This window comes from Toxotes jaculatrix, chromosome 17 (assembly GCF_017976425.1).
Source record: "Toxotes jaculatrix isolate fToxJac2 chromosome 17, fToxJac2.pri, whole genome shotgun sequence".
Classification (NCBI taxonomy): domain Eukaryota; kingdom Metazoa; phylum Chordata; class Actinopteri; family Toxotidae; genus Toxotes; species Toxotes jaculatrix.
In genome coordinates this window covers 15,476,385-15,598,280 of record NC_054410.1, presented here as the reverse complement: position 1 = coordinate 15,598,280, position 121,896 = coordinate 15,476,385, and the positions used below count along the sequence as shown (strand labels likewise).

Here is a 121,896-nt window from a genome sequence, read left to right as displayed (position 1 = left end):
GGGAATTATCAAACATCACATGCTAAAAAGAATGATAAAAGTGTGTAGGAAAAGTAGAGGTTGTATGAACCCTGAAATGAGCAAATTCCCAAAAGATTTAATTAATCCACTGTTTCAACCTATAAGGTCTTTGTCAGGTGAAAAAAGTGTGATTTATCCCACTCAAGGAAGCTAACAGGAGAGTCAGGAACATGTCAACACTTGCACAGGTTGATTAAAATATACTACTTTATATTTTTTCCATCAGTTAAACACCAGATTGATTTTAGATGCTCTTGTAGTTAAAAGTTCATACTGTACTTTATACTGTAGAACTCTACTCAAACTCCCTCCCCTGTCTCATACAATCTCAAATGTATGAGGTGAGGCCGCCCCCTGTTGGACAAAAAAAAGAAATTCATGGGTTGTTCAATAATCAGATGTTGCACTTGGACTTCTCTGTACACATTTCTTCCTGCATTGCCCGATCAAGATTTAATTTGATGTAACTGTTTGGTTGTATGCATTGCTGTGATTATTATAATGTGACAGATCGACAGTACATCAAAGGGAACAGCTAATTGTCTTTTCCAAGACGTTTTCATCAATTCCGGCTTGTGGTGAGGTGAAAGACTGGGAAATATTATCAGCACATAACCATAATCACTGTTGTCGTGGGATGTGAAGTGCTATCATCACAAAAAACATAAGTACTGCCTGTACCTCTGATAACTGACTAAGTGGATTTATTGCCACACTCACCAGTGTGGCCAGAGAAGTTAGATTTGCTGGCTGATGTGTGTGTGTGTGTGTATGTGTGTGTGTGTGTGTGTGTGTGTGTGTGTGTGTGTGTGTGAATTGGTTGCCCTGCTAAGATCAAGTAAAATCAAGTATCATCAAGTAAAAAGTAAGCATCCTGTCAAGAGCATTCACCTGAACCCTGCTGCTCTGTGTGTAGTGCCTGCATGTTGTCCTCCAACAGTCCAGGGAAATGCATGAATGTGGTCAATCTGTCAGTGCGTGTTATCATTATGGCAACCTGCCCAGGGTGTGCCTCGTTGCTTTCTCAGTGCATTCAAAGGTAAACTGCAACATTTCCTGTGATATGGTAGCTTGAAATTTCATGTTGTTGGTTTTGTTTGTTTGTTTGTTTTAAAAAAAACAAAACAAAATAAAACATATACTGATTTCACATTATTTTTCAATGTAATCACATATAGTATCTTCATGTCTGGTCACATATTTGTAAACTGTATATGAATACGTGTAATTTATAACCATATCTGTCTTATACCAGTATGCAGTATATTTGTGCCTGACTTTGCGTCGGAGCTGTTTCATGTATTGTATGCGATGTGTTTGTCATGTGGCTTTACAGACAGGATGAAATCAAACCACGCTTTTTGCATTTGACTGGCAATTTAAGAGTAAACCAGTAGGATTCCGCCTCTCAGTGGTGTTGACCAATAGGGTGTCCGGAAGTTCAAGAGAGGCGTGACTTCCTGTTTGGGGATCATGTGACCAATATTGAGGTCGTGTGATGTGAATTGCACTGTGGTAGCTTGTTCAGTAGAAACGTTTCAGTACGTTATGTGCTACAAGGAGGATAGGTAGCTGCTGGTGAGTAATTATCGCTGCTTTTGACTCCTTGGCGTTATCTTACCTTTAGTCGGTCCCACTTTTGTGTGTTTTTTCCTACACATTTAAGTTTAGGTTGAAACTTGAGTCTGACTCCGCGTTTTTTTGAGGACTTGATGTTGAAAGTGTTGCTTAAATGGATAAAACGATCCTTTTTATTTGGTGTAGAACTGTTTTTTTTTTACTGAGTTACTACAAAAGCTTTTAAAAAGCAGTTTTTAAGTGAAACAGAACATTTACAGGGTTAAACGTGTAGCTTAATGGAGCCTGGGTACACTTGCCGGTTGCTTATAGCGATAGTGATGTATTTACGTTGTGTGTAGTGGTTGATGTGCGGTCTGTCTGTTCTTCAACAGCTTTCAGTTCTTTTGCAGGTGACCCACACACCATGCACGTACCAGCTCCTGCTCACAGTACCACCTTCAGCTGAGTCTCCCCTCAGCTTGAGCTCCAGTGTCCTCCCTCCATCACCATGGATCTTGACCAGCAAACCAGCCCTCTTACCCAGCCCAGTGCAGAATACTTCCAATGGGACTATCGCCTCAAACTCATTGGCCTGGGATTTGGCTTCTATTCAGCAATATTCTTCCTGTCTCATCTCCTGTCTGTGGTTCTGTGCCGCACCTACAACTCTCTGCCAGCTAAGGAGAAAGTCTTCTGGAACCTTGCAGCCACTCGGGCAGCGTTTGGCATCCAGAGTACTGTAGTCGGTCTTCGGGCCCTGACTGAGGACTCTCTGTTAACCAGAGACAGAGTGAGAGGCCAAGAAGACTGGTCGTGGTTTAATGTCCTCACAGCCACGGGTTTCTTCGTCTTTGAGAATGTAGCATTTCACGCCTCCAGTGTGGTATTTTGGTCATTTGACCTCCCACTGGCGACGCACCACTTCTTCGCCCTTTCAGGATATGCAGGGGCAGTGGTGTGGGATTCCCTGGGCCACTTCCTGCCAATGGTTACGCTGCTGCTGGAAATGAGCACACCGTTTACCTGTATATCCTGGATGTTACTGAAGGTAGGGGCCTTAATGTGCCTTTTTTGACGAGTGAAAATACCTGTCTCGGGGCTGTATTTGCATCTGATACTGCTGGCTAATTTTTTTTCTGCTAGAATATAAAATACTGGAAGTGTCACCAGGTTTCAGTTCCTCTTAGATATCGAACACCTTGTGACTGTCAACAAATAAAGTTTAGCATTCTTAGAAAGAGGAAGTTCTTTAAATAAAAGCACTAAGTCAGAGCCTAGACTTTCACTTTCAGACTTTCCCCAAATATTTGCATTGAGCACACATCGGTTACAGAGATGTAAGCTTCATAAAAAGATGTAATGGCATAAAAATTTGCCTGAAAATCCAATAAAATGCTACCAGGTCACATTAAGATCCTCCCAGTCATGAACCCTTTCTGTATTTCTTTTACCCCGACAGGCTGGCTGGGCACGCACCCTGATCTGGAAAGCCAACCAGTGGGTGATGATCCACATGTTCCACTGTCGCATGGTGCTCACCTACTACATGTGGTGGGTAACCTTGACCCACTGGGGAGAGATCAACACCCACGTGGCCCTACCCCAACGCCTGCTCTTCTTCACAGGCCTCGCTCTGCTGACGCTTATCATCAACCCCATCTGGACGCACAAAAAGACCATGCAGCTGCTCAACCCTGTGGACTGGAACTTTGGCAACAAGCCGGCTCCCCGAAACAGTAACGCTGAGGGCCAGTCTGGGGTTTCTGTCAAACCTCACACCAGCTGAGGGATACCAAAGAGGTCATTTCTTATCTTACTGATGTCATATTTTATTTTATTTTCTTGTTTTTCTTTTGTAATGGATATTTGAAGTGACTTTTAGCTTGATAAGATGGATATTTTTAAGATTTATTCTGTTAGATTAAGACTTTTTTTTACACATTCTAAATCCCCGGTCTGGTACCGCCTCGATAAATGTTACTGCATTGCCCGCCATAAGGCTTTTCTTTCAGGCAGTTTTCATGTAGGTTTATTTTTGTTTATTTTAAGGAAAGAATATTTATTTTCCATCTGGTTAGCTCTCAATAGGTAGGTGTGGCTGTTTAGGGCAGTGGAAAGAGGCTCCACTTGTTTGTGTTGTGTCATAAGATTGGTTAATTATTCACAGAAGGAAAAATAGCTGAGATAGCAGATCTTGCAAGAGCGAGATATCAAGATATCTCATAAATCATATATCATATAAAATCAGCCCACAGAGCTAATTACTTTCACTTACCATATTAAGTTGAAAGCAATAAATGTAAAACTAATGCAAGAGTCACGCAACCTTTTGAAGCTGCTTTACACCTAGAGCACTTAGAGATTTACATCCTGTCATGGTTGAGGAGGTATTGAACTGCACATCACTTTGTCAGCTGCTTCTGGATTGCTGCTGTGGATAGTGAAGTCCAGTTGTTCTGTCAGGTAAAAGAAGACTAGTAGCAACATGTTGTATGCTTGGGGATATGATATGAGGGAGACAGACGAGGTTATGCTCTTTCTCAGTAATCTTCAAACAACAAAGTCACGTCAAGAATGTGGCATTTTGTCATCTGTAGCACAAAAGGTTCTTTTACAAAGGAAATAGTTATTTGGCACGCATTGGTTAGCATTCGCAAGAAAACTTAGTTATGTTTAAAGAATGAGGTTCTAAGAGTTAGTCATTGGAGCTATTCGATACTAAGTGGATAATTAAATCAGCCAAATCATGAGTCACATTAGAGTTTTTTGATGGTGCATCCCGAATCTTCTTTACTGGGGGAAGAAAGCTCAGGACTGGTTCACTTCACAAAGGCTCTATTGTCCAAAACAGAGATGTAATGTGGCAAAAGTGATGCAGTATTGAGACAGAATTACACTGCTACAGTTTGATCATGCCTGTTCCAAGGGTCATCTGTGAAAATAATTTAAATGAAGTGTTTTTTTAATAAACGGTATGCTTATTTCTGCTTATGGTAAGCCACATCAGTATTTCAGTAAGATTTTTGTTTTGTGTTTTCTCCCCACAATGGCTTCATTGTATGTGAAGCCTTGGCCTTGAGTGTTGCGTTTGTCTGTTGTCGTATATCTGGCACAGGAACTATTCATTCGGTTGTCCTTGCAAATGCTGCAAACTTTCAGATCTTCGTCTCTGACATTTCTCAGTGTGTGGGCTGTAACAGTATTTCTGCTGTAGATCATATCTAATTATGTAAATAACTCTAGACCTTTAGATATGTTTTTTTTTTTAATGTTCTGTGCTTTTCACAACTTTGAATCAACTGAATTGACACAAATAATGAAAACTATATTATTTGAGAGTATTTTCATCGGTTCAGTTATAAACAAGGCGTAAAAATAATTATTTATTCTCTTACTGTAAGTTTGATCTTATTCTAATGTTTACTACAAAAATTACTAACATCATACAGTGTCATATTGATATGATGCATTTCATGTGTTACATCAGCAAAGAAATACTGCACTGTCACATTATGGGGTTGGTTCCCTAAAAGCTCTGTGCCATTCAGCATCTTGGTCTGTGTTGTGTGTGTTTTAATTATTTGGAGTTTCATATTAAAGTGTTTGCTCACATACAGCATTATGTCTACTGGTTTTGAGCATGGTTTATAAAGGCTTTGTAAGGGAGCATCAGCCTGTAGGTGGCAGCATGGGAATAATTATCTCATCAGTGTGTTTCCTAGTTTTTGCTGTGAGTACTCATCCATAAGTTTGACACATTTTTTCCACTTCAAGATTTATTGTCAGCAAAGCTTCAACACAGCCTTTTGAAGAGGCTTATTTTACGCACAGATGCAGTGTTGATTTTCTTTATCGATAACAGTTAATAAAACCAAATAAAAAAATGAAAATGTCATATGTTTTTTGGGGGGGCGCAGATTTAGGTGCAAAGTAAAAATGGTTTCTAGAAAGACACACTCCACAAACACGCAGACAAAACTTTAATGCAACATCACCTCCGGACAGCTGTTTTCGAGGGGAGCCACCTCACACGTCACGTGGGGCGGTTAGGAACTCCTCCGTCCGATCCAGGGGCCGATCCCACCGGAGAAGACATTGGGCAAGTGTGATTGATGTTCTGTGCAGCCAATCAGAGCTTCCACAAGTCTACCCGTCGGCCAATCAGCTACTGGGAGGAGGTAAGGAGTTTCATGGATGGAGTCAGTTTGCCACCGAGGAGAGTGAAGTTAAAAGAAGGACGCTGGGCAAACGCTGGATGTGTTTTTTTTATTATTATTAATTTATTGTTTCTAAAGTCGTGTCGAAATGTACTGCATTTAACACTTGCACGCCGTTATAGTAAAGGGATAAGGTAATTCTTTTGGGAAAAAGTCGTAAAAATGGTGAGTTGAGGACATTTTTTGAACGTTTCTGACAAAGTTTTAAACATCCCTAACTTTACTAACAGTTTTGTTTTTTTGTTGTTTTTTTTTACCACGTGGACACCAGCGTTAGCATCTTTTATTTGATAAAATCATGTGAAACGTTTCTTTTGTGTATTATAGTAACTTAGGTGAATTTTGTTTTAAAACAACGTATTGGGAGATGGCTATAACGTGGCGCCTCAGCTCCACTGCCAAGTTACCAACCCTCTCAACTACCTGCTAAAGCCAAGACAGTCACTTGATTTTATCCACGCATTTATGTTCATGAATGCGTCCTAATCTTGAAATGAACTGTTAGAAGAACTTGAAATGTCTTATCTAAACTGTCCCTCCGTTTTTGTCTAACACGTTAACTGAACAGGACACTGACATATATTTCTTCAGAGTTTGACTTTGACATAAACATTTTGATAGATGGCTCAGGGTTGAGCACAACTTCAGACTTTTCTGAACCCCCTGGCCTTCCCTTCAAGGTCCTAATTGCAGGTGCAAGATAGCCTTTCACCTTTATAATAGTGGTTTAAAAGCATGTTAAGTTTTCCATCTTGATGATAACAATAATTTCATTCATACAAAGCATATACACAGAAAATCCCTGCTGACTTTAACACTTGCATAAAATCACATCATGAGTGAGGAAGTCTTCCTGAGCCGAAGCAGACAACCCAACTGCAAATTCAAGTAGTCATGCATAGCATTCCTTAGTGAAAAGGCTGCAGAGCTTCAGTCAACTGGAAGATCGGTCTAAAGAGGTAGTAAAACCATAATTTAATTAAAATATTTCCCTTAGTGGTCGCCTCTGTGCACAAAAAGAGCCAAGTGCTTCCAGGAATTTTTAAAGCTTCGCTAAGCCCCCAGAAGATGGTTGAAATACAGAGAGTGCTTTGATCTTCATTTGTTTTGTCTGGTGACATGCATGCTGAGTTTACTCAGCAAGTAAATGGGTGAGTTGGAATATGCAGGGGGTCACACACACACATGGACGTACACAAAAGTCTCCTCTGGTAATTTGTTTAGCAAATAACCAGGGTGGCCTGGCTGCAAATACAGATGCTTAATACCACGACCCACTGTAATAACACCTAGAGGAGGCTGCCCAAGGAGCACAGGTCATTTTTTCCTTGCTCAAATTCACTGCAGTTTCCTAATGTAAGCGCTCAGGTGAGACATGTAGACACAGGACTCTTTATGTGTGACACTTTCTCCTCATCAAACCACAGCTGTTTTGACTGTGTTTCCAGGGACCTCTGGGGAAAAAAAATGTTGGTGCTTTGAGGAAAGGAATGTTGGCAGAATCAGTGTTAACGCTATTTGCCATGTCAGTCAGCTAGGTCCTTTGAGAAACAGTATTTTATCATCCTATCAACCCTTTTGTCATCAGCATGAAAACATAGTATAGCCTGACCCTGCAGTATCTTCTTCTGTCGTTGTTATAGTGAACGCAGACATCGTTCAGTGGAGAAATGCCAGGAACTGCTAATTGCTAAAGTAATTGTGACAAGCCAGGAAGCCTACTTTGCCAGCAGCGGCTCATGGAAATGCCCTCTGTTTACCATGAGTAAGCTTGGGGTGCCAGAGCACACAGTGGTTGAGCAGAGGAGCATACCATTCATTTTTAGAAAAGCAGTTATGGATTCACTGTCCACCCACGACCCCTCCAGTGATCCACTGAGATTAGCAACAATAGTTCAGCAACAGCTGGGAGAGAAAGGCAGTGCTCTCCTGCAGGTGGATGTGAGAAATTGCTCACATACCACACACTTGTTTAGCAGCTGGAAACATGTTGGATAAATTGACCCGGGCACATCAGTTGTGTTGTATATGGTAGGAATTGTAGGTCCCGATTTCACCAAGATGTTTGATCCTTCTATTCAAATGCCTGTGTTAGTACCACGCTCGTTGAATTGAGCTATATTCTTGGCAGCCAAAGATAAGTAAAGTCATTGCTCCTGGACAGTCTTGGCTTCAGACAGTGTCTCCACACTTTAGAGTCAGTGCAATGACCGGTCCACTGACGATGAAGAGTATTGCAGTTTCCTGTGCTCACTTATTGTAATCTGAATGAGTTGCTCTATTCATATTAAAATGCCTTCAGAGCTTAAATCCAGCCAGTTAACAAAAGCTCCTTGGAGCAGCCGCTTATCCACTGCTCACCACACACTGTATAGTGTTCTTCTGGTGACATGTTGGGCTCTTGAAGCTTTGGTGTGGCTCACTGGGTGGGTGGAGACCAGTTAGGAGTGACAGCCAAGACTGTGGCTGCCTCTGTTTTCAAATGGACACCACATTTGAAATATTATGCAGCCCGAGTCTTTCATTTTGTCCAGTGGTTCCCAAGCTGGGAGGGCCATTTGAACATTTTGTCTCTTTTGCTGAGAACAGAATCTGCCTCCAAGTAAAGTAAAAAAAATCAAACATTATGATTGTAATGTAAAAATGTTTTAAATGTTTTTAAAGATCTTCTCAGGTGTATCATGGTGTAATTAGTGTTGTGTGATGCATCATAGTGGTTGCACTACACACTGTAATGTGATGGATCACAACATGCAGCAATGGGCCACAGCGGTAGCTTAGCACTGACCACAGTTGGTCTCATGCAGTCCCCTCACATGTCCAATAGATCACACCTCTCACATCAGATAACCTGCAGGCCTGCCTATTGAACTGTATTTCCCACAGTTCACACCCATTAGGCCTGTAATTATAACTGATAGCTGAGGGGGAATACCAGACCCATCTTCTGGTCTTCTGGATGGGTTGACTGTTCAATGTGTTGAGGGTCGGTTATGTTACACTGAGTGGAGGACTGGGTGGAGGGGTAAACACTCTGCCATGCATGAGGAGAATTTTACTGCTACAGGAACAAAAGGAGATGAAATTATGAGGAAGACTGCTTTCTTATTCTTATTCTTATTCTTATTATGATATCTGTGTCTGTGGATATGCTTCCAATTTCTCTTTTGCTGCCAGGAGTCAGGATTCTCACTTTTGAAAGTCAGCTATCTTGTGCCTGTTTGTAAACCTCCCCACCCCTTTTGCGGTCAGGGTGTGTGGTGAAGTGTGGCATGTTGTCAAGGCTGGTTGGCCCAGATACTGTGAAGGTTGCGAGGTTGATCCTGTATGAACTACAGAGTGTTTGAGTTGAGATTTAGTTCTCAGGCTGTGCTACCTGGCACAGTAGACAACCAGTGGATGTACAGCACATTGTCACAGGTGTTGTTCACAATACAAGGAACCAAGAGCACCGAGTTGTTATATATATAATGATGTATGAGTGGAACAATAGTGGAAGTTCTTTGTAGCAATACCATAATTTTTCAACCCTTTAATGCTGATTATTAAGAGAATGGAACGAGGCACCTCGTTCCTGTTTAGTATGCTGCAGGGCACTGTCCTGCCCTCCCCCGAAACCTCCCCCCAAATATATCACAGTACTTTGTTAAGCCTGTTCGTCAGCTCTTTGTAGGCCCGTGATCTGCTGTTTTCAGTCGAGGCCTGAATACTGCAAGCCTGGTAGAAGACTGGAGAAGACTGGGACACACCACTCAATAAAACAAATCAGCCAAAGAACTGCAAAGCCAAAGGCAGACACTCACAGTCTCTCTCTCTCTCAACACCCTCTTCTCCAGGCTTTTGTTTATGACTTTCAGCCCGCGTGTGGAATGCCACTTGTCATTAAGGGTGCTACAGAAAACTCTACAGAAGAATCAAAACCCCTTCCCAAAACCAGGACGTTTGACGTAGCATAGTTCTCAGCAACACGCGCAATTCATTTTTGATAGATCTCTGGTTGTCATAAGTGATGACAAAGAAGATGTGTGGTTATTTGTGCAGTATTATTTATGCTCTATCAGCTCATCAAGTTTAAATAGTACTTTATTATTTATAATAAATTTTATAATAAACCATCACCCCTTTTGAAATAGGAAAAATGCCTTGTGAAATCTAGTTAAATTCGAGTTAATGTACAGTAGTCTCAAGAACCTTGGTGTTGACATTTAATGTGCCATTCTATAGCCAGCTGTTGTATTTTCTTTGACTGAACATAGATGGCAGTTTATCCTCCAAACTATGGATTATGTTGACAGTGTGCATGTACCATACATATTGTCCACGTTTTTTTGATCCTTGTCATTGTCTTGTTCTTTCACATGGGTTGTTAGGACTAAACAGGTGAGCAAATTGTTTGCATTACACCAGCAGACCAGATGACTGTTTTCCTGTCTGCAGATCACAGCTCAGCCTTTCCCGACACGTAATGACATGCTTAGCTGAGTCTGTCATCAGCTATACGGCTGATTTTACCTCTCTGGTGTCTTCCGCTCTGTCCTCAATCATTGCTCTCAGATTAGGCTGTAATACAGTAGCTTTTTATGAAATACTGAGCAGATTAGCAGAGACATGTGTTAATAAATTATATGGAATGCTTTCTTGTCATCTCTGTGAGGGTTCATAAACTACTTGTACTCGCTTGCTTGTGTTGCCCAGTTTTTTTTTTTCCAAGAAGCAATTAAAAAGATGAAAATCAGACTAATTACAGGAGAGAGGAGGACTGGAGGAATTTGCAGACTGGTTTCAAAGCAGAAGTGAGAAAGGTTGTCTTTGCTCAGACACTGAGCCAGCTCCTCTACAAGACAATACATTTCAACATGTCAGCCTAATGCATGTTGAGATTTTTTATAGACAATGTGGCTTCTCTCTTGTGTTCAGGATTACACCTGAATATTTCACTTCTTTTCCCCTCCCTTCCTTCCTTTTCCTGCTGTCCTTGAACAGTGAAGGGAGAGATGAGTCACTTTTCGAATCTCCTGTCAGGGCTAGGCTGGTAGTTCTCTCTCCAAAGTGTGCCAGTCAGTATACAAGCACGTTTGTCATGTAACTACCTGTTTCGCACTCCTGCATAACTTGTCTCAGGCTGTGCAGTATATACCCTAAAGAAGGCCTCATCATCTGTCATACTATATAACGTTGTAGCTGCTCCTGTTCGTCTCCTCTCTATTGTGTTGGCTGTTTTTCCTCAGGCTATGCATACTCTACCTGCCTCTGTTAGCGCTAGCATTATCTGTCAGCCGCACTGTATTCAGCACACACTGGCCCTGTGTGTTCACATCCACTGTTCTGGCTTGGTGCCCTGTGAATAGGGTGGAGGACAAAGAAGCAGAGGATTTCACATTATTTGTAGACAAAACAAGCTTTGAGACTCAGAATGAGTGATCCTTTGGATCTTGTTTGCGGCAATACTGTGGTGAACGTTTGTCTTAGTCAGAAGTAGACTGTTGCGAACTTATCTTGTGGTTTGTATTGAACGATAGAGATTGTATGGGTGGAATATGGGGCATACACGCCACAACAATGGCCGCTTTATGCGACAGCATGATGTCATGACTCTGTCATCTGTTCTTGGGGATGCCAGCAAGCTGAAGACGTCTGGAAATAGCTCAACTTTTTTTTTTTTTTTTTTTCTAGAGGAGGCCTTTGACAGAAACTGTCACCTCTGGATACGAATTGTACATCAGCAAACAAAGGCTGCGCTGGTGAGGAATGCAATGTCTCTCATGCCCATGCAGGTCCAAAGGTCTCTCCTGCCTCAGCATGCTAACGACATTTCCCTGGGCCAAAATGTGTGACTGCTGTTAAGTCAAAATGTCACATTGACCTCTGTGCCCTAAATGCTCACACATGCTTTACCTGATTTTATTTCAAGTCATGTAATTAGCTAAGTGTTTTAGTAGAATACTGCCACCTGGGCTAACCCTACAGACATGATAATGTCCTTGGGTTTTAATTGACTAGTTTTTTTCACAGCCTGTGGCATAGCGTAACCTTTTTGATAATCAAGCATGACAATAGAGTTTCCTTGTACTTGAACAAACACTCAAAGTGGTGGAAGAAGTGTTTGCCTTTAGCTGTGTTTACTCTCTAATCTACATTTGGCTGTATTTGATCTTTTGAGGAAAGGGTGCAAATTTATAATGTGGGAAACCAGTTGGTTTAAGACCTCGAGTAAATTTGTTAATTTTGATAAAGGCCGAGCTGAGTAAACAAAGGGAGGGTTGTATGTTTACCTCTGACTTTGAATCAATTAGTACCCAAACCACCACAATCAACAAGAGCTGAAATCTGTACACAGACCTGCTTTGAATAAATTTGTTTTAGCTACAGAAACTCCCTACTGCACTTCTTTTCATAATGCTTGCTTCACAGGGGATGACCTATCCATTATAATGGTGGCCAAGCCCATTCATACCCATGACATGACTCACGCCCACAATTAGCAAAGGAGAATGTTGTGTACACTTAAACACGTGGTAGCGTCAACAGTCCCCAGGAGCACTATAAGAGCTTCTTTTGTTTCCATTCATTTGTCTGAATTAGCCATGGTTTAGATTCTGGTGTCGATACAAAAGATACTACGCCGTGACCACAACACAGCCATGCTCCTCTGTTGACAAATTGCTGCTGTGATTAAGTAACAAGTGTGGTTGGGCTGTCGGAGACTTGGGTGGCTTGCGTATGCCGACCCAGAAATGCCTAACTGATGATCTATGGAAACATTCTTCAGTGCTAAATTAATTTGGAAATCCTGTGCGTATCAACCCACCTATTTTGGCATTTTGTGACATTTGTCTTTTTCCTTTAGGAGCGTGTTTCGGCGTAGTTGATCCCCTGCATGCAGCTGTCTGAAGAGCCTGTGCAGGAGAGGACCAGCGAGCATGGATGTGGAAGACTTTCCTCCCCCACCTCCTGAAAGTAAAGTCAACAAAGCTTTGTCACTCACTCATGCTATGCACTTTACCTTTAACCTCACAGAGCAACTTGAGAGACATGGGTGTAGAGAGGAGGGTGGGCCAGGGTTTGCATGGGCCGGTTAGCTCAGTTGGTTAGAGCGTGGTGCTAATAACGCCAAGGTCGCGGGTTCGATCCCCGTACGGGCCATGTCTTTTGAGTTGAGATTTGGGAAACTGAACTGATAGAAAGCCGGTGGGAGATTTTCAGATGCTATTGGGCTAAACTCCACACCAGTTTGTGTTGATACTGTTACTCCAATCACATGTGTGTTTCATTGTCTGTTTTTAATGAGAGCTTACAGTTTTAGACCAAGAGTCTCACCTGCTAGCTTCTGTAGGTCATCTCGTGGTCAGAGCACTTCCTGGAGGGCTGCTGAAGCCGGACAGTATGAGTAAACAACAGATTCCTCTCCTCCGCTTCTCTGCCGCGGCGGAGTGTGTGGGCAGATGAGCGAGGGAGTGAGGAGGGTAAAATGTGCTGCGCTGCTGTGAATACCAGACAATGTTCCTCAGTATAAGGCTGAATACTGCCACAGCGGCACGCACACACATCAACACGCACAAACGCCCTAACCCAGCCTCCGGGGATAGACACAGGCTGGAGAAATGCTTCGTCTCTAGCTGGCCAGTGACTGTCTTTGTTGCCAGGGCGATGGTGGAGAGGTTCGCAACCTAGTGACTCATTTGAGCTGACCATTATGTAGCAGTGTGGAGATAAGCCCACCGAACAGAATCCATATTGTGGTTATGAATTGACAATGGGAACTGTGGTTGTGTGTCGTTGTGCATGTTCACACACTTGCATGTATATCCCTCCATGGTCTTGTAATTTGAGTCCTCTCAAGGATAGAAAGATAAGAGAAATCCACTTAAGTGAAAACGCCTTTATTCCCAGTTCAGGGCTGTGGTGTTATACATGTTTGTGCGTGTACACGTGTGTGGTTACACTGTAAGGACAGCACCCAGCACAGTCTCTGTAATTAGGCTGCTGACATGCATACCCACACAGCCAAGTATCAGTGGCCTCATATACACATAGTTGCAGATGTACTATTGAATGTCTAGTTGTCATTGACCATCTGGTCAAATCCAATCGAATCAAGTCCTACTCTGTTCTGGCACAGCCAAGCGTTTCACATTGACACCACAGAGAGGGGATCTGAGTGCAAGTATTGGCATATGATATACATCCCTCAGTCCTGGAGTACCACAGACTGTTAGTCAGCTAGCTGTGCCTTATCTGTGGGGCCCACACCGTTCATTATTGCACAGATGGAAAAAGACAGATAGCATCTTTGTTTCCACGTTTGCTCTTTACACCTCTCTTTTCTTGCACCTTTAGTCATGGGTGCAGATGGACATGGGGTCACGATGCTGACCTGCAACGTTAGTCACAGCCGTTTCCTCACACACTGACTACAGGGTGGAACGGCCCCCTGTCACAGCCCGGGGGATTTCTACTGGTGATTTAGAGCTGTGTACATTGTTGTGAGGAACTTCAAAGTTATTAGGTTTAGCTACAGGGAGTTTCTTTAAGTTAAGGATTACTTGGTCACCCCTCAGGCCTGGAGGCAGAACACAGCAACAGTGAACGTGGTTCATTTCATGGTAAAGAATAACCTCATCAGCTAAACTTGTAACAGCCACATAAGTGCTGAGTTAGGGAGGAAGTTGGAAGTTAAATGGATATTGTTTTGAGTCCACAGGAAAGGGGGTAGGCTTTAAATGGACATTTATCTGTGATTAAGAAGCAGCTAGGGGAAAAGGGCTAGGTCAAAATTGCCGAAACCCGGGATCGAACCAGGGACCTTTAGATCTTCAGTCTAACGCTCTCCCAACTGAGCTATTTCGGCACCTGAGGACTTTGTTATTGTTCATTTCATTGACTTATACTGGAAATGAACTCATCCAAACTTGGAATGCTCTGTTTTCATTGGGAACACAGTCAGGATATGAGAGTAAGGCTTTGGACTGTAAGCTAACACAATCAAGCTGTGACTACTGATGAAAGTGCTCACAAAGAATCTGTGGTATGCTTGCGAGCAAAACTGTAGCAGTGATAGATTATAATTCTCAGAAGTTAAAGGGACCTCCCTAAATGTTGGCTCCCTATAGGAAAATCAGCAACACCTCAGAAGAGCTCATGGGCTGGATGGCGGTAACAAGAGTTTCATGCAGTCAGGGTTTTGGCTCCACAGCACTGAATTCATGTTGAAGTCTTTTGAATATATGCTTCTTCTTTTTTTTGTTTCATTACACCACTGAATGAAAACTGAAATAATGAGTTTACTTTGTGCCAAAACATGAAACCAGTTGATGAAAGTTGAGCCTGTGCATTCCTGATCCTTGTACTCTCTCTTGCTCTTTACTGAGATTCACTTACTCAGGGCCGCGCTCTATTCATCAGATCAGAACTAATGCATAAACTCAGGCTGTACTATTCACTGGAGGGAGTAACAGCTCTCTTTCCTGCTGGCCTAATTGCAGTGTGGAAACTGGAAATTCATTTGTTGTTCCCTTCCTGTCTTCTGCCAAGTGAGCTCTCTGTTGTGAAGGTGACGCCTTTGAATGCTAGCTATATCGTGTAGCTCTGCCCTAGTTTGTTTTTGCTATAAAGTAGAGCAGCTCAATTGCTGTTTTGGTGCGAATCCTTGATGTAAAAAATTCTACAAGAAAACACAGTGCTGTAGTAGACCCCACCCTTAATTATAAGTCTGAATGTGGCTCAGTCCTTTTACTTTAACAGCCCAAGGACTAGAACTGCCACCCACAGTGTATCTGTAAACGTTCTCTGAAGTAGTCTTTGAGTGAAATAATATTATTAGAGAGTTAAATCTTAACTAAATTTAACTTAGGTGCAGCCAAATCCCCCAAAACACACAGTGTGGTATGATTATCCTGCTGTCATCCCAGAGTTATATATTTTATTAGTCTATTCTAATTTGTATGTTTTTCTTTTGTACATAGGCTACACACACTTGACTGTTGCAGTAGACAAACAGGTTATAACTTTCCAGAAGTTTATACATTAGTGCTTCAAATGTAATTGTTTCATAGTCACTACCCATTGTTATAAGAGACTCTTCAGGACTTATTTTCTCAGGGAAGCCTTAATTAGCATTTGGCATAAAACAAATGATGTCTCTGGATTATGCTTTAATCACACTCTTTCACTGATTTTTCATCTAGGAACTGAATCTTCAATTTTGGATGTTTTATCTTTGCCAGTGGGACTCGGTGGTAAAATCACAAATCACAGTACATTTTCTAGAAATTTGGTTGAGACTCAGGACTCAGGACGACGAGAATGAATAATAGTTGCAAAATTGCCTCCAATGTTCCAGTACAACCAGTGATGTTAAAGGCATAGCCACCTCAGTAGAGATGAAATGTTCACCAGCTGACAAATCATTATTACTCTCATGGTATATATCATTCTATTGCCCAAATCTTTTGTCTGATATTCTCTGAATCAGTAATATAATCGAGCGCTCAACATGTCTGAACCCAACCTCTGTTTCCAGTGTTGGCAGACAGCGTCCCGTTTGCAGACGAAGACGAGGGTGAAGCCTTTGACTTTGATGACAGCGGTGATGACGTCCCTGAGGCTGACCGCCTACCCCCTGCGCCTCCAGCTCCTCCAGCCCCTATAAGCAAGGATCAGAGCCAGGACAACTTGGTGGCCACTCACCCTGAGGGCCATCTCCCCATCCCAGACCCCCCAGCGCCTTCAACCACATCCAGCACAGCTCCATCATCAGGAGATACAACAGTTGCCACAGGCAGATCCTCCACAGCAGGCGGAGCAACAACAGAAGGAGGGGAGGGGACATGTGCTGCTGTGGGGACTGATGACACAGAGACAGATTTACCACCACCTCCACCCCCTCCTCTTAATGATGACGCTGAGACAGATCCTGGAAGAACAGGTTTGCATCCCAAAAGTGTTGACATAATTTGGCTGTAGGGAAGGGGACAGAGACTCCTCCACACTACAGTTGCATTTGGACACTGGTTAACTGATAATAATGCCTTGAACATATGTGATGTTTCCTGACAGTGGTCAAAAATTCTTCACATTCTTCTTTCGTGTTTTGGTGAATTATCTGCCTCTCATCCAGCCCCTTTAGCTCAGGCTAAAGTGAGGGTGTGAAGTGGCTGCCCCACGTCTATCTCTGTCATGACACTTTGTATCTCTGGCTGCCTGGTGCCGGAGGTTGTCTGGCTTTTATCACAGAAAGTTGTGACAACAGCAGCAGCAGCAGCAGCAGGGCTGGGTTCTGCATATTCTCACTCACTCTGTAATAGGCAGGTTTTTGGTGGTTCACACCAAAGTGTGAAATAGCCTAAAAGGTATGACGTTTAATTGATCAGCAAAATTTTATAAGATTGAGTAATTCGATTAAATTAATAGAACATTAAGGCCACGGATTGAAAACAGAGTGCATACCATCAGCTGAACATTAACTTAAGAAGATCAACAACTGTCACACATATCAAAGAACTGCTTCCAACTTTGTTGTCATAGGGTTTGCAACTGGGAGTCAGACACATTCCGCAGTAAAGTAAAAATAGCAGCAGTGTATATGTGTTCACTAGCATCCAGCTGCAATGATAAAATAAGGACACTGACAAATACAAGTAAGTTTTTTTTTTGCAAGCTTAAATGTTTTTTGGTAGAACTTTGTTGCTGCTTAGCTTAGTTTGTCAGAGAAGTATTGATGGTACTTAGGTTGCTGGTTGAAATCCTGTCCAACCATATTGAATTCATTTAGCTGTTGTGATAATTTTCTAAACTGCAGCTGTGTCTCTTCAGGGAAATTATTACGCTGGGGTGTCTATTCTGAAAGTCTCTGTGGGTCTATTAATAATCCAGTTAATTAATGTGCAATTACAAGTGAGCTGATCATGTTTTCTGTAATGTGTTTCAGCATTTTTACATTGATGTGATGCATCTTTGCTATAATTGTGACTATAAATGTAACTGTGTAAATTAGCTGTACCTGATTTCTCTCACCAGGCAGTGAAGACCTGGATCCATCCATCAGTGACCCTCACCCTCTGCAGGCCATCCCCAGGACCTCCTCCCAGGGCAAAGTCAACCCCTACTCTGTGATTGACATCACTCCTCTCCAGCTGGAGCAGCTTGAGCAGCAGCATGGGCCCTCCTCTTCCACTTCTTCACCAATGGAGCCCAAGGAACGAGAGGAAGAGGCCCAGGATATCCACACTAGCCCTGCTGGCATCACTTCAGGATACTCGGTGCCGGTGCCCTGTGGTTATGCAACCCCCTCTGGTGTACCACTTATCACACCAGCTTACACCACACCTGTCATCATTCGACACCTCTCCATGGATGAGGATGGTAAAGTAGAGCCTGCAGCAGGGGGGGGGAAATTCTGAAAATGCTTTTATATCTAAATTATGATTCATAAAATGGTAACGTTAATTATGCATTCATAGCTAGTTTTTTTAAACATCCAGGTTACCATAAAATTCTATGACTGTCTGTTAGCCTTGTTGCTGTCACCCCCCCACCTCTCACTCCCCTCATTTCCAGTCATGTGTCCAGTTTCAACTTTTTAATATAGGCATAAAAGGCTCTAAAATACCTTAAACTCTTCTGTGGGTATCAAAGCTTTTTTTTCTGTAGTTTCAGTAAAATTCTCTTCATTTCTCACCACACACAAAACCTAGAGATACAAGGCTGTGACATGTAAATGCTGTCTCAGCTACTGCTATGCTGTCTTCTTTCTTCTGTCTCTTGTTTTTCCTAAAGCCTTGCCACAAGGAAGCAGGGACTAAATTTAGCCCTCCCCAAAGATCTGTGTTGGCTGTAAGGATTTTCCGGTTTCCCTAAAATCTTGCTGTAGCTGTGTCCAAGCCTGTGGCCTGGCACACTGAGGAGTCTGATTACACTGTAATTATCTCACCAAGGTCACAGTGAAAGAGTTGTGAACCACGTAGGTTTGCACAATTATGTACAAAATTATTTACATTGGTGCAATTTGTGTTTTGGTTTTTATCTCACTGTCCTATAGGCCAAGATATACTTAGCAGGGACATTTTTCTACAGTTATTACTGTAGAAAAATGTCCCTGACAAAATTTCCTTGTTTAACTTGTCACTGAATTTCAAATTAGTTCCATGTGTCAAGTGAAGTTCATGAAAGCACATTTAAACATTTAGTGTCATCTTGACTAAACCATGTCAAGTAATCATGGACTAATCAGTGACATCTGGTGGTGGCATGTGAAAGAAAGCTAACACAAGAGTAACTATATGAAATTGGGAGGTCTTTTGGAGTTTCTTCACATCCAGTGGGCTCATTTCTGAAAAAGAAAATGTACTGATAATGGTATATATTGTGTGAAAAAATAAACAATTTACTTATTTAGAAACCTGGTTTCAGAAATTGTATAGTGTTAGGTGTTCTTTGTGTAATGTGCTCTCTTTTTTTTTCTCCTTTAGTCACTGTGGTTGGGACAGGAAACACCTCTGTTGACAGGTGTGTGCCAGTCAGAGCATGTCTATAGCAATCATTAGTACATTTAGTATGATATGTTGTATGAAAATGTATGAAAAGTATTAGTGTAGCAGTGTTAACATCACTTACATTACACTGACAATGAAGATATAAATCTGTTTGGTAAGTTTTTGTTTGTTTCCATGTTCAAGTGTTTTCAGTGAGGAATATCCACCTATTAGAGAAGAGGATGCTTTGGCTAAATGGGCATCAGACCCTGCCAACACTGCATGGATGGAAAGTAAGCAATGACATCCACGATAAATGTACATCTTGTTGAGATGCATGTATGATCTCCATGGAGAGAATACTAGTTTTATTTCAGTTCTTTGTACTTGCATGCTTCTGCACACACAGTGTGCTCCCTCTGTGTGCTTTTATCTTTTTTTTCTCTCTTGACATAGTTGAATTCCCAGGCACTTCCTTCCTTTTTCTTTTGAGGAAGCAGATCCTTGTGTGTGCCTGTCTTTTAGATCCCCCCCTCACATTGCATCCTGTTTGTTGTGTGAACCGCTTTGCTATGTGATATAAAAAAAAATCATGCATTAGCTCTTTTGAATGTTTATTTTGTGTTTCAGATCCGGATGAGGTGATTTATGATGACGTGCCCAGAGAAAACTCTGACTCCAACACAGGTTTGTGAAATTTTTTTTTCATTCTTTTATTTCACAAGCTCAGTAGTTTCTGCCTGTAGCCAAAAAGCCGAAGCCTGTCGGCACTGCTGACTTTCACTTCTAGTTTCCGGGCTGTTTCTTTTTTTCTTTCAAAAACTATTGTTCATTTGGCTGTTTAATAGAAAAATGTAATGAAACAGGATTTGTCTGTTGTAACATTATGGTGATACTGAGTGTTCTGGTTTATTTACAATAGCCATTCAATTGAAATCAGCTTTTGTAAAGCTTATGATTACAGTACAGTTTATTTTCATTGCAAAATAACAGAAACACCCTATGATATAAGGCTGTTTTGTACAAAATGACCATATAAACTCAGCATATTTCTGCTCTCCACAGAAATTGAGCATTATAAGCTTTATGAAGACAATATTTATTTAAAGGCTGTTCAGTTTCAGTGTGGTATATTTTAGCTGTTTATCTGCATACACAGGACATGATCAAAGTTAAAGTTTATGCTGCTGATGTTTGAAAGACTAACAGCACAAAGTGTTCTGTAGACTCCATAATTTACATTAAGGTAATAGCTTAACTACTGTATTTCCAAAAACATTTTCTGTGTCTGTCCTGTTTTTTCATAAAGATCCAGATGAGATGATCTATGATGATGTGGAGCTTGGGGAAGAGGGTGGCTGCAACAGCTCCCTCGACAACGGATGGAGCTCTAGCGAGTTTGAAAGCTATGACGAGGCCAGTGATGGGGAAACTCGCCCTGAAAATGGCCTGCCCCACGCCTTCATGAGAGGGAAGCCGCCCCAGAGGAAGACCCATGTGTGTAACAATCACCCTCCCATTTTTCTGTCTAGATTACAGCCAACAACCAATACACTATACATCTGTGGGATGACAGCAGTGGATAAAGCAGGGATTCATTTTATTTGTACCTGAGGAATTTAGTAAAAGGGATTATGTTTTTCTCTTCTCTCCTCCGCATTTTCAATTTAAATATAGGCTGTGAGACCAGAGGTCATATATTCGTACATATAAAGTTCTAGTTTGAATTTCTGAGTTAAACAAATCCTCATATAGTGCTCATTCTTAACCTGGGGACATTTATAGATAAAGTTATCAGTGATATACAGTTGATTTGTGTGTCTGATGTGGAATCAACAGTCGCTTCTGCAGATCTGAGAAAGATCATTCTGGCTTATAGTCAGCTGTCTGCACTCTGTAATGTTTTGGCTTGTGGTTTTGAGAATTCAACTTCATTTTGTTTTCAGTGTACCACACTCAGATATTAATGATTGTTTCAGGGAAGAAAACTCTTTTGAAACACTAAAGTCACTAAAGTTTTCACCAAATTAGATTTTAGTGATACAAATGTAGTATTTATTTTCAAGTATAATGTGGAAGTGCATTTTGCCATATTTCAGTGCCCCCCACCTCCCAAAAAAAGAGAAAAAAAGTGCCCCTAAACATCAGATCATGGGATGGCATGTCCTCTGGAGAAGTTAATTTAGTTAATTTCTTATGTGTTTAAATTGGTAACATTTTTAGGACATGTTTGGAGGAGGATAGAGTCGGATAGAGTGGCTCTAAGGTGCTAGCTCATTCCAAAACCATAACCAGTAACTGCTTGCTTTGCTTTTGTTTAGCTCTCTCAAGATCTGACTCGCTTGAAAGAACACTATGAGAAAAAGATGAAAGATCTAATGGCAAATACAGTGGGAACGGTAGAGCTGCAGCAGCTAAAACAGAAACACGAGCAGAAGGTAAACTACCTGAGGCTCACCTCACCTGCCTGTGCTAGGCAACGTAGTCCCAACCCTTTACTCTCAGTCTAGCTAACCACTCTGGGTATCTGACACTTACTCGGTACCTTCATACTGCTCTGATGTGAATGGCTTGTGGTGGTGGTGGTGGTACTGGTGATGGGTTTGCATACAAATCATTTGCCTCCCTGTCTGTTGCATTGATCTTTCTCGTTATATGTTTATGCACTGGAGTTTGCAAAGTTTAGGATTTATACTTGAGTAACAGTAAGTAGCTGAAGAACTGATTTTAACACATTTTAACAGAAAATATTAGTGGTATTTACAGCATCTCTCATAATGTAAATCAGGCTGTTTGTATGTAAGCACTATGTTAGTTTTAGCTGATGTCCCGGTTACTGTCAGTCTCCACTCAGCTCTGCTCTCCTGTATTAAACGATCTGCCGTTTGTCTTCATCCCTGCTCTAACACTGCTTCTGTCCTGCTTAGCTCAGTTCAGTAGCTTTTCAACTATAGGCTTAGACAAAGAAAACTAAACTTCACCTTCTTGACTGTGAAAAAATGTAGTGTTACTTTTACTATAATAATAATAATAATAATAATAATAATAATAATAATAATAATAATAATAACACTATATCTTATCTCATCCAAGATGCAAAAGCTGGTGAAGGCAGCTAAGGACGGGACCAAAGATGGGCTTGAGAAAACAAAAGCTGCAGTGAAAAAGGGACGCTCTTTCATCAAAACCAAGTCATTCTGTCATGGTATGTAATCCTTAAAAGACAGCTTGTCTTCATAAATTCCAATAAGTAGATAAATCCCTCTAACTATACATGCTTACCCTTAGCTCTCCTATTTGTGTTAAGCCTGTGTATGGTTTATTCAGGACAGTGTTTTTCTGTCCCTTCAGCGTGTTTGCTTTTACAGCTTTACTTGCTCTCTCCTCTTAATCTTTTAGAGAGGAAGTCAGCTGGTTTTGAGGATGAGGAGTCTGAACTCTTCATTGAGGTGGATTGTTTCAATGTTGAGCCAGTGCTGTGTCCAGCACCAGAGGGTCTTTCACAGCAACAGGTGATGAACATGCCCTTCAACTTTTATCCCAGTTTACGTAACTCTTTGCCGTGTGAATTTGCTGTTTAAGAAAACCATGTCAAATGTCCATAGACTAATGGTTTGATATTTTCTTCCTCTACAGCTGGTGAGAAGATGTATATTGGGATCTATATTGGAGAGTGAGAAGAACTATCTTGATGCACTGAAAAGGATCCTAGAGGTATGGAAGTACGGCTGCAGCAAATGCCATAGCAGCTTTTAAGTGTTGGTTATTACAGTTCATATTATTTGCCTTGTCAGCAATATGAGAAGCCCCTATCCCAGATTGAGCCGAGGCTGCTGAGTGACAGGAAACTGAAGATGACTTTCTATCGTGTGCGCGAGATCCTGCAGTGCCACTTCCTGTTCCAGATCGCCCTGGCGAGCCGCGTGGCTGAGTGGGAGAGCCTGGAGATGATTGGAGATGTCTTTGTGGCATCGGTAAGCTGGGGGCTGTAATTGGAAAGCCTTTTTACAAGAAGTCCACCAATATATTAAAAATAGCCCCACAGCTGATATTCACTATCTAGAGCTGCGCTCTGTTCTTTTATCTCATGTATTGTATGTACCTCCAACTCTTGTCTTTGGCTTCTTAGCTACTCATTGGCAAGGATCTTCAAAATACTTCATTTCCTTGTTTTTGTGTGAAACTTGACCCCTGGCACGACAAAAGAGGAGCAGTGAGACCCATATGAGGCCAATTTGAAGTCTGTTCACTGCCCTCTCTGACCTCACAGCTCTCCTCCCATCATAAAACAACAGGATTCACACACTAAGAGCTTATTTTGGGAATGGAATATTCCCTGTAACTTGGTTTATATGTACAATAAAATATAATAATATGAAAACATAATCACATTTAAACAGCTGAAAGTGTGCAGGCATGTTTTGGCTAAGTTTTCTGATGTGACACTAATGTCTGCAGCATGATACCATTTCTCTGTGCCTACCAAAACTGTCACAAATCATGTCTTGTAATAGTTTCTACAAGTGGTTAATGTATTAAAATGTGTGTTTCCTAACAGTTCTCAAAGTCTATGGTGCTGGACGCCTACAGCGAGTATGTGAACAACTTTAGCAATGCGATGGCAGTGGTAAGGAAGACGTGCGCATCCAAACCCGGCTTCCTGGACTTTCTCAAGGTTTGAGAGAACTGCACGAGTGCAAAGTGCTAAATACTGGGACAACTTTGAACAACCTTTGAAATCCTTTAAACTGGTTCCTGACTGCAGTACAGTAACACGTCCTCTCACCCGCAGCATCGTCAGGAGACCAGCAGCGACAGAATGACTTTGTATGGCCTCATGATGAAACCTATCCAGAGGTTCCCACAGTTCATTCTGCTCCTTCAGGTATGATGACCACTTATTTTCAGCTCCTTTGCAGTAAATATAATATACAGATGACATTGTGGTATATACATTCACCAGCAGAGGGAGAGCTATACACATAAGTCAAGGCACTTTGTTTTTCAAAGTACTTACCTCAGGGGTAGGCTAGAGAAACGCTCTGAGGGGAAATGGTTTCCTCAGATCTCTTTTAATCCTGCTCTCATTTGCCCTGGCATATTTACTTTGCAAACCTGGGGGACACTGGGTTGCTTTCTTTTTAAAGTACAAACAAGTATTATAGCAGCTTAGTGGCTATAAATACCAATCAAAATAGCTCAGGTATTCATGAAACTGGGAATTGCAATCTACATTAATTCTGTTATTAAGTCTTCATCTGTCTTGAGGATGTGTAGTGTATGAATATAGAAAAATGGATGAGCAACAGTCAACATGCTTCCATCTAATGCTGTCGGACTCGACTGTGCTGATTTATCTGTACAGGTGCAGGTGTTTTTTTATTTTTATTTTTTACATTTTTATTTATTTTTATTCCAATAACGATACTGTTAAAAAGGTCTTCAGTGTGGATAAACAACAAACGACTGGCTAATGTGTGACTTCTCTGTGCATCCTCCTCAGGACATGCTGAAGAACACACCAGTGGGTCACGCAGACCGTCTGCCCCTGCAGATGGCCCTGACCGAACTGGAGACACTGGCAGAGAAGCTCAATGAAAAGAAGAGGGAAGCTGACCAGCGCTGTGAGATCCGTCACATTGCAAAGGCCATGAACGAACGCTACCTCAACAAGGTCTGCCCATTTCACCTGTATGTCCAGGTGTACGTGTTGGTACTACCATTACTTAGCAGAGTCAGTGTTTTGATACATGAGATTTTGTTTTTTTTTTTTTGTTTACATGCTGGTTAAGAATGTGGTGAGAGCCGATCGTTCACTCATTGCTCAGTCAGTGTGCAAATCTTTGGCTGATGTTTGATTCTTTTAGCATATGCTCTGGCATTTCCCTCTGTCCCTGTGTGGGCGGCCATCAGCTTTACATTTTCTACCAACTATCCTCCTGACTGAATACCATATTTTTAGCGCATGGCTTAGCACAACATGTGCATGCAACACCAGCTTTCCCCAGGGTGTAATTATTTGTCTATCTGCAGCCACCCACTCTGGCATCTATGTAGAAACATGTGTTTACAGGATACCCCACATGGGGCAGAGGAGTTTTGGTCCCCTTAGCCTTTAATTGTTTAGAGCCACTGTTGATAGCCATGTATTATATGCTGTTATCCAAAATGTGTGGTTTCAAAGTAGAGAGTGACAGGAAACATGGGGGGACATAAGAGCAAGATGACATGTGACAAAGGTTCCCGACCAGACTGAATTTTTCTCTTTCATGAGTTTATAAAAACCCACAGCAGTGTTCACTTTAAGATGTAGCCTACTCAGAGGCTGTATAGGCTGAAATGCTCGACAAGATCGTTTTCTTGTCTAAGCCGATAAACAAAAGCTATAAAACTACAAAAACTCCTGCTATACGTTGAGATAGTATCACTCTGACTTATCAACCTTATCTCTTAGCTTCTGAGCAATGGCAGCCGCTACCTGATCCGCTCAGACGACATGGTAGAGACGGTCTACAATGAGCGTGGTGAAATCATCAAAACCAAGGAGCGGCGCCTCTTCCTGCTTAACGATGTGCTCATGTGTGCCACGCCCAACATCCGGTAAGAGTGACCTCAAACCAGACCTGTTCTTAATCTTTAAATTACACCTTCTCCTGTTCATGGGTGCAATATCCTGTAATCTCTTAACCATTTCACAATTTTAGATACTAATTTCTGTGTGTTTATTTTTGTTGTGGTCTTGAACTTGAATAGATCACTTTGTCTGCCGTACGGGAATATTTAATGCAGCTAGTATTACTGAAATGCAACTCTCAGGTGTAGAGAAAGATAGTAAGCACTGTGTGTAACTGGTGTCCTCGGGGTGACTTTTGACCACTCTGAGACTCTGGGTTTGGACCCATATGCACCCGCTGTGACTTGCTATTTAACCAGCAGTGATGGAGAGCCCTGTTCCTGGGCTTGTCAGCTTCTGTCCTGTAATTGTAACATGCTGGTCACCACATATGTGTCCACTCACTTGTACAAACGTTTGGTTTGATAGATACATACATGTGTCCTCATGAGTTAATACCATGAACCAGGGTCACATAACCGTCTCATTTCTTTCTGCCCTGTCCAGATGTCAGGATGGCAGTGGGAGCGGCAGTGGAAATGCTCCACTTGACCAGAAGTTCCTTCTAAAGTGGAGCGTGCCTCTGAGCTTCGTGGAGGTGGTAGAGTTCGGATCCAGTGAGGACATAGCCGACAACAGCCGCTACCCAGCACCCCATTCTGGGGAGAAGGTGGTCATCAGCGCCAAGCCAAGTATGAACCACAGTATCACATTATGTTATTTTGAATCAGCAGTCTGCCTGTTTATTTGTCTCTGTGTGCCTCTGAAGATAATAGAATTCAATTAGCTGACCTGATTAGAGAGTACCGAGCAGCTGAGGGTTGATCCCTGTGTAGACGATGTGGATTTCAGACTCTGGGACACGAGCCAGTAACTGCTGGTCAGGTAGCTGCTTGTGCTTAGTGTCAGGTTAATGAAGATCTCAGTGGTAATTAAAGGTAAATATCTCTCTCTGTCTGTAGGAGGATTTGGAGTGATTAGCTTGAACAAATCAAGTTACAGCCTTGCACCATTTTAGTAAACTCACAGGACTTTGAATCTTAAACACAGGGAATAAATTGATAGTTATTACTTGCTGGACATATACAGACCTTTCTAAAATGGTGTCAGTCCTGCACAGACTATCCGGCCACCGAGTGTGTATTTTTTCCTTCCTCAGTCCTCTGGTCTGCTGGCTGCCGACTCCAGTGATTTCAGTCTTTCCACTGGGTTCCCCCCCTGTCACAGCCAGCTGCTCAGCCACTTTAAAAGGCCCAGATCAGACAAACAAGAGGCATAACGAGAGCGTATGATTTTGTGGTCACAGCGCTGCAGTTTTTATTCTAGGCTCTAGATTTTTTCTGTGTGTATGTGTTTGTGCCAAGTTAATGGTAGCGCACATTGCTGGCCTGCTGAGCGCTTAGATACTGTATTATCCGTGGTCTGTCAAAGGTTATGTGTATTCAAGTCTCGGGTCCACTCTTTCAGTTGCCAATGGTAGTGGGCTGGAATCACTACCACTGAGCTCATCCACTGCTCTCTCTCACTCTCATTCTCCATCTCCCTCTAATCTATCATCTGTAATTCAGTTACATAAAGCTCAGTCTCTTGCTGCTGTGTCACAGTGTCACATTTATCTCGTAAGAAATCATGTGATGTTTTTAATGTATGGTAGCATACAGTCCACCAACTATATCTGATTACTAAAAGATTGCTGTTCAGTAATATCCGGGGTATATTTCAGTCCAAGTGCACACGGTGTAACAGTAAACAGAAGGGACTATGCCCATGTTATTGTATTGGTTCCCCTGCTGTGTGAAGTTGTTATAGAGATGACAGCATGTGAAGTAGATGGTCCATATGGACCCTCCTGCCACCCAACCTCATCCTCTTATGTTGAAAATATAAGACGGTGACTTTCCACACTTTTCCCTTCGTCCACCCACTTCACCCACAGTACTTTTTTTTTTTTTTTTTTTATAAATCTGTCTTATATAGCCTTTTTCCTTTACCTCCAATTAAGCAACATTTGGTGCCTCTCTTTTACACTAATCTCCTGCCAGGCCACCTGTCCCCCTCTGATACCTCACTGAGCTATGTGAGCAGTCCAGCTATTGCACGAGTGTATGTAACAGATGGCACAGACAGGCCTGTGTAACATCTGGTCTGGCCGTGACGTTTTCCTCGGGCTGCAACTGACAGACAGGTTCACGACCTCATCTAACAGCGATGTGATGATAAAAGCGTACATGCACTCTCTCCTTAAAGGCCCGAGGATGACCACAGGGGGTCTCAGTGTATGGTTTTGTGCTTTCAGATAACTAATAGATGTTGTGGAAATTGATTTTGAGATGATATGAATCGACCACAGCGCTTCAAAAAGAACTATTAATTGCCTCGACAACTGAATTTCTGTGTTAGTCAACAATAACATACTGACCTCCGCATGGTTCCCTCACTCTGACTTAGTTATTTCCAAACCAAGTTCAGTTCTGCGTGTGTGTTTGGGAAAGTGTGTGCGTGCTTGTGTGCATACAAATGCCTGCATTGTCCAGGAACTTTTAACAAGTGGAAACAATTGTTTCTCAGTCCACTGTGTTCAGCCAAAAGCAGCTCGGCGAACAGGCTGCTAGAAGGCACTGAAAAGACTCCGCAGCATACAGTATGATGTCACCTCTTTACGTGTCCCTCTGTTTAGTTCATCTCTTCCATCAGACCACCATGCACACTGGTCATTTAAAGTTACATTTTCCTGCTGCTCTCACAGCCAGTATGTAATTTGTAGGTATATTGTTTTTTTTGTTGTTGTTTTTTTTTCGGGGGGGGGGGGGGGGGGGGGGGTTGTAATTGCTGGGATGACTGGCCTGCTTCTGAAGAAGCTCCCAGGCCTGTTTTGTTAGAAAACTCTTGGCATTTGGCACTGTCACAAAGAGCCATTCAGGAAGTTGGATCTGACTTGAAATGGGTGACACAGTGCCAGTCTAGTCTGTGGGAATGGTCAATTCAGTCATGGCACAATTCTATTCTTACTTTGGTCTTATTATTATTATTAAAAACATAATGCACAGCAATAGATAGAATGAAACCCAGGGTTTATTGAGTTATATGATGACATTTCAGCTTGCCTTTAATGTACATTTATTCAAGTAGGATGAAGGAGATATACTGCAAGGCTAATGCAGACCCTCTTCATACACAGATCAAAGGGACTGTTACATTCAGTGGAATAAAGAATTCAAACTCACGCTTGTTTGATTTAAACTCAAATCATGTAAAGGAATATTGCAAAACATGGTTGTTCAGTGAATCCTCTGACGTTCAACACCGCCAATATTAAGTAGAGAACTGTATATTGTATGATACTGGCTGTAAGCGCAGTGTTGTAGCCGCATTTGCTCATAAAATAACACAACCAAACATGGAGGGTTTATTCAGCACTTCTGCCTGCCCTGACCTGAATTCAACCCCCTGTGTGTCAGCCTTTGCTAAGGCCGATGAGCCATGAAAATGGCATTTAGCTCATTTAGACAAGGAAATTAGTTCAAATGAACAGAAACATGGTAACGAAAGTGCGTAACACACTCCAGCAATTAATTTCTCATTTGATCTTATTAGCGGTTAAAGTCAATAAACATAACCTATTGCAGGGTGGCAATGACTTGATCCAGTGGCATGAATGAAACAAAATCACTGATCACTGACCATGAAAACATGAGTGAAACCCAAATCCATGCACACTGCTGTGGGCCTGCTGTGTAGTGTGTGTGCTGTGGTGTGTCGGGGTGCTCACGCATGTGTGTACAAACTCAAACAGGGAGACATTTTAGAGTCATTCTCTCAGAGACCACCTACAAATGCGTTACTGGGGTAAAGTTCCCCCTGAAAGCCCAGTCAGCAAGACCTTCAGGAGAGGACTGGACTGGGTTGCCATGGAGTTGGAGCACCAGACAGACATAGTGACTATTGTAGAAGAAGAGGAGGAGGAGGTGGAGGAGGAGGAGATGGAAGGAAAGGGAGAACAGAAAGTAGAAGGGCTGAAGCAAACAGAGCTGAAGATGCCTGAAACTCTAATGCAGTTTAACTCTCTGTGCCCTGATATACACTCTCAACGGTTAAGAGGAAACACACACACTCAAAGATTTTCAGTTAGGTTTTAATTTGAAAGAGTTCTGTACTTGTTAGTCGAGTCTTTTGATCAAATGGCCTCAATAATTTGTCCGTTGGCAATTTTGGCCAACTGACAGGTGTCGCCTCCCCCCGTGCTCTCTGTGTGCTTTTCTTCATAACTTTATACATATGTGTGTGTGTGTGTGTGTGTGTGAGTGTGAGACAGAGAGAGAGAAATTCTTTGCCACTCTTTGTCAGACCTTTGATGAGTCTGGCTCTGTATTCTGTGCAGCCGGTCTTTGTATACACACAAATCATGCCCTTGTTTTCCTTTTGATACAGGACAACACAGTAACCGCTCAAGATCACTGAACTGTCCATGTAGCTCACTGATCATTAGGTTTAATGTTTTGAGCACAAATGCCTACCAACATACCCACTGAAGCATGCAGTACATACAGTGGGTCCACAAGGGAAGAACAGGAAGGAAGATGCACACTGATAACCGAAAACAAACTCAATATTTGGTGTGTGGTCTCTGAAAGCTAACGTTAGATCATCGCGTTCTTGTGAAGAAGTGAGCACACTAGTGAGAGCCACTGCCAAGTTTGCAGAGCTGTCACTGCTCCTGTGGGAAACTGAATGATTGCCCGTTATTGATTTTTGTCTTTGTTGCTACAGTTTTAACCGCTTCTCTCATCAGACTGGCCCCACTCATTACTGTTTCCAGCTTTTCATAAGAAGACTGCTTTTTTTTTTTTTTTTTATTCTTTCCGGCTCACATGAGAACTCTTTATAGGGGATTGTAGTCACTACAGATTGTAGTCACTACAGTTTATAAAGAAGACTATAACTCACCACTTTAACATGAGTCAGTGAGAGCTTTGTAACACTAAGGGCTGTAACATTAAATCTCATCTCTAACCTCACATTTTATTGTAATTTATTGGAGTTCCGTTTTTGTTTTTTTTGGGGAGTGAGATGGAGAGAGAGAGTGAGAAAAAAAAAAATCTTTTTCTGTCTAAATATTTTGCCCTCGTGTGTTTCTGTGTAGACAAGCTGTACATGGGCCCGGGTCAGTTATACCAAGATCTGCAGAACCTAATCCATGACCTCAGCCTGGTCAACCAGATCTCCAGCATGATCAGCAGCCTCAAGGGAAACTACCAGGTACTGTACGGCTGCACTAAACACAAGCACTGAGTTAAAGTCACATCAGTTGAGCTCAATACATTTCTAGTCTTTATTTCCCTTTGTCTGTTGTTTTTTAATGGCATTTTTACTAAATCGAAGGTCTTGTAGCGTCTATTAATATTCTTGGAAGCTTGACAAAAATTGACACAGACAAATGTCTCCTCAGTGTACCTCAGGACCTCAGATGTCCATAAAGGCTGGGCTGTTATGTGGGTGTGTAATGTTTAAGCTGTGGAACGTGCAAGCGTGGACAATTTGTCTTGGGGAGATTTGGAGTCTCTTAAGTCTTGATTTGCACCGTTCAAGCCTGTCATATAATGTGGCCACACACACACACACACACACACACACACACAGACACACACACACGTTTGCCTGTGCTGCTGGGCTGGAGGTTTAGTTTGCACAGTGTGAGTGTGTGAGGCTGTGTTTGTGCTGTGCTGGTAGGTCTGTCAGAAGCAGAGTGGGAGGCAGAGAAACAGAGAAGCTCTCAGAGAGACATGTGTCCCAGAGATGGAGGAAGGGAGAGAGGGAAAGGGGGAAGGGAAGAAGAAAAACAACACTGAAATATGTGAGCTGTTCCCTTCCAAGCATTTTCTCAACTTTTAAATTTCATTTTCTAAATGATCCTATCAGTGTTTGTATTATACTGAAAGCTTTGGAATCATGTATTGAAAGATAAAGATATCATTGTCTAATTAGTAACAACGCTTAAGGGCAAATTTCCTATTGTTTCTACTTGGAAACAGAATCTTGGTTCTTGCACTGTGTTGATGAGGGAGAAAATGAAAGGAGTTTGTAATAACTTTGCCACCTCATTAATTTATAGGGAGGAACAAAGATACTAGAAGCCGCTAAGAGTCATATATAATACAGTCCATTACAACAATAACACAAACTTCAGCCTCAGAAATCAAAAGTGGTTATGATTTATTGACTTTGAAGCGCTCTGATGTACAATTTATGGCTCTATTCCTTCTTCTCTTTCTCTCTGTTTTTTTTTTTCTATCACTCCAATATTCGTGTGGACAGAATGTAAACCCCACAGTGGCCCAGGACTGGGTATCAGGTCTCCAAAGGCTCATACTGAAAAAGGAGGAGGAGATCAGGGCAGCCGATCGGTGTAGGATTCAACTCCAGCTGCCTGGCAAACAAGACAAGTCTGTATTTACACACACATACACATAAACACACCTCTTTAGCTTTAATTGATCTTTCATACAGACGGCACATTCTACATCGTGACAGTCTCCTGTCTCAGTCCTTGCCCCCCCACCCCCACACACCCTTGTATTGTTTATCCTAGATTTATCTTTATCCCCTTTTACCCTGCTTTCTCCTTCCATCCTCCCAGCCTCCCTGTATGCCTCTAGCTTTAGGAGTATTAGGCCACATTTTGGATATTTTGGATAAACAAGTTTCTGCACCAGCTCTAATCTGAGGAATGAATCTCAGGGGAGGAAATGTGCATCAGTGTTTGCAACCAAAGTCTGCCCACTCCTGTTGAACACAAACGCTCATGTCACACATTTACACACACACACTATTACGGTCTGCACATGGTCCCCCAAGGGTGAACCTTGTTTTGGCCTTGTCACATTCTGTCTCTCTCTCTCTGTCTTCCTCACTCCATCCTCCATCCGTGCTGCATTTAGCTGGTGAGATTATCCATGGGTATGTTTGGAAACACAGCTGTGCCTTCCTTATTCCTCCCCTGATCCCTCAATCACAAAATACACAACGCACACTTCCCCACAATCAGTCAGTGATGCATTTCAGACAGGACCCCACCACAAAAACACAAACACAAACACACACACACACACACACACACACACACACACACATACACATAATGCCTACAAGAGCTGCTGATAGAAGCGATAATGGACATTGATTTCTGTGGCATTTCTGTTAGAGTCTGTCTCTTTAGTCAGCATTGAATAGTCAGACTCATTTTCCCCCTCAGCTTGGATTCAGTCCAAACAGAGCTGTTTTCATTTGATCATACCGGGTATTTTACTGTAAAAGATGCTAATCAGTGGATTGGTGTGTCTGTACGAATATTCAGACATTAGCATGACTTCTTAGAGAAATGTAAATGCTAATTCAGGCCCTGTGGTTGCCAAAGTGTTGACGTGTCTCGCAGAACATTAATCATTCAGCACAATCTTGTTAAAGCATCTCTGATTTTTGGCTCACAGACACTTCCAGTGATGTCTGGTTTATTAACTCGTTCTGCAACGTGAGACTTTTTTAAAGCTTCACGTCGTGATTGTGTTTTTGTTTTGTCCTCTCTATTGGCAGGTCGGGTAAACCCACATACTTCAGCGCAGTGTTCAATACTCTCAGCCCAGCCATCAAACAGTCATGGATCAGTAACTTGCAGATGGCTAAACTGGCTCTAGGTACTGTACACTGCTTGGCAGTACACACTCACTGTCTCAGTTGCACAGTTGTTTTCTTCGTTTTGATTGTGTGTGCATTTATACAGTGTATATCTGTTACAGTGTTCCGGAGTCTTAACCCCTGAAAACAGATAACTTGTCATTTAAATTGAATCCAAACTCTTACTGCACACTGTACATTATTGAAGCAATGTGTGTGTGTGTGTGTGTGTGTGTGTGTGTGTGTTGTACATCAGAAGAGGACAATCTGCAGGGCTGGTTCTTTGCAGAGGATGATGGGAATCAGATCAAAAAGCAGAAACACCCTCTCTTGCTGCGGCAAATGCCTGTGGTCATGTCAAAACTACAGGAGTTCAAGGTGAGACTTTTTGATTTGATAGGTCCATATTATATCCATATGATGTGAGTGTCCATATTTCAGTCTGTCTTACTGGATTTTGGCGATGAATTAAAATGCTTAACTTCTCTGTTGCCGTGGCCGGTTAGCTCAGTTGGTTAGAGCGTGGTGCTAATAACGCCAAGGTCGCGGGTTCGATCCCCGTACGGGCCAGCGTGCCTTTTAATTTGAAGTTGTGACACCTGCGCAGCTTAGCTCGGGTTATTGTAATAACTGAGTATGAAATGACATATGAAACGGTACTACTGTAAACAATCAGAAATCCACTGTCAGTGAAATTATAACATCGTGTCAGCCTGTCGCTAACACAATCTCTGTGTTCGTATGGCCAGAATCTCTTCCTGAACTTTGCTATAGTCTGTTCTGCCTCAAGTTTGCTCTTCCAACATTAGACAGGCTAATACTCTATACCATAATAATACAGTTTGTAAGTGTCAGACTGTAACTCAGAGTGAAATCACAGCAAGCGCACAAAACTGTGCAGTGAAAATTGAGCTAACATACATTCTAATTTTTTTTTTTTTTAGAAATGCATGTGTAAGTCCTGTGTCCTTCCTGTGTGAATGTGCATCTCCCAAATGTCACACTATGTCATATAATGTCACATGTACACCATGGCAGACTGAACACGTGCTGCAATAAATAGCTGTAATAGAAGCACGTGAGGCCGGTTAGCTCAGTTGGTTAGAGCGTGGTGCTAATAACGCCAAGGTCGCGGGTTCGATCCCCGTACGGGCCAGTGTCCTTTTTCAATAAATCATTCTGACATATCACTACTTAGAGAAGTATTACATATTTGAGTTCATGTATTAGTCAAATGGCAAGTAACATGTAAAATGAAATTAGATGATTTCCTGTTGAGGTCATATATCCCAGCTGTTGAGGAGAAATCTTTTCTCCACTGACAAACAAGAAAACAAGCCAGTTGGAGTAAACACTTTCTGATGTCTCTGCATATTTAGATGTTTAGTAATTTATTTTGGCCGGACAACATTATGCTATAGTGATTTGTGTAATGGGGTCAGATTACAACATGTAAATGACTGTAACCAGCACTGACTCACCAAGTGGGGTAAAAAATAGCTGACCCTTGTGCATATGGGCCGGTTAGCTCAGTTGGTTAGAGCGTGGTGCTAATAACGCCAAGGTCGCGGGTTCGATCCCCGTACGGGCCATGTGGATTTTAGGTTATAGACCTAAATTTCATCCCAGATCATAAGTTGTTGTTTTAGTAAAACTGTTATGTATTTGAACCGTGTTCCCCCGTGTGGCCACTTTAGCTCATATGGGCTTGTTACTTCAAAATGCCTGGAGAAATCTTTGATGTTTTTACCTTCACACTAATAAAAACTAACTGGACAATAGTGACATATGTTTTATTTATTCTGTGAATTCCTACACAGTGACTTGACTCTTTCTTTTATCACCCTCTCCTGTTTGCTCCTGTTGTGTGGCAGGTGGAGTGTGCTGTTCATAACCCAGAGCCCCACATTAACACAGAGAGCACCGCAGACACTCCCGTCGTGGGCCATGGATGTGTCTGGGTGAGACATTTTTTCCTTCATACCTTGGAAAAGCAGCACTGTGTTGGCTCACATTTAAACACGTACACCAAATAAGAGCTTATCCCAAGGTTTATAGTCACTGCCTACAATAATGTGGGTCTTTTCCATCCAGAGGGAGAACTAAATTTGTAGTTTGTAGGAACACATTCATGGTCCTCGACTTTGAAATCTGAGTCTTGGATGAGAGTATTTTGTCAACTGTGTTGAGTGACTTTAGCAGGTGTTTGTTGGCAAATGGTTTTACAGTCCACTTATTTTCAGCAGCTAGCATTATTTAAGCTTAAACACTTTTCTATCAGTAAGTCCAACTCTTAGTTTTGGCTTTTTTTTTCCCCTTTTATGCATCAACAGAGCAGATGTTTATTTATTAAGATTTCTAATGTCCACTTATATGATATGAAAGTTTATTGCTTCAGTACTTAGGTTTTTGCAAAATATGCAATGGCTGTCATAACAGTGGTAATCACTGCTAATGCAGTGTTTTATCAGTAAGGACAAACCTTGGATCTGTTAAAGATACAAACATCTCTAGCTGGTTATTTTGACAGTGAAGTAATAAATAAAATGTAGCTGAAAGATGTTAAACTGAAAGAGGAGATTTTTAATTTGTTAGATATCAGTTGTTTTAAACACACACACACACACACACACAATTGTATGTGTTAGGAGTTAAATGATTTTGCTTTTAAATTGGTATATAATGACTTTGTTTTGATGAGCCCTTTGCTCTCTGGGGGGACTTTTGTGCTTTCTCATGAATTACACTGGGAGTACTTTAGTTGTATTTGTTTAGTATTTGCTTCCTTTTCATATACTTTGCTTTCCTGGCTGGGAATCTTTTGGAGAGCTGTGCCGTCAGAACTGTGCTATACAAATAGATTAAATTGTCCTTAAAACACAGAGGTTTTCTTTATATTTGTCCAGGTTGCCAGCTGCACTAACCAGATGGGCCAGATAGCTATTGTGGCCATGCAGAACTCCAGCCCTAAGGTGACTGAGTGTTTCAATGTGGAGTCCCGTATCCTCTGCATGGCCTACGTCCCAGCTGAGCAGCTCCAGGAAAATGGCGAGAAGGTCCCCGAAAACAACCATGTCCCCCCAGCAAAGGCCAGTGATACTCCCAGTGTCTGTCTGGGCATGGAGGAGGGCAGGTACAGATGGCTATACACAGTGTACTCAAAAAAAAATGTCTGCAGTAAGTTTTTGTGAAACACACTGTGCTGTACCCACACAATGTGAGAAGTTACATTCTTTGAATTGTACATGTATAAAAGGTTTTTGTCAGTGTCTTAGGATCAAAGAACAGGGGTGTCTCTCTAGACCCCTCATTTAGTTACGGCTTCAGGGGAAAGTGAGGACACTACAAATAAATGTTTAATCAATTTAGCACAAAAAGCTTCCATAATGGATCTTGAAAATGTTTTTGTTTCCTAGTGAGAAGTTAAGCTCATCACTCATTCAATCACTCATTCCACTTGTTTCAGCTACAAAATAATTGAGTTCAATTTAACTGGAGGATATCATTCAAAGTGTCAAATTCTACACACTATTACAACATGTCCCAGAAACACCAAAGTGATAACTGTCAGTACTCTTTTTAACTGAATCTATAGCCAAAATCTTATTTGTAGTATGCAGACAGGAGTATATGTCACAGTATCATTTTGTTTTAAGTTACTAATTTTAAGTTAGTAAGTAATATAAAGTACTAATTTTATCTCTAATTTTATCGCCCTGTTCAGCATCATTGTGTATAAGAGCAGCCAGCGGTCCAAGAAAGTACGTCTGCAGCATTTCTTCACGCCAGACAAATCCACTATCACCAGCCTGGTCTATAAGAAACAATGTCTGTACGCCGGCCTGGTCAGCGGCTCTGTTGCTGTCTACTCAAGATCACCAGGTATGTGTGTGTCTGTGTGTGTGAGGAGGAGGTGGACTTGTGAATTTGTGTATCTCTTCTGTTATACTCAGAATTCTGCCTTTGTAATGTTTGTTGATACTCTTAAATAGCTATAATTACAGCAGTTAGGAGGTTAAATCACTGTTATTGTGCAAAACAGAAATGCATTCATTGAGTTAATTAGATTTTTTTTTTTTTTGAGTGTGTCGGCTGACATTGTTTACTTAAATATTTAGTCTGCACTAGCCCTGAATTTTGTAACTTTAACCATAATTGTCCATGTGCATGAATAAGATCATTGTTGCTGACTTTATGACTTTGTGTTTCGATTTTTGCAACTTTTGACGCACTTTTGCTGACTTTACTTACCAAAAGCAGCGTATCTGTTGGCTTTTTTCAACTATAGGCAGAAATTTTAATGTCTTAAAATGCTGAAGAGATCGTTGCTGATTTGACATGGCTATGCATTTGGCAACGCTGAATGAAAATGGTTATTCTAGGCAGAACATACGCAGAGCTGTTGTTGTTTTGTGGTCCATTGCTTCAACTGCTGTTTTTTATCTCTGAGTCACTGGGTTGCCGTTAGTGTGTAAGTCAGAGGCTCATTGTGAAACTCGAGGTCAGGGGTCTCCTCTGCTGTGTGTTGAGGTTCTGTTTCCTTTTCTTCCGTTGTCTGGGAGAAGCCAATCTGTTAGCGGTGACCTATTTAATGTCTTCCCTGCCAGACGAGCACAGACACAGCAGAGGAAAGGATCTGGGCTGCTCTTTCACATTCTCTGTTTTATTCCATCTCTTACTGGCTTTCATAGCTGCGCAAACGGAGCGTCTCTGAGCCACTTCCTCTTTCTGTCTCTTTGTTTTTCTGTCTGTGTCTGATTTTTCACGGTGTCACATTGTATGGGTAAAGATAAGTTCATATTTTGGAACATGTGGAAACCAAATCCTTGTTATTCTTGGCTGTCAAATACAAGTATGGGTGCCACTATCCTGTGATGCTGCCATTGCTAGAGGCATCTTTTATGATCACAGTGAAACATATTCATTCGTTTCCATGCCCTCATATGACTTAAATTAGATTTCCAACTTCTTTCAGAAAGAACTTTTAAGTTTCCTCCATCAATTTCTAGCTTTGTTGTTTTAGTTACGTTGGTCTTTTAGGCTTTTGTGTGCAAGAGAGAGAGAGAGACAGATACAGATACAGAAAGAATATGAATGATGGCCTGAGGACAGAGAGACAGGAGGAAAACTATTCTCGCTCCTCCCACAGTAAGGCTACAGTTTGCCTGGGAGAAACATGCAACATATATGCAACCATTCAGGAATGTTTTCTGGGCCGCTCATTACACCTTGTTTTGATGCACGTCTTTTTCTCCACACACTAGCTATTAGACAGCGGCGCAGCGTATGCCAGTGACGGTCTTTGGTGTAACTGAATGTTCCAACAGTAGCTGCTGATATTCATCACTCACCACCACCACCACCAAGTGTGTCAAATTAATTCCCAGAAGGAGATCCTGGCCCTAAAGTCTCATTTGTATGATCTCCAGCCATCAGCAGCTTTGTCGCTGGGACATGATGCTTGATGCTAAAATGATGACTCATCCTGCATAGTCTGGTAGGGAAACTGTACCCCTGCATGCCTGTTGTAATGCTGCTCAAGTACTTTGTCACAGTGACTGGCTCTGCCTGTACCCCATTAGCATATAAAGTAGACTCACGGTTTACATTATAGAGAAGAAAGCCAGCAGAACTAGGAGGAATGATCAGCTTATATCCTTTGATGTTACACTGTCAGCTGATCAAAGGGGGACCCTGGCAGTAAATAGTGACGAAGACTTCAAAAACACCCTGAACAGACAGCAATGTGGCTCTGTCTTTAAAGCCTTCGGTGCTGAGTTATTATCCGGCATAGAAATCGTACTCTGTTGTTGATGCAGTGTGTCTGACTCTGGCCCGTCAGCCTCATTCTGTCTTGCTTGCTATTTCCTCTGTGACTGACTGTGTGCGAGATGGAGAAAGAGGGAGGCAATGATTCGGCAAAGGTCGCACGTCATAGGCAGACAGTCAGAGCGTAAACTCCATCCAGCCGTTCTGTATCATGCCTCTGCCTTTTCCTGTTGAGAATATTGTACGTGATTTGTTGTTTGTTGCAGACTTGTCAAAATAAGAAATATGACAGTTGCTTGCTTAATCAGCTTTCACTGGCTGGTTTATGTGCTACTGTTTGTGCACACACACATACACACATACACAGTGATGAGGAGTTTGTTGCAGCTGACACTGACACGGAGGAATGCTACGGTTTAAAAAGTGAGAGATGTGGGCTGACTCGCTTCAGTAGAGACGACTTACATAAGCCTCCAAGTTGGCACTCCTGTCATTTCTTTTTCTCCTTTTCCTCCGCTGCTCTTTTCCTTTTTTATTTCCTCCTGCACATTCACCTACACTGTATGATTATTACAATAATATACACAGGGCACTGCTGGAATGCTAATCCCACCTAGCTCCTTTATCGGGAGATTACCCTTACTTCCCCAGTCATTACTGTACCTCTGAAAGAACATCTCTCTCTGCGTGGCACCTCTCCCTTCAATAGCCGCCTTTGTGCCTTCTCTTAAACAAACACTATTGGTGAGGCCTTATTCACTTCCTGGCCTAGATTAGCTCAGGGAATGTGGTATCTGGAGGAAATGAACTTTGTATTCAACACAGGGCCCTTCTAGCTTAAAAACTCTAACCTAACCCTAAAAAAAACAGCATTTTCACTGAAGCATGTTGCCATTTTTTAAATATATAACTTTTTTCTATCCGACTCATTTACATTTCTACTCATTTCACGACAGCACTGATTGAAATCTAAATCATCAAACGTAATGGTTTGCAGAAAATGTAACGTGTTGAATTTCTAAAGACGCTGCATGCGGCGTTTCATTGCAGTGGAGCTGGCACTGTAGGTGCCCAGGCACATGTAGAACAGAGTGTGTAGGAGGTGCGTGTGGGATCGAGCTCAGCTCTGACTAAAGCCTCGCAGCCCATCTATATTCATAGTGAAGGCTGTGAAAACCATCAATGGCCACTCCACCAGCATTAGCAGAGTTATAAATGCAGATGACCTTTACAGACGACATTTATAAAGACATAGTGACTCCTACATTGTCTTAAATGAACCATTCTTCTATTAACTGTTACATGAAAAAATGCCAGGGGTTTACACTGTGAAAGAGGATGCAGTAATACTAATAGAGATGTACAGTACTGTGTGGTTTGTTGTCACTTATGTTTCAACATACGCATTTTTATGGCCATTTCTTAGACCTCAGATATTTACTGAATAGATATGTATTCTGTGTTTGCATATACTGTTTTTTTTCATAGGGTATTTTGTGATACAGATTTATTCTATTCTATTTATTTGAGCACTGAACTGCCAACACTGTGTTTGTTCTTACAGATGGTTTGTGGAACTGTGACAAGCCCAAGGTCCTGAAGCTGGGAGTCCTCCCAGTCAAGGCCATGCTGGCTGTGGAGGAGCACCTCTGGGTTTCATCGGGTGGACAGGTCTTCATCATCGGCACCCACACACATTCTGTGGAGGTACAAAACCTAGCTCTGATACTGTTACCGCGTACCATGGTCAGATCATCCCAAATTTCCCCAAGGGACCTCCCAAAGGGATTAATAAAGTATATTCTATTCTATTCATAAACAGAGCAGTTTAGCACATCATTGTGTGTGTGTGTGTGTGCAAGTCCTGTAAATAATTCTTGGTACATGTCTTCTTATCTGTGTATGTGTCCCAGTCTGCCTGTGTAAATCATGCAGGAAACAAGATCTAGTGAAAAAGATGATTAACAAGTTAATTATCCTCCAATCGGTTTGGTCGAGTCTGTGGGAAAATCTGAGTCTCTTTAAAGAACAGGTTAAACCAGGAAAAGAAAAAACAAAGACAGTTTGGAGAGGCTGTTTTGTCTACTTGAAGGCAAGACTGTTTTAGTGAGTAATGGAGAGACTGCATCCAGAGTATATACGATTCAGGAGAGAAAGGGAGATGTGATTTACTTTATAAAAAGATGACAAAAGAAGGGAAGTGAAACATGATGAGGAAGGTGAAGGGGAAACAATCGAGGCTGAATTGAACTGTTGCGAAGAGAAGTATCATTTGAGTGTTGATTCATGTGTCATTGTTTATTTAAATATTTTCCTAGAAATCTATTAGAGGGGGGCTGCCTCATTTCTCTTCCCGGTTTTCCTTTCTCCACATCCTTGAATTATGGATGGTATTCCCCGTGAGTGTGTTCTGGCCTGGTTTAGGGAATGGAAGCACCTGCCATGGGTCCAGGAATAGTAACGTTCCTCTGACATGTACTCACTCATAATCTGTTTAGCCTCATTAAGCTCATTATGTTGGACCACCTGCCTGTCTCGCTCTCTTTTCCTCACTGAAGACTTACAGTTAGTCCACAGTGGTGACTGAAAGTCACACAGATGAGACAACCTGAGACAGAGGGGAAAGCATGGTGAGATGGGCACGAAGAAACAGGCTACTAGATCAAGTGTAAATAACAAAGGTTTAAAGTGCAAGACATTACTTATATGCTTCTTGCTCTGTGGTCGCCACTTTTTTATCAGAACCCTTTGCTGAGACTCTCGTGAATGGACTCTCCTTAGCCAAATATAACTCCACCTACACATGAAGCAATGTGTGGTGAGATTATGTAACTCACGGTGATGGAAAAAGCCTAGTTTATTGGTTTCCATGCACAGAACACAAAATTACACTCTGAACATATTTGAACCAATTCTAATTTAAACTAATGAATAAATGGAAAACCTTACAATTAAGAAGAGTTTATAAAGTGAATTCAGTTTGATATTTATAAACCAAATCTCACTAAACAGTGGTAAATCCCACCTTCCTTGTGCTTCCTGTTTTGACTACACCTGACAGTCGCATTATGTTAAGAAACAGTGACGTCACCCTTGAATAAACATCTTTTGTGCATTTAGTGAAAGAAAAAAAAAGGTTGTATCATATTCTCTGTTGTCTATAGAGGAAATGTGATTCTTCGTTTTCATGGTAAAGTATAATCACAGGGTCCCAGACATAACAACCACTGACAATACATGGACTGCTGCAGTCTAAACAGACTGAGACAGACTTTCTGTGGGTTGACTGGTGTCTTACACTTTTCACATTTTTGTCTAGTTTGTAGTCACACACAGCCAACATGGGACAGCCAAAACAATCTCCCTGTAGCCTCTGGAACATTTAGCCTGAGCTGAAAATGTTACTAATGCAATAGTATAGTGTGCTGTTGGTCAGAAAACCTGTTGTATTTCCTTTCAGAGTGCCATTTTCTTTTAGACAGTGTTTGGAGTTTGAACATTATTGCACCAAGCTAACTTGAAAATGCGTTTATTGTAATTCGGATTCTAATGAGAATCACGTAGCCCATAACAGAGATCCCACAGGCCCTGTATGTATGTAAATAGTAAAAGTCTTAAAAATTCCAGATTGAGTTTTTTGGTAAGAGATCTTTATTCTGAAGTCAAAGGTCTCCTTTTCATTTGTCCTGACAAATTAGATTTTTATCTTCTATTTTCTGAAAAGTCTTTAGATCTTAAATTTCACTTGGTGGTATTTTGAAATTTTTGTAACTTTTGTGACAGGCTGAATTTATTGTGAACACACAGTAGGTAATGTTGAAGTCCTGTCACCCTGCCCTGTCTTCCCCATCCAGAGGCAGCTGGAGGCCCACCAGGAAGAGGGAATGGTGGTGTCCCACATGGTGGTGGCTGGAGTGGGCATCTGGATCGCCTTCAGCTCGGGTTCCACACTCCGCCTTTTCCACACAGAGACTCTGGAGCACCTGCAGGACATTAACATTGCTACACCTGTCCACAGTATACTACCTGGTAAGTCATCATTTTCATTTTGAGACAGACAGAATATCTGCCTTATTTTATACCCTATGGGTATTAAATGCTGTGAAATTGTGTAATTTCATTTACATTTCTAGATCTTTGAACCAAGCAAACCAGAATTCCTCAGGCACTTATTCATCTGACAATAAGCTTAAGTATAAGTTATTTGAAGAAAAAGTAATCTGGCCAAGGTTAATTATTCTGCCAATAAACAGACTTGTAAATAATTTTACAAGTTCATAGCCCAAATATTCAGCATCAAAGTGAAGGTTTCAAATGTAGATATAACACCCTTTGCCTGCAGGTGTTGCTAATGTCAAAATTCCAGTAGCTTTTGCCTTTTTTTTGCCTGTAGGAGGCATCGCGACATCCGCCTGTTTAAACTGCTGATGCTATGACTTTTCCTTCTTACTGGTCGTTCAGTCTTTTACGTTTCATTCTCCACAGTAACTGATCAGAAAATATACTGTACTGTAGTGTACCGATGTTTTTCCACCTTGTAGAAGTCCTTGGTCTGCGCACAGCCTTGTGGTTTAACATTCAGTCATACTGATTCTCCGGTCTCACCATCTTTACCACTCTACCCACAGCCACCTCTCTCAGTTCTCTTTGCTTTCCCCTGAGTGTCACTCAGTAACATGATCTGTATGTCTTACAGAGACTGAAACCTTTTAGTTAGTGTCAAACTGTCTGACAAAGAGCAGCAAAGCATGACTATTTTCTCTTTTGATACCTGATCTTGCGATCATCCAGTCAACTATACTTATTCAAATATGCCCCTGCATTCGTGGTTGGTGGTGCCCTGGTCCCATGACCTCATGTTTTCCAAATGCTGTCTTACTTAGTGCCTGTCAGTAATTAGCTGTCATCGGTGTAGGTGCTCATCCAGTCAGCTTTTGTTATGGCAGGTCTGTCACGCAGTTTCAAAGGCTTCTTTATTCTAAACAGCTGATGTCTGGACCCTCTCATTTTGCCTCTCGTCACAGTCTTGCTTTAAAAAAAAAAAAAATTTACTTGAGCTCCTCAAGTAATTTTAAGGCAACATTATGACCATTGAAAGGAAACTCCTGCCCAAAGTTGAACACAAACAAATAATGGGATGTCCTTTAGATTACTGACCAACACATCACATCACTTAAACAACATAAACAGTGTAGGAGTAACCGGTATGTTATTTTTCCCCCTCAAAACATCTAATAGAGCATTACTCATGAGTGCGGTAATTCTGATAAGCTCTGGTTTTCCCTGCTTTGAAAGGCTATTTACTTACATCATTCCACCACAGTGGCTCGCGCTTGATCTCTTATGGTGTAATGCACTGCGGATGTAAACCTGTCATTAACAGGTTGTAATATCTGCAGAACCGCGTCTGAGGCCGCAGCTAACAGGCAGTTTGAATCCAGATGAGTTCTTTTATTGTGGTGAGCAAATATTTGTTTTAGAGGCTCTGAAGAAGGATTCAGAAGTTAACGCCTATGATGTATGTACATGCTCAAAACCAAGGATTGCATCACACCATAACACTGCTTTCAATTCCTGCATGTGTCCTTTAGCTTTGAGACCGGTTTTGTGACTGTGGCAGTGGATCATATTGTACTGAGTGGGATGTGAAAGAAGGGCAGTTTCCGGCCATGTGTGTTCAATCCAAACACTGAGGATGTTCAGATTAAATCAAATAACTGATAGTGTGACAGTTGTCCTGGGGTGAAGTCATCAGAGTAGCCTGTAGCTTTGGACCTTGTAATCTGTTGTGTTACATCAGCTTGACCCAAAAACACACAGGCTAAATGGATGACTGTTTTTGTTTTCTTTTTTGTTTTTTGTTTTTTTGTCTGTTTATTTTTTTAGAAGATTGGATTTGTGCAGTCCAATCACTGCCGCTTTCAATCTCTTTTCCTTCCATGCTGAGTAATGCAGACAGCTGTGGTTTGGCTCGTCTCGTGAAGCATTCTTTGCAACTTGTCTTGAAGTTTTATATAAATGTTTTCCGACGGTTGACTCTGCCCTCCTCTTCAGACTTCTGTTTTGATACCTAAATGAGGTTTTTATCTGAGCTTTGTTTTTGTTGATGGTTGTGGTTCAGACTGTATGTGTGTTGTGGTTTTCAGTTAATGATTAGCCTGTAGCTGTTCTGTGCTATCTCATCTTAGGCATCATTAGCAGTACTGTTATTAACCTAGCTTGGCACAGAATGTGCGTACATTTTTAGCCGCTTCAAGGGGATTTCTCTATTATTGCCATAAGGTTGTGATAACATTCAAGAAGGCATCAGGAGCATTTGTCTCAAAACATCAAAAGGAGATGTGTGGAAGTAGTGTAAAAGCATGGTAGCTCTTTTCATCAAGCTCTTCTCCCACTTAAAGCAACATTTATTAATCAGCAGAATGTCAGATCTCATGTAATTGAGTTGGTTTTAAATGTCACTTAGCAGTTGGAGCAGCTGCGAAGACAAAATCCAGGACTGTGAAGGGTTAAAAACAAACGGCAACAAAGAACCATTCACTCACAGCTTTTTGTATCCATGGCTACAAAATCCATGGCTTTTTCACTGTGGCACAATGATTAACAGCATTTCTGCACCGGCCGTGCTTCTGACTGTAGAGAAAACAGATTTTTGGACAGTACTGGCAGCTCTGGATTCACAATCCCAAGTTTCCTTGAGGAAATCCCTAATTGCAAGCAAAAATGTCAGAGATAACCAGTTGCTTGGAGTTTGTGGATTCTCTTGATATTGTAGGAGAATTTTTCTCTGATGCCCAGTGTTTAGAGTTTAAGTGGAAGGCCTTTTCTTTTTCGTCAGACAGATGTGAATGATAAAAGCAGCCTGCTTTGGGACCTCTCATGCCCATATTGCCTAATAGGATCCATGCAACCACAGAGGAAGCTGGTTCTGGGACAGACCACCACACATAAAAGCTTTCATCCTCTGGGCCTCGCCATTAAAGGCTCACTTCCTCTGATAACTGTACGGGGTCCCTGGACTGTCAGTCAGCATGGACATCAAAACTTTTTTAATCCAGTTTGAACCACCAACAAGGCTGTGTAGTTGTGATTTGCATATTGTGATGAAGCAGCTGCATTAAATCCACCTGTCTGCCTCTCTGCTTCTCATTCGTTTTGATCTGTACTTTTCCAGAGCGTTCCACTGTGGCGTTTATCACTGCTGGCTGCTGCTGTGGAACAGAATGAGACCAGAAAAATGTGCTGTTTCTGCACAAACTCTGATGTAATTGGAATTGCCAGCCAAACTGTGTGGACAGGAGGGGACTGCCTGCAATCGATGACCTAGAGGCAAAGAGTGATGGGTCTTTCATTTTTTAATTCTTTGCTCTGTAAATGCTTGTTTACTGAGACACGAGCTAGAAATAATATCAGCTCATTGGAAAATAGCCAGAAATGGCATTATTCTGACATTTGATTCTCCAGGAAGTCCACATTATTATGAAGGAATATTAGATTACAGATCCTAATGCAATTTGGGCTTGTCTACAGAACACAAACGGGCTCGGGGCTGATCCAGTGAACAATATCACCATGAGAGAAAAGAACACGGGGCGTTGTCTTCAGTGCGAGTGCCTCTATGAATGGTGCAGTGTTAAATGCACGAGGTGGGGTTATCCTTCTCATGTTCAAGCATGTTGGAGCAATTCTGCTAACTCCCTTCTTCAGAGACAGGAGCTGCCTATCCAAGCACTAAGGACACAGCAGGTTAATGTGCTGTAATAGTGGTCATTATCACTGTAACTCATAGCTAGTGTTTATTAAAGAATCCTATGCATTTCATGTTTTAGAGTAATTTAGTGGTTTCAGTAGCTGATTGGAGGATATTTCCTGTAGCCAAAACAGACTTACTCTCACTATATTCCCAAATCTTAATCTGAATATCTGTCTGTGAGTTAGTCATCTTAAGAAACAGAGATTCACTGTGAATTGTCTTACTGTACTATGGATTTATTTTACTGAACCGCTGTGGAACGAGGGTAGTCCCACTGAATCTCTGAACTAAAGTAGGGCAAAGAATCTACATCAAGACCAGAAGCTGTAAAATGTTCATAAATTACTCATTAAAAGAAAAAAAAGCGAGAGGCAAATAATTGTGCAAATAAAAGTGTAAATGAAGTTAGAGTTTAATAAAAGAGGGACTATCTTAAAAAGTTCTTAACAAGCACTTCAAAAGGCAGCGGGCCTCCATGAAAGCACACGGTACTGTGATGATGTCTCAGAGGATGGTTGCTGACTGGCTGGCTGCTGTGTTGAGGGTCTAGTCTGCCTTTGTGTACTGCTCTGTGACCTAAATAGGCAGCCATGCATGGTTTAATGGGAGACAAACATCGGGGAGGGGGGGCGGTCAGTAAATAACACCTCCAGCTTTTCTTTGTTTGTACGCCACCATTGTTGCACACCTCCCAACATGGATAACACACTTAGCCGTGATTGAGCATCCACTCCCTTGGAGATCCAAGCACTGACTCAACAGGATGGGACGGGAAAACATACTGTAGCTGCACTGTGAAGTAGCTCCAGTTAAAACTTGTCTGGATCTAAAATCTCTTCTTGGAAAAAGTCTAATGGTATTTAGTATTTGTTGTTTTTTTTTTTAACAGCGTAGTAGTGGATGGCAGTGTTGGTCCAGAGTGAAATAGCTAGATAACTGGATAGATTCCTAAGAAATTGTATAGAGTCACAGTCGCCGGAGGATGAATCGTGAATTCGGCGATTCCCTGATGCCTACATGAGGTTGACGTTTTGGTTTTCAGTTACGTCTTGAAAACTACTTGAAGGAATCCCAACTAAATTTGGTTCAGGTGTTGATTTTCCTCTCTGAATTTACTGTATTCACTTTGATGATCCTCTGACCCTCTCACGAACCAATGGGGATTAGGATGCTGACATGCTAAACTAACATGGTGAGCATAGTAAACATCATCCCTGTTAAACATCAGCGCGTTAACATCGTCGGTGTGAGCTTGTTGACATGCTGGTGTCAGCAGTTAGCTCAAAGCGCTACTGTACCTAAACATAGTCTCAAAGAGCATCTACTGAGGGTGAATTAGAAACACAGCTCCCTAAACTCTGGGTTTGTATCACTGAATGACTCAAATTTACATAAAATTGTGAATTTAAGACCTAGAACACTTCCATTAACATACACACAACAGGAGTGATATAGAATGAAGGTGTAACTTCCAGCTATAGAGGCTGAACCCACCGTTACGCGCATTGTGCTGATCTGAGTTATTTCGAGGCTAATTGAATGGCTGATGTAGTGTATTATTGTAATGTTTGGGATTTGCTCCTCCCTCCTGCTGGTGGTTGTCAGGACTAAGTGCAGATCAAAGTGGTGCTCTGGTGTAGGATCAGGGCCAGAGCCAGGCCGTGTTGACGCTCACTCTGGGTTTATTTTAGTTCACCCTCTGGGTGGGGAACTCCAAATATTATGAAAGGAGGAAGTTGAGCAAGGCCCCCCAACCTGCAGTCGCCTGTGTGTTTCATGCTAATGCTGGGCCCTCATTAGAAGCACATGTGGGCAAGACGCAGAGCCTTGTCTTCCACTGTACCTGCCTGCCTATCTGGCAGGATTCCTGGAAGTGTGGCGGTATGGTGTGTGTGTGTGTGTGTGTGTGTGTGTGCCCCATGCAAGGGGTCAGCTCTGGTGAGGAGGCGGGGGGGGGGGGGGTCAGGCAGAAAGACTGGCAGTAATTTTTCCTAAAGCCCAAGAGGATTACTTTGAGGGAGGAAATTCAAGTCAAGCTGTTACAGCAATAATGACTCATGACAGTCTCGCCTCCCACATAGCAGGACTGAAAGGGCTGTTTTTGCCAAACCCCAGATTCTTATTACAATCATAAAAAAATGATGATAAAAATGTCTGACTAGATATCTTCTTGAAGAGCTTATTCCTGACAGAGCTCCCGTGTGGGGATGGTCTGCGATGAGTGCCAAATTCCACATAATAAGTCACCTAACGCATACTGTCAGCAAGCCAGACTTTATTGCCATCCTTGCTAAAAGGTGCCCTTAACTTAACAATAGCTACTTTTATAGTCCCAAGTGGCATCACAGTGATTTTTCTGAGCAGAAAGGAAGCTGAAAGGTCAGCTCAGATTGTCCCTCTGTAGCTGCTACAAGTTTTCTCAATAGAGGCAGAGCTCTTTGCTTAATTACAGCATTACAGCATTCTGTTACATAACACTTTTGTTTTTGTTTGTTTGGTTCAATCCGACCATAATGGTGCGTTTTTCTGTGTTCAGAAGCTTGAAAAGAGCTGCTTTTATCCGGGCTTCTCTTTACGTTGCCCTGGAGACAAATAACCATTGAGCATCATCGCTGCAGAAATGCCCCTACTCACTAAAAAAAAAAACGATACACCCACGCATCACACTGTATTTAAGCCTGGTGAAGTGGCCCATTAACTATGCACTTCTCTGATTTTTCCAGGAGATACAAGTGTGTGTGTGTGTGCAGGATGCATCTGTGTGAGGTCCAACAGTTTGCGCCTGACGCTGTAAATCAGGATACGTCTGCCAAGAATCATTTGTATTTCAACGTGTAAATTGATTTACTTCACATTGAGATTTGATAGATTTAAGATTAAACCCATGTTATGTTTTTGTCTTCATCTGTAGGGAACCAGAGAGTGTCAGTGAGCAGTCTGCTGGTCTGTCACGGTCTGCTTCTGGTAGGGACCAACCTGGGGGTGACTGTGGCTCTTTCTGTCCCCAGACTGCAGGGGATCCCCAAGGTCACAGGTAACCCTGAAAATGATTATTTAAATTAATGGATTCATTAATTGAGACTATCAAATATTGGGTTTAGAATTTTCAATAAAATAATTTAGAGACCAGGAAATATTTGGAGGGTTTTTTTGTTGACAAAAGACAATTTCTGGCAATCAGCTGTTACATTAACCATCATTGTTTCAGCTGTACTTACATCCAGTAGGACCATGTAATGACTGACCTTTAAGGGAGGAGACCTGTATCACACTTTGTAGTCAGTGGTCCTTTGCTGTTTTGATGTCTTAGTGAGAGTGAATTAAAAAAGTGGCAAATCAGACATTTGATAAAGTTGCAGGTTGTTAACTTCAGTTCTCAGACGTGTTTACTGGTGATACACATCCACAAACAAATATCGGAGTCTGTGAAACAAAGAGGATGAATACTTACTGTATGTGGCTGTACTTGTTGTCAGGTCGGGGCATGGTGTCCTTACACGCTCACAACGGGCCAGTCAAGTTCCTCACCATGGCTGCTGCAGTCTGCAACAGGCCCCCTGGCCTGCAGTCCTCCACCTCTCCCACCTCAGTCCAGCCAGCAGAGACAGAGGATGTGGAGAACACGCAGCCGCCCTCAGATTCAGCCCTGACTCCTCCTCAGGGACGAGGTGTGTGGTTGGGAGAGGCGGGCTGTACCACCATGGCTCTCCAAGATTCCGTGTCCTCCTCATCCTGTGGCTCTCTAGCTCCATCGCAGGGTTCCCTGGAGCACGGGCCCGAGGACGGGGCCCTTTATGACATGCTCCATGACCCGGCTCACCACCAGAGGGGCCGCCGCTCGAGCAAGGTGGACGTCAGCTCTCTGCTGGTGGTGTCTGGCGGTTTGGGCCACCGCAGGGTGAACAAAAAGACCAAACAGTCTCGCCATGAGGACACCACCTCCACAATCATGATCTGGCAGATTCCCTTACTGAACATGTGACACCAAAAAACACCTGGTTTGGTTAGTAAAGTAGTATTTTATCAGCTACAAGTAGAAATTGGATTTGCATACTTGTGGGATCTCACCTATGTTTTCCGTCTTTTTCCAGGTTAAAACAGAAGTGCTGCACACATCTCTCACAAGGAGATCTGATGTAATACTTCACTGATTATATGAGATGAAACAACTCTTCTCAGCTAAATGCGTTATTTAAACCGGGACTGCATCAGGCATTATGTTTCTAATGATGTCTCCTACCATAAAAACACTCAATCACGATGCTTGATGGTGCAAAACATCAGCCTACAGACCAGCCACAGGATGATATACTGTACTTTTTAAGGTTGTATTCCTTTGAAAACATTGAAAGGTCTTTAATTTCACCCTCCGATGTAACATGGCTAATACATTTCATTACTCTCCAGTGTTTGTGCCATACCAGTTGACTGTACAGGACTGCAGTATTTAAATCAGTGTTACAAAGAAACGAGACTTAAGAAACGACACTGTCCTGTTTGAAAGGCGTGTAAGGTAACGACGGGGCTTTGAAACTGTTACATAAAAGTGTCTTGTAAGATGAGGATTAGGTTTTGGCCAGAATTTCGATCCTCTGTCGAGGCCAGAGTTGTAAATATGAAGAATGACAGCTCAGGATTACACATGTAAGAGTTTTGGGGTCAGAGAAAGTGTTTATATGGAATCAGATCATTTTTACTATTGGATCAGTCTGTGAAGTGCACCAGCTATTACTATTCTGTCACCAGAGCAAAGGGATAAAAAAGGTGATGAATCAATGACTGAATTAGCTTGAGAAGGCTTGATGAGAATCTCTGGCTGGCCAGGTTTCTATTCATAAAGGGAAGAAAGAGTTGGTATCACCATGAGAGATTTTTTTGTTTTTTTTTGTCCCACTAATGCATCTTTGTTTCTCACATAAGGATATTTAAAAAAAAAAAAAAGAAAAGGAGAAAAAGCTTTATACTTTTGTCACAATTCCTCTGTACGTCTTTTATGTATATTAACAAATACATAAACATTGTTTTATTAAGCAAACTTGTGTATTTCATGCATGTTCTGTGAGCTTTAGTGAGCACTTTTATCCAGAACATCCACTTTTAAATAGTTTTCTACCAGCAGTCTCTTTCAAAGAAATACACCTCAACCTTGTGGCATCTTTTCTTTGGTTCTGAGAAGTTTAAAGCCAAAAAAAATCATCAAAATGAGCTGACATGTTGGTAAAGCTTTTTTAAAAAAAAATCATATTCAAGATGAGCAGCAGTATTAGGAGTTAAAATAAGAGGGAAATGGTGTCAGTGTGCCTATTTTTCTTGACTCATACTAACCTTGTACTTCTGCTTCGCTCCGACTGTGTGCTGCCGTCAGTACATGCAGGGACTAGCAATGTGCCTGAGGGGCCGCAGGAACTGAGCCTGATACAGCTCTTCCGGGATTTCACTGCTCATTTCTCCTACTGCCAAACAGAATGGGTCAAGACATTTTCTCTCTTGTGACGCCCACGTCCACTGTTGCACAACCATGTTTCACTACATTGTCAGTTCTAGCAAAAATAGAAGATATGACTTAAGGTTGGAGTTTTTCCCATGCTGCTACAATCCACGGCACCCTAGGATGGTCCTAAATATCATCTGATGTTTTGATAGTATCTAATATACTGACTTGAACCTAAGATAATGTTTAACTTCTGTAACTAAATACTGCCTTGTATTTATTAACTTGAAGTAGAACGTGGCAACGCCTCAGTCTTGGTGTAAGTTAGTAAGTAACCCAGTTATCAGTGCGTCTGGATGGGTGTTGCCATTGCTCGCATATCAAGACGGCCCTGTGACTGGAAGTCTTTTGTTTTTCCCTCTGACCCTGAGGTTTGTGTGGATACACTCATTTATATATGTGTGTATCAGCCGGTCTTTGTTCTCAGAATATCTGGCATTAAAACCTCCCGGCTGAACGCTGTCTAATCTCACAGGGCTGAAAGATGTGTGATGCCCTTGTGGTGGCTCCTTCTCTATTTTTGGACTTGAAGGCCAGTTGTTAAGACATACAGTCTCCACAGAGGAGAGTTTTTATACCCTGGATACATACTGCAGCTGCTGCCCTGTGAAAATGTGCCTCTTCACATGTTGAGTGTATGTGCCTCACACGGTTCTTGTATCATTGCCGTGACAGACATGCGCAGACATCTCCACTTCCAAAGTTAATTCTCCATAAAACTCACATTATTACTTTTACTATGCCAACAAACCTTATGCTGCCCCTTGACTGGTTCAGACTGTGTCTCTCATTGAGGAAAAGTGTTGGATCATGACCAAAAGAAATATATACTCTCACAATTTATTTTAAAGAGCAGTCATGTTAGTTCTACAGACACTGTGATAAACTCTCATGCACAAACAGGTGGATGTACTAATGGAACATTTATTGATTTTTTTTTTTTAAAACTGTTACTACAGTATAAAATCCCAATGGGAGGTTAAAGAGAGTCTCATTTAATTTTATGTGTTCTAGTATTAATGTAATATTCCAAAGGCAGTGAATTTTATAGGGTTATTTATGATAAAAATGAGTTTTAGGTTGAGGTTGTTGTATATATGTGGGTATAGTCGTGAGAGGAAGGAGGGATTCCCTATATATTCATATTCCTCTGACCCCCACTCACCCATGGTGGTGGTACCCAGGACACGGATGATGCGTAAAGGAATGTCGCATCTCTTGGACGCGTCCAGCGCGCGCCCACAACGGATGGAGCCTCGCGCTGTTGAGTGTCGGGTTAATGCTGACCGAAAGGGGCGTGGTTTAGATCAATAATAACCGCCTCACTGTAGTGAAGTGAGGAAAAAAAAGGACAACATATCAGTGTCCTAACAGCTCCGGGAGCTAGTTGTCTCCGCTGTCCACGCTGGACAGCTCCGGTTTCCCGGAGAAAAGGGCGCTGGATGTGCGCAGCAGCTCTCCTCCTCCCCACCAGCTTCCACCGGAGGAAATTACTTGGCCACGGCTGATCTGAAGGAGGTGCGACCTGAAATGTACTGTGCGCCTCCAGCGCGCAGATCCCGGGGAGATTTTCAGAGCAGGAGCGGGTGAAACAACAGTTCAGAGGCTCGCCGCATAAACCAGCTGGAATTGTTCGGTGAAGTAAACTCGTCCAGGGTAGCACAGCCTGGCTGGTTCATCAGCAGATTGCGACTGCCTTACGTAACTGAGCTTTGTGCAGAGGGGGGACCGGCAGAGAAACTGCTGGTGCCGAGCTGTTTAATCACAGCGAGGAAACGCGGGTAGGTCACATTATACTGCCAATGGACATAAATCCTTATCTGTAGATTCTAACGTTGTTTTAATTAAAGTAAAATTCCTCCTTTTCCTTTATGACTCGACTGAATTTACTGTTTACTCATCGTCTGATCGACACTGTCGGGGAATACGTTAGAGAAGAGTTTGTGATATAATTACAAACGCCCTTTGCCCGTCATATTAGAGATTAATTCCTCCATCAGCGCAACAGCATTTGCGCATGCGCTCTGAATATCCCCTGATTACCACAAATAACGGACAGGCAGGGTGATGTTTGCAGTAGGTCGAGCAGTTTACTGCCTCAAGAAGATGCATGTTGGGGATTGCTTTCGATTTTCATGGGTAAGCTGCAGACTCAAGACGGTGACTGAAATAATTCCACATTAGCACAGGAGTGTATTACAGAGCGCAGCTGGCAGTGGCAGCACTAAGTAATATTTTCCTTTAAACTGCACGGTTTCCAATCTGTTTGTATTAGAGAAAGGGCGCCCCTTAGAGAACATAGAAGTCTTTGCAGCCTCAAGACTCATTTTTTCTTCCCTCCTCTGTTTGTCTCCTTGCTTTCCCCAACTCCCCTCCACATAGGTGAAGAGACCGGAGTACAGTCAAAAGTTTTTCTATCTATTCAGCATGATCGGTTAAGGTGCCGTGTCCCGTCACCAGTGAGCACATCAACATGAATGAGGGTTGCAGGCCGGGCAGAGGGGCCATCACTGTGGAGGCTGATGTCATCCTCCATGCTGTGAACCCCGACCTCATCCCACCTGCCGATAAAGATGGGAATTTATGTCCAGGCTATGTCCAGGGATTCCTGCGGGACGACAAGGATTTCAGCCCCCCTCCAGTGTTTGAGAAGGAATACCTGTTGGATGGAAGACTGATGGAAAATAATCATATTGATCATCAGAAAGGTAACGGCTCGTACATCTCCAGAGCCAATCAGTCTCTCCTTTCTAATGATAAGGGAGCTCTGGATCTCCCTCCTCATACTGACTCCACTGTGTCCAATCACCTTGCTGGTATGCAACAAAATTGTGCAAGCAGTGAAATCCACAATGGCGCCAGAGCTAAAGTGTCTTACAGTTCAGATTCCTCTGTAAGCTCGTCTAGCCAAGTCAAACAGGAAACTGATCGGCCAGTCCTAAAATCGAACCTCAGCCAGGAGGCTGAAAAGACAGAGGCTAAAAAAGAGCCTGATTTAGTCATCGAAGTTGGCGGGCAGACGATCAGCGCTCACAAATCTGTCCTGGCAGAGAAGAGTGACTACTTCAAAGCACGGCTGTCACGAGACATCCTGAAAGTGAAGGGAGTGAGCTACAAGACTCTGTCCACCTTGATAGACTATGTTTACACTTCTCAGATGAATGTGAGCAAAGACAATGTTGTGGACGTCATCACGGGGGCCAAAGTCCTTCAAATCCCCTGTGCCGTCCAGGCGGCCATGGACACCATGTCCGAACAAATCTCTGCTGAGAACTGCTATGAGATTCTGACCATTGCCAAAAAGCAGCGACTGAGCGAACTGAAAGAGACCGCCTACGGTTTCATGAGTGACAACTTTCTCCAGATCCTCAAAGATCCCGCCGTCTACGGGCGTCTGACTGGATCTGAGCGGGATCTGATCTTGAGGAAGAGAATGGAGGGTAAGAAAACGCTGATGGTTGCAGAGATAAATGATGTGTTTGATAGAGTTGGGAGCCGGCCGCCAAGTCGCTGTGGCAGCCGACCGCAGAGCCCCTTGTCAGTAGGGTCTTTAGAGGAGAACCATATGATTTACTACTTTAACGAAACAGCAAATGACTGGAGACCTTTGACTGTGATGCCTGAGGACATAAACACTAAAGGGTGCGGGATCTGCACCATGTATAACTACCTGTTTGTGGCAGGGGGAATAAAGGGCTACGGGGACAAGGGCAAGGTTTCAGACAAAGTCTTCTGCTACAATCCCATAACCAACCGCTGGGCTGAGGTCAGACCTCTGAACCAGGCTCGTGCCCAGCTAAAGCTCGTGTCTATGGATGGCTGCTTGTACGCCATTGGAGGGGAGTGTTTGTTTACAGTGGAAAAATACGACCCTCGCATGGACCGCTGGACCACAGTGGCACCCTTGCCAAAGGGAGCCTTTGCAGTGGCCCATGAAGCGACCACTTGCAGCGGGGAACTTTATGTCTCAGGGGGCTCTCTCTTCTACCGCCTTCTCAAGTACGACCCCAAGAGGGACGAGTGGCAGGAGTGCCCCTACAACAACAGCAGGAAGAAGTCCACCGACATGGTGGCTTTCAAAAGCTTCATCTACCGCTTTGACGTCAACCGTGAGCAGGGCATTAACGTGTTCAAGTATAACACCATAGTGAAAATGTGGCACGATTGTGCATCTCAGAGGCTTGGAAGTCATTTACCCTTCAGGTGTGCTGTTATCGAGAACTGCATCTACTGTGTGAACAAAACCCAGACTCTCCAGTTTGTAGTGGAGGAGGAGAACGCCTACTTTGTCGAAGAGACACTGAGGGCACCTCTGGAGGCGAAAGGCATTCTCTTTCCTTTTGTTCTCACTTTGCCTGAAAAGCCTGAAAAAGTTACATAGTCTGATTGTGTGTGCTTGTGTGTGAGTGAGTGTGATCACACAATATATGTGTCACAGCAAAACTGGAAAAAGCAGAAGACCTTATATACACGCTCCAGTGTCAGCTCTCTATCTCAGTGTGTCATTAACTGCTTGCAGTGGAATGTGTGTATTTGCATGGCAATTTTACAGGGTTAAGCCTTAAAAGGAAAACTTTTTTTTTTAGTGCTGAATGAATGCAACCATATTTGTATCTAACTGTAGATAAAGACATGATGAAAGTGACTGTAGATTATTTTGTGTTCAGTTTCGTTTGGTGCAATTTTGTAGTTAGAATAGATATTCTTTAGAACGTATTAACTAGCTTCCTGGTGACTTCGGTAATAAACAAAGTGTTTTGTTGAAAATTGTATCTGGGAAACAAAACTATGGTGTGTTTTATGAATGATGCAACACAGGTTCTATGCAAATGAATATATACAGGTGGCTCTGCTGTAAGGCTGTGCTGTTTAATAGTTACTGTGAGTGGACTTTGGCTGGAAGGAGTACAATATTTCTCAATCCCTGATCTGCCTTTGATTAATCTTGTGAAATATTCTCACATTATGACCAGTCATCACAAAAAATACTGTATCTGTCTTCTAAACCACAGAAATATTCCTCTTGGCGAAACATCAGTAGAGCACACTGTACCTGTACCAATATCGCTAACAAATTAAATTAGAAAATCAGAAACTGAACTTATGATTACATTAACTACATTTAGTTTTAGATTAAAAATATGCTATTTTGCTTATAGTGCCTACTTACGGGTGTAACAGTTCCTACATTTAGCACATTTGCCAAAGATAAATAATAGTAATAATCAAGCCAGGCTATATTTAACCTATATTTTCACCTCTGTTGTGGATTCTGTTGTGGAAGTTCTTAATAAAAAGAATTCTTTAGAAGTCAGTAGAAAAAAAGCCATAACAGTAGTACGGGCATCAGGTTTGCTGCTAACAGGCACTTTCTGGAAGGTTTAGGAAACTCAGTCGCTCATATTACACGAAGAAGCTTCCTGTGGGAAGATGCACCTTCCCTGTATGTGTTTCAGAGAAACAGCCACAGAACCCTGATCACCTGTTACCAGGTTACGTCCCTGGAGAGGGCCCATCCTTTTAGGTCAAAGATCAAATCAAATCAGTATACCAACAGTCGTGCTCCATTTTTTAGCATGGCCGGGTCTTAGTCCTCGCTGCTTCCACAGAGAAGGTTCCCTGCTCTTATGACACTAATTAACCTTGTTCTTCTTGCATCAGTGCACATTAATACCAATTTAGCTCTGCACTTCCTTCTTTTAGACATTTCACAGTACTTGTTTGCAGCTGGAATTACATATAAATGGGAGTTTTGTATGGAAGCTAATGCTGATATATTCTTGGAATAAAATGCTTTTGATAATATTTGTAGAAGCATCTCCATGCAGTCAATGTGACTCAGACAAACTGGATGTGGTTTTGATATTTTTTGGCTGGCTGGCTGGCATCTGTATTTTTGTGAATTGTTTTGTAAGGGTTTGGTAGTTTTGGATCTGCTGCTGTGATGGACGGTAAAGTAATGCAACACTAAGGCTTCCTGTTCATGGCATATGGAGCGGGCTAACAAATAAGCTGTTGGATAATGTATATCAGTCAGAATTAAGTGCTTCAAATAAAATATTTTGTGTCTGAAAATGATCTGGCTTTCTGAATGTGTCTACAGCAAGATGGTGAAGTACTGCTTTGTGTTTTGGCCAGTCTGTCACACATGGAACAGACCTGCCATCTAGTGGACACTACCTGTAACAACACCCAGTAATACTGCTGCAATGCTGACATGAGCTCATTGTCAACAAAAGTTGACTGTGTTTTTCTGGCCAATAAATGAACAGTAATTGTTATAATATTTATGGCTGTGAACATCACTATGGCAAATCCAGCTTTTGATCAGCGTGTTATTTAATTTGATACATACATGTTACTGCTGCTTGTGAAATACTTTTTGGAAAAGAGATCATGCAAAATACCCTTGGGGACGGTCAAACCACAGAGGTGGCTGCTTGTTTAAATCTGTTTATTCCAATGCAACTTTAAAAATTTAAGAGGTCTGTTTATTTTTCTTGAAAATGAATGTATAGTAGTTGTAATATTCAAAGTATAACCTAAAGGGAAAATCTGTGTCAGTGGGCTCTATGAGTTTAGGCCACTGTGAGGCACAGAGGCAAATCCAACTGTTGTGTTGTGATTTTTTTTAGCTAGTCCACTTACAAATGTATTCATATTTTTTAATTACAAGTCAATCACATGGATCAGAAATGGGTCAAGTGCTTAATATGTGAGAAAATGAAATGTGGATTGAAGCCCCTTTTCACCACCAAAATGTGTTATTTATTACTTATTTCTAATTTACATTGTTATCTTACACATTTGTTTTTATGTCACAGTTATGAAATATGTCAATAATTATTACTTTATTTATAGTCTGGACTGTCTCATGACAGCGATAAGAATTCAGACTCACATCTGTGAGGAACTTTATCAAAACTTAGTTCCAGTCATAACTTACTATCTCATTTAGATAAAGTATTAGAGAACTGTTCAGGATGTTGAGAAATAACATAAATTTATGTAAAACCACTTATCACTGGAGGGTGGTGTTTCAGCTGCAGTAAAGCTTACATAATTCAGAAAGACTTCATATTGTGTTAAGGTGAAAATGAAGGTTTTAAGTGAAACAAGGTGAAAATTAGAAACCTTTACATTCAAGTTGTCAGGGTAACAAGTTGTGTGGATAGCAGGTGAACATAATACATCATCATAACAGATATGGCTGTAGTATGATTAGCTGTATAAGAGCTGCATTGAACGGCTGTGTTATCTGTATATCATGTTTGCATCCAAAAGGACAGAAACAAGCATATGTGTTGATAGCTGTGTTGAACAAAGTTGAGTGTCGTTATCCCAAAAACTGTAAATGGTTTTGTTGTTGAAACAACACATACAGGATCAAGTGAAAGAATTGTATGTTAAAGCAAGACTATGTAACTTTGGCTAAACAGTGCCCTCTGTGGCCACAGGTGGCAAATCCAGGATAATGGCACATTCAATTTCCCTTCATTTCCCAAGATTCTCTTGGTTTAATTACATCATCATTAGGTGACCTGACTGAGAGAAAGTGGAAAGGGATCACAAGCAGGAAACAGCAAACATGTCTCCATGGTGAGTTTGCTTCTTGTTTTACTTTGTGATTTTACTTTGTGAACATTAAATGTGTTTGAGTGACATGACAGAACATACTGGTACAGAAACACAACTCAGTGCAATAATGTCAGTTATAAAGCAGCAGTTTTTTTTAAAAAAAAAAAGTTTGCTTCTTTTTTTCTTTCAAAAGTTGCAGAGCTTCACTTTGAGTCAAGTTTTGGTAATTTGTCACACACAAAACTACAAAAGCTACTCAAAACATTTAACTTACATCAAGGCCCACCCACTGAAAGCACGCATAGCAACTATTTTTTGAAAATAAGTGAAGTTAAGCAATTTTTTTAAAATTTAACTCTCCAACATGTATCTTGTCAACTGCAAGGCCAGGCTTTGTGACAGAGCAAGGCACACAGCAGAGAGAAACCTTTAGTGTTCTAACTGTGGGAGGTTTTATGCAACAAGGGGTCACTGCACACATGTAGGCAGGTTCAGTGAAGGAGCTTTAATGGATGAATTGAAGTTAAAACAGGCTCACAGACTCATGCATGGACAAGCGGAGAGACAGGTTACTACATGCAGGGAAACACACTTGGACATCAGCAGACCATCTGACAAGGAGCTGGTGGAAATGGCTGGTTTACATACTGGCTGGGACAATGAGGAAACCGTGAGCAGGTTGGCAGGGAAGCTCAGGTGATTAAAAATAGGTGTCAGGTGGATCTGGCAATCAGGTGACTGGGATAAGGAGGGAAGTCTGAGGCCCTCTAGTGGACGGATGGAGAATTGAGAAAAATTGTGACAGGAAGAAAAAGAGGCCATCAACGGTTCTGTGCTTATCATAGACAGAAAAGCCTGATGGGAGATGTATTTCATCTCCTGCCAATGGCTTCAAGACAACTACATGTAACACTCGTAAACCTCACTTTTACTCCATACCAGCAGCTTTCTGCTTTGCTGTAGAGTATACCATCTTTTCTCCTGCCCTGTGCTGTGCTTTCATTTTATGTTTGTTGGTAGATTATGTTTTTTATTATTTTTTGCTCTTTGTTTACACTGTCCCTATGGTGGCACCTCATAACAACGAAATCCTTGGGAGCAGACATATTAGCAAGTGCACATTAGTTGAATTTGAACATAATTATAAATAGAGTTGTACATGTGGCATGTCAGCCCACATATTCACATGAATTTATGCCAATGCATGAATGAATTTGTATATATTTTTTAATCTAACAAGTGAATAGTGAGATGAGAATCTGTTTCCCCTACCACAGAGACAGTAGCAGGAGTAATGAGACAGAAAACAAAAAAGGTGACTCAAAATTTGTTTATTTGTTTATGTTTGTTTGACTGCTTACCTTACCTGACATTTAAGCTAAACCACAGATTCTCATCCACACCACACCTGCTGTAATATTCTACTTGGGTGAGAGGAAGCTTTATAAATCTGACCTTATTATTCCTCTGTAGTGATTCAGTGACAGCAGAAGCACATGATCTCAGAGGCCTGAACATGGGAAAAAATACACTTTCACTGAGAAATAATGGTGTACATTCAATGGCATTGTTAGGCCTTAGAAACTTTAAATTATCAGCATTTCCAGTCAAAGCTGAAATTGTTCCAGCAAATGAAGCTGGTCTCTTATTTCAATGAGAGTGCTGAGTCCTGATAAGAGAATCTTCAAGACAAAGAGAGGCAGTCCTGCTAACTCATTTTCTTTAGTTGGGGCGTGCAGGAAAAACTCTTTTCAGTCCATATTTATCTTTATCTTGTACTGTAAATTCTCATGTATTAAGTAAACTTTTCCTTTATTATTAAGTGCAATGAGATAAGTTTTCCTCTTTCAAGTTTAAATTGTTTAATTATCACTTACAAGACTAATAATCAGTGCAGTTTGACAGTTAACTTAGCTATTTAGAAACGTTGTTATTCTCATATACATCCCAGCATCCATTGCTTTAAGGTTAAAATTCCCCAGAAATGAAATCCTTTTTTTCCTAATATAAAGGGCCTTTTTTTATTTGACTGCTTTCACCCTTCCCTGAATTTTGACCAGTCTCCAGTTGACCAGTTGAGTTTTTGGTTACCTTCCAGACCAAAGCCCTTCATGCCCATGTACTCAGTTTGGCTGGATAGCCAACTCTAGTCCTAATGGTTCCAGACTTCTTTCATTTTGGAATTATTGAGGTCACTGTGCTCTTGGGAACAGTCAAAGCTTTAGAAATGCTTTCATACCCATGCTCAGATCCATGCCTCAACACAATGTTATCACAAAGGTCCACAGAGAGCTCCTTGGACTTCATGAGTTTGGTTTTTGTCATGACATGCAGAGGGAGTTGTGGTACCTGATATACACAGGTGTGTGTCTTTCTAAGTTATGTCCAATCACAAATCAAGGATGGTCAAAGCAATGATGGTGCACCTGACCATAATTTGGAGCACTACAGTAATCTGAATACTTTTGGACATTTTTTCTTTTATTGAGGTTCTGGCAAAAATGGCATATACTATGTACATTACCACTTTTTTTCATAGTTTTTGAACTAGCTTAAAAAACACAAAAACAGCAGGAGTCACAACTTTACAAGCATGATACAAAACAAAACAATATGAAAAAAAAAAAAAAACCGCACACACACCAGACTGACATAATTACATTCAAATTACTAGGGTATGCTGTAGTCAGTTCCAATATTGCTAATTAGGTAGAACGAAGTCTAGTCCAGAGGGGTCCACTGTATCCAAGACTGGTTGCCAAATTGTTGTAAACATTCAAGCAGACATGGGATGGCGGCATCTACGTCTACTAATTACAGCAAGACGTCGTCCACATAAAGAGAATTTTTATGTACTTTGCCTTTAACAGTAAAGCCCTTAATCACTGGAAGTAGTCCTTAGGAGCTCTGTTTAGAGCACAATGCAAACAGAAGGGGCTCAAGGGCCAACCTTGGCAAGTTTCACTCTCTAAAGGAAAAGGATCTGAGTAGTAGGAATTAGTAACAACATCTACTTTAGGAGACAAAGTAATTTCAACAAACTGATGAATTCTGCACATACTTTTTTTCCAAAGCATAGAAAAGCAAGGGCCATTCAACCCAGTCAAAAGCTTTTAATGAGTCCAGAGATGCTACCAAGCTCCGTACATAATTATCACTGGCTAGCTCTACTATGATGAGAAGTCTCCTGATATTATTCAAGGAACTTTTCAGTTTTTGACTGAAAAATTTCTAAAAACATGTTTTCACTTTGTCATTATGGATTATTTAGTGAAGACTGACGACCCAATTTTATCCATTTACAATGGGATGGGATGTTTTTCTACATTTGATTATTGTTTGGTTAAGTGAATTTAGACTTTAGTTCAAATTCAATACAACACCACACATTACAACAAATACATACCATAAACTGAATGTTTGCTTCACAAAGGAACTATTTATTCCATGGTTCTATTACATTAAATTAGCTTACATTGCACAGTTCTGTTGTGCCCACTTCCTGGATTTCTCACTTTATTCACTCTTTCAACACTGGAGGGCAGTATGAGCGTGATGTAAGGAATGGAAATGCCACAGTTGCACCCTCTTCCATCCATGTCTTTACTGGAGTATGTACACTTGAGTTCATACCAGAATGTATACTGCCACAAACCCAACAGACATGGTCCATAGCTTGCCCACATGCAGGCTGAGCTGTGGTCCAGTTGGGTTGTGCTTCTCATGGGTCAAATGATAGTGTAAGGCCCTGGTATTTCACAGAACATCTAAAATGACTGCACAGAACTGTAGAGTTTAGTTCTTTTAAGCTCGTTTACCAAACAACATACAACACAGCTACATTTAGGTGTTCTGGTGTCAGTTATTATAATAAGATGTACCTGATTAATTTTGACTTCACATGAGAATGTGTTTGTGGTAGAAAATTCTCTTTTGTAGTTGTAATAATTTGAAATATTCTTTTATTTTGTTTGCTGAACCAGTTTTGAGTGATTTATCATGATTGTCAAGTGGAGTCAGCATTTAACACTGTATCTGTTTTGTTTTTTTCTCAGAACTAAATTAGATTTAAATTGAAACGAAACAATTTAAATTTAGTACTGTACACTTAATATTTATCTGTAATTTTAGTGAAGGTCTAGGTTAAATAGAAAGGAAAATATCAAACTTACTAATTGCTTGTATGAGTAATTTATTTTTTTACCAAAACTCACCTTCTCTGCGCCTGTTGCCATGGAGCTCAGATGATTGACAGCCCCTGACGTCTGCCTGCACCACACAAAGGCCACCCTACTCTATTTAACCAACCTACTAAAATAGCTTTAAGTTTGTTTAAAAATGTTACTAGAAAACATTAGAAACCATGCCCTTCATGCCAGGTTCATGTAGTTTTTGTTTTCTGTTGTTTTTTTTTGTTTTGTTTTTTTTCCACATTTAATAAAAGCAAGCCTTGTAGCTGTCTGGTCTGCTTGGCATGCCCAGGAGCTAGTGTAGTTAGCATTAACTTGGCTAATGTTAAGTAGTGGGGAAGCCAGTGTTTATACCTGACACCTGAGCCAGCTCAATTGTGCGGGTGAAGACCTTGAAACACCTCCAAAGAAGCCAGTTTTCAGTTGGGGTTATTTTGTCAACAACAGGTAAGAGGGTTAGCACTCAAGTTAGCAACCCCATGCTAACAGTAGGGCTGTTACTTTGTTATTGAAAAAGCCTGATTTAAGGCTAACGTTAGTTTAGCGTTCAAAAAACATGAATGTTAAAATTGAGCAAAAACTTACTTGTTTAAATGTAGTTGGAAGAGTGATAAAATGCTGCTTGTTTTATTTTATATCCTATATTCCACACTTCATTTAAGGAAAATGTGCATTTAATTGGCTACTGTTTTCAAGGTTTTTGAGGTTAGCTTTAGCTAGCCAGACAGAAACTAGGGTGACTTTCCATTTCAGTGTTTCACATTTCTTTTTACACTCCTTTTTGTCTTGCCTTCCCATAGGAAAGAAATGTGAAGAAATTGGAACTATGATGATCTGGTGTCCCCAGTCTTTTGGAGATGATGAAGTTTGCAATGGGGCAATGTGGTCAGCCAGCATGGCCAATGAATCGAGGGCATCTGTTTCATCAGCCATGGCCCAGTTGTTCTACAGACAGAAACATCCACCAAGATCTTGTCTGATGGGGCCTTCTTTAGAGGTAAGCAGCTAGCCCCATGCCGCAGTTGTCTTTAGTTTTCTTACGGAATACTAATTATGTTTGCTTAATTGGTTTTAGTCATTAAAATGGGGAGCTTGTTAAATCTTTCCCCCCTGTTTTCACCTACAGCTAAATTTAGCTAACAAGGTCTGTCTGAATCTGAACTACTTTGTTCAAAAATTGAGGCATTAGTGGTTTAGACTTCAGAGTGCAGTGTCAATTGATCTTACATCTTGAAAGAATGAAGATAAAATTTGAAATGACTTACAATTACTTATGTGATAAGCTGCTGGAATGTTTTTGTTCTCCACTGCTGAATAGCTTTGAGCAGCCTCTTTTCACATAATGGCAAAGAGATATAAAAAATGTGACATTTTGTTTTAATTTCCAGTTGATTATCTGTGATTATGTACTAAAACAGCAAACTTGCACCCCTTTAGAGAGACAGAGTGAAAACGTAAAAGGCTGGAAATTAGAATCACCAGAGAAAAGTATGGCCTGGGGAGAAGCATCATGTAATGTGCTTTTCCGTATCCACCCCGCACTCTCTCATTTTTGCCATTTGAATATACACAGAATTATTTACACCTTCAAGGCAACTCGACTGAACTGCACATCAGTCAATTAGTAAATCAGAAATTTTCTGTGATTCCAGTTTAGCGTGGAGTCCTTGGCTCCCTCTGGTCCCCCCCTTTTAGTCTCCCATCCTGACAGTGACAAATTACTCCTCTGCTTGGCGAGATTGAAAATTAAAAGCATTTAAAGTTGCTCATGCATTTATGCTAATGAGAAATTCAGATATGATTTGCATGCCAAAGAGGCTAGTCTGAGAACTCATCATTGCCCCCACCACCTCCAGCCCTGCATTTCTTTAGGCTCTGTTCTTTTTTTCTTTAAATGTGAGCAAAGAAGAAAATGTAGTATGTAAACACTCTCCAAATGTGACATATTTTATGGCTGTGTGTCATTACATGAAAGAAATTGTACTATTGCCTCTAAGAAGGTCTTTGTACAGTATTTATGGTGCAACCTACCGTTGGCAACTCCCCCCATCCATAGCCACTCAGGCAAATTGGGTCATTGTGTCTGGCATTGTCACATCACACCACAGGAGGAAACACTACGAACATAATGACATTGTGCAGTTACTGCTCATGCAGTCTCCTGTCGACATTTGGAGAGGGACTATCAGAATCAGAATCAGGTTCACTGCCAAGTAGGTTTTCACATACAAGGAATTTGCCTTGGTGTTTTGGTGCATAACAATAAACAATAAACATAGTAAGTAGAAAAACATTTTTAAAAAGATAAAGCAAGTACTGCAAGCAAGTAAGTCAAGAAAGATAAATAGAAAGTTGACAAAATGTAAAAAACAAATTATGAAAATAAGAACAATATATTATTTAAATGAACAATTTGTACACTTTTGAGCAGGAATGTGGAGAAGTTCACTGTATACAGTATAATATATATATATATATATATATATATATATATATATATATATATATATATATATATATATATATATATATATATACAGTATGTAATGTGCTATATCAACAAAAGATGTCATCCAAAATAAGATGTGCATTAATGTAACACATTGAGTCAGATGGTATAAACCTTATGTTAATTTAACATGTAGTGCTCTGGTATAACATTGGGAGGGCAAAGTTTAAATTATGAGCATTATTGTCTGGGCATAAGCTTCTAAAGTCTAATATTAAAATGTTTGTTTAGATGAAAAAGGCTTTGTTTCATGATAAACATGTGCAGAATGCTTTGGAGCTGGAGGATTAAAACTCTGTGCTGATTTGTTTTCCCAGTAAGCTCCATCCACGTCTTCCTCTCAAAATATCAAAGCGCACACTTCTTCGAATTTGTTTGTTCCACAGTTACTAAATGATTGTAACCTTGGAAACAAGATGCATTAATGAAGGTGGGAAATGAAATGGGACTTTAATTTGTTTCACTGTTCATAGCTGAGGTGAAATGGATTAGCTTTGATTGAGGTGTGAGATGAAGAAGGAAAGCGCTGACATGACACTTGTATTTGTCATCATGTCATTTCAAGGAGGATGCTGCAGCAATTATGAATATGGGTACACAGCAATTAAAAGCGGTAGTATTCATTAATAATTTTTATATTAATTTTTAAGTGGCCTCTGAAATGATTACCATTGCACACAGGCTTTCCAATTATGCTGCTTAATTAGAAATGTCAATATTAAGAAATAATTAAACTTGGGAATATATTAAGGTTGTCAGAAATACTTAAAAAGTTATGACCATCACTCAAATGATGTTTTCTCTAATATGCTTTGCAATGATTTGTAAATTAAAGACGAGACTTTGATCAATTTGTGTGGCAAACTGAACTGCATAGTTAGTAAGTTACATGATCACCTATGGGCACTGCTCTCAGAAGCAGCATCCATGTAGTGAATTCGGACTTGTTAAGGTAAACTGTGAGAAGCTAATTCCTTACCTTTAACTCCTGTGCTGTAACACCTCACCCTTCTATAGAGCATTTCCCATACCTGCCAAAGGTCACCGAAGAGTTCAAGAGATGGTGGAAGGATCCACGGCTCGACTAACCCACAGGTACTCAACTTTGTTTTGTTTTTTTTTTTTTTATTTGGACTATAACTCACCACCAGTAGAAGGTGTCGTCCTACCTGCATGACAAAGAAGATAATGTTTGCAGGACACATGGCTCAGTTTAAATATATATGTTCAGTAGATGTGTGTGTACGTCAATTGAATATGTGGAATATTCCACCAATAATAATATTATTCAATTAGACTGCTTCGTATGTATTTTAAATGTGCGTGTTTGTGCTTGTCTTTGTGCCGTCCTCTCGGACTAAGTGAATTGAAATTATCTTCCTTTGTCTTAAAATAATAATATTAATATATGTGTATTATGGCCTTACGGCATAAATTTAACTCATTGGTTCATTAGCATTTTGTTCATACTGTGATCTCGGATGCTTTGAGCAGTATTTGTGAACATGGGCAGTATTCTCTTACAAAAGCTAAAAACCTTGCTCTATTTTGAAATGTCATCAGAAGATGAAAGTCAGACATGCTCCAACCAAATGATACTGTCTGATCATGAACTTCCTCTAATTATTCATTTCCAAAGAAGCTTTTTTCTTTCTTTCTTTCTTTCTTTCTTTTTTTTTTGTACATTGTAGCTCTAAGACATGTTGTACTGACTCTGTGTCCCATTCAGTTCCTGTGGAGTTGTTCTGTTTGTCTCTCGATATTAAAAGCATCAAGAGAGCCTTGACTTACTTGTTTTTATCTTGAGAGACAAACCAATTTTGAACTGCCTTTGATCATAGGAATACATTTTCATTCCAATATAGATCTCACAGGTAGCTGCATATTGATACTAGTAGATTTAAGACCGACTAATAATAAAGTAGAGCCATCACCTGTTGACTGCAGAAGAAGCTGACTGAAAGAAAGACTTGAAAGCATTTGTACCTCAAAGCGATGGCAGCCTCTAATGATAGGATCGGTTTTCGCACAGCACGTTGGCCATGTTTCCCTCAAAGCCTTGTGTGACAGCTCTTTAATTGGACTGCTCCGTTCCCCCAGCGCTGTAAAATGTTACTATCCAGCATTGCTTGGCTATGGTATAATTATTCCACAATATACTGTAATAAAATCAAGCAAGACAAAGTTGATCTCGAGGAATTCTGTACATCCATTCATGGATACAGGCAATTTTTGTGTTCATTTGGACCTTGATATCCCTCTCTGAGACTCACTGAATCATTTCTTCCTTTAATCAAATGCTAACTGAGCGCTCATGCATGTAAGAGGAGGAGGAACTGAGACTCCTTAGTGTTACAGTTAAAGCAATGTGTTTTACCTCCATCAGTGGATAATTACCAAAACCATGTACAATTACCTTGTGTGTTGTTTGTCGTTCTTCAAATCAGCAGAAATTTTTTTTTGTTGTAGTGTGAGAATATAATTTCATCTCCATCCAGCTAGTGTAAAAAAAAAAAAGCTCCACAAGAGGTTGTATCCTCGACCTTGATACTTTTGACATATCTCTCTCTCTCTCCGTCTCTTCCTTGTTGTTCTTGTTTTCCCTTACTGAATGGAAAGAGTAAAAAGACCCTTGTGAACCAAAGCTTATATCAGTCAGATGACAGAAAAGAGTGTATGCGTGTTTGTGTGTGTGTGCGTGTGTGCGTGTGTGCATGTGTGCATGTGTGCATATGTGCATGTATGTGTGCGAGTGTGTCTCCTCTAGCCTGCGGCTGCAGATTAGCCGTGAGAGCCAGAGGATCGCCCCCGCTCTCTGACAAATGAGAAAAGCCACAGTGGCCCTGGCCAAAGTGACAGGCCAAATGGAAGCAATTCCTCCCGAGGCGGGGGAGAGCAGCTGTGACCAGGGCCTGCTATGCCACTCTAGACAGGACCCTGTGTGTGTGTGTGTGTGTGTGTGTGTGTGTGATTGTGTGTTTTATTTTGTCTGTGTATTGGCTATAGAGTCTTAACCCACGAGACAATTGGCATTTCTCTCCTGGCGGTCCCCATGAAGCGGTGTGTGTCGCTGACCTATGGGAAACCCCAACAGTCACAGATGAGCGTACACGTTTACCTGTGGGGGATTTTGCCGTGTGTGTTTGTTTAAGCCCGCTCCATTCTGCCCCGTGCTCTACGGGATGTGGTTTTGAGCACAGCTGGTCGTGGATGGTGTTTTAGAATATCTGACTTTTTACATATTAATTTGAGCCGAGGGAAAGAGCCCTAGACAAAGACTGTACACATGGTTGTGGGATCATTCCAGTTTAAGAGCAGTGTCAGGGTACATCACCCAGCCTCACTTCAGAGCCCAGTGGATGTGTGAGTAATTAACGCTGAGCCCTGATGGATTAAATATTAGCCCGCTGAGATCAGCTCTGTCTGCTGCCATTGGCATGGTGACCTGCTAGCAACAAGACACCATCAGGGGCAAGGGTGGCAAGAGTGGCAAAGAGAGTGATGTGAGCAGCAGGGATGGAAAGAAATGGGGGGAGAGTTTATCAGTCCTAAACCATCTAAATAAACAAGACTGGTGGATGTAAAGTGTTGGAGTGAATAGACCTAAAAATGAGGATTAGAAGATGGATAGCTCAGGGTTGGAGGCTATTCCCACCACTGTGTTGTATTTTGCCTCCAGTTCAGTCTGTCAAGAGAAATATCCAAATCTGTGTGTCTCCGTGCTGTCTTTCCTCCTCGTCTCTAAATCTGTCTGTTCTCCACCACCACCCCCACCCCACGCTCTCTCTCCTATCACCCAGGGCCAAGTGGATCAGGCTTCACTTCGAAACAGCCATCATAATTACTCCACGCCGGAAGAATCAATTACAGCTAAGCACCATTGTTTCCAGAATGGAGCTAAACATTAAAGTTTAAAAATTCCGAATTATTAAAAAGTCATGCTCTCAGGGACACATACAGAATATTTACTGTTAACAAATAACTTAATAACTTCACTCCGAATTATTAATTCATGGCTCACGTTGGCTCGGCAAGACTTGTCTCATGGTTAATTTCTCTGCCTTTATACATTGTTAAATATGCATCACTTCTTGACTATTCTATATGAGCACTTGGCAAATCTGTCAGAGTTTTTGTGACTTTATTAGAAAATCTGCGCTGCAGTTTTGTCTGTTGACACACCGAAATGAAAAACGAAATGAATATTCTAGTCTTAACTAATGTTTTGTTTATGGCTTGGGAAACAGATGAACTGTCTTCTGTGCATTATACTGATGTGATCTAGCTAGCGTAGCTTAATACAAGCAGATCACTTTTACTTTGAGGAATGGCTAGCACTTTAGCAAAATGTCCTCAAGTCGACATCGCTTGACTCATGTTTGAGCTAATGAGGTGGCTCTGATTAGGGCACCTAACAATCCAGCAATCATGGATCATGTTGTGATGTTTTTTTGTTTTTTTTGTATAGGTTCCCTGCTGGGCGCTAACTGTTTGAAGGTGAAATTATCAACTGACTAATCAGTCATGCCACTTGAACTTGAAGTAGAAAATGATTGTTATAAAACAAAGAAAACCTTGCAAGAGTTTCTTTGGACATTAGACTCAGCACATAAAGGTGCTGGTAATGTAGATGGAAAGAATTTTTTTAATAGAATAGCTTTTTTTTTTTTTTAGTCTATTTTCTTTCTTGCTCGTAAAATCTGTATGGCCATTCCAGACAGTTCTGGATTTCTTGGTTTTGATGCAGATTTGCAGATTTGCAGATTTGAGTCCTTATAGGCTATATCCACTCCTTAAGCCAGTTGCTACTGATGGCACTTCTCATTCATTTCCTCAGGGTATCCATACAGAATATTACCAATGGGATTCATTTCCTTATTGGCGTTCTGTGCACAGTTGAAGTTGTTTGGCTTTCGTGAGATTAATGTTATTGCTGACATGTTCTAATAGCCACAGCAGCAACGAGCAAACATTTGCCATTATAGGTAACACATACGGTACAGTCCATGAAATGCAAATACCACGTTATACACCCGCGCCTGTTATAGGAGGGATGAATGGAATTAAATGGGCTGCAGGATGATTGAGAATAAGGAAAGTGAAGGTGCTGTTAGCTGCTTCCAGCTGAGTGAATCAAAAACAATGTGGCAGAACCTGAAATAGTTCGCAGCTTTAGAAAAAAGTCCCCGGGGGCTGTAAATTGGCTCTCAGAAGAGGGAAAAAGAAACAATTGCCCTTTACCTCAGAGGTTGCATGTCATCTCTCCAAAACTCACTACTGGGCAGATTAAGGTCAAGTAGACCATTCCCCCCCTTCTTTCCCCCCCCCTCTCCTCTGAAGGGAGCAGAGAGAGGGCGAATAAAATGATGACAGGGAGGGATTGAGAGAGAGAGAGAGCGAGGGTAGAAACTCAGATTTTGAAGGTCTTTGAAAGAGGTTTTACACCCATCCCTGGTGGTTTTCCTCTCTCACTCCAAGAACTGTGTTGATAATGGCTGCTTGTCAAGGTGGATGAGCCCACCTGCTCTTTGTAACTCAGTCCTGCTGGTTCAGCTCATAGCCTCGACATAAATATGAAAGAAACACAATTGGGGGTTAGTAGCGATCCTGCATCGTGGTTGTCGGCGGCCCCTTAATGTAGCTGTAAAGGGTACAATATTCTGTGAAAGGACACTCAAGGGATAGCTTTTACTGAGAGAAGATATGAACATTACCTGGCTGTTAACTAAACTGTAGGCCGACTAAAATACATTAGGTCAGCTTCCTGAACCATGGCAACCCCACATTTTGGAAATAACAAAGACTACTACCATGCTAACACCATGTTATGTCATTAGATTTTTTCCCCTCACAGATGATAAATAAGTGAAACTGAAGTGGCAAGCCTGCCAATTGTAATTACAGAATCAGTTGACACACAATTAAGTCTTTTGTTTCAATGGATTGTCCTGTCAATCAGGAAAGAGCTCCTGCACGCTCAGTAATGCGCGAGTGAATGGCATAACATTTTGTCTTTCCATGTCAAGGGCACAGTTACGAAGTCCACCAGCAATTAAGAACTATAATGTGCTGAGTTGAGCACGGCAACAAAATAGGCAGCAATTTCTTCTGCTCCTGTTGAAATTATGCTTATCAGGTACCTCGCCTCAGCAAAGGTGAAGGGTCGGCCCGAGCAGGCAGCCAGCATTTCTCCACATAATTGAGAGAAGTTTGGATTTAATTGTATAATTAATCTTGTCGAATTAAGTTACACAGAAGTCCGACCCCTAAATTAGGCAGTCTGGAATATTTTAAATTGCCTTAATGTGAAATCTGGCTCCAGAATGCACTTTGTTCTCTCCTGATGGTATGAGGTAAGTTTTTAGTCATGATGAACACGGCAAGCTGTAATAACCTGTTAGCAGTTCTTATCACGTTGTTCCTTTATATGATTAATTTCCTCAAAAAATAATTGCAATTTCAAAAAGAGGCTCATTTTATTGTATAGCTCATTGTGGGCCAGTGAAGTGAAAATATAAAGACAGGAATTTGTGGTAATGCTCATCAAACTGAATTTGAACATAAGAAAGTCTACGTTTGATCTTTCTGAAGAGGGTTTAGTTGTCTAATTTATTGTTGAGTTCATTTCTCCGTCTGTCTCTGTCTCACCGCTCAATCTTCTGCACCCTGATAACATTCATGAGGTCTGGCACATCTGTGGCGTTCTTGCAGTAGCAGCTTCCATATGAACTCCTGGCTAATGGATCATCAGTCGTGCTGCTGTGTTCCCCCCCCTTTTTTTTTTTTTGACTGATTAAGATGATCAGTTTGCTTTTAATATGACTCCCTCTGTGAGCCAAGTAGATGAACTTGACTTTGGGATTATTCTGAAGCTGTCATTGTTGGTGACTGTGGCTTGTGGTGAGTATCAGAGGCTCAAAGGTATCAAAGGTTAACATGTGTGGTGGTGATGGAATAAAGGGAGGCATAAAATGATTTTCCGTGTCACTGGGCCCTCAGCAGCCTCCTGTTTCCTGTCTAGTACTGGCTGTACAGTATGAACCATGCTGCTCACATGACCTGCTGAAAACTATAACTATACTATAGTTTTATAATAATTTTGATAACACATCATTTATTGACTAAATGGCTCTCTCAATATGCAGAAAACCTCTAAAGGTTTATGATATGAACTGATATGTTTTAACTGCCATTTGTTTTATATAAATATATGTACTCTGGATTCCATGGCAAGGAGTATTGACACTAAGAGTATTATCCCAGTGAAGTAAAGTAAATTTAATAGAATTGAAGCAAAACTGCAGAATGTTCACATTACTGACGTCAAATTGTGGGAAGTTTTCTGTTCCTCTCTGTTACATCATTGTAAGTTTAATGTCTTGGGGTCCATTCTCCAAACCTCAACAGCAAAATGAAAAACTATTAAAAAAAATATTACTCAGTAGATCAGGTAAATCATTGACAGATTGACATCACCCATTCGTTACATCTGTAAAGGAGACCCAGGCTTCTTTTCAGTAGTGTAAATGAGCACAATCCAGTAGTCTTCACTTGCATTCAGACTTTGTAGCCACCAGTGAACAGACATGTTTTAAAGAGCAAGTTAATCCTGTGTGTTTTCTCCGTTTGGGTTTGGCATTGCAAAGTTGTGTGGTGTCCGTGTTGATATGATAGTATAACCTTGTCCTGAATCCAAAAGTTCAAACTCCATCTCTAAACAAATGAGTGCACCTCTCAGTATCGCAGCCAGATAATCTTGTCTCAAGTCACAGTTAAGAGTGCATCTCGCAACAGTGTCTCTCAACAGACTTTGCAGAGATTAGAAACACTTGACTGGAGATTGGTTTGGGAGAGAAAAGCCAGTTGAGGGCATCACTCGGGAAGGGATAAAAAGTCGGGGATATCAATGAACTGACAATAATCTGAGATGTTGATAACGCAAATGTGAACAGAACCAGTTTCCATCATTCGTGTTTTATTCTGGAACAGTGCACATGGTATTCCCTAAATATGAATTTAAGATAGTACGTGTCAAAATAAAAACCCTCTGAGATTCTAGTGCACAGTGTCTGGTGTTTAGCTTGCTGCAGATATTATGTGTATATGTTCTAAATGTTATTTAGCATTTGTGCAGTTGACTCAACTCTAATGACAACATTTCTATGTACTGCAGTATGGAGATGAGAAAGTACGTCCGATCGTCTACTGCCTAGAAAGCGGGATGCCCCTGGGGTATTTGCCAGCATAATTCTCTTCTTAACACAACGACCTTACTCCGCTGCTGTTGTCAGATTTAGTAACAGCAGATGCATGAGAGGAGCTGGTAGGAAAAAGTCTCCTTCAGCTTGTTCAAATGCCATATGTGTGTATGAGCTTTCAAAGGGCCCTCTTTTATGTCCGTGACGTATGACTGTTTCTGTGTAGACGGCATCTCGTGGAGAGAGAAACGCTACCCCAGCACAACGCTGCTGTCACCCAGAATACAGATGGAGGATCTGCCCTTGTGCACTTTCCCTGACGTGCGTACTTACATAGATGGCTCTATTCTGCACTGGTGTGCGTGTGTGTTTCTGGGTAGTGTACTTTCTGCAAGTGGGGAGACGTTCGGCTGCTGCAGTGGAGTATTCTGGAGTGTGATTATTTTTAGTGTCTGAGTTTCTCTCTGTCCCTGTCTCTCTCTCTCTCTTACCAAATTGAGGCAGTCATCTCTGCAATAAAACCATTTCTGGTTCCTGGCAGAATGTAAGACTCTCAAGACTAAAGGGGTCGGAGATGTGGTTTTGTGCTGCTAGAAATTATTGTGGTGTGTTTTTCTTTCTTTTTTTTTTTTTTTTGGTCAAGAAGGGGCGTACTTTCCTGTCCCTACACAGAACATCAGGATAGCATTAATGCTGTATGGGAAAGTGATCTCAGACTACAGTCCTGGCCACTGAGACTCAACACATTTAACCTTTAACCTTGCTGCTCCCATGATATTTTGCAAAAAGGCATTCTTTCACTGCAACAAGCCATTGCAGCATACTGTTGTGAAATTAAATCTAGCTGCTTTTTTAGGACTCCCATGCTTTATTTGGCTTCTTCCTCTTTTCCCAATCTGTCTTTGATTGTTCAGGGAAATCTTGTGAAATGCAAATGGGGCCAAACAGAATGCAATTGCTGCTGTGTGATGATTATGAGGGAGAACTAATGATGTCCCAACACTGGGGTCAGGTAGGGTTTAATTAGAGGAGGCACAATCAGTGTCACTCTACTCCTGCGCCTTTGCTGTTCCCGATGCCTGTCTGGTTCTGTGCCAGCTTCATCTCCAAGAGAGTTTAAAGAAAATGGGCTGCTGATGTGAAAAGAGAGAGAGAGAGAGGGGGCAGAAATTAATGCAGCTAAGTTCTTTTGTTCAGAATCGGGCTGTTTTGGAAATGGAATCCACCCCCCCCCCCCCCACCCCCCCTTTAAGAAGCATTGGCCTGTCTGCAGATAAAGGTGGAGGTTAATGAACGGAACGAAATGGAAAAGGTCGCCATTCGTGCTCCTGAAAACATCGGTCCGCTGTGAGAAAAAAGTCTTGTGATGTGTTTAACTCAACCCGTGCACAGCGGAACATGGAGCACACAATGCTAACCTCAGCAGCAAAATGAAACATCTCCCATGCCGTTCACTGTGATCATAAATTATTGTTAAGCAGGAATATGTTGTGCAACTGAGCAGATTACTCAAACAAGGAGACCAGATTGGACAGATGAGTGAGACCAGCCAAGGAGAATAACTGTGGCCAACATTCCTGATTATCCAATCAGCGCTCCAAAAACATCAATTCCATCTCGTCAATAGATAATTAAGAGGGATAATTGGCTGGCTGTGCTCTGGGTAGACAAGCACTGCTGGTAAAGTTCCATCCCTTACCTCAGCATCACACATCACACACACATCACACACACACACACGCCCTGCAGAGACATCTGTCCACTGAAGGTCAACATTACATCTGATGTGATAACTTGGAATTTAAGAAGCTGGTAGTATTACAGTCTTTCGGTGATCCAAATCAATTTTTGAAATTTTGCATGTTTTGTAAATACATACGTGTGACAAATTAAAGAAAAAAATCTCACTAACGTGTTGGGGCGACCATGTGTCGTCAGAACAGCTTCAGTGGTTCTTGGCATCGATCCTCTCTGGACTCTGGGCACCATTCTTCCAACCGTTATTCCCTCATTTGGTGTTTTGATGATGGTGGTGGAGAGCGCTGTTTAACACAGTGGTCTAAAATCTCCCGCAGGTGTTCAGCTGGTTTGAGATCTGGCGAGTGCAAAGGCCACAGCATACGATTCACATCATTTTCATATTTCATCAAACCATTCAGTGCCCTGCGGATGGGGGCATTGTCATCCTGTTTCTCTGCTCATTTTTGAGGTTTTCCCTGTAATTTGTCAACCGTCTGTTTATTGTGTGTTTTACTGCACACTAAACATTTTCAGTGATTTAAAGTATCCTCCATTGAAGAGTACAGTAAGATTTAACAAGATTTATCTTGAGAGATCTTTCTTTTTTGGGGGGGGGTCTGAGTGGAGTGAACAGTCAGCTGCTCCACATTAGGATCTTTTCTGTGTGGCCTCTGTTGTTTTTAAACCACTTCAAAAGATTATCTTACGTGGCAACTAAAGACCCATTTTACAAGGCCATCACCTCACCCTTTCCAAGACCAGAGTTGTGTTTTTTTTTTTTTTCAACCATCTTGCTCAGAGCTATTCATCCCTTTTAGATCCATGAGTGTCTGTGAAGTACAGGCCAGCAGATTTAACCGGACAGGGCCAGAGATTTAAAACACTGACCTGCCCGGTCTCAACAGCTGTGTGCTAATCCATTCCATTGCTCTGACTGTCCTCCCCCTTTTTTCTGCTCTGGTAAATAGCAAGGTCCTTAATGTGTGAGATCAAGAGGAAAATAAGGCTCTCCAAATGGAATCAAATCACACGGAGGGGCTGCAGCAAAAGGCCTCGACAGCATTAGGGCCAGAATAAGACAGAGCAATTGGACTGTAATTCCTTTTCCAGCTATTAGCCCGTCACAGCTTGCCGTACACTCGTTTGCTCGGTTCGCTTCTCGTCCCTCTCCCCCGACCAACCAGTCTTTGATTAATTCATTAATTCACAAACAGAAGCTGAATCACATCTCAGCACTCGGTCGACTCAAATTGGATGCAGGGTAACAATCAGTCCCTCCCACCCCAGTCTGATCTGACAAATAAAAAATACAGCATTACTGAGTAAATAGATCTCTGTCCATTCGGCCTGATAATTTGTTGCATTTTCATGTTTTATTTATGCTCAGAGAAGCTGCCTGTTCTCGTATATCACAAACCCAACGAGGCAAGGCGGGTAGGGGTGTATTGATTTGGGTTGACTGTGCACCCCTCTGCACAGCCCTACTCCTACAGCCCCAGCTACGCCCTTTGCAGTTTGTATTCGTCTCAAGCTTTTAGCCCTCTAGCCCTTGTGCATTGGCTTTCATTCAATGGTCCCCCTTCTTGGCTCACGCAAGGCCCAATCCCATTCCCATGCATTCAATATTCCCATTATAAGCTCATTAGTCTAGTCATTGTTTTGGGCTCATTAATAGGATATCCATCGCCTTAGACACCTCTGAATTACCATGTCACAGTGTGGCCCCTTTCACAGCATCAACAGTGGGTGGATTTGCGGAGTTGTGTGAGCGTGTGTGTCTGTGTGCATCAAGTGCTTGTGTGTGCCATGTCGACCTTGAGTTTGCTGACATGCCAGCCCCTCTAGAAACCTGCTGACACACTTCATGTACATACACATGCACCCACACATACACACACCGAAGTCGTCCCTCCTCAGAGTCAGTTCCCCGCCCACTCGCTCCCAGAGGCTTGTCCGTCAGTGATGCAGGAGACAGCGGAGCGAGCGGCAAGGGGGGCTGGGGCTGGATCAGGGTTTTTAACATGCGAAGCAGGTCCTCCTGTGCGTACGTATTGATCCTCGGAGGGCTCCCAGGCCCCCTTTTTCCTTTCTTTCCCCGGCAGTGGAGGCCATTCATCACCGCAGCCATGACTGGAGAGCTCAAACAGCCGTCTCTGTCAGAAAATGGGCTGCGCCAGGCGGTGCCGTGCCACACCGAACTGGCCTCTCACATCAGGAGGGATGAAGCCTCGACACAGTGGCTCATGGCGTGATCCGTTTCCCTCATTCACAGGAGTCATCCATAGTGTGCTGGTCAATGCACAGTCATGCCTCTATAACGCTGAGCCTCCCTTAACTGCTCTATTGGATTGTGTTCCACTCTCACCTAACATGTTTTTATTGATTTTTCAGGAATGAAAAAAAAATCATAAATGCCAAGCAAGGTTTTATGCTCTTGGTAAAAGTTACTTGTCTCGTTGACAAGAAAACAATCAAGTTTTAAATGGTAGTTCCTCTGTAGGACCATTAAAAAAAAAACTGTGCTCAAAGTGGAAATATGAATCTTAATATCCAGGTCATGTTTATCTCTGACATCTTTCCCCTGGCTGGTGATTTATGCGAGTCTCATGGCGTCTCCCTGCCTTCCTGCCTCCTGCCACACCTAGGCCCTCCCCCGCGCCCTCATGTTTGATTGATAGTGACTTTCGATGCCATGGGGAGACGTGCATCCCAGCTGAGCTGCACGGACTGGATCTCCAGCCTCAGCCTAAGTTTGGGCCATGACAAGGACGAACAGGGAGAAATAAAGATGGTGGGAGGGAGCAGAACGGAGCGTGGCCTTGGCGTCAGATGTGTTTTAAATAACTTTGACAGAGGAGTTTGAACCATCTCTCTGGGCTGGAGCTAATCTGATGTGAGAGGATGCCACACTGAGGCTGATAGGACACAGAGATAGAGGAGGGGAGGACAGGCAGAGGGAGAGAGAAAGGGTAATAGAGGTGCTCACTCAGCTGGTGGGAAATCTGCCCTCTTCATCTTTTCATCTCTCCAGCCTCTCTCTTTCTCACTTTGCCCCTTCCTCTCTCACCCAGTTATATCCATTTACCACCAAGCCCCGGCTCTCCTCTATTCTCTCTTCTTTCTCTTTCACACTTTGCGTCACGCTCCCTCTTGCCTCCCTCCATCTCTCTCTGTCATCCCCTTCACTCACCATCTCCCCCACCTCGCCACTCCCTTCTTCTGTCTTTCACAGACGATTTAGGAAGTCACAGCCTCTCCCTTCCATTTATGAAATTGCTCATGTTATTTCCTGCCTCCCCCCCTCATCCCTCCTCCAGTGCCCAGCTCTCTCTCATAAGTCTCAGTGGTTGCATCCTCTCTCGGCAGATAGTCCCCGCATGGCTCAATCCTCCATCCAGAAAGCACAAAGCTCAGTGGCCAGTGCTAAAAAAAAAAAAAAAAAAATTATCCGGGGAGTAATATTCTCAGACAGCACGACTAGCCGCTGACACCACGACCCCGCCATAACACTGAGCATTCATTCTTAGTCCCCACCCATGGCCTCTTGTTTACCTCATCGGCCTGTGGCCACTGTGAAAAGGCACATGCTGCCCGTGGCTGTGTCTTTTTTATGGCACACTGCTCTGAGGCCATTGCTGTTATGAGTGTTGCTCGAGTGCTGGTGTAGTCAGAGAGATTTACAGGGCATCAAAAACATCGTTTTTTTTTTCCACATAATGGTGAAGCACTGCACCTGTTCAGGCAGAGGAGACTGGAAGCTGCAAAATGGAAATATGCATTTAAGAAGACATTTTTTTGAATAACAGAGTACTTGTCTAAGTTTTTGATCTTAGGAGGGAACTGTTTTATTTGAAGTTAAATAAAGTTAAATCTGCATTGATCGATTAAAATATATATATATATATTATCACATTATAAAATTTGTGAAAATGTGTTAGCACACAGTTGCCTGTTCAGCTACTGGTCCAGCTGACACTGAGCAACATTAGCATTCATTTGGAATTGAGCTTAAGGCGACCTGGCAAATTTAAGTCCAATATTCATTCACTCTTCTTTTCGCTCTGTCTTAGTCTGTCTAGAAAATGATTTGGCTCTTTACCCCACTACACTTTGTTCACCAGTTAGCTGCTAACTCTGTCTGCCTGCAGTTTGGTGCTGTGCAGGAAGCATCTGCTGGTTTATCAGAGCCTTTATTTTTACTATAAACAGCTGCTTGCTGCCAGAAATTAGGCTGGTGAGATACGTGAGATTGAACCAAAACATAAAGTTGTGGGCTTTAAAACCAAGACACTGAGCTGAAAGACACTAAAACACTGATTTTGGTGATAATACTATGTGGGTTTGTCAGAGTCCCATTTTGTCTTACACATCATCATCATTTGATCCGTTGGTAATATAACAGTATTGATCACACTAGCTTTACATTTTTTTTAACGCTTAGTGATTAGATAAAGCCAACAATAACACAACAAACACTACTGGGATCCTCCATTTTCCTTGTCTGATTTTGTAATTCTGTTTACTGAAAGGCCACTAGAAATCCTTCAGGACATTATCACAATTGATGTGTTAGCTCGCTGGCTATCAAGAAAAAACATGCAAGTTAAACAGTTCTGATAGTGCTGTACTTTTCATGAAGGCTAACTTCTAGTCTTTGTGCTAAATGAGACTAAACACATCCCAAGGCTAATACTGTATACTGACTGTACTGATGCTGATATCATCATTTCTGACTCTTGGTAAGACAGCAAATAAGAACATTTTCTAAAATGTCAGAAAATCCTTTGTTATTAGTGAGATCAGATTATTAAACAATGTAACCTTCACGAACAGCTACCTTATTCACAGTAATTGGGTGTAGTGAAGTGAGAGTAGTGTGCATGTAACCTTACACAATGGGAAGGCCCCCATATGAATAGTAATGCAGGGATGCGTGTGTGCCTAACCTGTGACTGTGTGCATGCAAGCACATACAAATGTATTTTTCAAGTTAGAGTGTGATGTAGAGCAGAACAGACAGAGAGCCAGACAGCAGGAAGTAGGGAATGAGTGTCAAATGGTGAAAAGAGAAGAAAAAAATCCAGGGGAACCTTGATGGTTCTTGGCTTAGTGTGGGTAAGTGAGGGATGGCAGGGTAAAGGAAGGAGAGAGATTGAGTGAAGGGTGTGTGTGTATGTGTGTGTGAGGTGGGGGGTAGAGTGTGGCCTGTCCTTGTGCCTCCTCCACTCCTCTTCTCCCAGCCGCCTTCTCTCTCTCTCTCCTCTCAGCCTGTTTCTGGCTCATTACCCCCTCCGCCAGCAGACTTCTCCCTGGGCGGCAGCGAAAAGAACTGTCCTCTCTCGCTCTCATCGACAGCCGCAGCCCGAGCACTGCCCTGCCCTCCTGATATTAATCAACACACACTCCTTCAAGCACGCGCACACACTCTCCCTTGTGAGCTCCTCTGACGGACAGGCTGGTGGGCAGCCGTCTCTTCTCCGGGCCCTCACTTGCAAATGAGACATGCAGCCTCTCAGAGAGGCAGGCGAGGGACAGGATATTAGAAAAGTTTCATTGGGAGGAAACTTTGTTTTCATTGTATGGTTTTGTGTGAGTGACTGTGGGAGGAGATGTTAAATGTGCTTGGTGCCTTTGGGTTGTTTTGTATTTTCCTCGCAGGTTGTGAGATTATAAAAATTATATCTGACAAATACTGTACATTATGCAGTCAGGGAACATCAATATATTGGTTAGTTCTGACAACAAATAATAATTAATGTTCACAGCAGGCTTGTATTTTTATCCTTTACTGATTGAGAAACACTCAAAATACAATTATGTGAATACAATTCACATTTATGTGGTCGAAAAACTTTGGCTTTTTAGCTTTAAAACAGGCTAGGGATAGGATGGATAACATGAATGCATTGCTCCTTGGCTGTTACTACTGAAATGTTGTGCATTTTAATTGATTATCCGAGTTTCAAAATGTGATTTTGTCATTTTTAATATAAATGAATTAAAACTTTATTAATTAAAACCAAGATATGTAGAGGCCAGAATGAAGTGGCGACACTGTAAATATACATACTGTATTTCTGTTCTGCAATTTCTTGTTCTTTATCAAACAATACCTGATGACAATGATATATCTGCTTAAGGCTAATATTAGCCAATAATACTCATACAGTATAACTAATGTTTCAGAGGCTGATAGAGAAAATGCTGAAATTGTGTCATGTTCTGGATAGATTTTTGGCATAAAAATATAAACTATTTGCAGCTCCTTCCAATGCCTATATTTGTCTTAAAACTAAAGCAGAAAGCTAGTGGAGTCAGCTGATTTGCTCAGCAAAGTGCTGTCGTGTATTTATTACACACTGTCGCCTCTTTCCCAAAGATATCCCCAGAGCTCCAGCCCCTCTCTGTCTTACCCTCTTTGCCCTCTCTTAAAACCTGTGCCCGCTGACAGTCTGCCAGGTGTGCCCATACCCAGGAGACATGCCCGGTGTCACTGAGCAAAGCGGGCTCGCGTTGGCCGTGAAGAGAGACGAGATGCCAGCTCGGCCACAGAATAACTTTAGGGGGCGATGGAGAGGATCCCTGATGGTCGTACGTGTGACATTAGCTGGCTGCCTTCCCTCTCCTCGGCAAAGTTGGCGGCCCCAACTTTGCCTCCGCATGCTGACTGGGTATGTGACCCAGTGTCCAAGTGACATATTCCCTGGCAGGGAGTCAGAATATGAAATGATCGTATTATTCATGTCCTACCTTTGACATTGCCTGTTAGCTGTTCAGCAGGCAGCACAGATAGAGCTACAATCTGGCAGTACTGTCCACCTGAGGTAGTGTGTCTCAACATCAAGTGAAGGAAAATCCAGGAAATCCGGCTTTGGCCTGCACATGCCTCTTTATGTGTGTTGTTACACATCATTGTTCAAAACAATGAGTATCTGGTGAGTCCCTCTCCTGGTTTGATGCTGTGCTATTAGCTTAGCTGCCACTATTGTGGTGCTGTCTCCTGGGTGTTCCTCAAGTCTTCCTGTTCTGATGAGAGCAGCTGGACACTGGGGAGTCTTCGTCTCTTTTTTCAGGCAGACTATGCAATTTAAACCTGCCTCGGGCATGTAGATATTACTCCCCGGCGAGATGGCTGAAAATTAATGGAAATTGTTTTAGAGGAATCATTATTAACATTCTCCTTTGGATGCCCTTTTGTCATCTCAGCCCTGTCGCCTTTCCTGTTTTATTCTCACGCTAATTTATGCAGCCGTTGACATTCCTGTCGGTGTGTGAATGTGCCGGGAAATGTGAATAATCAGACTAATAATTAGTAATTGCTCCGTCACTTCAGTGGGCATATATTTTGGCATTAGAAAAATATTAATCAGGCATTTATTATCTTATTTAGCTGTTGTTTTCCCTCTTATGTTCACTGTCATAATTTCTGTATTTTATCATCCATGATGTGATGCTTAGGATCGTCTGTTGAAAACTGTGGACAGCACTGATGCACAGGGACGAAGGTATTACAGTTTTTCTCCTCATGTCTTTCCCCCTGGTGAAGACTTGGTTGTAGTTTAGTACAGCATAGCAGACTCACTCATCTCTGGAACCAGGAAATCACATTCCCTCACACATACGACTCAATTTCACACCCCAAGCTGGATTAAGAGGAGTCTTCGCTCCGGGCCTGCGCAGGAAAAAGGGTAAATATCACCCTTGTTCCTGGTGCCGGAAAATCCGCTATTTAAATGGGGAGTAATATAAGTGACATTTTCCAGTTCATTATGCAGCCCCTGACCTTCACGATGTACGACTTGGATACTTCTCTGGCAAAAAGCGAGGCCTAGTTTTCCCTAATGGGAGATGTTTGACCTTGTCAGGAACTAAGGGGAGGTCAGGGATGAAGGAAGCCGTAATCGCCCCAAGAGAGATGGGACGCAGGGGAGGAACACCTACAACAATGACTAAGACACTGTAAAACTCTACACAGCAGTAAAGGTGGCACTGAGTCAGATCTGTAGTTGCTAAAAACTTGAAAATCTTACAGTTTCTTGACAGAAGTGAGTAAATAATCTCATTGTGTGTTTTGGAAAGCTATAACGCCTTTGATACATTATGTAAATTTCTGATCTGCAGGGATAATCTATAGCTGTCGAATGTGTATTACATCATCTGGTCTTCAGATTTTGTGTTTATCTCTGTTTGTGGCCAAACTGCTGAAGCTTATCACAGATGGATTCAACTAATCTTCAACTGGCTCTTTGCCTTTATGTCCAACTGTACTTTAAAGATTCAGGATTCCAGATAAATCCATCGCTCTCAGTCACCAAACGTAATAGAAAGTAATCATATCGGGAGTCTTTCACGGATTAGGCTGTTTTGAATGTGACTTATAATCTCTTCCATTTGTGTGAACTACAATGATGTGCACTGGGCGCCTGGCAGAGATAATCTTATTACCCAGTTGGCTTTTGTTTTCTACTGCCTTGCTTTTATTCTTTATTAAAACATTTTGCTGCATTAAACATGCTAATTTGTGGCTGGGCATAATTGGGGTCTTGCTTAAAAAACCTCTCCCCTGTTTGGTAGAAGATTAGAAATTTCATCTTCAGGATTATGTATAGAGTACAGTGAAAGCCCATGAAATAGTCTTGCTTTCCATTATGTTTAAAGCCACTCAAGCTTATTAATGTGAAAGGAAAATGTATTATTCGCCACATAACACCATTGTCACATGACAAAAAGATGTCAGATGGCAGCTATTTTGATTGATGGGATTGTTTGGCTGATTAGTCAGTCAGTATGCTTCAGGGATCAAATGAATCAAACCAATCAGCTTTTAAACAGAAAAATCCTGGTAATTCTAGTCCAGTGTATTTTCGGGATTGTTAGAAATAGCCCAATGTTCGCTGTCAGAGCTACAACAGCAAAGCTGTCAGATCTTTTATACGACTATAATCAGAAATGGAACAGCAGCAAACCTAGCTTTGGACACCAGAAGGGAGAATGTGAGGCAGATAAAACCCAGCAACTCACTCAGGAATCCTCATTGATCATTGGTGGCTTTTCGTGAGCCTCAGATGTGGAGAGATCAGAGCTTCAATCTTACTATGAAATGAAATCTCACAATGTGAAATGATTCCCAGATCTGCTAAGAAAAAAAAAATGTCAAAGAAAGTGCAAAGAGAATATTAAGGTGTCAGTATTTCTGCCTCGTTCACCTAGGGGTCTAATAAGTGATCACACAGAAAACGGGGAATCTCTCCCCCATAATGGTGAGCAACTTTTGATTTTGTGTCAAAACATATTTAAAATTTGAACAGTGCCGTCATTCCTGTGGTGTGCCGCTCTCTCCATGGGGCTTGTCACAGGAGGCGTCACGCCATGCAGCTCCAATACACGAGGCTCCTTTCATTTTTCTGTCTGACATGTTAAGTGTGATGGTACAAAGAGGTTCCATTTTAATTGTTTGGACAGATCACTCAAGGGAGAGCGGCTTTGATTTTGGGTGTTGACAGAATAGGCACAGGCTTGCTGAGTTGCTTTGGTGTCTGTCTTGCCAATTCTGACACTGCGCGCTGTATCGATCGTGATAGGCTGTTTACCTCAGTCCACCCTTAAGCTAAAGGCCAAGATTTGTCCAACCTTTCACAGTGGCTATTGCTGGTGGAATTAGGTTACTAGAAAATGCCCTGATGCAGAGAGGTCTTGTTATTGCTCCACCCTTTTGGTATTTGTACACAACAATCCATTCGATCACATGTTGACTGTCAATCAATTTTTATTGGATGATCTTTCAGGTAGACATGAGGAAAGCTACGCAGCAAGCTTAGTGACAAACAAGCCACTGATCTATAAGCATGGGTCTACTGTATGTGTAATATCTGTATTAAATAAGATGAATGGGCACTTGAGCTGTACCGTGTAGGCACTTTATGAAATACGGGTATACTTCGATGGAGCCTAGTGAGCGGTGAGAAATCACCTGTTGATGGCCCATAATGTAATAGAACATTCTTTTTGAATGGGCGGGAACCATAATGTCACACAGTCCATTAATATTCTCCTGCTGTGCCCACATCTTGGCTTTCTGCTCTGGGGGAATGATGAAGGTGACGGAGGATGGGGCTATGACACAAGAAAACAACTTCTCTACCTCCCATTTTCTCCTCGCCCCCCCCCCTCCCCTCCCCCTTTTTTTTATTCACCTCCCCTCAACCCTTCAACACAACAGCCACAAATTACCCACTTTGCTCGCAATATTATCAGGGCTGATCGTTGGTGTCCATAATTAGAGTCTTAGTGTCGTCTAGCCTCCATTAGGCTAACAATAGAGCCTTGGAACAAGGCCACTTTGGGCAAATAACACGTTGAGAACACTTGACTTTTGTGAAGAGATAGTGGAAAGCATTTGAGGCCATCACTGATCCAAACAGCCTTGAATAGTTGTGCGGTGGCTGGCGCTGTGAAAGCCACGGATAGGCCGACCGCGGAATCATCTCCGTCTCAGAAAGCACACATATACTGTACACGGCGAGAGATGCACGGGAAGCAATCACAAGCAGAAACACAGACACACACGTCTTCATGCTCAAATGGTGACAGTGTTTTCCCTCTCTGTGCCCATATTCCTTTGACAGAGACACAAATACAAATATCATCACACTTCACGCTGCAGCCTAGTGGAGCTTGTATTTCAATCACACAGCGTTAGATAGCTTGCTGCTGAGTTTCCTTCCAGGCTACGGAGAGAGAGAGCGCTCTCGGTATTCTGAGCCCAGGCCCCGTTTGATCTCCGTCATCGCCCCTCTAAGACATCATTGTGTAACACTGTAAAAGCGGACGGCTTCATGGAGCGAAGGAAATATCAAGGAAGTTATTCATAAATATTAGATAATATCAAAACAGCCGGTTTCTCTCAGACTCTGAGCTCCTGGGTCAAGCTTTCTACATTGCCTTTGATTTTTCTTCTTCCACTCAGGCTGAGCAGGGAGGATTGAGCATGCATTGAAATTGATCAACACTTTTCATTATTCATAATTCCCTTGTTTTGATTACCGTCCCTAACGCACAGCGTGCCGAACCTGAGGAGGTTAATAGGCAGCATTCTCCAAACTCTTCCTGCTCTCCTCCGGAACTGACACAAATTGGTGAAATATCACTTTGATCATGCCTCCTGAACAACAAACAAAACACAAACCTAATTAGCCTAATTCAAAATCGTTCCAAATGCCTCTGTTTGCTATGAAAGCTTCCCTTCTCAGTGCCGTTGTTAAAGATAAAACTAAGTTGGACAAGCGTCAGTGTTTTACCCTCTGTGTATTTGCTGTGTGTTTGTGTGTGTGTATGAGCGGTTGTGGGTTAGCTAAGAAAATGAGTCCCGAAATGTGCCATGCAACCTTTGACCTTACAACTGACAGAAGGCAGTGGCCACCAGTCGCTCCGATTCATCTGTCGTCTTGCCTCACGTTTGCCAGAGAGAAGAGCAAAGCAAACCTGGGATGAAACAGACTTGCAGACTGTTTTTCGATGTGGGAGAGCTCACTTAGCTGACTGCTTTGTTGATGTTACTCATTCCATCTGGGTAGAAATGTCAAGTGGCAGGGGAATCATAATGCTGTCTAATTTACTGCACCACAGTATTTTTTTCCCAACTCATGTAAAAAAAAAATGGATGAAGGATCTGCTAATTTACTTACCATAAACTGGTTAAATAATCAGATGACTGGGTTTATATTTTACACATCTTATTGATGTTTTATTATAGTCGTCATGGCCACATCAGCAGACTTTTATATGAATTCATGAAAAGGTAAAGTCCACCATGAACTAAGCAAAGTGCTTGTCTTTTGCTGCTGGTGCCTCTAATTTGCTGTAAAAGTTGATGCGCCGCATCAGCGTCTGTTTGCCAGTAGGGATTTTTCCAAGGGCAGCAATGCACCAAAGCTATACAGCATTTCAAGTGTTCACTTACCGCAAGCAGCATGAAGTCTACCTTGCAATGCTAGCGGATTAGCTCACGTTGCCTCGCTAACATATGCAATGACTGCCGGCGAGCTCTTCCCCATTAGGTTGGCACATCAAAGGCGGCGGGAGAAGTTCTTCACAGGCAGTTAAAAGTGGGCTCAGTGTGGATCTTGTAAATACCGTCTTTGAGTCTGTGCCTCTCGGGGGACACTTCACACACTCCTCCAGTCAGGAGAAGGGAGCGAGGGAAGGGAAGGGAAAGAGAGGAGCAGTGGGGGGAGAGGGGTATGTTGGAGGGGGGGGGGTGGTTGAGAGCCCAGTCCCCTGTCACCATCAGGATAGGATCTGTGTGGATGAAGAAAATCACTCTGCTCTCCTCTCCCTGTCTGTATCTGGCTCTCATCCTCTTCCTCCTCTTCACACTTCACATGATAGCTGACAGTGAAAGTAGAGCATGGCTGTTTTCCGTTTTCTTTTGAGTCATGTTTTTCATAACACATAAATAGAGCATGCGGCATCCTGGGAATTCTGTGATTCTGTGTTTCAGTTTACAGGCGGACACAATAGCATCCACTCTTCTCAAGTGTTGTTGAAAACATTTTATCCATCATAGCTGTTTGTAGGGCTCTGGTGAGGCCCTCGACTCCGCAAGGAGCAGCAAGGAATAAGAGATGTGTTTTGTTACCACACAAACACACACACAGACACACATATACTGTATGCTCCCATGCCCATCGTTGCCTGGTTTTGCAGACTGATCATTGCAAATGCTGTTATTTACCCAAGCCTGAAATGAAAAGACTATGGATCAATTTGATGCACTTCCATAGGGTGTTCTCACAATAGCTGGCTGGCTTTTTTGTCTCAGCAACCCCCCCCACCCCCCTAGCCATCCACCCCTTATCTTAAACGAGACCCCCCCACCCACCCCCAACATCACTAATGCAAAAATATGTACTGCTCTGTCTCTCACGTACACAAACCATCACCCGTGCATTCTCTGTCTGCACACTCTTTCTCTCTTTTTCCTTCAAACACACCCACAGTGTGACACCGGGGCTGCATCTGTCTGAGCTGTGTGTGCGTGTTTGTGTGTGTGTATCTGGGTGTGCATGTGTGTGTTTTGGGCTGACCCACTTTCTGTGCTTGGCCAGGCTTGTGCTGCTGCTGCTGTTGCTGCTGCTTCTGTGCTGTGCTGTGCTGTTCTTTGCTGTGCTGCTAGGGGGAGATCCCTGCAGACTCCCCCAGAACAGACTCCAGCTCTCCTCCTGACAGACACTCACCATGGCATGTTATCCCCCTGCGGATTGGAGACCTCTGCCTCTCTGTCAGTGCACGTATGTATGTGTGTGTGTGTGTGTGTGTGTGTCTGTGTGTGTGTGTGTTTCAGATACACCTTGATGCAGATGCACAAATGAATACTCGCAAAAAGGCATGCACAGGCTGTAACAGTATTGTTGCCAGCATGCACACACACTCACACACACACACACGCTCTTACACACATATTCAAAGCACATACCATCCCAGATCTGTATATTTTTAATCCCATCCACCCTCCTCCGGCTCCTCCTCCTCTCTTCCCTGTGTTTGTCTGGAGTTATTGTTTCAATCTTGCTGCATCAGGGGGCCCCTGAAGGTTATAAATTAAACATAAATGCAAATGCGCTGAGCCATTGCCCTCCTCCACCTCCCTCCTCCCTCACACACACACACACACACCCACCCATCCTCGCCATTCAAACAGATCAGTGTGTCTGCGAATTAATAGGAGAACAGTGGGCTTTTTTTAATGAGCGAGAGAGGGAAATTAGAGTTGCAAAGCCACAGCGCGGCACACCCAGAGCTGCAGCCGAGGCAACGGCTTGAAAAGCCGGGCGCCATCATAGAATATGCTAATGCTCGAGGTCCCCTCACTGTCAGCCTTAGTGTTGCTCTAGATGAGATCAGAGCTGAGGCTTTGATCTGGGACGCCGATGGGAGCCTGAATCGTCATGTGCACAAAGTACAGAGAGCGTGAAGGGTGTGGATGAGACTTGTTCTAATCAGAAAAAGTGCACATAACCAGTGATGATGACACTTAACACACAGAAAGCCTTGATCATTTAAGGAGATATAGTTTTGTCTATACTCATACACGCACCAACGGCAGTCACTTTCTATCACCTGCTCTCTGTCTCACACACTCACTGAGGATGTAAATGTGATGTCTACTCAGGTTGTCCTATAGATAAATAGCCATCTGCTCGTGTTGATGCTATAGGCTGGGCCTGGGCATACTGATGGTGAACACCATGGAGACTTTGCAGTTGGACCATAACAGCGTTATAGCTTTTATCCTCTGCCATATGGACTCATAAAGGCAAACGGCAGGGAAAGGTTTCTGGGGATGTCACTTGCTTTTATTTGTCTCCAATGAGTGAGCTTCCATTTGGGAAAAATTGGATTAAGCCTCTTGCTGTCATGTGATAATATGAATTTGTGATTTTTTTTTTTCATGTGGCATAGAGGCAAAATCACAAATTTATACTGTGAATTTCTGTGCTGTCCCAGTGAAACACGGTGTGTTTCTGATTTTTTTTAAAATTCAATTTCTTTTTTTAAGCTCTAACTTGTACTAACACTGTGTCTCCAGCAGGGGTCTTCCCATTGTCATGAACATGGCTTCATAGTGAATTATCTTCTGCTTTACACGAAGTGTAAGGCAGAGTGAATTTTGACTCCTTGTTTTGAACATGTGTGACCTACAGCAGCAGTTTGGTGTTTAAAAACACAACAAAAACAAATGGCCATCACTATCCCTGTAGTCATCACCATCACTACAGCCATCATTACGTTTGCCACTGACATCTTCAGCATCATCTTCCTCACGTGTGTTCCCACCACCAGTCGTCATCATCATTTTCATGGCCGTCCTCAGCACAACTCTCATCCCCAAATCTTCCTCTTCCCACCCCACCCACCCACATCCCCATCCCACCACCCCTCTTTCATCCGCAGCTCCTTCTGTTGATCAAATGCATCTGATCTCATCAAAGCGGACCCTCTGCTCATTCCCAACAGACAAACCCGGCTTCTTTACTAAGCACTATTTTACATTCACGTCTGAATACCACTGATGGGGGAGCATATCTTGTAGACTTTGGTTTTGTGTGGTCCTACACTGCAGCCTGGGGTTGATTTTTTTTTTTTTTTTTTTTTCAGTTCATTGTCATTATCACTTCAGACAAGTTTGTCTCTGACAAAGTAAATCGAAGGGAGGAAATTAAAGAATGTAGCCTTTTAAGACCCTAATGAAGAATGGCTTTAATATTCATATTACATTCCAATGGAGACTTACAGTGAGTTTATACTGACCTAATAGTACTGAAAGGCATTTTTTTAAATCTTCTATCACACCGAATAGTTCTGAGTAATATTATATAATTTAAAATTTGAGATATTTCCATGGTTTCCCTCTTATTACAGGATTACTATTCTTTTTTTTTCTTTTTTTTTTTTTTGAAGGGGAACATTATTCCCTTTCAGTTTGAATAGAAGTGATTGGTAGTGGATTGCGTACTGGAGGAACTCTGTGTTACAGATATTACAACATTATAGCCGCTATAAAGCGTGATTACATTCTTATTCCGATGGCAACATTATTGCGCACAGCTTGTGGTTGCGTGTCCAACTCCTGTCAGAGCTGCAGAGAACTGGCTTGAGCCGAGGGACAGAGATGGTGGGAAGAGGGAAAATCAGATCTGGATAACTGCGAAGACTCGCTCGGGTAAAGTTAACATCTCGTGATTTGAAGGATCTGTGCGGTGCAGAGGAGCAGCGTCCGTGCGTAATTTGACAATGCACGATTTCTCCGGTTATCGATTGTTTAAAAATGAAAGGCACCTTAAACTCATGAGGAAGGAGTCCTTCCTTGAGCGTCTGACATGCAATTATTGAACGAAATCTCGATATAATGAAAATAAAGACATTTATAACATGTCAAAATATTTCCACCTTAGTGTATCTTTTTATTGTAAAACCAACCTGCAAAGCATCGTTAAAAAAAAAAAAACAACAGAAACAAAATGTATCGTGCGTAATGGCTCGCTACTCCAGTCCGGATTTTCCATGTGAGGCGCGCCGGAGCCCTGGAGGTGGATAAGCTGGTAGAGCCCGCTCTCTCTCATGCCATGCTGGGCCACAAGGGCTCCGGGAGACGCTGCTACATATTACCGAGAACCGGGATGGAGGAGAGGCGGAGGGGGGAAGAAAAAAGTTTCGTTTAAACCTGGCAGAGAAACTCTCAACATGAAGCCTCACTGACGCACCATTTCACCACCACCACAGCAACACCAGCGCTAGAACAAAGCTTGCTTTTCCACTGAATATATTTTCACCTCCCAGCTTGTGTTTTTCTTCCCCTCTTGTATTATTTTCTGTGTGCAAGGCTGGTCGGGGCTTGCTGTCACTGCGCGCTGAGATGTTGGAGTGACCATGGCTGCGCAAGTGGCATCGGCTCCGACCAGAACTAATAACAAAAATAAGAAATTGTCCAGCGGTTTGGGTCCGGAGCTCAATTCGGGGAAATCCGGAGGAGGCGGAGGAGGAGGGACCGTACAGCGAACTGGACCGATGCTGGGTGCCGGAGATGGGACTCTGAATAATGTAGACCATCACCGCCGAAACGAGCTCAACATGGTTCATTCAACTTCCACGACTCACAACGCTCCGGACGGCCACGACAAGGATGGGAATAACCTTACGTCCGCCTCGGCGTCGACTAATTCAACCACTTCCTCGATGGAAACGGGTTTGATCGCGAACCACAAGCTGAAATGTATGGGGAGCGGAGATCCCCCTCAGTCCCAGCCGCTGCCGCAGCAGCAGCAGCCGCCGCAATTCGGCCAATTTGCGCCACATCAGCAGCGACAGATCCAAAGTAATAACACCGCCAATAACAACGGTCAGGGGCCCCGTGGGGACAGAGGTATGGATCACCAACACCACGGTGGCAAAGAGAACCTGTTGGGGGGCCAGGGGGAGCCACAGCAGCAGCATATGCCAGGGAAAGGTGAGGGGGACCTCACCTGTAAGCCCACGGAGAGGATGACGAGTACCAGGTATGAACACTCTAACTTGGGGCCAACTAGTAACAACTCTGAGTTTAATAACAACTATTACACTCCAAGGCCTTGTTATGAGCAACATGGCGGACAACAGCAACAAAGCAGTGGGATGGGGATAACGCACTCCTCGGCGCATAACAGCATGGAGAACTCCCACGAAGCAGGGTTCCACAACAGCCAGTACAACCAGTACCCGGCGTACCGGGCGGGCTACAGCGGTGGGGCCTACGGGATGATGGGCCCTTCTGGATGCCGGCAACCTGGGAACATGATGATGGGGAGCAACTCTTCAACAAGCCACGGCAAGTCCCCCCTGGGAGCCGGTTCGGGCGGCTTTCAGAGGTTTCCGGGACAAACTCAGCAACAGCATCCATCAGGAGCCACCCCGACCCTCAACCAGCTGCTGACGTCCCCCAGCCCGATGATGCGGGGTTATGGCGGTGCCTATCAAGACTACAGTGGCCCCACGGCGCAGCAGCAAGCCGGCATGGGCCTGGGGAAAGACGTGGGGCCCCCGTATGGAGCTGCCTCGGCTCACGGCTGGGGTGGACAGCAGAGAAATCACCCTCATTCAATGAGCCCGGGAAACGGAGGACAAGGCCTCGGCAGGACGCAGGTGAGTTTTGGCAACTTAAGTGCAGGCGCTCCGGTGCGCATCAGTGCACTTAAGTTTCCTAGCACTGGTATGTTACTCATAATTGCCAGGTGTTGTGTGTGTTTGTGTGTGTGTTTGTGTTGACCACAAATACAGTCTGTCCAGAAGGTTTAGTAGTTTGTAAGTGAATCATAGGAATATAACATGGGTTAATATTTTTTTTTATCAAGGGGATTTTATGCAAAAGAAAAGCTATTACAACATGTACCTAATTCTCACTTGTGTAGACGTGTCAAATATTAAACCTGCATGAGCTTTAGTAGGCAATGACAGAGAAAGTGAAGATAACCCACGTTTATTAAAAAAAAAAAAAAGCAACCTCATTGATAAGGCTTTTTAAAATTAGCCTAATACAATTAAAAAGCTGCATCAGAAGGAGTGTTTCTGTCACCACATTTAAATAGTTAATATTCCAGTTGAATATTTTTGGCGTTGTTTCATTTTTAGTTTAAGAAAAGAAAAAAAAAACCAACAACACAACATTCGCGTTGGGCAGATTCACTTCACTGCCGACGTGGTGTCAGACACGTTGCGAAACGCCCTGTTTAGAGGACGTGTTGTATTCGAGGCGCTCGTCGAGCAAAGTAAAATATTCCTATAGAAAATGTACATTAATGCTCATAAGAGAAGCTAACGTTCAGCGGTATTTCCAACCTTCTGACTTTTCACCGAATCGGGGGAAAATAAAAAAAAAAAACAAAATCAAACGGACAGTGCCGCCGAGCAAAGACCGCATGTCCCTGTCAGTGCGCTCCGTATCGAGCTGGAGCGCTTCTGCGCGCCTCGTTTATTCCCATGCAGCACGGTTCAGAATTTGAATAGCGGAGGTAAACTGGCTAAAAGCTCTCCGTACTCCTGGCTCACACAGTTGACACCCAGTCTGCCATCTGATTGGCTCCCTGTGGCCCCGCTGGGCAGACTGCACTTAAGAAAAAAAAAAAAAAGGATGATTCTTGCAGGGCTCTTTGGCCATGGCGCTGTTGTGATGCTGCATTCACGTCTTACGGGAATACTCCAGACTTGGAGGCCGTCCAACGCAATAATTGAAGTTTTATGAAGGTTTAGGTTGCTCCTGATAATTAGTCTCATATTTTTTCCATACTGAACAGACGTACAAAAACACTGCAATGTCAGTCCTCAGTGAAAAATAATGTTTTAATGTAGTTAATTTGAAATTATTTACTATATAATGAGGATTGTCCACTTTTGTTTGTGCTATTGGATGTATATTCAGAATGTACAGAAATGATCTTAACACCTTTATCTTTTGCATATGCTATTAATGCATTAATAAACGGTTTGTGCTTTAACATTTTGAAATATAAGGAAAGACTCACTTTTTTTCCTGGAATCACAGTTTTACATAACAACCCCTGAAGCTGACTTTTTCTGTTGGGTGCTGCTGCAGCTGGGGTTGGATGCCTTGCTCGAGGGCACTTGAGCTGTAACAGTGGAAGAAAGTGTTACTAATTATTCAACTGTTCCTTCTTCTGTTGTGGGGTGGGGATGGGGAGTGGGGGAGGGGGCTGCATTCAAGGGTCCCTGGGAGTCCCTGAACCCTGTGCTGAAATATTTCCGGTGTCAGTAGCATGCAGGTCTGCCAGTAGCTGCCAGTTCAGGACTCTGAACCAAAACAATCGCATTGTCTCTCCAGAAGATCCATTTATTCTGCAGTTGTTTTTGATGCACTAAATTATGCACACTGCTGGATGGCACATCTGGACGGCTGGAGGGCTAGGTGGTTGAGCATAGCTTATACTGTCTGCCTCTCGCGAAACAAAAGCAGTTCATTAGCCTACATTGTTTCAATCAAAGGCAATTTGCGTTGGATGCTGGGGAAATGAAGTGAATGTTTTAGCGTGGGAGGGTTAGCTGTGGTATTGATTGTAGTAAATTACGTGCTGATAAGATGGTCACCAGAAACCTACAGTAATCTCACTCCTTACTATAATAATTATTAGTGATTGTGTGTATTGGATATTAAATGTACATATCTATCAACGTCATTTTAAGGAATCTCGGATAGTCAAAGTCTACAGTTATATGAGACATATTCTGAACTAGTTATATTCAGTTTGTTAATGCCAATAATTCCAACAAATCAGCCCCTTAAACAAACCTTCCGTTTAACATTTTATGCTGCAAATGCTTGTGTAAAAATTTTTTTTTCTTTTCAGTTTTCAACTTTAGGAGTAAGTGTATATGCTACTGTGTTTTTTTTTTCTCGACTCTACCAACATTTCAGCAGCAGTATATTCACGCTACAAAAGCCCTATGTTTAATTCATATTTGGAGCAGCAGCACTGCTCTCCTGTGCACTGACAGGCTGTGTGAGAAAGGCGAGCGGTGTAGTGCATAATACTGCCTCCAAATTGGCCCCGTGATATGACTGCGCTTCACTTCAGAGTGCGTTTGGTCGGAGCACGCCTCTGTCACCTGTTGGCACAGTTTCCCCTCTTTCAAATTCAATTTCCCTCCCCACTGCCTCTCTTCAGGGGCAAGCTGTGAGCGAAACGAGTGCACCTCATTTACACCGCTGTCCCCCCCATCCCCCCACCACCACCACCACCACGCCACCCACCTCATGCTCACTTGTCTGGCCACTCACCAAAATGAAGACAGAACCCCAACATTGTGTGTATGTGTGCACACACATCAGAGATACAGGAGATCTATCATTTAGAGGTGTGTGTGTGTGTGTATGTGTGTGTGTGTGTGTGTGTGTGTTGAGTCTGCTCTCTTATCACAATGACATTGTCCTAGTTTTTAAAATTACATTGGCCTGTTTGATTGAGGGAAAACAGTTATTCAGTGTTCTGTTTTGTGACCTGAACGTTTGTTTGCTCTTCAGCTGCTTTAAATCCACACCGTTCCCACTCAGTGTGTGTTTTCTCCTTCCTCACATACGGCTTGTACCTATAGCAGCAAACTGACGGCACGCGTGTGATCCTAATGACTTATTTAAGTTTATATCACAAATGAAACAGCGTCTTCTGTCTCACCCTATATTTGTAACAAGGATCCGTCTGTTATCCACTAATCAGAACACACACAATACACACAGAGAACAATAAAAGTAATTAGTAGATAATAATGAGGGCCTAGCAAGTTGGAAATAGTGTTGTTGCTTAGATAATTACAGCAGCAACTCATTTAAAATCTGACCTAATAAAACAAAAATGAATGGATATCTACAGTTTCTGCTAATTTATCACTATTATGCTCAGTGTTTTGCCTTTGTTTTTTTTTTTGTTTTTTGTTAGAGTTGAAATCAAAGCTCAGTTCTACATATCAAAGACTAAACACAATCCCATCCTTGGTAATGTGCTTACCTTGAAATGATCCCTGCTCGCAGTGCTCTCCAGTGCATACTGTTTACATTTCTCTCTTATGAATTATTAGTGTGATACGAACAAAGACTTTATAATGGGAGCTATGCATCAATGTCACATTGTATTATGCGGCTATCTCAGGGAGCCTTGTGCATAGTGATGGGCCTGACTGTGGCTGCTGGAATTTAATTTATGGTACATGTTCTGCCTCGGACGGACGGCCCATGGGGTCTGGTCAGGAAATGGGCACGCAGGTGTGTTTGTGTGTGTGTTTGGGTGCTTCTTTTTATGGTAGGTGTGTGTTTATAATTTGTGCTCATGTGTGCCTTTGAGTGTGTGTCTCTTCTCTCTGTCTCTCTGTTTGTTTGTTTCTGTGTGTGTACAGGCAGGAGCAGGCTAAAGCCCCTTCGTCAGCACTAAGTAGTCCAACCTCAACCCCACCCCTCTCACGATGTGCCTCTCTCTCTCTCTCTCTCTCTCTCTCTCTCTCTCTCTCTCTCTCTCTCTCTCTCTCTCTCTCTCTCTATCTCTCTGTGTCTCCCGCTCTCTGCCCCCTCCCGTCACTCATTTGTTTATGTTGTTTTGTTTACATCTCTGTCTTGGCCAGCCAACGCAGTGCTGATTAGCAACACTAGAGTGAAATTTTAATTTGCTCTGTTGGGCCCGATAAGGACGCCGTGCAGCGTTTTTCATCTCCCTTGGATGAAACACAGAGCCTGCTTAGGTAATTGGCAGGCCAGGGTTATCCCTGGTCTGCATGTGGTTTCTGCAAAACGCCATTCAATTCTCATTTTGAAAAACAATAATAATAAAAAAACAACTGTCTAGATACATCACTGGACATCAGCTTGTGTATTATTAGCTGGCTAATAAAATAATTGTAGTTTTTCTGCCTGGCCCCCTGTGCACTCACAACATCCCCTGGAGTCAAAGGTTGATGTGTAAATGCCCCGAAGAAAGGATTTAATTACTGCGTGCAGGCGTTGATTTGGTGTCAGCTGTTTCTCAGCTCTGTCTTGTCTGAACTATCGGTGTCAGGAGGGAGCAGAAAAATCAAAAGCAAAGCAATTTTGGGGAAGAAAGTTAATTGTCCATATGGGAGAATTGGACTTTTCCGGTGTGGGTGAGGTTGTTTAAGGCCTTCTGGATTTCATCTTATTGTCATTTTATTTTCATTTCTCAGACTTATTTAGTTGATGTCAGCAGTGGTGGATCCTTCTCTGGACGATCATCTATGAAAACTAGAGCCAGCCATGCTCTGGCATTCTGGGATTTGTAGGCTTTATAAGATTTATCACTGGTCTGGTATGGGGTTAGATGCAGCTGTGGATGAACAAAGACGCCTTTAAAAATGTTACAGCAAACAAATTACAATTTACTGCTCTCCTCTGTATCAGCTGAGTGAAACTGAATAAAGAGGCTTCTTTAATTTTGATCATAGCTACACACACCAGAAAAGAAAAATGATGTCCTTCAATAATTTAACAGTGCTGGACACATTGTTATTGTTCTTTACTTCCAGTTTACACTGACTGTTCTGTGTAGCTTGAGCACTAAAACAAAGAAAAGCTATTATCAGTTTTCCAACAATCATGTTATCACAAATTCTACAGTAGCTGTATATGGCAGAAAATTTGTTGCTTTGCTTATATCATTATTTATTGAACAACTCCACTTCCACTGATATTTATTTATTACAAAAAAATGTAAAAAAAAAGAAAGAAAGAAAACACTGATCCAGAAAAAGTGTAATTTCATTAGCTTCATGCCTTTTTGATGATTTTGTTGAATGCTCATTTGTCTTTTCTATCTGAATAGTTCATGGTTTGCATAAACATACTTGCATGGAGACTTTGAGTCGCTTAGTTGTCTTCTCAGTTGCTGTGCACAGAGGCAGAGAGAGTATAGGAAGGCCAGAGATGTAGACATGTAGGCGATATTTGAAGTGAGTCACATGGAGGGCTGCTGACTTCTCAGGAATGGGCCTGGCCGAGTTCACAGAGAGAGAGAGAGAGAGAGAGAGAGGGAGAGAGAGAAAGAGAGAATCAGTATCTGAACTCTGGCAAATGTCAGCATAGTTAAAAATCCTCTCCCTCTGGATCTCACCCTGCTTCAGCCTTGTGAACGACGCAAAGCAGAAAAAAAAAGAAAAGACGTATTTACAAGTTGTCCCCATTGTATTGTATTGGGTTTCCTCACTTTAATAGTGTGTGTGTGTGTTTGTGTGTGTGTGTGTGTGGCTGGCAGGTCGCCAGAGCTCATGGTGGTGGGTGTCTGTGGTGGTGCCCCAAACCCACCCCACCCCTCCACAGCCAACACCCTGACCTTCACATATGCTAATTAGCCACGTGGAGCGGCTGAATGAAGGCCCCCCCCCTCCCCCTCCATCCCAGATGAGGGGCAATCCTTCTTTCTTTCTTTCTTTCTTTTTTTTTGGGGTGTGTATTTGCTAAGTAAATATATGGCAGTTAGCTATATACGTATTAAACAGATAGTTCTCTGTGCATATTGTTTTCACTTTTGAAGTCTTCTCTTTTTGTTTTCCGTGTTTTCTTTTTAGACACGGTCTCTCCTCTTTTATCTGCCTCGCTGTCCCTGACTCTCAGTAGCTAGCTAGGTCTCCCAAGGGATCAGCAGTCAGTTCAGAGGTATTTAAACACCCGGCATATCCTATTGAATATTTATACACCATACCGAACAGATCTGCGGGCCACTGCTGAAACATTGTCCTGTGCTCACAGGAACTGCTGCCTTCCCCTTCCCTTGTATCCTCTCTGGCCAGCAATAGAGGAAACGGGGAACGTACAGGTCAGACTCTCCAGAAATGAGCAATTTTGTGATTGCAGCAATTAATTCCAATTCAAAGACACAGCTTGACATTTTTAAGATCCAACCAGACTCTGCGTCGCTTTCCTCTTTGTAAATTACAACTAATGGTTCGACAGTTCAGCTATACAAAAGCGGAGAGAAGAGGATAATTGGCAGATTATCCGGGGAGTTATATTTATTTATAAGAATTTAGAATATTTTTGCTGCACAAAATATTATTAGAATTTACGCTTAACTTGAGCAAAAAAAAAATATAACAGAGTGAGCTTGTTTCAAACGAAGCTTAGAGGTAAGGCTGAAACAATTTTTGTTCACAAATCCAAACACCTTTTCTTTGTTTTGTAAATTCAAGCTCATGTTTTTTTATTTACTTTAAAAAGACATTTAGTAGAAAATCTTTTTAAGTAGTTTCTATTTCATTAGCTATGTGTGTTTATTATTACAGGAAGTAACGATGTGTAATATCAGATTGGATGTTATTAACACTTAGGTACTTTTTCTTCATTGATTGGTTCTTACAGAAAAGCATGTTCACATCGAAGCCTGTTTATAGTCCTCACAGTCGCTGTGTGTGTGACTACACGTATGAACTGCACACTGCCACCATCCTCCCATCCTCTCACCAGCCTGTGAGAAAATCATCATCATCAACATGATCATCATCATCACTATCATCCGTCACTTTACACATCAAAGCCTCTGCACTCCTCTCTGTATCCAGACTGTAGACTGTGCACTCCAGTCACATGTCTTGCTGTTTGGTTTGAGTTGATCCTAATCAGCGATGACACAGTGGGACAATTTGCTCAGCTACAAAAAAAAAAAAATATATATATATATATATAAAATACCACCAAACAGCACCAGCAAGGCGCTATCTGTCGTTTGTGAAGCACAGAGAGACAAAAATAGAAAAACGATGGGACACGGACGACGCTCCGAGTTTCTGTTAATGAGTTTTTTCTGTTTCTTCAGGTTGTTTCTTTTTCTTTACGAGTTCCACTTCTTTTTTCTTTGTCCTTTTCTCACACACATGCTCTTAAATATATACTTATGTGTGCACATCTCTCACTGTCTTTTGTGTTGACTGGTCAACCATGTATTTTCCCAGCCACAACATCCTTTCATCTTTCTCCTTTCCTACCGAACCTAGGATTGCCCATTACAGCTTACTGTGTGTGTGTGTGTGTGTATGTGTGTGTGTGTGGGTGGGTGTGTGAACAGAGCTGGTGTGTGGATATATTGTTGATTTATAGACACCGGTCACAGCAGGACACTAGTGGTCACTCCTGGCTGAACGCTACCTCATTTAGATCAATTTTATCACAACAATTTAAGAAAAAAAGCTTCACACCACATCCTCTTCCAAAGACATATGCTCACAGTGACACACACACACACACACACGCATATTTGTAATGTGTTGCAGTGGGTGTGGAGCAGAGATATTTTGTCCTGGTATTTCACTCATTTTCTTGCATTACACACGTCTGATATGGCCAGACCTGTCAGACTTGTGTTTCATTTCAGATTCCAGCCACTGCTCCGACACAAACCGGATGAACTGGATTAGATATCGACAACACAAGTGAACTTTATTTTGGAGTTTAAATGTCTTATTTCTTTAAGATGTTAATTCCTCCAAAGGATATCAATGCGGTTTGCAAGAGCAGATGTTTGCTGTGCACAGTTAATCTCCCTGTGCAACTGTGCCCGTGTGTCTCTGTGTGTTTCTGAGTGCGAGCACGCGTGTGCGTCTCCCTACTCAATGAACATCCATAGTTACTGTTGGCTAAACATTCAAAGGTTACTGTAATGTCAGCCACATGCCAGAGGGGAGTGTGGAATACCACATTAACATAATCCATAGACAACTGTCCCATTTCCAAACATTGGCGTGCCAGGCTGAACGCCATAGCGCTGCAGGAGCACATGACTGTTCGTGCTTCCGCTACGCTGCATGAGCCCGAACGGAGGGACTTCAACACAATGCAGCTTCTCCGATGGAAAGATGTTTCCAAGGAAAATGGCTGGGTGTCACATTTTGGCATTTCTGTCCAGGACAAATAATGATACTTGAACGTGAAATATTCTTTCTGCTCTACCTGAGGCAAAGACTGGCGGCTTAACATTGCTCACACAGTTAGAAAATACACACTGTTTTCTTGTCCAACCAACACTTTGTTGTGTACTGTGAAAACTAATATATCAGCGGGTAGTATTTGATTTGGCAACGATTTGGAATCAGACTAATATTGACCCTGCTGTGAAGTTTGATTCTTTTTCCTGATGTGAAGGTTTGGGTGAAATTTTGTTCTGAATTTTGTTGTGAGTAGATTCACTACAGTGTTACTATGGGAATTTGAGAATAGATTTTTTTCTAAGTTCTTTGCAATTGCAGGAAATGTAGTTTTATTTGTTGTCTTCTAAAGCAGTAAGGCCAATTTTTCCAGCAGTAACTTGTCTTCTTTCGGGAATCACCACAGAAATGAATACAAAGCAACCACTGGACTAATATTTAAAGCATTCAGTGTTAATTAGATGTTTTATGGTAGCTGAGGCGGCTAACATGTTGCCCTCTCACCCGCTGGGGCTGGAGTCTGTGCTGACACTGGGAGTGATTGTTTTGATAATTATGTGTGCATAAGCCGGAGAAGAGGCTCTTTCTGCATTTTGAGAAATACATTTTATATTTACAGCTCGGTTTGACTGCGCTTTCAGCATTGTTTTGAGGGATCCATTGTTTTCACTTGCATAACGGGTATTTTAATTAGTCTGTCTTTGGAAATTCCCTGTGTGTGTTGTGGTTTGCTTTGGACACAGCAGACTCACACAGCTCCCAGACATTTCTCAATGTTTTTACACATTGGCCACATTCCAAAAAGCAGAGTCACGTGTGGAAACTTCTGCAAATTCACATTTTCTCGTCTGCTTGTTTAAAGCATAAACAAGCTCTGCATCTCTCTCTACTGTTCTGTCTCGCCTCTTTTTTTTTTTTCCCCCACCCAATTGTTTCCAAATCTCTTTCTTTCTGTCTTTTGGATGCTAGTTGTGGATGACCTTGGCTGGTGACTACAGTGCCTACTCATTAAGTAGTAAAGATGAATGGTTCCATTATAGCAGGGGGATAAAACGAGCGGGGCCAATTAGTGGTAATTAACAACGGAGAGGGCGAGGCGCTCTGGAGGGCACCCTGACCCGGACTGCGATGGGGGCAGAGGGGAGCAGGGGGCATGTGTGTGGAGGAGGTTTAGGTATATATGCACGTAACACTGTATTAGGGAAGGCGTGTATGTGTACGTGTGTGTCAGTTAGGGGAGGTGATTATAGATGTGTGTGTTTGTGAGTGGGAGGGAAACAGTTATAGTTGTGTGATCAATGTACGTGAGAATGTGTAGGGGTTGAAAATAGATGTGTGTGTGTATGTATGTGATCAATGCAGGAATGTGTATTATATGTGTGTGTATATGAGTAATCAGTGTTGTGAATTTTTTTTTAAGGTTACAGGTGGGATTTGTGGGTGTTTATGGGATATGTGTGTATGTGCTATGTGTACGTTATAAGGCAAAGCTGGGGGCGTGTTTCCTTTCAGACATTCCTGTGTGCTGACCGATGGGAAAATCACAGGGGGATCCGACACCTTTGAACATTTAACGGTGATGGAGGTCAACAGCCGGCAACACCTCTCTTTGACTTTTGACCTCTGATGTGATGTCACTCCCCCCTTGCGCAGCCCTTTGGTGTGGCCAGGGAGCTTGTTAGGCAAAGGTCTGAGAATTAAAAGGCCCTGAAATGCCAAGCCAATATACCATCAGCGCTAATGAACGTTTTGTGATGATTTTTGTTCTTAATTGGGTTTTTTTTTTTTTTTGTGCTGATCTGCAATATTTTAGCATCTCAGCATCAAGGAGAAATTCAAGGTTGTTCACCAAGAGATTCTCTTACCCTCTCTCTGTCTCTTTCTCAGCAGCTGCGCTTGATTTATTCACCCCGCCTACCTCCTGCTTTTTATCAGTTCTTGGGTGAAATTGTCACAGCCGTGTAATCCTTTGGGTGCCACTAACTGGGAGACTTACACGTGTGAGAGTGTGTGTGCGTGTGTGTCTGTATGTGTGTAATGGTATTGGCGGCAGGGTGTCTAAACAGTAGGTAGCACCGGGTCTTGTGTCCAACATGGAAATCTTGGCAAGTCAATAAAGAAATATTCAATATACCTGGGACCAAGGCTGTGTTGTCACTTTAACAGACATGTAAGAATTGGCAGTTAGTGAGAGAGAGCATTCGAAAAGGCTGGAGATTTTTTAAGGTATTTTGCAAAGTGCTCGCAAAGTGCTGCTTTCAGGGCCCCTGAAATTGCAATGCCTGGTAAATGGATGGTTTGAGGAGTATACAATGTATTAGAAGTCAATTGTGCATGGGAGGGTCTATTTTCCATATCGCTAGCCGAACAAGTGTGTCACTGTGTGTGTGTGGCTGTTGCATCTCCCCCTTTCTGGTGCATAGAGACACACAACACACACACACACATTCAGATTGTACCTGCCCCCGCTCGATCTGCTCCCCTGTTGCTCTCGACGTCATGTGCAGGTTTGTCTGTATGGTGGGGGTGGGGGGGTTACACCGCGAGGGCCATGGCATACATCAGAAACCATTACCCATAATGGCCTCTCTCCCCACACCGGCATATCCATTCCCTTTCCCTCTTCTGACATTTATATTATGACAGCTTACATATCAAATATTTAAATAAACAGAATCGGGGGCTTCGGCTGAGGGTTGCCTTGGAGGTGAGGGGGGGGACTTGCAGCAGAGAGAGGAAGGGGATGGATGATGACATTCATTTCCGAAAGGAAAACAAAGGGGGGGGGGGGGGGGGGGGGGGGGGTGCTTTGCTTGGCTCCAATCAAAGCGGACGGAAGAGGGTGGCTTGTTTTTTTCACTTACGCCCGGCAGCGGCGGTGACAGACGGTTGTGTATGCACATGTATGTACCAGTACAAGTGTTAACGTGTGTGTGCACGTTGTCACGGGGCTCATCCGTCAGTGTTTCCTGGGGACGCTGGAGGACGTGGGAGAAGGCCCTTGTGGCTCGTAAAAAGCAGTCCGCCGTACTGAAGCAATATCATTTGCGCGGCAACCGCCAAGGAGATCAGAACACGACACAAAGTGACGGAGGGGGGGAAACAACAACAAGAAAAGAAAGAAAGTGTAATGTAGCAATGAGAGGAGGTGGAAAAAAGAAAGGACAGAGGGAGGGATATGAAGGTGAAGAGGAGGAAGATTTATCTCCTGTTTCCTCAGGAGAGGAAGATGGAGAGAAGGCAGGCTAAAAGTGTGAAGGGGAGAGGTAGAGAATGAAGGGGATAAAAAGAGAAAGGGAAAGGTGTGTGCATGTATATATATAATATATTTGTGTGTGTGTGTGTGTGCAGAGACAGAGTGGTCCTGGGGTGCAGGCGGCCAGTCTTGCGCTGGCTGGCGTCGGTGGGAGGCCCATTACTGTCAGGCTAATCTTAAAATAATTAATTGCGAAGTCGACGCTTTTTAAAGAGTATTGTAATTGAATCCTAAATTAGGCTTGGGAAAGGGGACGCGTCCTGCTTTGCTGCAAGTCTGTTCCCATTCTCTAGTCAAACACACACACACACACACACATGCACACATACATCAGTGGGTCATGCGCACAGGCGGGCAGAAGGAAAAAAAAAAAGACAACAGGCGAAGGAAATGCTAATGAAATGCATATTTGGGGAGAAAGGGGCCATCTATAATTTAGCTGTGCTCTTTGAATGTGAATGATGTGTGTGCAAGCGCTGTGATTTATTTTTGTTGTGCAGAGGGATAATTCTGTCAGAGTAGGCTTTTATTCTTGTAAACAAATGTGGGGAAAAGAGCAGAATAAAAGTGGAGTAATAAAGTAAACAGAATGGTTTGAATACATTTAGCTGCTGGCATGAATAATTTGTATAGGGGACGGAGGGGTTTGATGAAAGAGAGATGACAGATATGAGAGCTGTTATATTGCCTGATGAAATTTGGGGTTAGCCTTCGATTCACTATTTTCAGGCACTTGTTTTCATTCTTGTGTGTGATTTGTTTTTTTTTCCCCTCATGGATTAGTGCTAAGTATCTCTTCCTTTTCCCACACCCGCACAAATAGGCAGAGCATTGCCTTCGCAGAAACATGCACACACCCAACTCGCACCTTATAACCTCTCAAATCCTCCAAGGCCCTTTTGCACTAGCCTCCGCACCGAGGCTCTGCTTAAAAATGAGCAGCTCAATGTGCTTTCACTTACACACACTGCTCTCCCACATGGCTCCTCCTGGATGACCCCTGCAAAACTATAGGCTATAGAACTTTCTGGATCAAAGCTCCGGGAAAAAGGTCTGCCCTCCATAAATGTCGGCCCTGCTCCATAACTCTGGCAGGAGCCCGGGAAGAAAGATGGCACAGGCTGCGGGGTCAGGGAGACAAATCTGCAAGGCAATAATGGAAACTAAGTAGTCAACAGATGCCTGTTGTAAAGGCTAAAAAGTAAAGAAACTGGGTTAATATATAATAGATATAAAAGCTCTTACTGTCATAGTCATTGAGATTATTGTAGATTTGGCAAATTTAACTTTATTTTATAATACATTTGTATCTGTACTTGTCACAACAGCTTCTGATATCTAAAGTATTTGATTTATTTGATCTACTCAGTGTTTACTACACCTTGTAAACACAAAGAGATTACTGGATTAAGCAAACACGTTGATAGAGTCAGATGGTATTTTCTGTGAATGCAGCACAGTGCCTCGATCTCACTTCCACAAACACTCAGGAACCAGTCTAACCACTCCGCCAACATGTTGGCCCATGCCGCCGTTCACCCCCGATGCACTGGGCTCTGCATTTCAGGTTCAGCTTCATAGTCATCTGTATTAAAATCCTAGTTAAAATTGAAAGACAATGAAATTCTTTATCTCTGGCACAAGAATCTGGCTGCATCTGTATGACAAATTAAACGTTCCTCATGCTGTTTTCCAAATGTTTGAAACCTATTCAACTCCTATTTGGCCCAGATCTGACAGCTATAAACTTGGCTCAGAACATCCCATTTTCTCCTGGCTGACTGGGATGAATAACAGCGGCGAGGACAATATTGTGGTCTAGCTGAGCACGGCTGACTCCTCTGTCTCTGTGATCCCTCTATCAATAAGGAACACAGGCCTGTCAGAAGGCCTGCCAACTGTCTGGCTGTCCACGCAGCCTGCTCTCTACGCAACATCTGGACACAGATGGTACACACCGATCACACACTCAAACACACACTCGCACAAAACACACACAGAACACATGTTTTACTGATACTGGCAGACATTCACAGACATGCTGTGCATTTACAGTTGATTAATATACTGATGTGTGTATGTGTGTGCATCCATTCGCACGCATACACGCATTCATATCCACAAATATAGTTTACTCATATTGTTTTCAAAATCATTTTTACTATTGATTGTAGTGCATAAAAACACACATATACTCAAACACACACATACACACATACACACACCTTCTTTCACAGATTTGGACTCATGGTGAAATCTGTGTTTTGCAGCCAAAGGATCTGCTGCCTCTCCTGGGCCTTTAATAAAAACCTGAACATAAAAGGTCGGTCAAGGTTCAGTGTGTAAAACTCCGACTCATGTTCAGGGTATTTATTCTGGTCACATATTGGCTTTCTCTGATATAGATTCTGTAGGTGGGTTTGCTGTTACTAAATGCAGAATTTAATGACGGTAACATTTCGCCATTGTTTCATTTTATTTTCATATAGTGCGAAAACAAATGAGGCTAATGGAAATGAATAAAGAATTAAAAAGGGATGGATACCATTCAGGAGATGTACATAGACAGTCATTTTCAACGTGATCATGTCCAAATCTAATTAAGGCCCTTTAATTGCAAATCACTCAATTTTCCCAGTCATATGTTATTCATATGGTCTGGTGCAGCCAGTCCACCATAAACATAGCTGCCCTGGGGCTTAGCAATAATGGGAGTGAATGTTGGAGTTCAGTGTGAATCAGGGGTGTGTATGTGCAGTCAGGCCATGCATCAGGGCTCCCACAGGCCTGGAGCCTCTCATTGATCGACCCAGCTCCCCCACCTCATGTTCCCAGCCAGCTTCTGTGATTGATTCCCAGTCAGGGCCCAGGAGATGGGAGGCCTGGCCCGGGCTCATAGAGCCTGGGGCCTCCCAGAGGGTGACCTGGAGGGGCTGCGGGAGGAGGGAAGCCTATTTCCAGGGCCTGTAACCCAGGTCGAGGAGCCCATTTCTGGGGAACCCGTCACAGCAGGGTGGAAGAGTAGAGGCTCACATTCATTACAGGAGAAAATTAAGGCCACGTCTGCTGCTGCTGCTGCTGCTGCTGTGACTGCTGTATGAAGGTGTGTGTTTGGGTGGGTGTGTTTGTGGGGGTGGGGGTGGGGGGGGTACCACTGGAGTGTGTGTGTTTGAGTGTATGCAAGCAGGAGGTGAAGAGGTTAAGAGATACTGGTGCGAGGGGGTTTGGGGGCAAAGAACACTACCATAACATGCTATTACACAATCTATCATAGCCATACACACACACACACACACACATACACTGTTCTACTACCAATGAAAACTGGAATAAATTTTCAGGCTCCAGTTACAATATTCAGGCCTCTAACCTGCTGTGTTTGCATCCACATTGAATATTGCTGTCGCACATCAACAGGCCCCTCTCCATGTCACTTTATGATGGTTGAGCGGAGGGGGGAAAAAACATTATATGAAAATCAATTTTTTTCTAATTAACTTTGTAAATTTCCCGCTGAGCTATCAGAAGTGGGGGCCTCGTGTGTCGTGCCGAGTCCGATAATGAAATCAATTTGGTTCAAATTGTTTCAGGTGACTTTTAATGAGTATCTAATATCCGCCTAAGGAAGGAAGGTCAGGATATCTGTTTGTTATTTGTGTTTTTGTGTTGTTGTTTTTTTTTTTTTAAATGATGGATCACCCAGAGGAGAAATATGGATGGTTCCACCCTGGAGGACTGGGCAGTCCTCCAAAACAAAGAGCATGAATGTAAATCCTTGTTTTTAGTGGGGAACCTCTTTAACAGCACCACGGGTGTGACCTAGTTTGACAACTTGCTTTTTATAGACGCTGTACATTTGCTTTTTATTAATTCCTTGATAAAAGACTGTTTTTTTAATTGGAGTAGTAAGCCTGTGTTTCTGGAGCGCCAAACAAAATCAAGGAGGAAAGGTAGAAGGGAGCTTAATAACAGGAAGTGGGACTTATTGTGGACTTGCTTTAGATGGAGCTTTCACATTCATAATTTACTCTCCTCCCTCTCCTTCAATGGGCAGCCTCCCAGCCTGAGGAGCTTGTTAAGCTTTGCCTTACAGGGAAGACTAATGGATGGCAGAGAAAGCCCCCTCAGGACCCTTTAGCATCGTTTCTGTTGGTCTGCTCGCTTAGTATTCACTTATGTATTTTTACCCTACTCTGAGCACAATATCATGAATAACCATTGCTAATTCATAAACACACTTGGCGATACGGGACCTCGTTCATAATTATCCAAGCTGTAGAAACGCAGTTCCTCTCCAATACCATTCCATTAGCAAAGGTGGTGATTTGCTTGAATAAAGGGGGGAATCTAGCCTGCATATTTAATACCAGCATTTCGGCTCGGCTCCGGGAGACGTAGGAAGCAAAAGGGCAGCACATTTACTCAAATAGCCTGTTCCCTCTCTCTTTGGGGCAGATGGAGTTATTGTTATTTTCCTCCCTCCTGCCCCTTTTCTCTCTCTTTCATTTGGTTGTGTAACAGCATCTCTCCATGGGGTTCTGCGGGCTGGGGAAGCATTCCTCTCGTTCCACCATGGCCCTTAGATGAAATAGGCTTTTTCGCCAGCTCTCCTCTGTCCCAGGGTCACGGCAGGCAGGGAGCACATAGGACTGAGAGACAAGAAAAGACTGGGAATGTAGCGAGGCTTTCACTCCTCCACATCAGTAACAGATTCTATGGAAATAGGCAAGTGGGAGTCACATGGGACTGCTGTGAGAGCATGGCTGTCTGAACCAAAGTTCCCAAAGGCATAACCAGATTACCTCAAAATTCAATAGAATATGCTGCTAAAATTACAGCTAGGCTTTCTTTTTTTAGTTTAACATAATCTGAATTAAAAAACAGTGATATTTAATGTTGACAGAACGTACCTCCAAGACTAGAGCTGTGAAGCAAGCTCTGAGCTAGGCTAGCATGGCCAGTGAATCCCCAAGATACCAGACAAGCAGATCCCACAGCGACCCCAGTGACAGGGAGAGAGAGGGGTGAGACAAAAGTTTTGTCTGCCACGCAAGCGTGGAAGAAACTGGCCAGGTTAGAAAACTACTGGGGGCTGATATTGAACAAATCAAGGATGACAATGCAGGACTCCAAACAGACATGGACGGCATCCTGCAAAGGCTATAGGAAGCCAAAAGTCGAATCTTACTGCTAGAAAATAAAAATGTAGAGAGGCGCCAGAACCTGAGTTTGGATGAAGTAAAAGAAAGGCTTGGGGACGACAAACAGGCAAAATGGGTTGATTTGTTGCAAAGTTTGTCACATGGTTTGAAAACATATGCTCAGTACATGTTACAGCAGTCAGCGTGTTAGAAGAGAATAAAGAATTTTGATCTTTGACCAGACTTGAAAAACACTACAAAATGTCCCCTGGAAAAAGTGCTGTTTTTTTTTCTAACCAGAACCTGCACCAGTTTATCTTCTTTTATCCATTAGTCTACTCTACTCTACGTGTTATAGAGTGAAAGTCTAAATAAATTCAGTCCTCTTCAGAACTACATCCTAGCAGGAGATTTGACTGGCAAATTTGCAGTCTCTGTTCTTCCACACACGTTTCCTCTGCTGTTTGCAGACAACTGCATTTTATTTGTTTTCATTCTCTAATGGTGTGTCGCCTGCATGTCAGGCGCATCTCGTTTTGTCATTGAGGGTTTTTTCTTTTTCTTTTTTTTGTCGCTGCTTCTTTCACTCTCATTCTCGACGAAGGAAAAGGGCTCCGGTGACCCTGCGACCCCAATCTCACTTGAGACAGATGAAGCAGCCCCTCTCCTTCTCCTCCCTCCCTTCTCCCCTCTTCTCTCCCATCCCCCACCTCCCCTCTCTTAATGACGTCTTTGTGCTGGCCGTGACGAACCGAACGCTCTACAACTTTTCCTGATGCACGTGGGAGGGGATTGCAAGGGGCGGGTGTGTTTCTGAGCGCCCTGATGTATGTGTGTGTGCGCGTGTGTTTGTGAGCGGTGTAAATATTGGTGTCAAACGCAGAGGGCACACCGATCAACAGCTCCGAGGACAACGCAGGAGAGAGACCAATTATGTGCGTTGCGCCAAACACAAAAGCACGCCGGTCAGCCGCATAACAACAGCCTGTTATCTGGCTTCTCTCTGTCTGCCTTTCTTTCTCAGCTCATAGCATCATTGCCAAACATACATTGGGTATGTATACACCCCCCCCCCCCCCCCCCCCCCCATCTTCCTCTATGGCTGTCACTGCCTGCACCTCCTCATCTCCTCAGATGATTTCATGCCTCTCATTGCTAGCCAGCCTTCATGCCTAGCTGCCTGTGCCATCCAGGCATACTGGGCTGAGGAAAGGCAATTTGGCTCTACCCAGCTCCCCACGGACCCGTGCTACTCTTCACACTGTCATTCGTTACGAGACTTTTTACTAACAAGGCGTGCGTACTGAGATGCAGGATGAGATTGTGTTTCAAGGCATAATTCACTGAATTTGGTCCTCTTAGCGATGCAGCAGTCACAAGGGAGCACCACCACCATGCACACAGCTCAGTTACTTCACTGCACACTTACACAACAAGTTCTGTTTTTAGGTTGGGACAAATTGATAAAATTAAAAAAAGAAAAGAAAAGAAAAGATCTGTCAAGGCTAAGGGTTTTGTTTCACTCTTTTGTATTTAGTTAACTTTGTTGAATCCTGTGAAATGAAGTGCTGAACCAATACCATAGAGTGATCTTTTCCTCATGGAGGCCGGGCAGGGAGGAGTTAACAGCACGCTGCTCCTCTCCTCTCCGCTTGATGACATCAGTATTGTCTCTGCATCCATGAAATTAATTTTTCTAATCTTAGTCAGCAGGAGCGGGGGAATTTGCACACATTAATATGGAACTCGATCTGTACTCGCCCACAGCTGCAGTCTCTCTTCTCCTCTTTCTCCCTCTCCCATCTTTTCTGTTTTCACCCTTTCTATTTTTTCCTTTCTTTTCCTGCTTGAAACAGTAGGCCCAAATGCGCAGGGTTTCAAGCCTGAAACGCGGAGCTTTGTTCTGGAGGCCGAGGTATCGCCGGGCCCCGCAGTGTAATAGGAATTGGAGAGTGCTCTGCTGCATGTTTTAAATAAATAACATAAAAGACAATGCTGATTGTCCCAGCAGACCAGCCGGCTCTGGCTGCAGCATGTTGATTCTCCGGAGACAGACGCGGCACAGAGGATAAAGAGGATCCGTTGACATTAATTATCCTTATTTGTTTCTCCTCACAAATACACACAGGCTGAAATGGATTCATTACACAGGAATAAAAGCTGGGATTCTGTAGTAGTCTCTCCGAGAAAAAGAGAAGATAATCAATACCAAAAAGGCATCTTGGGGCTAATTTTCATACACAGCCAGGTTTGATGCATCTTTTTAAGGTGATACTCAGAACCATTTTCACATGGTACTAATTTGCGTGTGGAGTGCCAAATAGGTCGTTACACCTAATAGCAGAAAAATACGAGTCCTGTTCTTTTTGCACATCACACTGAAGACTCAGGAGTATCCACACAGCTCAGTATGGTGAGGTATAAAGAACCGGTACTACTGTGACCTGTCCAACAGGAAAAAGCTGTTGTCGCAGACAGCATTAAACCACCAGGTGATATAAGGGATCATAATAGTTCACTAAATTGCTCTTTTGAGGTTCAGACAATATCTGAAGTAGCCATCGCTCAATAAAGCAGCTTGTAGCCCATAAAGAACATATGAAGGAACATCTTTTATTACGGTGTTGCTTGTATGAAGGCCGCCACGCTGTTGAAGTCAGAAAAAAAAAACAAAGGAGTGGAAACACTAATGCCCTATAGGCTGATACCTGTAGCAGCAGCAACGCTGATCTCACTGTTTTGTTATTACACCTGCTAAGCGAGTGAGCCGGACTCTGTTTCCTGTGTGTATGTATTTGTGTGTATGTATTGTAAATAACTGAAATGAAGGGATCATGCGGACAGGTGATGATTTGGTCATCTAGTGTGAAGGACAAGGATAGCAATAGCCACAGGGACACAGTGTGTGAGTGTTTGTGTCTGTGTGCGCCTGTGCCATCCCTGCTCCAACATGTTCATTCACCACGGCTGATAAATCAGAGTATTTTTTTTTTTAAATAATTCCAGCATTCAAAATGAAATTGGAATAATAACCATTTACCAATATTGTTTTATGTTTGTTTGATCCCAGTGTGTGTCTCATAATCCACATATCTAAGCCTTTTGTGTCGAGCATTTTGTCTCTTTCTGATTAACAACTTAGCACATTAAAGCGAGAAGGAGTAAAATTATTTTCGCAACATAAAAATGCTGTCGATTGAGCTCAGAAAAGCAATTTAGCAGGTTTCACCCCACAGTAATTTCACCCATGTTCTGTTTTAATGGCTTTGTTTTGGGAAAAAAAAAGGAAAGAAAGAAAAAAAAAAGAGAGCCAGAACACTGGAGAGGAGTTCATAAATTGAATTTTAAATTTAGCAGTTGAATTACTATTGTCTCCCATGCCTCCCTCCTCCCCTCCTCCATTGAATGGCATGCCCAGATGAACAAAAGTGAAAAACACATTTGAAGAAAATAAAAAACTATTTCTGTATATTCCCTCTAGTTTTTTTTTTTTTTTTTTTTTTTTTTTTTTGCTGCTGTCCCTCCTGGCACAAACACGATTCACTTCGTGTCATATTCATAATTTTTTTCCTAAGTACAGCCATTTCTCTGAGGGGATAAAAAAAAAATAATGTTTCAATTTGTCAAGAATTGTTGCCTTTTTTTTTGTGCCTGGTGGTGTGAGGGAAATGGTGGGCATATCTCTAGGAAAAGGCTGCAGTGGGCTGAAATCTCATTTACTGGAACTTGTCATGAGAGCAGATATGAGGCTCCGTTTGGGGAGGCAGAGAATAGTCATATTTTTGCCTCCGTGGACAGGTGTGGATAATGCCATGCGTGGAAGACGGACCAATGTATCAGATAGCTCTGTATAATGTTATTGCGGCTGTTTTTTTTTTTTATTTATTTAAGAATTCCCCACAAGTGTGTGTGAAAGAGTGGGAGAGAGATGAGATCAACAGTGAGAGCCAGTGCAAGATTTTGCTAATACACATTTCTGTGCCTGTGTGTCTGCCTGCATGCATGCGTGTGTGTGTGTGTGTGTGTGTTTAATCGAGCGTCCACTTCTCCACTCCCAGAACTCTGAAGTTGTTTTCTGTGTCCAGTGAATTTCTAAGTGCAACGGTTAACGGTTTTTGCAAGTGTGTGTGTGTGTGTACAGTTGTTAGCCGTTTAAGGGGATTTACTTGTGTTGCGGCGCTCAGCATTTTTGGCCAATGGAGGACCTCTTGAGATGGATTGGTGAACTGGATGGAGTTGGAAGGGGGTGTGTGTCCCATATCACGGGTGGCACAGTGCCCTGGATTTTTGAGAAGCTAGAGAGTGTCGTCCTTTCACTGCAGATGTTGCTTACTGGACCTGTGTGTGTATGTGTGTGTGTGCCTGGCGTGTGATGTGTTGTGGGTGTAGCAACATTTCAGAAGGTCATGTGTTGCCCTCCACTCTAGCAAAAACACCATTATTGCAACATTGGAAACATATGACCAGTGTCACTTTTAGCACATCCAGAATACCCTGAAACAAATCTCTCCTTTGATGCTCACTTAGTTAAACTCTGGATATTGCTCGGTTCAGAAACACTGTACCTATAGACTAAATCTATTTCAGTTGCATTCTGAATGAAGTTATTAGATTACGCTCGTTCCTGTTCAGTCAGGCTCTCCCATCGTCTCACTGAGCAATAAGGAGCAGAGACAAATTATATGATTCAAGGTTTTTCTCTCCAGAAAGATCCAATCTGGAATAAATTTAGCTTCTTGAGCCTTAAGTTCATCCATCAATATTTCAAAAATACAAATGATTTTTCTATCAAAAACATTTTTTAAATGGGTTTAACTCCAAAATGGCTCATAACTTTAATTATTCCCTAAAGTGCTTTACTCTACTCCTGGCAATCATTTTGTCAGATGAGATGTCAGTTTCTTCCAGTGGTTAAATATTTCATTTTAGTTCAGTACTGCCGGTGACTTAAGCCTCTACAATGTAGGGAATGATTTACTTATTAGTGGGTTCATACATGAATGGGAAAGTAAAGAGTACAGTACATGAGCAGGACCAGGAGCATGCATTAACACACACAATTAAATGTCAAACAGGTATTTTTTTTTTCTCTCTTTCTCAGGATTAGACTCTCGAAATCCTGGTGATGCTGCCCTTTGCAGGATGACTTCCTCTCTTCACACATGCTGACACACACCTCCATGCTGTGAAATAACTTTTAGACACCCAAGAGCACTCATTCCTCTCTCTCTCTGGCTTTCTTTCTCCATCTCTCTCACTACCCAAACAGACTTTTACTCTCTGTCTCTCTCTTTCTCCTCCACACTCTGTGAAATAGTCCAAACTACTCCACGCACATGCCTCAGTAGACAAAACCACTTTAAAACTAGAGCACCGTAACCGTCCGCACGTAACCTGCTGAATAAAGTGCTCCCATCCCCTGACATGTCTTCTTGATATTAGCCTGGCAATATGAGGCAGCGGCAATTTCTCCTCTGCACTAGACGAGGTGATATTGAGTTGGGGAGAAGAGCGGGAACTGAGGAGGGAGCTGGTGGTGGTGATGGGGGACGAGGAGAGGGGAGGGCGGGGGGGAAAGGGGTGGGGGCTGGTTAGTTGGAGATGAGAGAGGAGAAGTGAGAGTGTGTGTGTGTGTGTGTAAGAAACAGTAGGAACAAAATGTCATAAATCACACATGATCCTACACGGCGGAGACAAAAGGGAGAAAGCATGAGAGGAGAAAGGGAAGATAGAAGAACTCCACATTATCTGCCCTGCAGACAGACAAACACGCCGCTACGGGTGACGGATTAGCATTAGCCCAACGCACTGTACTGGAATTTTGCAGTGGCTCACTGAGACCCCAAACAACCCCTAAAAAGTCTCTGAAATACTTACAAAGGAATAAATCACCCTTGACACCTTCTCTTTCTTCTCTTTGATTTTTTTTTTTTTTTTTTTTGTGTGTGTTCATATGAGAAGCTAGCTCCCAAGGTATGCCTTTGCAGAGCAGGTATTTTGACTGCTCGACTGCCCTGGACCCCCCTCAGGGATTCGAACTTGCAAACCTGTTGTAATGCAAACTTGGGATCCCTGCCAGAACTCTCAAGCATCACCTGTTCTCTTGATTTAATTCATAAGAGCATAAACTCAATGTAATAATCACTATTTCTTCCACTTGCTGTAAGCAACAACATAGAGAGTGAGAGGGGAGCGGTGTGCAGTGATTATTGGCACTGTTGGGCTGTGGTTGTGGGAACAAGGCCATAGAGTTTTTATTGCTATTGCTTCCCATCGCTTTAAACAACATTTACAACTCTTTTAAAAACCTTTCAGACATTAAAACAAAGATACAAGCTTCAGGTTTTAATTAAATCATTTTACTTTGGCCCTCCTCCAGCAAAGTTTGCTCCCGATCGCTGTGCAATAAACATCTTTGCTTATTTAATTCCATTTGTAGTTCATTTATGACCTGTAGACATTAATTTAAGGCTTCCACTCGCTGTGCAATTATGAAATAAATCAATGGTGGCTGTGGTTTGGAGTGTGTGCACTAAGTGGACTTTTGTCAGTGGTTCCAACTTGGCAGATGGTGGATGAATTCATTTGAACGCCTCTTCAGACGATCACAATGCACCGTATTGAATGAATGTGAAATATTAGCCAAGGAAGGAACGTTGTTAATCCCTCTTCTTCCTCTACAGGTGCCCTCCATGGACTTCATGGCTATGAAGCGCTCGCAGCTGTACGGCATGGCCAACAATCCCTACTCCACTCCACAGCAGCCAGGGGGTGGTCCTTACCCCCCTAGCCAGCCGTATACGTCTCCCCCTCCGCACCGATATCCGATGAGCATGCAGGGGAGGGGTCAAATGGGCATGGGTGGGATGCAGTACCCTCAGCAGCAGGTATGTCAGCAAACCCAAACACTGCGTCTGTGCATATGTGCGTGCCTCGCTGTGGCTCGTGAGTGAGTCAGGTCCCCTCTGCAGTGCCATTCCAGATATTGTAGCTGGTATTATAAGCGATATTGCGATGGGACATTTGCTTCTCGTCGTGAACATTCTCCAGCGATTTTCCCCTGAAGGCTTGGCATGTTCAATTTGAGATACAGCCTAAAATACCAGGCAGCGCATCTCACACCCTGGCATGTGGTGGTGTCACTCCTGTTCATCACTCGGTTCCCCTTAGACTCCCACTTGAACGAGATGGGTTTGATGCTGTGTGTGTGTGTGGTATGCCTGGTATGTGTGTAAGGATCTTCATTTCTCTATGCTTGTTTGATGGAGCATTTCTATGCTTGATTATGAATTTCTACTCTATATACTTATGTGTGTCTGTGTATGTGCATGTTTGTTTTTGTTTGGGGTTTTTTTTGTGTGTATGCACGTGTCTTTGATTGTGTGTGCGTGCGTGTGTAGTGGAATGCTCACTGTGTAGTAAACATAGATGCAGCACAGCCAACCCACGTCACAGAATCTGCGCAACACAATAGGCCTGTGTTGGAGACAATAGCGCCTCTGTCTGCTTTATTGACTCTTAAGTAAATCCCATTTGGACTGGAAGGGTGTGTGTGTGTTACAGGGAGAGATAGAGAGGAAGTATGCATGTGCATTAATCTGCGTGTACTGTATATATGCGATTGCGTGCTTGATTTGTGTGTGTGTGTCCCACATTTCTAGCAGAAAGAGAACTTCTTCTTTTTTGTGCATGTGTGGAAGACAATTTAGTTCCATCAGTGTAGTGAAACAGCAGTAAGGGGCACCACAGCAAGGGGTGGTGGTGGTGAGGGGTGGGGGTGCAGTGTCCCCTGCTGTCACTGCCTGCTATATTTAGTCAGCCTGTTCTGTTGGTCTGGACTTGGACACCTCTCATGGGGGCAAGCGAGCCTCCACACATAGCAAGACCACAGAGAAAGAGAAAGAAAGAGATGGAGAGAGAAGGAAGGAAACAGATGGACTGACTGACAGACTTCCTACCTTGTCTAAAAATATTGTAGAAATAGGCATACATGCAGTAGCAGAGAAAACTGATGTGTGACACTCATGTATTTCCAACACTCTTTCACACTATGCAGTTGTGACGTGGGTTATGATTTTATAAGGAAAACATCACGTGGAGATAGAAAAGACAATAACAAACTGGGTTACGGAGTGAAGAATTAAAGGGTTACCACACTACGTGAAGATCGGTTTACTCATCGTGGGGAGTACATCTCAGAATGTGAAAACAGTTGTATCATGTCTTATGTGGCTTTGGAGGAGCTGTTGTTTAAAGTCTGGGAAAATAACTATTAATAGGCTACGTTCACTTTACAAACGCTGGGTTGATGTAGGGAGATGTGGTCGTCCACCAGGCAGCAAGAGAAATTGCATTGTGGGAGGTGTTCAAGCGTGAGTTTACTAACACAAACTACGTACGAAGAGTCAGGAAGTCTCGAGCCTCAATTTGCTGCATCAGTTTTGATAATCCGTTTAAATCTGTGTCATGTAAGTTCCCCAGATTTATGGAAGTTGAACGAGTATGATCAAAATTATTTTTAATGTTGTGGCTGAATGGTGCGTATGTGTGTCAGCAGAGTCAGACAGCAGTAACGGTAGCAGCAGTGAAGTAGAGAAAAAAAAGGGTTGAAGATTGAAGGGTCTTAGTTGAATTTAACCAGTAAAACCCTAATTTTATTCCATTTTTTTTGCTGATTATTAATCACTGTCACAGACCTAACATGAAATAAAAAAATAAAATAAAACATTGCGGTACCGTTACGCTTTATGTTTGGGCAGTCTAAAGAGGAAATGTATCTACAAAATAAAATGGGTTTTGTTTCTTCCTCAGCCCTCGTGTACGTTTGAAGTTATAAGCTAGTTTAATAAATTCATGTTTAATTAAATACATTTAAATATGTAATGTGATTCAGCTTAACCACATCAAATCAGGTGAATCCCACTAGAGTCAGAGGCTACAGAGATGACTCCTACTGCTACTCTTATGAAAATTACATGCTGGTATAATCATTTCTCTGGTAAGGTCTTAACTCAACTTTGACCAAATATTTAGTTACTGCATTTTGCCTGTGGAGAGCAGATATGTGTATTAATGTATTTATTTTAGTGTCTGTGTGTTTTGGGTTTTTTTTGTTTCTATTGTGGTCATAGGTGTGGGGGCTATGTATTTATAGTAACAATAACAATTACATCAGCAAAACGGATCAATATTTCAATCTTCAAGTAAACAGCTTTGACAGCAACAGAATAATTGATGTTAAAAAATAATGTCTTCTTATTACAATACAAAAAATAAATAAAAACAAATAATAATGATGACATAAATTGCCAAAGAAGTTTAAAATACCATGCTAAACCACTAATATGCTTTATCAAATAATCTCATTTTGGTCTCAGTGGCTACACTGCTCTGCAGTCCTAACAGGGAGGCTCCATCTCAGACTTCATTACCCAAGCTGCAGGTCTAAACCTCCTCTGACGCATTATGATGATGTCGACACACTCTCAAAATAAGCATTATTGAGCCTGCTCAGGGGTTTTGCAGTAAGAAGAACACACAATTGGGAGCGAGCGGGGGTGTATATGTGAAGGCATGCTGTGCATAGAGAGTAATGTGAACACATAATGACGTACAGTCAGTCGCACGCACAAAAATACATCCCTGGTACTGTTTTGTGATGAAATCCTCGGGCGTATTACATAGGGGAGGCTGAGCGTCGGCGTAGCAGTCACAGCGTAGCGCTATGGAACGTAATTAGTTCAAATAGAATTAGTTGTTCACTCTGGCTATAGCCATGGGAACTGCGCTTCTAAAGTTTCTAATTATCTGGCTCTGGTTTTAAAAGCAGCACCACCGCATTGCCTATCTGCAGCCGGTGAAATCTAGCTCACAGTAATGACTTCGGAGGAGGAGGTTTAATTCCACACTCTCAGATGAGCATAATGAGCCTCACCTACAGAAAAGCGGTCAGGGGTCTGATCAGGGAGGAGCGGGGAGGGCTAAAAAAAAAAAAGAAGAAGAAAAAAAAACTATGCTCCAGATGTGTGCTGCAAAATATAATGCACATCAAGTCTTAAAGTGACTGTTAATTACATATCAAAAGATGCACCAGACGCAATTAAGATGGACATGATTTCGGCTGTGTCTGGGGGAGGAGTAATCAGCCACCCCACCCACTTTCTTAACATCAAACATTGCAAAACTGTCCCAGGATCAGCTGCAAAGAACAATTTCTCCATCTTGACTGGGGCTGCATCAGCAAGAGGGATTGTGGGTGATGTTGAGACACGGCGCGCACAATCCCCCATGATGCACCGCACTTCAGGGCTGAGACCTCAGCTTGTCACAGCCAAGCATGCTGGGATGTTGCCAGGCAACGTGACGTCAACAAAGATATGTGTGTACGTCTATCTCTGTGATTTCCCCAGGACTGAACGCCTGTGTGTATGTGTGTATGTGTGTGTGTGTGTGTGTGTGTATAGGGGGTTCTAGCAGAGGAACAAAAGGTCCTCTTTGACTGCCTTTCATTATTATGATTAAATCCCGCTAAAATTAAGCCCCTCTCCTATTAAATAAGGACTCCATAGCAATACATACATTTCATGCAGTGGAGGTGTTTGGTATGTGCAGGGGGATCACCTCCGTCCTTCACATAAGACTCGTTCTGCAGCATCAAAATTAATCTTTGTAACCTCTTTGAAGTGTGCTGCCGATGCATTTACAGCCACTGTGATTACACCTGACGAGAGCAACACCAGGTTTTTGTTTTTGAATTAAAGGGTCAGT

At 42.4% G+C, this 121,896-nt stretch overlaps 4 protein-coding genes and 5 non-coding genes across 23 annotated transcripts in view; 8 read left to right on the top strand and 1 right to left on the bottom strand.

Moving 5' to 3' along the window:
• The first annotated feature begins 1,516 nt into the window (after positions 1-1,516).
• On the top strand, positions 1,517-5,456 carry cln8 (CLN8 transmembrane ER and ERGIC protein). Of its 3 annotated transcripts, none has more exons than XM_041061462.1 (3): positions 1,517-1,599; positions 1,992-2,629; positions 3,041-5,456. In XM_041061462.1, the coding sequence occupies exons 2-3, from the start codon at positions 2,090-2,092 to the stop codon at positions 3,365-3,367; spliced, it is 867 nt and encodes a 288-aa protein (XP_040917396.1). In that variant the 5' UTR covers positions 1,517-1,599; positions 1,992-2,089; the 3' UTR covers positions 3,368-5,456. The 3 variants fall into 3 exon arrangements, with proteins under 3 accessions (XP_040917396.1, XP_040917395.1, XP_040917397.1); XM_041061461.1 differs by having other exon boundaries at positions 1,521-1,599; positions 1,974-2,629; XM_041061463.1 differs by having other exon boundaries at positions 1,565-1,599; positions 1,981-2,629.
• A 356-nt stretch (positions 5,457-5,812) lies between these two features.
• arhgef10 (Rho guanine nucleotide exchange factor (GEF) 10) lies at positions 5,813-52,100 on the top strand. Of its 4 annotated transcripts, none has more exons than XM_041061194.1 (30): positions 5,813-5,963; positions 12,646-12,755; positions 16,318-16,722; positions 17,814-18,158; positions 19,265-19,301; positions 19,472-19,560; positions 19,898-19,954; positions 20,577-20,764; positions 21,589-21,705; positions 22,361-22,472; positions 22,667-22,779; positions 22,904-22,981; positions 23,062-23,241; positions 23,826-23,942; positions 24,060-24,152; positions 24,771-24,941; positions 25,722-25,867; positions 26,388-26,572; positions 31,021-31,136; positions 32,193-32,320; positions 33,468-33,568; positions 33,808-33,926; positions 35,423-35,509; positions 36,455-36,681; positions 37,273-37,430; positions 40,882-41,024; positions 43,172-43,346; positions 49,982-50,104; positions 50,547-51,073; positions 51,162-52,100. In XM_041061194.1, exons 2-29 carry the CDS (start codon positions 12,719-12,721, stop codon positions 51,050-51,052), a joined length of 4,353 nt encoding a protein of 1,450 aa, XP_040917128.1. In that variant the 5' UTR covers positions 5,813-5,963; positions 12,646-12,718; the 3' UTR covers positions 51,053-51,073; positions 51,162-52,100. The 4 variants fall into 4 exon arrangements, with proteins under 4 accessions (XP_040917128.1, XP_040917125.1, XP_040917129.1 ...); XM_041061191.1 differs by having other exon boundaries at positions 33,805-33,926; XM_041061193.1 differs by lacking the exon at positions 5,813-5,963 and adding an exon at positions 11,485-11,539 and having other exon boundaries at positions 33,805-33,926.
• On the top strand, positions 12,868-12,941 carry trnai-aau. The gene has a single exon. It is a non-coding gene; the product is annotated as a tRNA-Ile (tRNA).
• trnaf-gaa lies at positions 14,574-14,646 on the bottom strand. Its single transcript has one exon. It is a non-coding gene; the product is annotated as a tRNA-Phe (tRNA).
• On the top strand, positions 34,045-34,118 carry trnai-aau. The gene has a single exon. It is a non-coding gene; the product is annotated as a tRNA-Ile (tRNA).
• trnai-aau lies at positions 34,631-34,704 on the top strand. The gene has a single exon. It is a non-coding gene; the product is annotated as a tRNA-Ile (tRNA).
• Positions 35,067-35,140, top strand: trnai-aau. The gene has a single exon. It is a non-coding gene; the product is annotated as a tRNA-Ile (tRNA).
• A 1,809-nt stretch (positions 52,101-53,909) lies between the features above and the next one.
• Positions 53,910-58,628, top strand: LOC121197678 (kelch repeat and BTB domain-containing protein 11). Of its 2 annotated transcripts, none has more exons than XM_041061384.1 (2): positions 53,910-54,342; positions 54,944-58,628. In XM_041061384.1, the coding sequence occupies exon 2, from the start codon at positions 55,035-55,037 to the stop codon at positions 56,940-56,942; it is 1,908 nt and encodes a 635-aa protein (XP_040917318.1). In that variant the 5' UTR covers positions 53,910-54,342; positions 54,944-55,034; the 3' UTR covers positions 56,943-58,628. The 2 variants fall into 2 exon arrangements, with proteins under 2 accessions (XP_040917318.1, XP_040917319.1); XM_041061385.1 differs by lacking the exon at positions 53,910-54,342 and adding an exon at positions 54,466-54,700.
• Positions 58,629-92,938: 34,310 nt separating this feature from the next.
• The window catches only part of LOC121197003 (AT-rich interactive domain-containing protein 1B-like), a 166,985-nt gene continuing 138,027 nt past the window's right edge, over positions 92,939-121,896 (top strand). For all 9 annotated transcript variants that reach the window (XM_041060308.1, XM_041060314.1, XM_041060313.1 and 6 more), the window contains exons 1-2: positions 92,939-94,452; positions 117,813-118,016. In XM_041060308.1, the coding sequence (XP_040916242.1) occupies positions 93,205-94,452; positions 117,813-118,016 (1,452 nt within the window). In that variant the 5' untranslated portion in view covers positions 92,939-93,204. The remainder of the gene's footprint in view (positions 94,453-117,812; positions 118,017-121,896) is intronic.

Excerpts from the sequence above, each read along its gene's own strand:
- arhgef10 (XM_041061191.1), top strand. The coding sequence starts at position 12,719 with ATGGATGTGGAAGACTTTCCTCCCCCACCTCCTGAAA. Across the intron at positions 21,706-22,360 it reads AACAGAAACACGAGCAGAAG|ATGCAAAAGCTGGTGAAGGC; the intron begins GTAAACTACCTG and ends ATCTCATCCAAG. Across the intron at positions 43,347-49,981 it reads TGTCCACAGTATACTACCTG|GGAACCAGAGAGTGTCAGTG; the intron begins GTAAGTCATCAT and ends CTTCATCTGTAG.
- cln8 (XM_041061462.1), top strand. The coding sequence starts at position 2,090 with ATGGATCTTGACCAGCAAACCAGCCCTCTTACCCAGCCCAGTGCAGAA. Across the intron at positions 2,630-3,040 it reads TATCCTGGATGTTACTGAAG|GCTGGCTGGGCACGCACCCT; the intron begins GTAGGGGCCTTA and ends TTACCCCGACAG.
- LOC121197678 (XM_041061384.1), top strand. The coding sequence starts at position 55,035 with ATGAATGAGGGTTGCAGGCCGGGCAGAGGGGCCATCACTGTGGAGGCT.